Source organism: Schistocerca cancellata, chromosome 1 (genome assembly GCF_023864275.1).
Source record: "Schistocerca cancellata isolate TAMUIC-IGC-003103 chromosome 1, iqSchCanc2.1, whole genome shotgun sequence".
Taxonomy (NCBI): domain Eukaryota; kingdom Metazoa; phylum Arthropoda; class Insecta; order Orthoptera; family Acrididae; genus Schistocerca; species Schistocerca cancellata.
This window is the reverse complement of record NC_064626.1, coordinates 524,172,644-524,316,822: the sequence shown is the minus strand read 5'-3', so window position 1 is coordinate 524,316,822 and position 144,179 is coordinate 524,172,644. Positions and strand designations below refer to the sequence as shown.

The window sequence follows — 144,179 nt, the reverse complement described above, 5'->3', positions numbered from 1 at the left end:
AAAGTGAGAACAACATACATACTGCACCAGGTATTTTCAGCGAACAAGTTACTAGTATATCCTCTTGCAAGTAGACACAGACCTACTATAGGTGTATGATGAAATGCCAATAGTACGATTACAGAACACAACTGTACTCACTTGACGTGTCGAAGCTGATAGTATACACAGATGGCTGTATGCGCCATGTGGGTCTTGCAACAGGTGACAAATGTTTGGGAAGTATAGGCCAGTGTTCAGAATGGCCATGCAGATGGTGTACCGTAGTACCTGACGGAGTATTTGTTTTTATAGTATTCAAGTGTTTAATCCGATTAAGCAATGTTTTGTGAGATTTCTTTGTATGTCCAATCATGTCTTATCTGCAAGGCACATAACTCTCAAGGCCGTGAGTGACACAAACAATGCAGCGCCACGGTTCTCCGACGATAACTCTACCCGGAGGCTCGCTTTCCCAGGCTCGCTCTTCCCTGTGACGAACGCCACACCTCGGAAGAACTGAGATATTCAAGATCTGGATGATTCATAATTAGTGCTGAAACAGTACAAAGGCGATGTAAAAAAGAAAATGAGTAATAAAATATACTGTCCGACATCATGTGGACTTAGATAAAGCTAATTATGAACACTAATCACTCAGCCACTTCCAAGTCTTCCCTCCTTAACCAAACAGTAGAAAGGTGTGATTTCTCCACATATACGCTCCCTTTTACGCATACTTTAACCTAAAGTAATATTCAAGTCTTTACCCGCAATTAAACATTTTTATGGCACCCTTATAATACTAATTATCACTTTACACTCTCCGCCGAATTAACAATTCCCTTCCAAGGCCTGAGACAATTTCATCATTGACCACCGTACATATATCCCTGTCTGGGGGCAACTTTCTACTACCTTCCTGTCGAACATTTTACCTCACCTGTCTAACTAAAAGTATTATAATTTACATCTGCCTTAATCATCCTACACATGCCCTCGCCCGTACTAACTATATATCTGTCTATTTTATTATTTAGAACTCTTGACAGATATAGCTGTTACTGTGCTAAACTTGCATGGTGGCCTCTATTTACTCGTGTGTTACAAGATAATCTTGTTCTATTGTGTCATCGTGAAACGCTGATGTGAATACAAGTCCACTCCAGACATCATACCTGTTTTAGATTCAAATGGTTCAAATGGCTCTGAGCACTATGGGACTTGACATCTGTGGTCATCAGTCCCCTAGAACTTAGAACTACTTAAAACTAACTAACCTGAGGACATCACACACATCCATGCCCGAGGCAGGATTCGAACCTGCAACCGTAGCGGTCACGCGGTTCCAGACTGAAGCGCCTAGAACCGCACGGCCACATCGGCCGGCACCTGCTTTAAAAGAGCCCCTTCCACAGACCACTGCATATGTCTTCATTCCAACTGGTCACAGTTCCCTCATCCTTCTTACCATCTCCTACCACATTCCCCGCAGGTAAGTACCTGCAGCATTCCCCCTGAACTCGTGTGGTACTGTACAGAGTTATTCGTAAGTACCTCTGCGATTCCAGAAGACGTCTGCACAAAAACTGCAACAAAAAATGAAGTATATCAGAGGATAGAGTATAGCTCCAAGTTTCTATTCGTAATAAGCACCGTGGAGTAGATTTACCAGTAGACTGGTGTGTCATAATACGTGGACAAATCATCTACACACTCTCGCATCAAATTAGCTCTCGCCTACAGATAGGCAACGAAATGAATAAATTCCAAAAGCGGGCTGCCCTCGAGCCATCTCCGACAATTCAGTGCATTGCGGGCACGTATTAGCATTTGCTGCATCACAAATGGTGCCCAAATGAGGTCCTGTAAAGTGAGTTAAAGACTTGGAGAGATGCCCTGTCCACTGATATGAGTCTTTTTCCGTATGTTTTGTAGTTTTCTTGCAGTCGACTTCTAAAACCCTGGAGGTACTAATAAATAACCCCTCCACCCCAATTACAGAGAGCGGAATTGACTGCTGGGAGCAGAACATCACTGTACCAATGCTTCGGCTTCCCTTTATTTGTAATTTTATTTGGCCCTAAATCATGTTTTACGGGGACTAGGCTTCGACCTAGTGCGGCTTGGTCCTTGTGTGTAAGTGCACACTGTTGCCACAGAATCATTTCTGCCACAAGTGCTGTTCTGGTACCAAACAAACACATGTCACGAATAGGGTTTATATGGCAACATTACGTTTCATTCACAGTCATCATGGCTTTGCAACGTTGTTGTTACGCATCATTCGCATTATGCATTCGATATATTGAAGTGTTGGACGTTGGCAAAAAGAGCTGTGGTTTTCATCATATTTGTACTGTGAATCTGCTATTCACGGCACGTCTTGTTTCATGCCCCCCTCCCCCCGCCAACCAGCCGCAGTGGAGCTTGGATAGGAGTGCGGTCGGCGGCCAGTGCTCCTGGCACCGTTCCGAGCCTGGATGGGGCAGTGTAAGATGGGACAGGGAATCTCGGGCTGGCCGACAGTCAGAGTACTGGACTGACCAGTGAGCGAACCAGAGAGAGAAGTCGGGCCATGGACTGCGAGCGACGGTGCATTCTGACTGTCGAACGTGACTGCCAAGCTGAGTTGTCTAGTGGACGGCGGGAACTATTCCTGTTACCATACGTACCTTAAGCAAGGCTGTCCATGTAGTTCATAAGTTGCGCAGTAAGCAGATGGAGGCAGTCAGTTGATGGAGAGCCCTGGAAAGGAAGCCCTCTCCAAGCTGGTACGCCAAGGAGACCATTGTGTACACAAGAAACCTATGCTTGCTGTCTATCCTTGGTGAGAGGAGAACGATTCCAGCGAAGATGCAGACAGGGTCTTCAAGATTACAAGAGGAGCACTGGCTGGGTGCTTTAGCGACTGACGTCACTCTTTCAGTCGGTTGATTGATGCAATTTGTTATTGTGAAGAGTACACACTGTGTATGTAAGGTGATCAGTAATAGTGCATACAGGAGATCCATGGTTACACACAGCATTTTATGGTTGTTGTGTGGTGGTGTGCTGGGCACCCAGATGTTTCTCTAAAACTGATAATCAAATTGATTGTGTGTTTGTGTGTGTGTGTGTGTGTGTGTGTGTGTGTGTGTGTGTGTGTGTGTGTGCGTGCGTGTGTGTGCTGTGAGCATAATTGATTTTGTATGTACCGATGTACAGGTGGTGGTCTTGTTATTATTACACTGAGAGCATGACTGATTGTTTTAGACCAATATACTGAAAATTATCTTGTTATTTTATCCTGTCTCAGTGATCTATTATGTATGTCAAATTGTACAGGAGAGTGTGTTAAAATTTTGCACAGGTAGTCCTAGAGATGATTGATAGCAGCTTTGCTTTAACGAATAGTTGGTGACGGAAGTGGGTATAGATCTATACCAAACTGAGTGCTAATGTAAACAGCCTTAATAAAACCAGAAAGTTGGTTTTCCAGTTTTTAATTTCAGTAATTAAATTGTATCTTTTTCTGCCTGTGGCCAGGGGCCATATAGTGTAAACAGTTATTGTAAACTATTATTGGCCCAATTCTATATTCTGGGGTGAAGTCTGTCTGATTTGTTTCCATCTACATCTACATGGAGACTGTACAAATCACACTTAAGTGCCTGGCGGAAGGTTCGTCGAACCATCTTTACAATAATTCTCTGTTATTCCGATCTCGAACAGTGCGCGGAAGAAATGAACACCTGTATCTATCTGTGTGAGCTCTGGTTTCCCTTATTTTATGATGATGATCGTTTCTCCCTGTTTGAGTCGGCGTCAACAAAATATTTTCGCATTCAGAGGAGAAAGTTTGTGATTGAAATCTCTTGTGAAGATCTTGTGTTAAATATATTTTATGTTGTTAGTCTCATGTTGAGCCCTGCCTCCAACAACTACATTGCACTATAAATTTTGTTATCATTTCTCTGCTGTCAAGAAGAATACTTTATGCTGAATAAAATATGTTCAAATGTGTGGGAATTCCTAAGGAATTAAATATGTTCAAATGTGTGGGAATTCCTAAGGGACCAAACTGCTGAGGTCATCGGTCCCTAGACTTACACACAACTTAAACTAACTTATGCTAAGAACAACACACACACACACATCCATGCCCGAGGGAGAACACGAAACTTGGCGGGAGGGGCCGCGCAATCCGTGACATGACGCCTAGAACCGCGCGGCCACTCCGCGCGGCTATGCTGAATAGATTCTTTGTAAAAGGAGACCTCAGCTGCACAACCCACAGCCCAAGCCTCTATCGACCCAAATCTTACACAACAGTTGGTAGCAGAGTGTGGTTGTACGTTGTACCAGCAAGGGTTCCGCAGCAAGGTAGTATTAGGGACTGTGTCTTGCCTTCCCCCGTGTTGTCACACATATGGCTACCAGGGATGTGCGGGGCGTGAGTTGGCTGTGCAAGAAGGAGCTCTCATATGAGGTGACGGTATGGGGAGAGGCCCCAGCGAGCACAGTGGCACATCTATCCCAGCAGCTTCAGCAGGTCATGGGTGAGCCTGTGGAGTTGACAGCTGGAGAGCAAAAGGACATGGTTAGTGAGATTGACAGTATTTGATTGGTCATCCTTGATGACCCATCCAGATAGTCACCTGTTAGCGTGCTGATTCCGGGATTTTGGAAGGCATGCCAGCCCCAGATCGAATCTGTCTGGCAGATTAACAATGAGGGCCAGTCTGCCAGCAAGCCTTGACGTGGTATTTAGGCGGTTTCCCACATCCATCTATGTTAATACCAGCCTGGTACCAAAGACCTACCTCAGTTACACGATTTACAAACAAATGTTTTCACACTTTCACATGGATAACACTAGTTGCAGATAGTTGCAGTACACAAATTCCACTGAGTGATAATGGAGTGGTAACAGGAAGGGCTCTGTCATCGAGAATGCCAATTCTAGTAATTAACATGCTGACTCTGTGCACATATGGGATAAAAACCAAAGGAAAAATTGTCAAACATCCTTGAGTTTGAGTTACTACACCTATTCCAAGAGGTGCGACAAATGCATGGTTTGTTAGACAGGACCACACAGTATGTGAATGATATTGTTGATGTGTTGAGAGTTGATGACAGGGAAACTGGGTTTGTGTTGCTCGTGTTGCTAGAGGTGAACTAGAGTAGAAGTTTTAATTAGTGACTGATGACCTCAGATGTTAAGTCCCATAGTGCTCAGAGCCATTTTTTTAATTAGTGTTGTGTTAACTGCGTCTTCCATGTAGCGCACTGGGAGCTATTTTACTAGGTTGCCAGTTTTGTCAGGGTTTGTTCCACACTTCATGGTGCCGTTTTTCTGAGCCACTTTGCCTGGTTTCTGGTCACGTGCTTCCTTACGATATTGCGTGGTGTAATATGATGCCCAATCATAAGACAGGGAATGCAGGGCCATCTTTGGTGATGTACTTCGTGTAGTGGCTATTTGTTGGGATGGCATGTTCTGATCTTGCAGTGTATTGTTTGTTGTACTTGGTATTTCCATGTGGGTTTAAACTGCAGTATAAGTCTGTGTGTCACCCATGTTGGATGGAGACACGTTGTGTGAGCTAGTTGTGTTACTGCAGCTCTCGAGCTCTCGTGCTAGCGCTTGGATAGGGAGAATAGTCGGCGACGACTGTGGCATTGCTGGCGCCGCTCTTTGGCTGAATGGGGCAATGCGAAACAGGAAAGGCGGTCCTGAGCTGACCAGCACTCAAGCTGAAGTAATGGCTTGCCTAGTGGGTTAGCTTGAGAGAGAAATTAGGCCCTGGAGTGCTAGCAGCAGCCCACGGGGCTCTTTCTGGTGCCATGCGTGCTGTCCAGTGATTGCCTTCAGAGCAGTTGAAGGCAGTCACCTGGTGGAAAGTCAAGAACAGAAAGCATTCTCCAACATGGTACACCAAGGAGCTGTCTACAGGACGTCACTGAAGGTCATCGGGTGGTAGCGAAAGGACAACGATCCCTATGGAGATGCAGGCAGGGGCTTCCATATTACAAGAGGAGCACTATCTGGGTGCTTTAGCGACTGACAATAATATTTTGGTCAGTCGAGTGATGCAACATAGTGTACAGTGAAGAGTGTAGGCTGTGCATTGAGTGTATCAGATGACAAGTAATATTACATGCTGAAGGTTCATGAGTAAAGTGTGGTGTGTTGAGGTTGTGTGGTGGCAAGGTGAGCGTGTGGATAATTCTCTAAAAGCAAGGGCCTTATTGATTTTGTTACTTATACGCCGTGAGTGTGATGGATGTCGTACAGAAGGTGATCTTGTCAGTATTACTCTGTGAGTGTAAACGATTTTGTTTAAGGCGTTTTACCGAAAGTTATCTTGCTATTTTACCCTGTCTGAGAGACATATTTTGTATGTCACATAGTACAGAAAAATCCATTAAGAAATTGGCTTAGGTTGTCCTCTAGGTGGTTGATAGTAGCTTTGCGTTAGTGACCAGTTGGGGATGGGGATGGTGGTACATCTATGTTTAGTTACGTGCTAATTTAAGTAACCTTAATTAAGTCAGAGAGTTGTATTCTAGTTGGTTGTCCTGCGGTAAACTGACGAAGTTAAACTGATTGTTACTTTTCTCCCTGTGGCTAGGGGTCACGTATTGCAAATTATGATGGTCCGATTCTATCTGCTGCGGCGAAGTCTATTCGAATTTCGTTTTCATAGAATTAAAGGCATTCTATGTTTTTATTCTCTCGTTGAACCCAGCCTCCATGAACTGAACTGGGTGAAAAGTATTACTATCATTTTTCTGTTATCAAGAAGAATATTATACGTTTAGTAAATTCTTTGTAAAACTGTCTCCCTACCTGCACGATTCCACGATTCCCAACACGAACCCCACTCCACCCAGGTCCTACGCTACGACATGTTATCGCTATTCCATCGTGTACTACTGTTATTCTTGCTTGCGAGTTAAGATTACTAAGTTAAAAGACACACTGAGACAAACAGATGGACTCATGTACGAAGTATAGGATACGCTACGACATGTTATCGCTATTCCATCGTGTACTACTGTTATTCTTGCTTGCGAGTTAAGATTACTAAGTTAAAAGACACACTGAGACAAACAGATGGACTCATGTACGAAGTATAGGAATTTCTTCACGACCTTAGACAATCTACATCTACATCTACATCCATACTCCGCAAGCCACCTGACGGTGTGTGGGGGAGGGTACCTTGAGTACCTCTATCGGTTCTCCCTTCTATTCCAGTCTCGTATTGCTCGTGGAAAGAAGGATTGTCGGTATGCCTGCGCGTGGGCTCTAATCTCTCTGATTTTATCCTCATGGTCTCTTCGCGAGATATACGTAGGAGGGAGCAATATACTGCTTGACTCCTCGGTGAAGGTATGTTCTCGAAACTTCAACAAAAGCCCGTACCGAGCTACTGAGCGTCTCTCCTGCAGAGTCTTCCACTGGAGTTTATCTACCGTCTCCGTAACGCTTTCGCTATTACTAAATGATCCCGTAACGAATCGCGCTGCTCTCCGTTGGATCTTCTCTATCTCTTCTATCAACCCTATCTGGTACGGATCCCACACTGCTGAGCAGTATTCAAGTAGTGGGCGAACAAGCGTACTGTAACCTACTTCCTTTGTTTTCGGATTGCATTCCCTTTAGGATTCTTCCAACGAATCTTCAGTCTGGCATCTGCTTTACCGACGATCAACTTTATACGATCATTCCATTTTAAATCACTCCTAATGCGTACTCCCAGATAATTTATGGAATTAACTGCTTCCAGTTGCTGACCTGCTATATTGTAGCTAAATGATAAGGGATCTTTCTTTCTATGTATTCGCAGCACATTACACTTGTCTACATTGAGATTCAGTTGCCATTCCCTGCACGATGCGTCAATTCGCTGCAGATCCTCCTTCATTTCAGTACAATTTTCCCTTGTTACAACCTCTCGATATACCACAGCATCATCCGCAAAAAGCCTCAGTGAACTTCCGATGTCATCCACAAGGTCATTTATGTATATTGTGAATAGCAACGGTCCTACGACACTCCCCTGCGGCACACCTGAAATCACTCTTACTTCGGAAGACTTCTCTCCATTGAGAATGACATGCTGCGTTCTGTTATCTAGGAACTCTTCAATCCAATCACACAATTGGTCTGATAATTGTGGGGAACTGTATCGAACTGTATCGAACGCCTTGCGGAAGTCAAGAAACACGGCATCTACCTGGGAACCCGTGTTTATGGCCCTCTGAGTCTCGTGGACGAATAGCGCGAGCTGGGTTTCACACAATCGTCTTTTTCGAAACCCATGCTGATCCCTACAGAGTAGATTTCTAGTCTCCAGAAAAGTCATTATACTCAAACATAATACGTGTTCCAAAATTCTACAACTGATCGACGTTAGAGATATAGGTCAATAGTTCTGCACATCTGTTCGACGTCCCATCTTGAAAACGGGGATGACCTGTGCCCTTTTCCAATCATTTGGAACGCTACGCTCTTCTAGAGACCTACGGTACACCGCTGCAAGAAGGGGGGCAAGTTCCTTCGCGTACTCTGTGTAAAATCGAACTGGTATCCCATCAGGTCCAGCGACCTTTCCTCTTTTGAGCGATTTTAATGTTTCTCTATCCCTCTATCGTCTATTTCGATATCTACCATTTTGTCATCTGTGCGACAATCTAGAGAAGGAACTACAGTGCAGTCTTCCTCTGTGAAACAACTTTGGAAAAAGACATTTAGTATTTCGGCCTTTTGTCTGTCATCCTCTGTTTCAGTACCATTTTGGTCACAGAGCTAAAATAGACGAAATTTTATCATCGATGTAGACTGCAACAGGGTGCGATTTGTGCTTTTACCAGTGGCGGGGGATGTCTTAGGGGGTTAGTAGAATTACATATATAACTAGCTTGGACCGTGGCGTTACGCATGGTTAAACAGCTATTTATAAATAGATGTTAATGCCGAAACTCACTATTGATGCGTATGCACTATCAGAAAAGCCATCCCTTGTTATATGTTTAAAAGTACATTATAGGTAAAGCTTATTTACAAAATCATCTACATATGGGTACAGATATAGGAGGGGAATTCAAAAAGTAGAGGCACATTTGTGAAAAGTTGTACTTATTCTGATGATAGAAAACTGAAACATACAAATAGTATTAATAATAAGTCTTATTAAAATCTTTCAGTGTTCGGCTCCACAAATTTAAATTATATGTAAAATTTTCTCCAGTGCGTGGGAAATAAACATCCCAGGTTGGGATGCATAAACTAAAACCAGAGGAGGGGATGGTCTGACGCAGAGGGGGGGAAATCCCCCCCGTCCCCCCCTGCAAATCGCACACTGGACTGCAAGAGCAAAGGCGTTTGGTATTTTACTCCGAACATTACACAACCACACGGAATGGAAACCTGTCGCCAAGAAAGAAGTTGCAATCTCCGAGGAAAGGTATTATTCGAAGAGGAACTGTCACTCATTTTTACGATTTCCAGATTCACGTTATTCAGTCGTACTGTATTGGAATTTTACTACAGTGACGATTGGGCTATCCCACAAGGCAAATGTGGCAGATGTTTTACACAACACGACGGCTTTCATAACGGCGTGCCATTCAAATGGAATTCTGAAATCTGTAGGATTCAGGCACAGAAAAAGCAACAACGAAAGAGGTATTCTAATTGTGAAATCCAACAATGTAACAGCTAAGGCAACTTTTCTGAGAAAAATGCACACCACTAAAGAAAATCATCGTCGCTTTGTTACTGTTTATCTTGATGAAGCCTGGCACATTTACAATCTCGCCAGGAAGCACATCTGACAAGATTCGAGGGACAATATCTGTTTAAAAGTGCCCACTGGCAAAAGAAAGAGTCTTTGTTCTGTCATACAGAATCACCTGAATATGGATTTATGAAAGGTATAAGGTTAACATTTAGATCCAGTTACTAACACTGAGGAATGAATCGGAATGTATTTAAACAATAGTTTATTATATTCGTGTCCATTTCCACAGCTGTGTAATCAGCATGGCCGCCTGGCATGCGGGGGACTCTGGTTCAATTCCTGGTAACACCAGGGATTTTCCCTTGGTGGGAGCACTTGAGCGGCGTCCACTTAGCCTCGTGATGCCAGCTGAGAACTAACTTGAATGAGAAGTAGCGGCTCCAAGGTGTACAAACCCGAGAAGACCCGTGGCCCTCCGTACTGTATTCCAGTGACGCAATTGACTGAACCCAACACGGCGGCCTTATCACTACCAGTTAAAGCTGACAGAAAATGTACAGGCCTAACTGAAGCGAAAGTTTGCAACATAGCACATTCGTAATGAAAGATGTGAGAAATTTACATGATGAAGACATTGCTGATGTCGTAGGAGAAGACTGGATTAGGTACGTACGAGAAAATTGCTTACTAAAAGTAGGCACCTGAGAAAATTTAGTTGAAAACATTGTCATTGCTTCAAATGACTTACTGGATAGTGAGTTTTTGAATGCTCTTCGTTCTTAAGAAGAGAACAATTAAATAACAATACATTCCATTAAATTTTGTTTCCTGTTTCTGCCCCTTCGCCCTCCTCCCCCCCCCCCCCCCCACCCCACCCCACCCTCCTCCTCGAATGCTGTAAACGCTATTCTTTCTCTCCGATCCCTTTCCAGTCGTCTTCCCTTTTACTCTTTTACTCTCTTCTGATTAATACTATGCAGTACAGCCGGCCGGCTTACACCGCCTGTGGCGGTAGTAAGTTGGTGATAGATACGTGGAACAAAAGACACGTGTCTCTGCTTTCTTACCGTGTTTAAAACTAACACGTAAAGCTAGGAAATACTTAAATGTTCAAATAATCGAAACTAGCTTTACAATTCAACAGATGAACAGCAGTAGTGTAGTTTACTACAATATACCTCACACATCTTGCGAGAATTCATTAACATGGAGAGGCTGCTATTTTACTACTTTATTTTTTAAACATTTTCTTGGAGTACCTTGACGTCCGGAAGGCATTCGATGGAGTTCCGACCTGCCACCTAATGAAAAAAATACGACTGTAAGGAATATCAGATCAACTGTGTGTTTGGACAGAAGAGTTTCGAGAAAACAGGACAAAGCCTCTCATTCTAAATGGAGAGAAGTCTTCGGACGTAAAAGTAACTTTGGGCGTGCTCCAGGAGAGTGTTATAGGACCATTACTTTTCACAGTAAATATAAAATGACGAAGCAGATTACGTCGGAAGCTCCATGAGGGTTTACGCGGATGATGCTGTTGTACACAGAGAAGCTGCGACGCTAGAAAACTGTAGCGAAATGCAGGAAGACGTGCAGAGTGTCGACGCTCTGTACAGGGAGCGGTAATAGACCCTCAATATAAACAAATGTATTGCTAATACAAAGACAGGAAGACCCTTCATTGTATGATTAAAAAATTGCAGAACAGCCACTGGAAGCAATTACATCCTTAAAATATCTAGCAGTATACGTACGGAGTGATTTGATGTGAGACGACCACATAAAATGAATCGCGAGTAAGGTAGATGCCAGAATGAGATCCACTGGAAGAATCCTCAGAAACTTTAGTCCATCAACAAAGTAAGTAGCTTACAAAATTCTCTTTCAAGCAATACTTGCGTATGGCTCATCAGTATGGGGTCCGTACAAAATGGCGCCGTCAGAGCAAATAGAAAAGATGCAGAGAAGAGCAGCACGTTTCGTTACAGATTCGTTTAGTAAGCGCGAATGCGTCACAGAGATGCTCAGGCAACTCCAGCGGAAGACACTGCAAGAGAGGCATTCTGCATCACAGTATGGTCTACTCTCAAAGTTCCGAGAGCGTACGTTCGTAGAAGACTCAACCAATATAATACTTTTCGCGAAAAGACCATCGAGATAACTTAGAGAAATTCGAGCCCACATGGAGGCTTACCAACTCTCGTTCTTCCCACGAATCGCACTTGACTAGACACTGGACACTGGTATACAAATTCTCTCCGCCACACACCTATTTGGCTTGCGGATCATAGATGTAGATGCAGGTGTATGGTTTCGCAGCTATAAAAATTCTTTAAAATAGTTCATTGTCCGATTCTGGTTACAAAATCTTTCTTGCAATCTGCTATCTGCCGATTTCGGTTATCGTATCAGTGTCAGGTGAACGGCTATACGTGTGCCAGACGGCATTGATTGATGGCACGGTTGCCAGGTCCGTTTCGACATGCACAAGTACTCAGTCGGAAAGATTCCGATTCGTTAAGACAACCGTTCGACGAGAACACTAGTGGCGGAAGCATGTAGAAAAGGTAGAAGAGATATGTTTCATACTTCTTCCTAAAGCCCATTTCGCTACTCCACGGCATAATCCCACATCAACAACCATGCCTATCAAGACTGTATCCATGTCGAGATTGATAATGACTTAATCACCAGTCAATACCCTGCTGACATTCTACCCACGAAAAGCTTCAGGCAAGAAACTTTGCTTGAACTTGTAATCACGCAAATTCCTACCGGCCGAATTTACTATCAACGGTCCATGGCCCCCTCCTCCCACCACCACCCTCCACCCCTACTTCAAACTGGTTGATAACTCCTGTTTTGCCATCGTCTGAACAACATTTGTACATTTGTAACATTAGCACATCTGCATTCAATGTTCAAGTCCAACAGTTTATACGATCAAGAGTTAGTGTACGTTTTTACTGACCCTCAAATTCCCCACATTTGAACACTTGCAGATAATGGGGATTGGGGGGGGGGGGGGGGGGGGACGTGGAACATGTCGCCAAATGCCACGGGCAATTACCAGTCAGTCTACCTGACCTGTATAAATCGTTATCTATGTCTGTTAGATCTGGAAACTAGAGTCGTCTTCCCATTCTAAATAAAAGCTGCGATGAATACTTATGGAGGTGACACGCTTTGCAGGAGGAAACAATATCTTTTTTTGTGTACTGTATGGTCACATGATGAGTGAGATCATTACAGATCTTGCATTAACTCAGTTTGATGAAAGTGAAAATGTTAAGATTTTATCAACAATTTGACGTACAGCATTGGTGCATTTGCATCTATATATAGTACATACTGCACAAGCCACCGTACACTGAATGGCAGAAGGTACTCTGTACCCTGTACCACTACTAGTCATCTCCTTTCCTGTTCCACTCGCAAACAGAACGACGGAAAACCGACTGACTCTATGCCTACGCATGAGCCCTAATTTCTTGTATCTTATCTTCAAGGTCCTTATGCGAAGTTTATGTTTTCAGCAGTAGAATCGTTCAGCATCAGCTTCCATTGCAGGTTCCCTACATTTTCTCAGTAGTGTGCCTCGAAAACAACGTCGCCTTTCCTCCAGGGATTCCCATTGATTAATTTCACACGCCCGGGTTCCCGGGTTCGATTCCCGGCAGGGTCAGGGATTTTCACTGCCTCGTGATGACTGGGTGTTGTGTGATGTCTTTAGGTTAGTTAGGTTTAAGTAGTTCTAAGTTCTAGGGGTCTGATGACCATAGATGTTAAGTCCCATAGTGCTCAGAGCCATTTGAACCATTTGATTAATTTCAGACCACATTAGTTCAAACATTTTATAGGCTCATACTTTTCAGTGAGGCTAAATAATTAATACAGCCAGAGTGGAAACACTAGAAATTGTAGTGTCGCAGAATAGTAAAGAGTTGGAAACGTGGAATATTGTCAAAGTTTCGTTGCCTATGCCGAGAGCCAGAGGCAGGAGGTTAGCCAAGAGGATAGCACATGTATCGGAATGTGTCGTCACGCAGGGGCAGTGGCCTGGTTACACACAACAGGCGAGAGAGAATTGCTTAGCACACGGGTTTGTGTTAGACGGAGACTTTTGTAGAGTATAGGACAGAGGTATAGCGTCAGCTGTACTGCATTTCATAACTTCACGTAAGTCTGCCGTAACAACACGTAACTCTGTCACAAGAACACCTAATGGGCGAGTACGACAGATAAATCAGCAGTATAAGTCGAACGAATGCGTTCGTTACAAACGAGCATGACGTCAGGACCACCTCTGGTCCTCTCTGCTGCCGCTGTCAATCATCAACCCAGGATTAGCAGACATCGCGGCAGACTCGCTCGCCGCCAATGCTGACCACATCAGTGAGCCTAGGCCCTGTGCATCCGCCGTCACAACCGGGTGAGCCGACGACGGTGGGGGATTGCAGCCCGTTCCGCCCGTCCACCTCAGCCGAGCCACCAGGAGGAGCAGGGAAGAAGACGGGGTGGGATTGAGTACACTCCGCACTACGAGAACGCCTCTCGTGCCGACAGCGCTGGGACTCCAACTCGGAGCCTCCTATGCGCAGCGGCCTGCTGTCCGCTGCCGAGCCGGCCGGTGTGGCCGTGCGGTTAAAGGCGCTTCAGTCTGGAACCGCGTGACCGCTCCGGTCGCAGGTTCGAATCCTGCCTCGGGCGTGGATGTGTGTGATGTCCTTAGGTTAGTTAGGTTTAATTAGTTCTAAGTTCTAGGCGACTGATGACCTCAGAAGTTAAGTCGCATAGTGCTCAGAGCCATTTTGTCCGCTGCCGAGCCAGCCGGGCGCCGCCAGCCACGCGCGGCCAAAGTAAAGGCATTCCACCTCTATGTCACAGCACGCGGCACTGCGCTAGCAAGACTGTGCGGCTTGGAGCTGGTGTCATCACTCCGAGTCAGCGAGGACTCGCGGAAGGTCGTTGATATCACCAAGCTCAGCCAGCCTGTGTTACGTGGGCCACATTGTACTCAGCAGGAATAAAGGTGTCATGAATTAATAATGTTTCTTTGACATTTCTGATGCGTCCACAGTCATTTCCTAGCATCCTGACAACTGGAGAGGTCACCGCTCGGCTTCCGGTCCACCGTAGGCGACCGCGACCACCGGCGCGCCTACAAAATATTAATTTATATAATTTAGCATAAGAAAATAAAAAAATGGGCAGAATGGTGCCATTGTTGCTTATACCACTTTTCATTAGTCATCAGCCTCCTGACAGGTGAGATGCAGTCCACCATGAATTCCTGACCAGTGCCAACCACCTCAATTATTTCTTACATACATTAAAATGTCTCTTACGTTCTCAATTATTTTTGGATGCATTCCAATCTTCCCCTAAAGTTTTTATCCTCTCAAGCTCCACCCATTACCGTGGAAGTTATTCCCTGATATCTTAACACATGTTTTACCACCATGCCCCTTCTTCTTGTCCCTGTTTTCCATATATTTTGCCAATAACATCCTCATTTCTTATCTTATCGGTCCATCTAATTTTGAACATCCTTCTGGAGCACCATATTTCAAACGCTTCGATTCTCTTCTTTTCCGGTTTTCCCACAGTGCGTGATTCACTACCATAGTAAACTGTGCTCTGAATGTACGTTCTCAGGAATTTCTTCCTCAAATTAGACCTGAGTTTCGTACTAGTGGATTTCTTTTACTCCGTACTGGCCTACTATTTATGCCCTCATGACTTCGACTGTTGTGTGTTATTTTGCTTCCATGGTAACAAAATTCCTTAACTTCGTCTATTATGTGGTCACCAGTTTTGATGGTAGGCTTATAGCTAATCTCATTTCTGCTACTCCTCATTACTTTCGCCTTTCTTTGCTTCATTTTCGATCCATATTCTATAGACATTAGACCGTTCGTTCCTTTCGCCAGGTCATTCAGATCTTCATCACTTTCACTGAATATAGAAATGTCATCTGTGTATCTTATAACCGATATCTTTTCAACCTGAATTTTAACTGTACTTTTGAAGCTTTGTTTTATTTCCATCATTGCTTCTTCAATGTTTAGACTGACAGTATGGCTGAAAGACTGCATATCTGCCTTACGTTCTTTTTAATCCGAGCACTTCATTCTTGGTCTTTCATTCTTAATTCTTCCTCTCTTGTTTATATTGTATATTATCCGTCTTTTCCTAGAGCTTATTCCTACATTTCTAGGAATTTCGAACATTTGCACCATTTTACGCTGTCGAACCCTCTTTCCTGGTCGGGAAGTCACATGAACGTTTCTTGGTCTTTCTTAATTCTTGCTTTCATTATCAGTCGCAATGTTAACACTATTATGAATTAAGTGACAGAGTTAATAAAATCAAAATTGTCGAAAATTCTTACGGGTATCTTCCTCCTCCCCAGATCTCTCTCTCTTTCTCTCTCTCTCTCTCTCTCTCTCTCTCTCTCTCTCTGTCTCAGAATCACCACAACTGTCGACAGTTCTTACTGGTATCTTCCTCCTTACTTCCTCCCACCTCTCCCTCTGTCTCTGTCCCTCTCTTCCTCCCTCTTTTCCTCTCTCCCCCTCCCCCCCCCCCCTCTCTCTCTCTCTCTCTCTCTCTCTCTCTCTCTCTCTACCTATCTCTCTGAATGTGTGTGTGTATGTGTGTGTGTTTCTGCTTTTCTTTTAATTTTCCCTTTACGTGATTAACAATGGACAACTGAGAAGGCAGTATTATTTCTTATGAAAAATTACGTGCATTTCCACTGTACTGTCTCTGACCTAGTTTTTGTCTATATTTTCACTTATTTTGTATTACGTTATACAGAGCTTGGAAACAACAGAGTAATTAAGTAAACTGAGATAAACTCGTATTAATAAACTGCCAGACAAAAAAAATGGAGTACCCAGAATGGGAGGAAGAAACGAAATGAAACTTCAGGGTTTGAGATGGTATAAGACATTATTTTGGTCATGAGAAAATCGGATTAAATGTAAAAAGAACTTAGCAATATCAACATTCATATCCGCATAACGTTGCACCCCTCTGGCCTGGATATATGCGCTGGTTCGGCTGCAAAGAGTGTCATAATGCTGTTGTATCATGTCTTCAGGCAATCTCGCCCAAAAGTGTCAGAACTGGTCCTTGATATCGTTGATACTGGCACTGAGACAGAGTTGACATCCGAGCTGGTCCCACAGACTTGGGATCTTGCTGGTCGCAGAAGTATCTCAGCATCATGCAGACAGTTCATAGAAACACATCCCATTTGCACCTCCTGTCGAAAAGTAGCACCATGATAATGTAATAGTTAGCACATGCAGGATGTTCATGATCTATCGTTGTGCCATCAGAGTTCCAGTCATGCCCTGAAATCATACTCAATGGCTCCCCACACCATGCTGCCAAGAGTAACACCGTTGTACCTCTCCAAACGTTGGAAGAATGTGTCCTCCCTCCAGCATACTGCCGTAGTCGCCGATGATGGTCATCTGGTAGTGCAGAACCGTGGTACATAGCAGGACATAATGTGGCATCATTCATGAGCTGTCTACGCTTCCTAGTGCCGGCACAACTCGCAACACAACCGTTTGTGTTGTGGTTTTGACGGCAGCCTATGCACGGGATGTTAATTTCCTGTTCTGGCTGCTGCTACTCTCTGGCCAATAGTGCAAGACGGCAAAAATGTGGTAGGGAGTCTATTACTTGTTCTTGCGTTGCAGAACTGATGTGAAGGGGTTACAATGTGCTTGGTACATCCTTTTGGCGGTCAGATCTGATGACAAGTATGTCTGCTCACACGTTTCCATGCAGTCCAAGATCGGGGCATTCTCGCATCCAAATGCCCCACAAATTTGGATTCGACCATCTGGTCAAATGAGGAACCACAATGAGGCCCCTTTCAAGCTCCATCAGGTGCTGATAACGCTGTCTCATACCGGTACGTGACACCTCCATCTCCTTCACTGTGATCACTCCATATCTGACACTGTTCAATCCCCATGTGTACCTTACCAGGCCTGGTAATATCACCAAACATGAACAACATTAATTCATTGTGTTAGCTGTTTTACCTGTCACAGAAGGTTGTAGCTCTAGTCATTTACATACCACCAATGGTATATATATATATATATATATATATATATATATATATATATATATATATATATATATATATATATATATATAGAACTTCACTCAACATAATCTGTTACTAGTTGTAGTAACCTCTTTTTTTAGAGTTTCATAATATTTTACAAACAGTTTTATAGTGCATTTAAAATAAGCTTAGTCTTTTGACAGTTCAGTATAGAGCGGTTGTAGGGAAGTTGAACATGCCAACAGACAGCAATAACACTGCACCTACCTTAGGTCATGGCTGCCAGTCAGCTACCAGGTAAACATTCCCTGGCGGCAAAGAAACGACTTTAATTAAAAAAACAGTTGCACCAGTGAATCTTTTATATATACTCACAGGATTAGTGTAAGTGGAGTCATCCCAATAGAGGAATCGTCACTATCCTCTTCCTTGGAACTGGTACTGGGACCAACTGAAATGACCATCTCTTCAACCTGTTCTTCCAGCAGCCCTTCACGAATCCATGACTCTTTAACCAAGAGGGGCAATTAAATGAAAACCAAATACCCACTACAGCAGGACCATTGTGTGCTTCCATTCAAATTTAATCACCACATACATTAAGACATTTATCCCCCCATCAGATGAGATGATTGATTCCTGTTTCATATAGCCTGGTCGGCTGTTGACGGATCCACAACTGCACACACTCTGGCACTTCTCCATTTGTCTGAAAGCGACGTCTACCCATGTCTACCTTCAAGTCTCCAAAGATGTGAAAATTACACAGGGAAAGAACCAGGCTGTGTGAAGGATGCTGCTGTGTTTCCCAACCAACCACTAAAGCATAGGCTTCAGCCAGTTGGTAGTATGGGTGTAGGCATTATTTGCAAAAGGAGATTGCACCTGACAGCACTCCGACTACCTTCCGGCAACAGTACCAAATAAATCCGAAGCTCAGGATACAAGTTCTTCTTCGATTGCAGGGGCCCTCTGTTCGTCCAGTTCCTTAAGCATGGAACTACAATCAATGCACACTGCTATTAAGACGCTTTACAGAAACTGTGACATGCCATAAAGTCAGAACATCCAGAAATGCTGTCAGGCAGAATAATCCTGTTGCACTATAATGGCCACCCCCAGACTGTTAATCAGATGAATGCTACACTTCAGCATCTTGGGTGGGCATCGCTGCAACATCCTCCACACAACCTGGATCTTTCACCATGTGATTTTCACGTCTTTGGCGACCTGAAGGCAGGCTTGTGGACATCGGTTTCAGTCAGAGGAGGAAGTTCTAGAGTGTATGTGGTTATGGAGCCATCAGCAGCCGACTGTGTTCTACAAAACAGGAAATGTCTTAATGTGTGTGGTGATTACATTTGAATTGGTCCATTCCATGGTCCCATTGTGGTAGGTGTTCGAGTTTCATTTGATTGTCCTTACACCATCTTGTTATGGTTGTCAAAAATGGTTCAAATGGCTCTGAGCACTATGGGACTTAACTTCTGTGGTCATCAGTCCCCTAGAACTTAGAACTACTTAAACCTAACTAACCTAAGGACATCACACACATCCATGCCCGAGGCAGGATTCGAACCTGCGACCGTAGCAGTCGCGCGGTTCCGGACTCAGCGCCCGAACCGCTAGACCACTGCGGCCGGCGTTATGGTTGTCAATTCGAGACCAGACCTGTTGGGTATCACTTGCAGTGGCTTCTGTTGTTAGCATTTCAAACTCACTGGGCTTATACTTCTTGTTATTTTTTATCATATTAACCTTTCACCTGGTCCCATATCTTCTAAACTGAATTTAAATGAACATGACATGGAAGAAGCCTAACGACGCTATGCCCTCTAACATTCACCACTTCGGCCGTGGTAGCATGGAGGTTTTGTTCTGTACAGTGCCACAAGTTCTATTAACTCCACCTCATTCATCCCAGTTTCAACTTCATCTGATTGAACATTTCTTTGTACCCAGGGAAAAATGTCTGTTTTCCTCCACTGGATTATTGGAGCTTCATGGTTCAAATGGCTCTGATCACTCTGGGACTTAACAGCTGAGGTCATCAGTCCCCTAGAACTTAGAACTACTTAAACCTAACTAACCTAAGGACATCATACACAACCATGCCCGAGGCAGAATTCGAACCTGCGACCGTAGTGGTCGCGCGGTTCCAGACTGTAGCGCCTAGAAGCGCTCGGCCACACCGGCAGGCTATGGGACTTAACTTCTGAGGTCATCAGTACCCTAGAACTTAGAACTACTTAAACCTAACTAACCTAAGGACATCACACACATCCATGCCCAAGGCAGGGTTCGAAATCGCGACCGTAGCGGTCTCGCGGTTCCAGACTGACGCGCCTAGAACCGCACGGCCACACCGGCCGGCTGGATCTTCATCCATCACAAATAAGTAATGTGGAGTATTGACCATTACGATTGTCGATCGGGAGGAATATTTTGCAGCAGAACATTAGAAAAACACTCCGTGAAAATTTTGATGTTCATTTCCTAGTGGTAGTCTCCCTGCTCCCTGAAATGGAACAGCAATAAACGGTTTGGAATGAAGCTGCAAGCAGAGGCAGCGTGAAGGATGATTGTCCTGCTACTGCTGCCTAACGGTGCTTGTGCTGTGTAATGCGTCCACCCATTTGTCCATGTATGACACAGATTAACCCACGGTTCTTCCAGCCACACAATGTCTTCGAACGAAACGCTCCTCAAGGCATTCAGATATTAGTTTCTCCAAACCACTATGTTGCTTCTCTTGATGATACATGTCCGCTACGAAAACTTTACGTGATGGAAACCAAGCTTGTGGGGGCAATTTCGAAGTGACGACCTATCCCAACTGAACAGATCTGCTTCTTTGAGGCTGAAAAGATGTTTATTTAAAGTTGGATGTTTCTGGCATTGATAATAAACACACACATGACTGTGCACTGCGATCAACTGGAATGCGTCCATCTTGATTACCATGTTTTCTTTTCTTGCCCGGAGTCTGTAGTAAAGAAAAAGCAGGTGTTGTTTCTTCGTTCACGCCTTGCTCTCTTTCCTTCTCCTTCCCAGTTCTCAGCACCATAGATCGCTGAATGTTAAATGCAGCACCACTTTTGTTACAGCTAAAATCGTATCGCTGCTATTACATTCGAGTTCAAAGTAACTGCGCACTGAGCACACCAATTCACAGCCTTTTCTACAGGTCGGAATTCCCGTTCCAACGTTCGATATCTACACAGCCGGTGAACGTGTCCTTGGATGACCTCTTTTATTGTGAATCTCATGTTCATAGAACAATCGTTCTCAACAGTTGATGACTGCAGAACACTTCAACACCAAAAAATACCACTTCACAACGAAAGTTGAGGAACATAATGCATCTAATGCACGATACCACTTGTTACTGTTCATCCATGGTGTAGCGACAGGGGTGGTTTGCCAACCAAACTGCTGGTTGTGCGGTGGGGAAAGCCGGCTTGTCACTGGTGTTACCCAGACAATGGCATCACGTCCGCTCTAGAGAGCCAAACCTCAAAAGTCGCAACTAATTTTAAACGCACTATAATGCACAATGTTGTCTTGGAGGATCAACACTGAATGTATGATTTTTGTTTTTAATCATCAGTCTTATGACTGATTTCATGTGGCCCACAACGAATTCCTATCCTGTGCCAACCTCTTCATCCCCGAGCAGCATTTTCAACCTATGTCCTCAATTATTTGCTGGACATATTCCCATATCTGTCTTCTATACGGCTTTTATCCTCTACATCTCCCTCTAGTACCATGAAAGTTACTCCCTGATGTCTTAATAGATGTCCTACCATCCTGTCCCTTCTTCTTGTCAATGCTTCCCTCACCGATTCTCCAGAGAACCTCCTCATTCCGTATCTCATCAGTCCACCTAATTTTCAACATTCTTCTGTAACATCACATCTCAAATACGTAGATTCTCTTCTTATCCAGTTTTCTCACAGTCCTTGTTTCACTTCCATACAATTCTGTGCTCCAAACGCACATTCTCTGCAATTCCTTCCTCAGATTAAAGCCTATGTTTTACACTAGTAGACTTCTCTTGGCCACGAATCCCCTTTTTGCCAGTGTTAGTCTGCTTCTGATGTCACCCTTGCTCCATCCGTCAGTGGGTTATTTTGTTGCCTAGGTAGCAGAATTCCTAAACTTCTTCTACTTTGTGAACACAAACCCCAATGTTAAGTTTCTTTCTGTTCTCATTTAAGCTACTTCTCAATATTTTCATCTTTCTTTGATTTACTCTTGAATCTTTCTTTTATCTACTTCTTCAATGGATAGATTGAACAGTAGGGGCAAAAGACTACATTCCTATCTTGTAGCTTTTTAAATCCAAACACTTTGTTCTTGGTCTTCCACTCCTCTTGTTACTTCTTAGTTCTTGTACATATTGTGTATTATCAGTCTTTTCCTACAGCTTACACCTACTTTTCTCAGAATTTCGAAAGTCTATCATGTATGAAGTAGTAATCGATAAAATCTTCAGAATATGGTAGCCGGGATGGGTGACTGCAATGGTGGGTAGTGAGGCTGGTAGTCATAGGTCAAGATGCCCACAAATCACCTCCTTGGGCATGGCTGCAGTGAGGTGGGTGTCCAATGGTGATGAAAATAGGGTTTCAGCTAATCTCTTTACTTCATAACAAACTACAGAGTGACGAGGATACTTGAAGTTGGCCGGCCGGAGTGGCCGAGCGGTTAAAGGCGCTACAGTCTGGAACCGCACGACCGCTACGGTCGCAGGTTCGAATCCTGCCTCGGGCATGGATGTGTGTGATGTCCTTAGGTTAGTTAGGTTTAAGTAGTTCTAAGTTCTAGGGGACTTATGACCACAGCAGTTGAGTCCCATAGTGCTCAGAGCCATTTGAACCATTTTTGAACTTGAAGTTGATGAAAGATGGACTCTGCTGGCAAAAGTGTACTGTTTGCCAGTAATGGACAGCGTGATGGCGGCAGTTGGCGAAGGCATGCTGCTGTCAGCATGGCAGCCATAGTGCTAATATAGGTGTGAATGGTACATGAAGGACAATGCACAGAGCCTGCGGCAACTGGTCTCCTTCCTGCTACTCAGCATGAAGTGTGCTGGGGCAGGCAGAACCAAACTGAGGTCCACAGCATGGAAGAAGGCAGCCCACAACGGTAAAATATGCCTGCATAGGGTGATGAACAGCAATAATCTTTGCCCATTCAGGGTGAAGATGGCTCGGTATCTAGAGGACAAAGGGTCTTACCACATCTTATGAGGGTGGACAGTCAATGGCAAATGAGAGTCACCCAGCTGCCCAGGGTGGCCGAGCGGTTCTAGGCTCTACAATCCGGAACCGCGCGACCGCTACAGTCGCAGGTTCGAATCCTGCCTCGGGCATGGATGTGTGAGATGTCCTTAGGTTAGTTAGGTTTAAGTAGTTCTAAGTTCTAGGGGACTGATGACCTTAGAAGTCCAGTCCCATAGTGCTCAGAGCCATTTGAACAGTCACCCAGCAGGTGCCCCACTGTTTGGAAGTCACTAAGTCAGCAGCATTCCTACAGCACAGAGGGTGGTGACCTGCAACTAGTGAAGAAAGAGTTTGGTGCTGGCAGCTTCCTGATTCAGCTCAGTTCTAGCATAGATCTCCCCTTGTGGCTAGTGTCCATTGATGCCTGACAGTGAGTGTCTAAATTTGACAGTGTACATGCAAATATGGTCAACAATCATTTCTGAAATTGTAGCACTTTTGTCCTCTAAATCATAACAGGATTGAGGCACTAGGCCCAAACATTGAATAATCATGACATCATTGCTCCAGCTTTCTCATCACGTCAGCAAATTCACAGCCATGGCAGTGTGGTAATGGTGTCACAACTTCTCCTTTCACAAGCCCTGGCCGATGACTTCCACAGTGTCAGTGTACAAAACACATCTTCTTGCACAATAATACCTACTACGGATTTTTTGCACAATCCTTTCTATGATGTCTTTTGATATGACAGTTACAACTGCTGCTTCACCAGACTGAGTCATGGAGCAATACAAATATCAATTTCATATTTTGCTTTCCTATTTTACTGGAAATTCTGTTTTTCATTTGTAGCCTCCTTTTAAGCTGAAATAGTCCAGTCCACTGTGAAAGTTCTTTGATCATTATTAGTGGCTCTTATGTATTACATAATTTCTGTGAAGGCTTCATTTTAAAGTCAGCGAATCTCACTACTAGTTAAACAGAATTTGATTAGGGTATGGTAGATTCGACATATTGGCTCTTGTATACAATTTGTGATTAAATGTTGATCTTGTCACATCTTTCACTTAAATGTGTAATTTTTTCCTTGTTATGCAATACTGAAATGTTTCTATGGTTGTAACAGTACTCAAATACACATAATGATCAATATTGTAGACATATGTCTTAATTTTGAAGGTATTGACACATTTGATGTTTGTGATAGCATATAAAATTTTGCCTGTATTGAAAGCACAAATTTTCCTTACTGTACACAAAGACCAAAAATTTTGAAGATTAAATTAAAACCATATATTAATTTTACTTCATAGTAACAAAGAATAATTTATTTCCCTATAAGTTGATTACCTACGATTTTTGTGAGTTCTGATGGAATGCAGCGATTACTGTTGAAATATAAGTTAATTCATTGCATTAACAATGAGTTTATCTCAACTTTAATAACATAACAATTTTTGTCATCTTGAGCAGGAATTTCTAGGCATAGAAATCAGTGACTGAAATAGAGTAAAAACAAGTAATCAATATTATCTGTGCTATCGAAATATAATCCTCCAATTCTATAGAGATGTTTTGCAACTTAAAATTCTGACAGTTAACAATTATTTCTTAATACAGAACACACAAAAATTCTCAGCTTATAATGATACACAAAGTAAGAAAATTTTTAAAAAATGGTATGATAATTTAAATCATTGTTTTTGAGGTTTCTACTTAGCATATTTTTTTAAAAAACTGATGTATATATTTCAAGCACATCACATTTAATCAGCAGAAGCTATTGAATGAATAATACTGCCTTTGCTATTAGTTTCAATGAACATGATTAATGTGAGCTTACATAAATTTTCTGTGCATAATTACTGTCTCCTTCAGATATGTACAAGCTGTGGAACAACACATACATAAAACATTCTGGTTTGCATATTGTTGAAGTGTGCTTACCATTTATACAGTAGGGCAAAATTCCAGATATATCAATATTATTAGCAAATCCTATGCTCAGGTTTCAAATACATAACATTTGTATCCATTACTGCCTATCTCTCATATAATGCAAAGGTACAATTTTTATGTACATACAGAGCACAAGAAAATTTTGACAGCCTTCAAAATTATGAAATATTGTTAGCAGTTTTACATCCACAACCAATTTCACCTGGTGCACACCTTACCACTATGGATGGTGCCAATTGCAGGATTATTCTCTTAGTGCCTATGCTATATCCATCGAGCAAGAACCAACTCGCCTTGCCAACTTTTTTATTAAGGAAACTACAATAAACTACCAACAGTAAAACACTCTTGAAAACCAACAAAAAAATAAGGATCCCTCCTGCAAATCAAGCAAATAACAAATAACTCCTATAATCAGAGATCCCTTCGACTCTATACCCATACAACTGTTTCATGTCGAAGTTGGCTGTTAGCAGCTGGTAGATAGCCTAACACAATGGAAGTGACAACTCACAATCGTTACATAATAGAGGATTGTCGAGATGGCATTTCACTGGACTGGCCAATCGTCTATGCACTCGGTAAGTCAGGAACTGCCTGCTCAATGCCTAGTTGCCACTTATCTAGCCCCAGGTGGAGGGATATTTCTGGGACTATTTGCATACACGTGATCGCCAGGAAATGTTCATTTATCATCGCGCCCCTTTCTCTGCTACTAGCTGACGCCCTCTGAAAGACGTTGGCTATACCTGTGTGTTTCTTGTCAACTGTGGTAATTGCTTGTAAAAACTCCTGCGTTGGCCAGACTTCACAGTGGAGTCAGCAACCCGCATCACTGGTCTGTCTGCGGACTTGCCGCTGCAGTAGGCGTCTGTGGTGGCTGCAGCAACCCACATTTTTACAGAGATGAAGCCCAGTCCCTACAACTACTCTCACAACTGATGATAGAGAAATATATATGCTATTTGTTAACTTTGTACAAATAATTTGCAACAGCAAAAGTCTAAAGTCTGAGAGAGCCACACCTCTTTTCGAAATCACTTATCCAAGAAAACATGATCCAATAAAGTCATGGAGTAGTTGAAGGTATGAGCCATAGCAGTTTCCCGCTCATCTTCACATGTAATGCTCACAAACTGTTCTAACACCTGTATGTAGTGTTTGCTGTCCACTGTGCCATGGCTGTAAGCAATATAGTCACGTAAACGATAGTGACTTGGAAGTCTCACTTTTTGTGTATACAGAACGGACTTGAGAAGCTGGCATGAGTTTTTCATAGCCCAAATGCAATAATTCTGTGCACTGACATATCAATCCAAGTGGAACCACGCCTTGTCAGATCAAAACCAGTCACCAGGGTCCTCTGCTTCTGGCATTGAAGATAACATGAATCCCTGACAGACAGTTGTACAAACCTTAGATTATCAGTTGGTGGAGATAAATGATCTTATGCATTCCTAAAACTTTAAACTTTATAAAATTTTTTAATTGTCTTCATCACAAAACTACATTGCATTACAATTAATTACTACTTTCACTTGCTAAACAACCACCTTCAGGTCACTAATGGTAAAGACTGTGTCTACATACACTGCAAGCCAGAACACCATCTCCTGAGAGTATATCTTGGAACATGCTCATTAATAGCCAGATTTCAGCACACTGTTGGTTTTACCAAGGAATTTTCAGAATACAGTTCTGAACTACGTTTATAAAGAAGTGTAACTGAGTATAAAATTTACATATCCTTAGTACAAAATGTAGCCTACAGTACAAGCAGCCATAGCGTCTTTACCATGAATGTTCCAAAGATGGTTAGCTAGCAATCGAAACTAGTAATCAATTGTAATGTAATGCATGTTTGCGATCAAGAAAATTCAAGGATTATAAAATTTTTTAAAAGTTTTAGAGACAGTCACAAGTTTTCATTCCCCTCAGGAAACTACTCATGAACTGCACGAATTTCGCATATTTGTATCATTAACCACTTGTAAAATGCCATCTGGACACTAGCAGTGGAAAGACAAGAATGGATAGAGAGTCATCACACAGACTTCATGGAAAGCAAAGAAATGCACCTTGTACATCGATCAGTGTTTATAGTTTTAGAACTTTTAGTCATTCGCTTTTGTTTGCATTTTCCTCATGCAGTGGTTTCTGTAATTTCGATGGTGGACGTGTTTTCTCCATCCATAGACACTGTACTATGAAGGCATTCGGAGTTTCTATGTAATGTCATTGAACAGGTAATTAATTAACATACTGTCGGCTGTACCAAAGTATTTTGGTACTCACAATTTTCTAATGAAATATTTTGCAAAAGGTAGTCTCACTTCACTTTATGTCCACTCACTAAAGAATGGTCCAATAATACATTCGAAAACCACCCTGAAATTTTTTACACAGGAAGAAGACTACTAAAGAAATGCACTGTCAAAATTTTAGCTGCTAAAAGGCAGTGCAAGTATTAAAACAAAAAGCTGAAAGTTGCCAAATTCATAGCGTGCCAGGCGGTGATAGAAATGTACAATCCTACTGGCGCTGTAGCAACTGCACGTGCGCAACTAGGCACGCACACACACACACAAGAAGTCGGGAGGACATATGTAGACAGGAAACACGACACAGCCCGATCGTAATTTGTAAAGGACGTTTCAGGTTACCGTCCGTTGATAATTCCTCTGACACTACAGTACATAGTTACTATTCTCTCTAATCAGCCACTAAAGTAACATCTATTTCAAGTTATGAGTTGCTTTTTGCAGTATTGGTAATTATTGACAATGCAGATAAAGCTGAATTAATATTTATTGTGCTTTTGTAAGGCATGCCTGTTAATAGTACGGTACCCTTTGTTTTTTTCCTTCCAGTTTCACAGCAATGTGGAATCCAGTTAACATTCTCACTTTAGCAACGATGAAATATGAAAACCATGGTTTCCAGCTGAAATCACATACTACTCTTGAGGACATACATATGTGTCATTTCTAGTTGATTTCCTTCATATTTATTCGAATGATATCGCCATTTCGTTTGAAACTGTGGATACATTAGAAGAAATAGGGTATAACTGTGACAGTTCCATGAACTGTGGTTCCAACAACTTCAGTTGTGCCAGTAACAGTTCTGAAGAAAAATACCTTCCAAGCCTAGAAATATGTGCTACAACATCTTTCAGCGACAAAGAAAAGGCAGTGAAATATTGGTTAAATGAAGGAGCAGAAAAACGTTTTCAGTTGTGATATTACATTAATAAGTTATTTGTTAAAAAGTATTGTATACCAGGAGTAAATCTAATGATTGTCTCTAACTAGAAGTCTGTAAATGTATGTGTATACGAATTAGCTTATTTTAAATTGGTCTAAACTTGTAAATACTTTGACATGTCCTATATCCTTGTAAAAAGAGATCTACGGATGATTAAAGCTACTGCTACTACTACCAAAAAGTTAAGCATTGTACAAAGGCGTTTTCGTTTCGTAAAATTGGAGCGTGAACTGTACAAATGGAAGAATGAATAACATGCAGTAAGAAATATGCGACAAACAGAAACCCGAAACCATCCGAATGAAAAACTGTTCGAAAGATTCAAAACTGCTCGTGAGAAGATATGCACCATCACCGATGGAGATCTACGAGACTGTGTCCTCCAAGTTGCATCTGACATGAACATCGCTAATTTTCAGGCTGGCTAAGCAGGTTCAAGAAATCGTACATAGTAGGAAGTCGCAAAATTACCAAGTTTACGTCACGTAAACGTGTAGAGCAGCTGCCAGTGAAAGACACTGCTGTAGAGAAATTCATAGCTGAATTAAAGACGAAACTTGCTGTTATCCTCCCAACTGCTGTATATAATGCTGATCAGCCAGGTTCTGTGGAAGAACTGCGTGCACACCGCACTTTATCATTTCAGGGTGAAAAAAAGTTCATGATCTCTACGCATGTCACGCTTCCATACAATTTGAGACACTTTTCCGGGCACAAAAACGTGCAGTAAGAATTATGTGTGGTGTGAACTCAAGAACATCCTGCAGAAGCCTGTTTAGGGAACTAGGGATACTAACTACAGCTTCCCAATATATTTATTCCTTAATGGAATTTGTCATTAAAAATATATCACTTTTTCAAACCAACAGCTCAGTTCATGGAATCAATACTAGAAATAAGAATAATCTTCACAAGGATTTAAAGTCACTTAGTCTTGTACAAAAAGGTGCGCATTATTGAGGAACACACATTTTCAATAACTTGCCAGCAGCCATAAAAAGCTTAACAACCAATGAAATTCAGTTTAAGAGAAGCCTAAAGGATTTATTGGTGGCCAACTCCTTCTACTCCATTGATGAATTTCTCAGTAAAACCAACTGATTTGTATATAAGTACAACATAGCTTCTGCACAATTCCAGTGCAGTAATGTGTTCACTGAAAATTCGTGTGTCTGTGTGTGTGTGTGTGTGTGTGTGTGTGTGTGTGTGTGTCTGTGTGTAAGTGTGTAAGTATAATCTAACTTCTGCACCATTTCAGTGCAGTAATGTGTTCATTGTAAATAAGTATTACAGTAGTTGTATTACATGTTTATTACCTTATAAATAAATAAAAAACTTTTTTATTTTAAATTCAGTGCATTAGTATTTGCAAAATGACTCTTAGTGTTCATTAAAAAATGACGATCATTCCACTTGGGATCTGTGGAATGGTACATTAGCTTATTTGTTTTAGTTATAAATATTTGTCATGTATTGTTGTTTTTCTGACATGTTCCACATCCTGGAGGACCTCCTCACTATGGATCAATTGGAATGAAAGTAGATCTAATCTAATCTAATCTAACTTAAATGCTTCCTTCCCTGCGCCATTTTGCATACTCTGACAACAACAATGCACTCGCTATGCAAAATAATCCTCACTGAATAACAAAGTTTCGTATTGTGGCTCTAACAAGATGGAGTTGTATCCTGTATGCCGAATATTAGCTCCAAAAACTAAAAACTAGTAACACAGCGTTCACAGGCAATGTTACCTACCTTGTGTTCTCTTCTGTTCCATCTACACTCCTGGAAATGGAAAAAAGAACACATTGACACCGCTGTGTCAGACCCACCATACTTGCTCCGGACACTGCGAGAGGGCTGTACAAGCAATGATCACACGCACGGCACAGCGGACACACCAGGAACCGCGGTGTTGGCCGTCGAATGGCGCTAGCTGCGCAGCATTTGTGCACTGTCAGTGTCAGCCAGTTTGCCGTGGCATACGGAGCTCCATCGCAGTCTTTAACACTGGTAGCATGCCACGACAGCGTGGACGTGAACCGTATGTGCAGTTGACGGACTTTGAGCGAGGGCGTATAGTGGGCATGCGGGAGGCCGGGTGGACGTACCGCCGAATTGCTCAACACGTGGGGCGTGAGGTCTCCACAGTACATCGATGTTGTCGCCAGTGGTCGGCGGAAGGTGCACGTGCCCGTCGACCTGGGATCGGACCGCAGCGACGCACGGATGCACGCCAAGACCGTAGGATCCTACGCAGTGCCGTAGGGGACTGCACCGCCACTTCCCAGCAAATTAGGGACACTGTTGCTCCTGAGGTATTGGCGAGGACCATTCGCAACCGTCTCCATGAAGCTGGGCTACGGTCCCGCACACCGTTAGGCCGTCTTCCGCTCACGCCCCAACATCGTGCAGCCCGCCTCCAGTGGTGTCGCGACAGGCGTGAATGGAGGGACGAATGGAGACGTGTCGTCTTCAGCGATGAGAGTCGCTTCTGCCTTGGTGCGAATGATGGTCGTATGCGTGTTTGGCGCCGTGCAGGTGAGCGCCACAATCAGGACTGCATACGACCGAGGCACACAGGGCCAACACCCGGGATCATGGTGTGGGGAGCGATCTCCTACACTGGCCGTACACCACTGGTGATCGTCGAGGGGACACTGAATAGTGCACGGTACATCCAAACCGTCATCGAACCCATCGTTCTACCATTCCTAGACCGGCAAGGGAACTTGCTGTTCCAACAGGACAATGCACGTCCGCATGTATCCCGTGCCACCCAACGTGCTCTAGAAGGTGTAAGTCAACTACCCTGGCCAGCAAGATCTCCGGATCTGTCCCCCATTGAGCATGTTTGGGACTGGATGAAGCGTCGTCTCACGCGGTCTGCACGTCCAGCACGAACGCTGGTCCAACTGAGGCGCCAGGTGGAAATGGCATGGCAAACCGTTCCACAGGACTACATCCAGCATCTCTACGATCGTCTCCATGGGAGAATAGCAGCCTGCATTGCTGCGAAAGGTGGATATACTCTGTACTAGTGCCGACATTGTGCATGCTCTGTTGCCTGTGTCTATGTGCCTGTAGTTCTGTCAGTGTGATCATGTGATGTATCTGACCCCAGGAATGTGTCAATAAAGTTTCCCCTTCCTGGGACAATGAATTCACGGTGTTCTTATTTCAATTTCCAGGAGTGTAGTATAAACGATTCTACCCATACACAAGCAAATGGTAGTGAATTTTCTGTAAATGCTCATTCGCACATGTTCGCTTCCATTTGTTCCATTGTAAATCAGGTTTTAGGTACTTAAAATTGGTGTCTGTGAATTCCGGATAATTCCACTACATGGCACCGCTTGAGTGATTCGCCGAGTCGCACGCTAGGCGGGCAGGGCTGCACAAACCGCTGTTCTAAGCTGTTCTTCAAGTGGCAAAAATGTGTGATTTCAACATTTTTTAAGAAATACTTGCAGAACCTCTTAGCCGCTAAAATTTTTGTAGTGCATTTCTTTTATTGTCTTCTTCCTGCATGAAAAAATGCAGAGTAGGTTTCGACATGTCTTACTGAGCCATCCCCTCGTCAGCTCATCTTCCACCAGCAGAAAACAAAATTACATCTGCATTTTTCATTTGTTTTAAGACCATTTTAGACAACTGAAATTCAGACAGACATAGTGACATTATTGCTCAAATGAGCCATAAGTGATAGTAAAGGACACTTGATGAGAAGAACAGAGATCAAACTGCTACATACAACTAAATGGAACAAGTTATGTTGCCGCCAGGGTAGGAACAATATATTACAATGACTACTTTTTGTGAGTTCTTTTCTTTTGTCTGCCATATGCTGCTGGTTTGACTACTTAGTGGCATGCCTTTGTGCATGTCAACTACCACCTGAAAATAGCATAACAGCTGAAATTGGCCAGTAGTGAATTGCAAACAATAATTACAGTTGCTAGCAGAAGTGTTGTCCTTTCATAAATTTTGTACGGGTTTGGTGCTTGCCTGAACAAAAATATTTCTTCCTCACTTCACTGCGGATCATATCTCCTCTAAAAGAGAAAGCCTCTTCCATAAGGCTGTGTCAAATTTTGAACACTTCATAGTACTGACTCATGGAGTCAAGTCAGTTATGGGAGAGTAAGTAATGGAGAAGGAAACTATTTGACATCACAGAGGAAAGAGTTGGAGTTCAATTACTCACATATGGTGCATATTCATTTTATGATTGCATTTTATCGTTGGAAACTCCACAAAGTATTTATTGTCCCTAGTACATGTCTATCTAAGCGTTTTTCGATTAAATATTCTTTTCATATGATATACACATACTGAGGAGATCCTCAAGGACACAGAACCAAGAATACATACATAAATATTTACAAGAAAGGAGATTTCAGATTGTTCCTTCCAGAGATCCTTAGTGAAAAGGCCATCATATATGTGGAATAAGGAAATAAGTGGAAAATTTGAAATTTATTTGCTTTATGAGGTATTATATTGTTGTAAGAAATACATAAATATCTATAGGACTACAATAAGTGCATATGACAATTTTTAGGCTGAAGTTCATAGCATAGCATGTAACATATGACTAGAGACGGAGCCTGTGTCCATTGAATGACAATACCACAGATTACCCAAAAGTCCTACATACATTAAGCATATGTCCCATTAACTGACATAAACCACTTCATGATGGAGGTTTATATTGACCCAACTGGGTAGCCATGCATGTTAAAGTGTCACTTCCATGACGGGAAGTTGCACCAGCCCCAGATCGAATCAACTACTCTTTGGTTGGCGAGTCGTGCACATTTACAGCGCTCATAAAGGTAAATGATGCCTGCTGTAAGATATCAATTGAAGGTTTCACGTTTTTTTACATACTTTCTGAAAAAAGTGAACATTTCATTGGCATGAATTTTGGACTGGGATTTGTTTACATTGTGATATACTGTAAGTTACGTGATTGTTTCAGTAAAGTAAAGGTTCGTGTTGTTGCTGTATTCTTATATGCTATCAATTTGATTCTCTAGTAAGTAGCTGAAGTGAAAAGTTCTGAAATAAGTGAAAAGTTTATATAGAGTAGGCTCAGTTCTTTGTTTACTTTTTGTTTTGTCATGTGAACAATACAGGTTATATCGTTTAATTTTGAATTAGTAACCAAACTTTAGGCCTAAACTTTCTAAGAAATTTAATATATTGATTGAGTAGTCTATGAGGTTATTCTTGTCTTAACTTAGACTAAAGCTAAAATTTGTTTGCCATGAATGAGAAGTGTATAACTTGCCATAGGATTGTTAGTTCCGGGATGTGGTGTGAGGGTTGTTGCAGTTTCATTCATGTGGTTGATTGCAGCAGCCTGGGAATTGGGGAAATAAACAAAGCTCATTGGTTGTGTAGGATTTCCTGTAGAGATAGGAAGATAGTGGAACAGGAGGAGAAGATTGCTGCCCTTCAGGTGGAACTACACTCATGCTCATAAATTAAGGATAATGCTGATACATGGTGAAATAGCGCTCCGGTGGGCGGTTTTTGGGTTTAAATCACCTTGTGTTATTACCATGTTGGGCATCTGACCTGCAGTCGTCGCATGGTGGCACTGGCAGCATGCCACATACGTAGAGGTGTGTTGGTGCATGTCAGAGTATGGTGCAGCGAGTAAGTGTGCAGACGTTTTCAGGCGTGCTAATGATGACTGTGTGTCGAAAATGGCTCAAAGAACACATATTGATGACGTTATGAAGGGTAGAATACTAGGGCGACTGGAGGCTGGTCAAACACAGCAGGTCGTAGCATGGGCCCTCCGTGTGCCACAAAGTGCGATCTCAAGACTGTGGAAACGATTCTAGCAGACAGGAAACGTATCCAGGCGCTACAGTACGTCACGTCCACAGTGTACAACACCACAAGAAGACCAATATCTCACCATCAGTGTCCGCAGATAGCCACGGAGTACTGCAGGTAGCCTTGCTCGGGACCTTACCGTAGCCACTGGAACAGTTGTCTCCTGATACAGAGTCTACAGACGACTGAACAGACATGATTTATTCGCCCAGAGACCTGCAAGATGCATTCCACTTACCCCTGGTCACAGGGGAGCCCATAAAGCCTGGTGTCAAGAACACAGTACATTGTCACTGGAACAGAGGTCTCAATTAATGTTCACAGATGAGTCCTGGTATAGTCTGAACAGTGATTCTCGCTGGGTTTTCATCTGGCGTGAATCAGGAACCAGATACCAACCCCTTAATGTCCTTGAAAGGGACCTGTATGGAGGCCATTGTTTTATGGTGTTTGATTGGTGCATGTACACCACTGCATGTCTGACAGAAGAACTGTAACAGATCAGGTGTATCGGGATGTCATTTTGCACCAGTATGTCCGCCTCTTCAGGGATGCAGTGGATCCTACCTTCCTCCTGATGGATGATAACGCACGACCTCACCGAGCTGCCACCATAGAGGAGTGCCTTGAAACAGAAGGCATCAGGCGAATGTAGTGCCGTGCCTGTTCTCCAGACCTAAGCCCTATCGAGCCCATCTGAGATGCTCTCGATTGACTTATTGCTGCACATCTTCAAACCCCTACGACACTTCAGGAGCTCTGACAGGCACTGGTGCAAGAATGGGAGGCTATATCCCAGCAGCTGCTCGACCACCTGATCCAGAGTATGCCAACCTGTTGTACAGCCTGTGTATGTGTGCATGGTGATCATATCCCATATTGATGTCAGGGTACATGAGCAGGAAACAGTGGTGTTTTGTAGCACATGTGTTTCGGGACAGTTTTCTCAACTTATCACCAATACCATGGACTTACAGATCTGTGTCATGTTTGTTCCTTATGTGCCTATGCTATTAGCGCCAGTTTTGTGTAGTGCCACATTGTGTAGCACCACATTCTGCAATTATCCTTAATTTATGAACATGAGTGTAGATAAAGCGAAACAACATCGGGAAAAGTTAAGGGGGGAGAAGGGAAAAGAGAGGTGGGAAGATACAACAGGTTACAGAAGAAATAGGAATATGACGTTCTCAGACAGTGTGGTTGTGAATGTGGAAAACAGGTTTGATCTGTTGTCACAGTTGGAAACTGATGAGCCACAAATAGATGTAGGAGTAGGCAGAACACAACAAAGTATCAAGAAGTGTTTGAAAAGTAAGAATCAGAAAAAGTTGTGAAGAAGAAGAAGAAGAAGAAGAAGAAGAAGGAAGTTTTGTTGTTAGGTAGTTCACATGGTAGAGGTGTTGGACAATTGTTGCAGGATGAACTAGGGTCAGGTTATCAGGTCACAAGTTTTTTTTTTTTTTTAATTTAGTGCAAGTCTAGATAGGGTGATAGAGGATGTAGGTTCACTTTGCAGAGACTTCACAAAGGAAGACACCATAGTAATAGTGGGTGGGGTGGACAACAACATAGATAGGAACCCTAATTATTCAACTGAGATTGACCTGGTAAAGATAGCTTCAGCAACAAGACATACTGGTGTTGAACTGTTCTGAGGCGCCATGACCGGTCTCATTTAAACTCTTCTGTTAGGAGAGTTAATTTAAATGTGGATTGGCTGCTGGGATCAGATATGGGATCTCATATCAGTGTGGTTCCTGTTGACTCTATCAGCAGGTGGGAGTAATACTAGACATGGCCTTCACCTTAACAGGAAAGGGATGGGAAAACGGTCTGTGTTAATAGCAAATAACTTAAGAAGGGTGGGGGGCACTGTCACAAGTGGTAATGTACCAGTGGTTACAAGTGACAGATCAGCAATTTTTTTAGGGTAGTAAGGGCAGAAAAAAAAGGTTCATAGACAGGCTGAAAAAGACATTCACATTGATAAAACAGGCAGCCAGAAAGCAAATTTTAATGCACACAATTGATGCAGACAGCCTCTGATTGAAACTAGAGTCAATAAAAGAAATGAGAGGAAATTTAGTTTCATCCAGTTATAATTCAGTCAGTCCAAAAAATCAGTTATCGTTATTGCATCAGAAAATTCGAAGACTAAGAGGTAAGCTTAATGAGTTTCTTATTTGTGTTGAAGAATTACAGTTGAGCAAACCAATTGATATAATTTGCTTCTCTGAACATCATGTGACCACTGGTATAGTTATGATAAATATTACAGGGTTCGAGTTAGCTTCTTAGTTCCATAGAGGAAATATGGAGAAAGGAGGAGTTGCCACATTTGTCAGAAACTGTTTTGATTTCAAGAATACTGATATTAATAAATTTTGCTCAGAGCAGCACTTAGAAGCTCGTGCAATAGATGTAGTATTTCATAATATTTTATAATAGTAGGTATATACAGATCACTTTCAGGAAATTTTAACCTCTTCATAAAAAATCTGGAAGCTGTGCTCTCCCATCTCATGGTAAAAAACAAGGAAATAGTGGTTAATGTGGATTAATTAAAAAACCCTGTCAGTGAACAATTATTGCAGTCAGTAACACTATTATTCAATTTAGTTCCTACTGTGAACGTTGCTACTGGGATATGTAAATGCTCTGAGATGGCTGTTGATAATATCTTTGTACACAAATCTAGGGAAAAAAGTCATATCACAAAACCAATAGTAAATGGGCTATCTGATCATGACGTACGGCATCTTGTGTCAAAAGTTGAAAGGTGTCTAGATAAAAAAAATCTATTAAATTTGAGTACAGGAGGGTAATAAATACGTCAAAAATTGAGAAATACAGGAAATTGCCGAAGACATAAACTGGATAGATGTTTACAATACTTCTGACTGAAAAGGAAAATACAAAGCATTTATTAGTAAAGTTACATCCACTTTTGAAAATATTTTTCCCCTAAAGGTAACTCAACTCACACAAAAGTCAAAAAATAAACTGTGATACTTAATTCATTACGTAATAAATTAGAGGCTATTGGCATTTTCTGTGACCTGTCAAAAGCCTTTGATTGCGTGAGCCACAGCATTCTCTTAAGTAAATTATAATATTATAGTGTCACCAGCAATGCTGCGAAATGGTTTGAGTTTTATCTATCTAACAGGAAACAAACGGTGTCATTGCAAAGTATCTGTTCAGTAAGTAATAAGACTTCATCTCACTAGGAATTAATTATATGTGGTTTTCCTCAAGGTTCCATCTCGGGTCCATTGCTTTTTCTTGTGTACATTAATGACCTCTCATCTATTACATTGCCAGATGCCAAGTTTGTTTTGTTTGCAGATGATACAAACATTGCAATAAGTAGCAAGTCAAGTACAGATTTAGAAATAGCTGCTAATCAAATTTTCACTGTCATTAATAAGTGGTTTAAAGTTAATTCACTGTCATTAAACTTTGAGAAGACCCACTATATGCAGTTCAGAACCTGTAGGAGATTTCCTTCCAGCATGTGTATAACATATGAAGACATGCAGATCAAAAGGTCGACGGTGCTAAATTTCTGGGATTACAATTCGATAATAAACCCAGTTGGTAAGGGCATACAACAGAATTGCTGAAGTGCCTAATCAAGTCTGTATTTGCATTGAGCATGATGCCAGATGTAGGAGATATAAATATAAAAAAAACTTGCCTACCTTGCTTACTTTCATTCTATTATGTCACATGGAATCACATTCTGGGGTAACTCATCAAACCAAGCAAACGTTTTTAGTATGCAAAAGTGTGTGATAAGAATCATTTGTGGTGTAAGTTCAAGAACATCATCTAGAGACCTGTTCAAGGAACTTCACATTCTAACCACTGCTTCTCAGTATATTTATTCCTTAATGAAATTTGTTGCAAGTAATATATTTCTATTTTCAACCAATAGCTCAATACATAGTATCGATACTAGGAATAAGAACAATCTACATAAAAACCTAAAATCACTTAGATTGGTCTAAAAATGCGTCCAATATTCAGGAACACACATTTTTAATAAATTTCAAGCAACCATTTAAAACTTGGTTTCAGATAAAGCACAGTTTAAACAGGGCAACTCATCCTACTCTATAGATGAATACGTTGACAGAGACTGTTAAGCCAGCTTAAGTAAAAATATTTCCATTCTGACAGAAAATTCTGTAAATATTAGCTGTTCCAGTTTGCCACATTGCATTCACCTATTTCGACAATTTCCTGAGAAATGATCAGGGCAATAAGTATTAAATTCAAATGTTTTATATTTTTATGTCATGCTTTCTGACACGTTCCACACCCATGAGAACTATCCAATTTTTTGGGTCTATGTAACGAAAACTGGATCTAACCTAAATTAACAATAAGGCTTGGTGTGCCAGCCAGTCTGAATGTGGTTTCCTGGTGGCTTCCCACATACAACTAGATGAATTAGTTACATGATTTGTAAACATTTAGATAACTTTCACACACCTGCACATACTCATACTATATACAGACAGTTGGGGTACATCCCAAGGGGGTAACAGAGTGGAAAATGGAAGTGCATCTGACCACCCCTCACATTAACCATTAATAACCATGATGACCCTGCACAGATGCAGGACGAAGTCACAAGAAAAGGAGGGTGGAGGCATAACCTTCCCAGACGCATAATGGGTAGTGTAATATAATAAGCTGCACTGTCAGAGTCTTGTTAATCTTATGGTCAGACATGTGTACAATTCTTTCTATTGGCTTATTTGTGACTGAAAACACTTTGTTTGTCATTGACAACTTGCCAACAAGATATGTTTTGCCACTACGGTTAAAAGTTTGTATATTTAATGTGAAAGTATTACTAAATTGCGCCAGTTTTTATTCTCACATCGAAACTAAATTACAAATCAATGAGGCTGGGAATGTACTTATAGGTGTACATATTGTCTGATGTAGTGACCTTTAGAGCCAACGGCCTTGTCGCAATTGTAACACCAATTCCTGTCAGATCACTGAAGTTAAGAGCTGCCAGGTGGTCTGCTGAGCGCTGTTGGCAAGCGGTGTGCACTCAGCCCTTCTGAGTCAAACTGAGGAGCTACTTGATTGACAAGTAGCGGCTCTGATCTCGGAAATTGACATACGGCTGGCAAAGAAGTGTAGTGACCACATGCCCCTCCATATCCATATCCAGAGACGCCTGTGGGCTGAGGATGCCACGACGGCTGGTCGGTACCATTGGGCCTTCACGGCCTGTTTGGGAGGAGTTTAGTTTTCCTTTAGTGGCCTTTAGAAGTTTCTGTCATGTAGACCATGCTGATAGAACACTGAATATCTATATCATAATTTATCACCTTATGTGTGTTTCGCTCTTTAGTCCAAAAGTTTCATCAGAGTAAACACTCATTTTTTGTGTGTATTGTTCAGACCAATACAAAACACAAATTTCACCATCTTTAATAGGTTTGGAGCTGCAGTTTTACTACAGAAATGAATCTGTTATTGTCTGCTGGTAAATCTGAAGTTTTAAAAGTTTCAATGACACTTCTCAACATTGCGAATTTATTAGGCTGTTAGACATAGTTAACTTTAAAGTTATGGTCATTTACAATATCTATAAGACTATCAAAGTGGCCTCATCTTTCATGCTCAGGACAGTGAATTTCTTAAAAGGCAAAGTTTCGAAATTGAAGTTCTTTCTTGGATAATTTAGGCTTTTCTGATATATGCTAACAACATCTTTTTTTTCTAAATAACTAATGGTCTGATTTGCTCAAACTCTTCAAAGTTTGGTTCACTTTAACACAAAAAACGCATTTTAATCTAGATTCAGCGTTTTACTTCAATAATTCTTAAATGACATAAAGATCTGTAGGTTGTGTTTTTGGGTGTTCAACTTGCAAAACTATTAGTTTATCAAAACTCATACAGTTGTATATGAACTGTATACAAAAAAGAAAGTAACCATTCACCTTATTCATCCATGGCTTTCACAAAAGTCCTTATTAAAGTATTGGTCTTCTCTTCTCCTTGAGAGTGAATGTGCTATCGAATAGCTTCCATTGTCTTAGTAAACACACAAGATGCAGCAACAAGGACAACCATTGTACAGGGGTATGCCATAAAACTGTTGAATATTCTTGTTCAACAAATATAAACATTTTTTTGGATCCATAAGTTTCCGTACCAGAAGATAAGAACTCTTTGTTGACTTTAGGCACTTGACTTTTGACGTAGAAGTTCGTCGTTTTACATGCATTTTTCGCCATATGATCTGCAGTAAAACAGTTGTAAGTAGCGTATTATATTACTATTTAAAGATTGAAATTTTTAATGTTCTCAAAGGTTTACTGCTGCATTGTCTGCACAGAAACTTAGTATATTAGAAACTTCCAAAATGTGTTCATCTGAAATAAACTTAAGTTTTCCAAAAATAGCATCAGCTGTTTTATTACTGTCATCATAGAAGCTTAATTATTCCTCCTTCAATCCAGATACATCAGGAAAATATCGTATCGATACAGGAAAGCATTTAATGTTGCTTTTATTGGAAGCATCTGTAAAAACAGGTAAAAATGTATCACTTTTTAATTAATTTTCTACCACTTCTACCAAATGCAAGAGCCAGCTCATTTTGTACCGAGATTGCACATGTTGTGCACCCACAATGAAATTTTGGACGTAACTTGGCGTCTTTGAAAACTGTGCTTATAACTTAATGCTACGATCACTAGAAACATAACTGTGGTTATACGCAGCTCTACTATACATAAATTATGTTCGCTGCCGAGACTTTGTCGACATGTTTATTTTATAGATATTTTTATTTTATAAGAAATATTGTAAAAACATTTGACGCCATCCAACAGCGAAAATACGGAACATGTAAACACTCCTTCACTCGCTCACTCCGTAAATTCACCTACTTCGTCTGCATCATTAAGGCAACGATGAGGCGAAATAATTGGCTTTTATAATGCATTGTTTTGTCGCCCTCTGGTGTATTTTATACATGCTGCCTTTGGCAAAGAAGAAAAAGATGATGAACTTAAGAATATGGATTTAAAAATTATGCAATATGATACAAAAAAATAAAACTGTAAAACTAACCAAAAATTAGGGACTTGTGTGTCGCGTTATAGGGCCACAGGACAGTTATGGAAAGGTAGAGATGATCCCTACAAAATCGAGGCATGTGGCAACCTGATCTGTCAATTACTTGGTTTATAAAAATAATGAATGTAAGAACAGCATAGGAAAATTCTTAAATATTTCGAAATTATTAAAACACACCATCACCATTGAAAAAGTACCTAGATAAGACAGCAGACACTTATATTAGGTGAAATAATAACATTTCTAATACCGTAGTTTGCGTACAACTGCCAAAATAAAAAATTGAGTAGTGATCAAAATACTGGAAACTTTTTAAAAGGTAATATATCCATCTAGAATATTAAACACTGTTAATCATTAGTAACCAGTATTATGAACCATTATTCCTAGTTCTATAAAAATACGTTTTTATATGAGCTTATGACTGTATATCAAGGAGGTTGTTTTCTAAACTCCCTGATTAATACATAGTGGTGGGCAGGAAATCGCGTATCTGTTAGAAATCACAGTGACTGAGAAGTCACAGATATCACAGTAGCAACTTTACAGAATCTAACTGCGATTTCAGTCACAGTTAGCAGTCGCAAGTAGTATTTCATATTCAAAGACGTGAGCCATCTATTGGTCGAATTTAGCACTGCTTTCTGCGATTTCCGTGACAAGTCGCAACTAAGAGTCGCAAGTAGCAACTAAAAAGCGCAGTTAACAGTGCCATCTGTTGGCCAAAGTTCGCACTACGTCCACCTCTGCGATACGGTATCGGGTCTAACTGCGATTTCCGTGACAAGTCGCAACTAAGAGTCGCAAGTAGCAACTAGAAAGCGCGGTTAACAGTGCCATCGGTTGGCCATAGTTCGTACTACGTCCATCTCTGAGACGCGGTATCAAGTCTAACTGCGATTTCCGTGACAAGTCGCAACTAAGAGTCGCAAGTAGCAACTAAAAAGCGCAGTTAGCACTGCCATCTGTTGAGCAAAGTTCATACTACGCTATTCGCTACCGAGACAAACTGCGATTTCTGTGACAAATCGCAACTAAGAGTCACAAGTAGCAACTAAAAAGCGCAGTTAACATACTTTTCCTAGTGTCATCTGTTGACCGACGTACGTACTTCGTTATGAGAGCCTTGTGCCTCACGAGATTGATGTGCTGTGTGTGCATATGAAGGGCTTATTTCAATAGTGGTACAAGTCCATTTTTGTTCATTTTGAGATACAGAGTCGTAAAGTTAAATGAGCGCTGACAAATCTGCATTTGAGATACCAGAAATATTCAAGCATATGGCTTCTTGCTAGAGATGAACCTTTATTTATGTTTGTTTGGATCACTAATTTCAGAAGCATTATAGACAGAAAAGTGGAGGTAATGGACTTGTACCACTATTGAAATAAGCCCTTCATATTATATGACGACATGCACATTCGGCATCAGTTGTGGTTGGTCAGATACTGCTGTGACTCTGAATGTATTATATTAATAAGAAGCAACATTGCCTTTTTCTCCTGAAAATATCAAGTAACGTAACAAATGTGTTTGATTCTGCTACCAATATGACAGTTTTGGTTAATACTCCACATGCCTACAGGACTTTGCAATGTTAACACAGCAGAACTCAGACAACTGTGTAAGTGTAGAGAAATGAAAACAGTCATATGAATGCCTCACTTTTGTTCCGACACAGTTCAAGACTCGGGAGAAAAGTTTTACACCTGGTGTTCTACATGGCAACTTCACACACAAGAACTTTTTGCCGACACTACTACCACCTACATAGGTAAGCTTTTCCTGTGTTACTTTCAAGTAATGCACTTAAGCTATTCCTGATTTAACTGGAAGATCTGTACTTCCCACTTTCATATCAACATCCTCAAAATGCGTATTGTAGACTTCGGGATAAGTTACAGGTCAGTGTCACACCAAGATTGTGGAGAAAGGAGGGGGGGGGGGGGCGGCATGTCACTCTCCAACAAGTGTTTACCAATAAGTAAGTGGCGGAAAATTATGGGTATAGGACGGCTTAAACACGTGGAAAATGAGATTTTTATTATTCACTCACTGTATTATTCCTTTAAAATCGCACAACAACTTCAATAAAACACAGTTTAATCATTCACACACTTATTTCACAATTATTTCACTTTTAAACTGCAAATTCTCTAAGAGCTGTCTTGAATCTTCATGAGTCTCTCTCAAAAACAGTCTTGATGTGGATAGATACGTACAGCAACCAGTAATCAGAGTCAGAACTGTGTCTGCAAAAACACAAGGATTATTAAACAATTTTTGCTGTCATTACTTACTAGCAATATAATTGACAGAGTAGATTGCTAATATTTGCTATAATGAATATCACATTTGCAAGAACGATCTCACTGAAGTAATTAAGTCCATCGAAACGCTTAGAAACTAACCTCTCGTCTGACGAAAACGGTCTAAAGACGCAGTGGCAATTTCTTCAGATCTGTTGACAATGATATTTTGAGTTATCACTTTACTGAGTGACTGAAATGTAGTTCAGGTACCTGTGAACATAACAATATGTTAGAATTCATTTTCTAAATACGAACTATTACGGTACTGTACGGCTACTTACATATTAATTACACTATTAATATTTTCACAGTTGTTTCTTTAATACAAAATTAAAGCCAACGGAAGAAAAAACGTAAAACATACTTGCCAATGACAGGTTTGTTGAGATGCAATTTTCTCTGCTGACAGATGTAACTTTTTCATACGGTGGTAAGTCGCAGAAATCGCAGGAATCACAGAAATCGCAGAAGTAGCAGAAGTCACAGAAATCGCAGAAATAGCAGAAATCGCAGAAGTAGCAGAAGTCACAGAAATCGCAGAAGTAGCAGAAATCGCAGAAGTAGCAGAAGTCACAGAAATCGCAGAAGTAGCAGAAATCGCGGAAGTAGCAGAAATCGCAGAAATAGCAGTGGCGGAGGGATACACGACCTATGTTCCTTAACTGCGACTCTTAACTGCGACAAATCACAGTTAAGAATAACAGATACTGAAAAGTAGCATTCACAGAAATCACTGATATCGGAAAATCGCAGTTTAGCCCACCACTATTAATACACGTCGGCTCTACATAAAGTTGTATTTATTCATCTGTGACAACCTTGTACTCACCAATCAGAAACGTTTGGCTGGTGTTGTTTGTAACACGAAGGTCAAAGATAATAACGTGATCAGATGAATGTAATTTGATAGACAGTGTTTTTGTTAAAATTTGGGGTTGGACTGTTCAGTGACATTTTTATTAAAGTTTTTTGCTGCTGACGGTGGTATATGTTTGATCTTTGCTTATTACTTTTCAGAGAAAATGAGCTAAGCTTTTACGTTTGTAGAAGTATGGTGCAGTAGTTTGAAAGTGTTTGAAGAATTTTATGATGTTAATGTCTAGCTGTTACTTGGCCGGTAAGCACAGTATCGTGATTTGTCAGATTGTGTTACGAACAAAAGTTTATTTTCAGTGGTAGCGTTGTCATGATTATCATTCGCTGATTACCCATAAACAGGATGCTGTGCATCGTAATTGTTCCACACCCATCTTCGAAAACAGTGTCACTGATACCGTGATATTTGTTTTTTAAATTTTCAGTAATATTGCCCGTATTCATTACCAAATTCGAGAAATGACAATCACAAGTGAAGCAGGGCCTTCCCGTAGTGGCAGTGAACCAGGACCTTCCAGAAGTAACAATGGCGAGGAAAAAGAAAAAGACAAGGAAAAAGACGAACGAATGTTTGAATGTAACATTTGTTTAGATACTGCAAGAGATGCTGTAGTGAGCTTGTGTGGTCATCTGTTTTGGTATGTTGCTACGTTTTTGTTGCGTTTCCTACTTTGTTATAACTACACACACAACACACACACTGGAGTAGCAATAGAAACAGATTCTCCTTGCAGTGTATCGGTATTCTTAGTTATGTTATGATCTGTCATCTGCTGGTTAATATCAAATAGTTTATCGTGTCTTCGTAACTACTATTCCGCATATTTAGTGTTTCCAATTCACATTGTTGTGAAACACTTCCCCTTTGGTTCTTATTCAGATATACAAGAACCCAGATCTGATTAGCAGGATGGGTGTAAAACTGCTACTGTTCAATTCTTTATATGTTGGATGGCTCGCATTGTTACTAGACTGATATGTTTGAGGAGGTAGTTCTTAGGAAGCTACACTACTGATAGTTCTTTTCTTTAGTGCCTCCCACTATTGTTTTAGTAGTATTATTCCATTGACTGAGTTGTTACTGGTTTTATTGACCACACCCATAACACCAATGAAGCAGAGTGGCACAGTGGTTAGCACACTGGACTGGCATTTGGGAGGACAATGGTTCAAATCTTCATCCAGCCATCCTGATGTAGGTTTTCGGTGCTTTCCCTAAATTGCTTCAGGCAAATGCGGGGATGATCCCTTTGAAAGGGCATGGCCGATTTCCTGCCCCAACCTTCCCTAATACGATGGGACCAAATTACCTCGCTGTTTGCCTCCCCCCCCCCCCTCCTCGAATCAGCCAACCATAGCAACATCTCTCCCTAATGATTTTCCACAAAAATTTTTCATTAGCGTATTGTACTGTAATGTTCACAATAACAAAATTCTTGAACTTGTGAAACTATCTGTATAAAAACTGCCATTTAGATCCAAATGTCACTTTAACACATTGGTCAAGTAATTCAAAACTGTGCAGCAGAGGTACCTAACAAGAGAACTGATAACTATTACACTAGAGTCTACAGGAAAACCACTCACTTTTGTATAGCACTTGTATATAAAACAATTGCTAGACAGATGTCTGTGCAGTATAGTTTTCTGTGTTTACTGTCAGTGTTCAGGATGACCTTCCCTACCTCGTTTATTTGTATCTGTACGTAAGCTATTAAAAATTCAGGATGGTTGGATAGATATTTGAAATTATCATGTAGTCTTGATGAAATGATGTGGCAAATGTGCACAATTAGGGGTAGAACATTGAGAATAATGATAAGACTTAGTACAGTGTAAGTTTTCACATAATAGATTTCAATGTTAATTTGTTTGTGTCAGGAGGTTAAGGAGATAGTGTCGGTAGGTTCAGTGTTTCCATTAAATACTTAATTCACTGTTCAGCTTTAACTGTGGATAATAGATTTATATGGGACCCAAAAATTAGTATTTGGTTCTGTTATTTTGCTACTGGTATGAAATTAGCGGCAGGGATTTAGTATCTTGAACAGATGTCAACTAATTAAAGGACATGTTATTGGCAAGCTATTACAAATTGAAATTTATGTTGTTATTTCATGCCACCATCAGCATTAAACAGTGGAGGTTCCACCTTTTTGTAGTTTTTATGTAGGAATTCACTTTGTAATCTTAATTTATTATTAGCATTGCTCTTCATGCTGGAAATGTAACTTTTCTATATGCTGAAATATAATTTCAGATATTAGATGTGTATACTGCTTTGTGTTTTGAAACATGATTCTCTTAAGGCTTACATTATTTCAGTTGGCCATGTTTACACCAATGGCTTGAAACGAGGCCAAACCGTCAGATGTGCCCTGTATGTAAGGCTGCAATCAGCAAGGAGAAAGTAGTTCCATTGTATGGAAGAGGGAGCACCAAACAAGAGGATCCTAGGTAAGTTTGTTGCTGCATAGTTCATGATTACTTCATGCAGTTGTATATGACTGTATCTACTTGTTGCTGGCTTATCTGACCTGTTTCCTTTGCTTGAAAGATGGTAGAGATTACGTTGGGAAATATGGAAGCATCCGATCCCACCCGTATGCTTTGACCCATGACGTCACAAATATGGCGGAAAAGTTTATAAACCACGATACCAATATAGCGCATATAAACTCGTTACGTACACATTATAAAGACGAAAATACATCGAAAAACAAACACCCACACGTTCCACAAAAATCCTAATGACACTAACAGGACAAGTGCGGGAAATTGGGGGTTTTTGGGTGGGGACAAACTAAATATAAACAAATTTAGACACCCACCCCCATACAAAACGACGAAAAAAAACGACATCACAAAACTCCCCAAGTTCCTCTAAACACAATATCATCTGGATTCGAACATTTCCCTTGACCTATATAGCTCAACAGCAGCTCCAGATCCCATAAATTGGGATCGAACACTTCCATTGACCTATACAGGGTGAGTCGCATAAGACATAACCCTCATTATTCCGTTGGCGATTGCACATATCGACAAGCGGTGTTCGGCGAATCATACCCGACTATGGGCACATACTGTGGTACATGCACAATAATCACAACGTTTATATTGACCGAGATAATGAGGCAACTACATGTTTTTTAAATGGGATGCTATACTTTTTTACCATCATTCGAACGCTCTGGAAAAGACGCATATAGTGATGTAATGTATGTTGCTTTTGTGATTCAGACCTCGCTTAAAAGAGGCTGGGAAATATTGTACGATTGAAGGTCAAGGCGGTCAGAAGCAGCTGCAGATTGTAAGCACGCCTCGCGCAACCCGCAGGCTGAGTTGCCGTGCTCTATGCAGCATGCACGTCCTACACTACGTAGGTAAATCCTCATCCGCCCTCTTTTAAGCAAAGTTTGAATCATAATAGCAACATGCGTTACATCACAATATGCGTCTTTCCCAGAGCGTTCGAATGATTGTAACAAAGGTATAGTGTCCCATTTAAAAAACATGTACTTGCCTCATTATCTTGGTCAGTATAAATGTTGTTGCATGTACCAACGTATGTGCCCCATAGTCCACTATGATTCGCCGAAAACAGCATGCCTATACGTGCAATCGCCCCTGGAATAAAGGGGGTGTTATGTCTTACATGACTCACTCTGTATAGCTCAGTAGCAGCTCCCAATCCCATAAATTGGGATCAAACACTTCCCTTGTAGCTCAAAAATATCTCCCGATACCAATGTGATCATGAGTCCCATACACCTTTACAGAGCGTAGGGGAACGACGCAGGAGGGCCGCGCCGCCTTACTAGGCAAGGTCGTAGTGGAGGTGGTTTGCCATTGCCTTCCTCTGACCGTAATGGGGATGAATGATGATGATGAAGACGACACAACAACACCCAGTCATCTCGAGGCAGGAAAAATCCCTGACCCCGCCAGGAATCGAACCCAGGCCCCCGTGCTCAGGAAGCGAGAACGCTACCGCGAGACCACGAGCTGCGGACCAATACCAATACCAACATTCAAAGCCACACATTGGGATCGAACACTCCCCTTGACCTATATAGCTCAACAGCAGCTCCCGATCCCATAAATTAGGATCAACAGGGTTTATACGACCCGGGAGATCCGGGAAAAACCCGGGAATTTTTTCATTCGGGAGAAAACCGGGAAAAACCCGGGAATTGTTTAGAATTCCGGGAATTTTTCATTGTTGTAGTTTTCAGTTAAATTTTTGTGATTTTGGCTGGTAAGAACTGATACTCTACTGCAGAATAATTCTGCAGCAACAAAACATGAACAAGAGAAAAGTAGAAAACAGAAATGAAATTTAAGTTGCAAAGGAAATGAGTCGTATACAACAACAAAACACAGTGCTCAGAAGAGCGTCTGCCAACAGCAAAGTGTGTCAAAGGCTTTAGAAAGACTGCAGTGCTTCATAACAACAAATTGCCTCCAATGAGCGTGACGTGACAACTGTTTAAATTACATTCGTTTGAGCAGTTACGGACAGGCTCCTGGGCTTGCGCAGTTGCTTCTGCTTACAGAAGTGTGGCTAGGTGCTACTATCTAGCATTGTCCCGGTTCGGAAGTATCGTAGATCCGGAGCTGATGCACAGAGCAGTCCGAGTTGTGGTGGGGAAGTGGGTCCTATTCATGTGACCTGTGTTTATGTTCAGTGATTTTGTTGTTTCCTCTTCGTTTATTGCTCTCACGTTAAATGAAAACAAAACAGATTTTTGTGGCCGGGAGCTAGCAAATAAATTAAAATACACTCGCATAATTACAGAAGGCTGAAATATGTTATTAGTTTTAGATTTTATTTTCACCTTTCTGACAGTCGAGTATTAATTGCCTTTGAAGCTATTTTTGTCGGTTTGCTAAAGAGATTTGGCTTTTATTAAATCTTTTCTGCTGAGGTAGTCAGTTTATTTGAAACAAAGTGTTTAATTTCAGTGTTGGCTAGTTTCAACAGTTCACTGCATTTCAAGTGCACGCATGGCATTATGCATAATAAATAACCAAACATAAGATAATACAGTACTGGTACTCCAAGAAAATTTGCATCCGAACCTGGACATACGAATGTGCACATTAAGTCGAATTATGCATTTTAGTATGGTTCACAAAATTCCGATGCTCTTGAAGTATCCTCTGATGTCTTGTTTCTTTTATGTCACAGTGTAAGATCTTTTAATGTTTTACAAGTAGGAACATCGGGTTTCCTGCATCATCGTAGATGCGCAAGCGCGGTGACGCCTGTTATCTGGCACTCTCTGGTAACTGCTGAAACGAACTTATTTCTAACACATCATGGGAAAATGTTGTGATTGGTGTTTTGAAAAGCGTTACATTCAAAGTAAATTTCTGTTTACGCAAGATGAACTATGTGCGAGAATGTACGATGAATTTCTAAAATCACAAAACGTTTGACACTCATTTAAAAATCAACTCTTTGAGGACGATCATTTAGAAGAATTTCGAGCCCAGAAGATCAGACATTTACGTCATTATTAAAAATTTTACTGGCACATTTGTGTGATGTATCTTAAAGTGTAACATGCACAAAAAAGATCAGCGTAATATGTAGCAGCTTAGCTTCTCTTCCAGCTTATTAATCTTCTTATGTGAATGCTATGTATATTAATTTAAACTATTAACTTTATTTGTGTGTTCGTGCTACTTAAGAGTGATCTTGGTATTGACTGACTGCATCACGTGTTTTATGCTGTCATCAGCTGGCGAGATCACGTGACATGAGCTATGACTGGCTTACGAAAGTGCATGACAATCTCGATTTCAATGCTTCAGAAAGTGACATGTGGTGTTTGTTGGAATTCAGATTTATACCTTCGCAACACAAAAACATGCAGCGTACATGTTGCTGCACATCAAAGGTCTTTCAAAACATGTTTTTCCCCCCTGAGTTTCGTTTTCTAATGTGCCGGGAAATGCTACGTCGGTATATAAAACCATAAACATTCAAGGGATTGATGAGTTTTCCAGTGCCAAAGAAGAGTATACTGTTACTGAACACACAAAAAGTGTATTTTCACCCGGGAGAAAGTGTATTTTAAACCGGGAAATCCGGGAATTTTTTTTCCTTGTACGCATATACACCCTGATCAAACAGTTCTCTTGACCTATATAGCTCAAAAACATCTCCCGGTACCAATACCAACAGTCACAGCCACACATTGGGATCGAACACTTCCCTTGACCTGTACAGCTCAACATCAGCTCCAGATTGCATAAATTAGGATCAAACACTTCCCTTGACCTATATAGCTCAAAAACACCTCCTGATACCAATATCAACATTCACAGCCACAGATTTCAATAAAACACTTCCCTCGACCACAACACATACACTAAAAATAAAAATTTACCACAAAAAAGTTCCGGTACCACAAACTAGGTTGGCCATCACAATCACACACAGGCGTGCGTGCGCACGCAAACACACACACACACACACACACACACACACACACACACACACACACACACACACACAAACCAATGAAAAAGTACTCCAACCAAAAGAAAACCACCCACCCCACCCTGAGCTGCAGCCACCCGCCCAGACCTCCCTAACAAACCACTTTCAGCCTATACATTTCACTAACAGCCCTTAAAAAACCCGAAAAACACAACAGCAGGGACACTCTTGCACCAACAGTACTCATCTAAATGAGACTGAAGGTTGGAAGAGTGCCTCTTCCCCCTCCCAAGAACTGACTTAACAGCCCCTCTCGTTAATGGTGTAGAATGCTTTCGTTGTAAACACACCAGGATCTATGTATAAAATATTCTCGGTATTCTTGCCGCGTCAGTTCTAGATAAAATCTCGAGCTTTCGACGATTACCTCCATCGTCATCGTCAGGAGCTGACTGTCTCCACTGCTGCTATGGTAGCCTCTATATAGCCCGAAGACGGCCTCTGATTGGTCGGCTTCTGATTGGTTGGCGATTACGTGCTGCTGTCTCAGACGGTGTCACTGTGTGCGCCGGTGGCGCCACCGCTTCCGTTTAAACGTAAACCTTGGAAGGAACGTCTCTGCTGCTTCTCTGCATCAAGCGCTCGTTTCCACGCACAGCTCAGATGGTATCCGCTATCGCGGTTAAAGTTCTTTTGGCTCATTCTGATTTCAACAGCCTCCTTAATAACCGAATCCCAGTACGTGGAGGCATGGGACAGAATTTTAGTTTCATCGAACAATATTTTGTGTTTGTTCGTGAGGCTGTGCTCCGCAATTGCCGATTTCTCAAGCTCTCTATTTTTAATGTGGCGTTGGTGTTCTGCGCAGTGTTCGGAAACGGTACGAATAGTCTGACCTATATAATTGCTTCCACACTCACAGGGTATATTATAAACACCGGGGACCCTGAGGTCGAGATTGTCCTTAACAGGGCGCATCATCTCCTTAATTCTCTTAGGAGGACGAAAAATCGGTCTAATACCACGTCTACGCAGGACTCTTCCTATTTTGCTGGAAATTGCGCCACAAAAAGGAAGAACCGCAATTGGTGTATCATCCTGTGAGGTTGCAGCATTATCACGTTTCCTTCTTTTGGAGAACGCTGCCTTTATATCGCGTGCACTATAGCCGTTCTTTCGGAACACGTTCTTTAGGTGATTAATCTCGAACCTTAAGTGGTCCTCGTCAGAAACAGTTTTGGCTCTATATACCAACGTGTTCAAAACGGCTCTCTTCTGAGCAGGGTGATGGAAACTCTGTGCGTTCAGGTATAAATCGGTATGCGTCGGCTTACAGTATACAGAGTGGCCAAGACGTCCGTCCGTCTGTCGTTGTACTAAAACGTCTAAGAAAGGCAGTCTCCCTTCCTTCTCCATCTCGACAGTGAACTGGATGTTCGAATGGATGCTGTTCATGTGTTCAATGAATTCTTTAAGAGCTTCTTCGCCGTGTGGCCAGATCATAAATGTATCGTCAACGTAACGATAAAATAAGGACGGACGGAGGGGAGCCGAATTTAGTGCACGTTCTTCAAAATTCTCCATAAAAAAGTTAGCCAGTGATGGAGACAACGGAGAGCCCATTCCCATACCGTCTGTCATTTCATAAAATTTATTACCATACAAGAAGTAGGTGGTCGTCATCACGTGCCGGAACAATTTTATAGTTTCAGGAGGAAAAAGATCCGCCAGCATTTTCAAAGTGTCCTCCACAGGAACTTTTGTGAACAGCGACACCACATCCAGGCTGACTAAAATGTCATTTGGACCAACTCTAATATCTTTGATTTTCTCAATGAACATCTGGGAGTTTTTGATGTGATGTTCACACCGGCCAACTATAGGAGTCATCAACTTTGTTAAGTATTTGGACAGCTTATAAGTAGGAGAACCAATTGCACTGACAATAGGTCTCATGGGAACATTCTCCTTATGGAGCTTCGGTAGTCCGTACAACCTGGGCGGTCGAGGAGCTCGGACTCTGAGATTTTTTGTAATATCGTCTGGAAGCCCGGAATTTTTCAGTAACTTCATGGTTTTTCTGCTGTACGTCAAAGTTGGGTCCCGTTTAAGACACTTATACGTACTGTCCTCCAACAGTGAAGTCATTTTTCTATGATATTCGGTAGTATTAAGGACCACGGTGGCATTTCCTTTGTCAGCTGGTAATATGACAAGATCTTCATCCTTCTGAAGTAAACGGAGCCCCTCCCTCTCCTCTCTACTGATATTAGACCTGGGAGGCTTAGCTGATGCCAAAAAGCGACTGGTAACAAGTCTCACTTCGTCGGCGTCGTCCTGTGCAAGATGCCGCACAGCCTGTTCTACTCCACTGATAAGATCCACGATGGGTATAGTACGTGGTGTAGGAGCAAAGTTCAAACCTTTATTAAGGGCCGAGATGGCTCCTTTGTCCAGGTTCTTGCCCGACAGGTTGACGACAGTGCGTGCTGTTTCATGCGCTGACTCTGATCTTTGCACAGCTACAAGATGCTCAAATTTCTTTACTTGTCTAGCAGATGTATTGCTAAGATGAGCTCTTTGATGAGCAGCCGTCGTCATATCGACCCACTCCCAGTCAAACGGCGAGAGAACTGTAGATAACAAAAGATGGCAACTGTATAAGCTTCGTGCATTAAGATCCAGTTCGTACCTTGTGTGTCGTAATCTTTCTCTGACGATCGCCCGACTTGTCTTCTGTAATATATTCTTCATTCCAACCGACTTGATATGGTGTTTAACCACAGCAAACTTAGGCACAATCTCCTTATCGCGACAGCGTTGCAGAAATGCCAAATTACTCCGCAACTGTGCATATTTGACGCGCAGCTTCTCCAGTTGACGAACCTGGCGTGCGATGTCCTCCCCGTAGAGGAAAGTAATATGAGAACGAAGTTTTTCGCGGCGGCACTTATGTATAAAATATTCTCGGTATTCTTGCCGCGTCAGTTCTAGATAAAATCTCGAGCTTTCGACGATTACCTCCATCGTCATCGTCAGGAGCTGACTGTCTCCACTGCTGCTATGGTAGCCTCTATATAGCCCGAAGACGGCTTCTGATTGGTCGGCTTCTGATTGGTTGGGATTCGGTTATTAAGGAGGCTGTTGAAATCAGAATGAGCCAAAAGAACTTTAACCGCGATAGCGGATACCATCTGAGCTGTGCGTGGAAACGAGCGCTTGATGCAGAGAAGCAGCAGAGACGTTCCTTCCAAGGTTTACGTTTAAACGGAAGCAAGCGGTGGCGCCACCGGCGCACACAGTGACACCGTCTGAGACAGCAGCACGTAATCGCCAACCAATCAGAAGCCGACCAATCAGAAGCCGTCTTCGGGCTATATAGAGGCTACCATAGCAGCAGTGGAGACAGTCAGCTCCTGACGATGACGATGGAGGTAATCGTCGAAAGCTCGAGATTTTATCTAGAACTGACGCGGCAAGAATACCGAGAATATTTTATACATAAGTGCCGCCGTGAAAAACTTCGTTCTCACACCAGGATCTATACCAGCTCTCTTCAGCACTTCAGTTCTGCCATTATTTCCATTATTGTAACATAAAACACCAACACATCCCATAGCAGAATCTTATGTTGGCTTCATACACCCAATTCTTAGCAGCTGATGTTTTGAATTGAATGTCAGTTTGACAGCTGTCACAAAAAAGTGTATATTACACACAATACCATCTCTGTCATTGCTGTCATATAATCTTAAAGATTTATTGCCACAGTTACCACATGCACACGAATTACTAATAATATAACACATAATTTCTAAATCAATTATCCTAAAACCACTATTCACTTCGTCTTTAGTGGACTGAAACTCTTCACCAGTTCCAAGTTTCTTCTGTGAGCTGCTCATCATCTTAGCTTCACAATTATCTTCCAGTGAATTATGTTGACTCACTTGTAGAAACTGTTGATTCACACACAAATGGTGAGCTGTAGGCACTTTCTTAAACATTTTATCACTATATCTTGGTATTTTAAATGCTAAATGTTGTGTCTAGACAAGAGTCTAGACACAGGGTGAGGTTACCGATAGGCACGCGTACACACACGCCGGCTGGTGTGAGTTCTGGAACAGGATACTTGATGAATGCTATAGAGAAAAATATGCAGCTCCTTGAATACTAAACTTTAATTCATCCTTGTGGTACATCGCTATTGACGATACAAATGAGTCTATCTCCAGATACGGTTAATTACAATCACTGTAAGGCATGGACTTAGCTGAAGGCTATTCTAACTGTCTCTCGGCAAATGAGAGCAAGGCTTCGTCAGTGTAGTCGCTAGCAAAGTCGTCGTACAACTGGGCGAGTGCTAGTCCGCCTCTCTAGACCTGCCATGTGGTGGCGCTAGGTCTGCAAGTACTGACAGTGGCGACACGCGGGTCCGACATGTACTAATGGACCGCGGCCGATTTAAGCTACCACCTAGCAAGTGTGGTGTCTGGCGGTGACACCACATTCCTCCCCCGCAAATCGGCGAACGGTCGTGTTATAAGGCTTCCGCCCGCCGTGGGGAGGGCCCCATGTTGACGTATGCGATGAGGTGGGGAGCCTAACAACAGGCGAGGCTGTGCCACCCGCACCCGGCCATTCGGTCCGAGGGGAGCTAGGAAACGCCTGGAAACCTACTCCAGGGTGCACGTCAACATGCGGCGTATGCGCCCGTAATGAGACAGGAGGGGCCGAAGGCTCGACCTCCATTGCGTCGGGGCATCCGACGCGCGATGACGCCATGTGGTCCGGAGAGGGCAAGTGTTCCATGGCGGAGGACAGCTGGTCACTGGAAGCGATCGGCGGCGCGTGACCCAGGGAGGCGGTTGGCGGCTGCAACGAAGTGTCCACTGCGGGCGGCGCCGGCGGCGGCTGCTGCGGCGACGGCGGCTGCGCGACGCCATGAGGCAAAATGGAAGGCATCGTCAGTAACACCTGGGGATGAGGCGAGCCAGTAGATGGGTCCCCACGGCGCTGACCGGACGGCTCCGTCGCTGAAAGCAGACGGGGAGCGGCAGAACCCAGGCGACGACAGAGGCGCAGCTGATTGAGATGCCGACGCACCTCACCAGAGGCCCCCATAACCAAATACATCGCGCGGCCGAGGCAGCGAAGAATGCGCCCTGCGAGCCAGCGCCGTGAACCGCAATAGTTACGATAGAATACAACGTCGCCAGGAGCAAAAGCAGGAGTGTGCCGCTGCACAGGAACCTGATGCGGCGGATGCAGCAAAGACATCAAGGTTCGATGAGGACGACCGTGAAGCAACTCAGCCGACGAGCGACCATCGCGGGGCTGAGAGCGATACGAAGACAGAAAGAGCAACAACGCGTCCTCCCGAGAATGCGACTCTTTCAATTTCAACATCTGTGACTTGAAAGTCCGGACCAAACGTTCAGCGGCACCGTTTGACTGAGGCGAAAACGGCGCGGATGTCAGATGTTGAATACCATTGGCCTGGCAGAATGACTGAAATTCTGCGGACATGTATTGTGGGCCATTGTCGGAAACAATAGTCTGTGGAAGACCTTCAATGCTAAAGATTGCAGACAACGCTTGGATGGTGGCAGAAGACGTCGTGGAAGACATCCGGACAACAAAAGGAAAATTACTGAAGGAATCGACAACAACCAACCATCGAGCATTCCGGAATGGACCAGCAAAATCTATGTGTAAGCGTTGCCAAGGGGAAGTGGCTTTCGGCCATGCAAAGAATTTCCGCGGTGGCGCGGATTGTTGGTCGGCACACGCCATGCAAGAAGAACACATATTCGTAATCGCAGCATCGATTCCGAACCAAGTACAGTGCTGACGAGCAAGTTGTTTCGTACGCACTATACCCCAATGTCCTCGGTGGAGAAGCTTTAAGACAGAGGACTGTAACGAATGTGGGACCACGACCCTAGACTGATCATTATCAGAACGCAACAACAAAACACCACGTCGTACAAAAAGTCTCTCCTTGTGAGCAAAAAATCGGCGAACCATCGGATCCTCGATCCGCGACTTCGACAAGGGCCATTGCGTAGCAACAAAACGCAAAACGGTAGCAAGGACAGGGTCTGCAGCTGTGGCTGTAGCTACACGACGAAAATCAATCGGAAACGATTCGACCACGTCATCGGTTTCCGCATCAATGAACATGCAAGCAAGTTCGGAAAAATCGAATGCTTTATCCTCAGCAACAGGCAAACGGGACAACGCATCTGCGTTTCCGTGCTTAGCAGTGGACCGATACAAGATATCATAGTGGTACTGCGAGAGGAAAAGAGACCAGCGAATGAACTTTTGCGCTGTACGTGGAGGTACAGGCTTGTTCGGATGAAAAAGCGATGTCAAAGGTTTGTGGTCTGTGATGATGGTAAAGTGACGACCATACAAGAAATCGTGAAACTTTGTAACACCAAACACGAGAGCCAAAGCTTCTTTCTCTATCTGGGAATAATTTCTTTGCGCTGACGAGAGCAATTTGGACGCAAAGGCAATAGGGCGATCATGCGAACCATCTTTGTGCGCAAGCACAGCACCGATCCCGAAATCCGAGGCATCTACCATCAACAAAAGGGGTTTCTGGGGATCGAATGGCGTAAGGCAAGTATTTGAAAGCAACGCCGATTTCAATTGGCGAAAGGCGCGTTCGCATTCCGTCGACCAGACGAACGGAACACCTTTACGGCGTAAGCGATGAAGCGGAGCTGAAATGGAAGAGGCATGAGGAAGAAATTTATGATAATAGTTAATTTTTCCCAACACACTCTGTAGCTGCTTCACATTTTGCGGCGAAGGCAAGTCCTGTATGGCACGGAGGTGCTCCGGACTCGGATGTATGCCTTGGGCATTAAGGACATGGCCCAGATATGGCAAGTCACGAGCAAAAAACACACATTTGTCCTTCCTCAAGCGAAGACCATTCTGTCGCAAGACTTGAAATAATGTTCGGAGATTTTGTAAATGTTCCGCTTCTGTCTTTCCTGAGATCACTATATCGTCCAGATAGTTTGCTGCAGTAGGGACCGACGCACAAATAGTTTGGAAATATTGCTGAAACAATGCAGGGGCGGATGCACACCCGAATGGCAGTCTTTTGAATCTGTACAATCCAAGATGCGTGTTAACCACCAATACGCGCTGGGATTCTTCGTCCACCGGTATTTGCAAGTACGCATCTGCTAGGTCCAACTTTGAAAAATATTTTCCCGGGCACAGTTTGTCAAAAAGATCTTCCGGGCGGGGCAAAGGAAAAGTAGCAGTCACTAGTTGTGGATTCACTGTTGCTTTGAAGTCCACGCAAAGTCTCAATTTTCCGGAAGGTTTTTGCAAAATTACTAAGGGTGAGGCCCAGAGAGAAGCCTGCACACGTTCAGTTACACCTTGTGATTCTAAATCGTGTAATGTTCTTGCGACCTCATCACGCAATGCGTGGGGAACATTGCGCGCTCTGAAAAATTTCGGTTGCGCGTTGACTTTGAGTTCCAAATGTGCTTCATAGTTCTTAGCGCAACCAAGGCCCGGTGCAAAAATGTCTGCAAATTCCTCACACAGACGAGAAACACTGGCTGAAGGCACAGTCTGGTTCACTGATAGGACCTGATTTACGATAGACAAGTTAAACAGTTGAAATAAATCTAAACCAAACAAGTTCACTGCAGCAGAAGAACGAAGAACGTAAAATGACACAAGTTTTGTTTGTCCCTTGTATGTTGCAAGAAGGCTGCACTGTCCTAACACAGGGATATGCTGTCCTGAATAACTAGTGAGCTGAACTTTCGCGGCACGCAACGGAGGTGCGCCCAGTTGTTTATCTAAACCAAACAAGTTCACTGCAGCAGAAGAACGAAGAACGTAAAATGACACAAGTTTTGTTTGTCCCTTGTATGTTGCAAGAAGGCTGCACTGTCCTAACACAGGGATATGCTGTCCTGAATAACTAGTGAGCTGAACTTTCGCGGCACGCAACGGAGGTGCGCCCAGTTGTTTGTACGTGGCGTGATTGAGCAATGAGACTGCAGCGCCGGTATCGAGCTGGAACAGTATCACTTGTCCGGCAAAGTCCAAATCTACAAAAAGTTTATTATCCTGCTGACGACAAGAGCGACTGTTTTGTGCAACTTGAACAGACACTGGTACAGAATCACTTGCGACGTGACGGGATTGCCGTCGACGTCGACACACACTTTTTGTGGGACGAACACAGTCACTGTTAGAGAGAGGAACACTGGACGGAGTGGCATTAACTACATGAATGTCCATGGGCGAAGGTTCCCGAGCCTGAGTGTCCTTGGTTCGATTCCGGCGCGAAGCAAAGGGCCTGGAATGGGTGGCAGTGTCCGATCTAAGCTTTTTCTGGCAAACACTTTGAACATGTCCTTTCCTATTGCAGAAAAAGCAAATAGCTTGGCATGACGGGCAATGTTCACGCGAATGTCTAGTTGCACACCGCGGGCATGATTTCAGCACGGCATTTGCTTGCTTTCGCGGGACACGTTGTTTTGCGGAAGTGCGCGAAGGCTGTTTACAGTTCCTTGCAGCGCGCCCGGCGGGCCGGTTAATGCGACACACAGCTGGCGAAGTGGCAAATGATTCCTGAGCAAAGTCAAGTGTGTCTTGCCTATCCAATATGTCTATCACTTGTTGAAGGGAGGGATTGACTAGTTTCAAAATCTGTTCCCTTATGCGAACATCAGAAACGTTCTGTGCTATTGCATCACGCACCATTGTATCTGAATAAGGAAGGCCACAGTCACATTGAAAAGCGCAATCCCTAGTAAGGCCTTGCAAAGTTGCAACCCACTCCCGATTAGTTTGACCGGCCGTACGTTTGGTACGAAAGAACGTATACCTTTTTGCAACTACATTGACTGTTTCTTTGAAATAGGCATCTAAAGCCGACACAATTTCGTCGTATGACAGAGTTGCTACGTCGCGTCGGGGAAACAATTTCACTATCACACGGTACGTTTGCACGCCGACACAAGACAATAAGTGAGGCTGCCGCTCGTTACCTTGAATTCTGTAGGCGGCGAGATGGAATCCAAACTGTCGGGACCATTCCGTCCATGATTCGTCGTCGGCGTTAAAGTTGCGAAACGGCGGTGCAACTGCATGTTGTGGCTGCGGTAGCGAGGAAGCGGCGGCGGCTGCATCGTTTTGCAGCGCACGTTGACCCTGGACGAGCTGTCCAAGGGCATCCAATAACGCCTGCGTCTGCTGATTCTGCAAGCGATAAAATTCGGACAGTACATCTGGAGATTGTGGCGAAGCCATGACACAAGCAAATGTAAGCAATTAGAAAGAACAGAACCCTTTTTTAACTCGTCGCCATGTTTTGTTGTGTCTAGACAATAGTCTAGACACAGGGTGAGGTTACCAATAGGCACGCGTACACACACGCCGGCTGGCGTGAGTTCTGGAACAGGATACTTGATGAATGCTATAGAGAAAAATATGCAGCTCCTTGAATACTTAACTTTAATTCATCCTTGTGGTACATCGCTATTGACGATACAAATGAGTCTATCTCCAGATACGGTTAATTACAATCACTGTAAGGCTAATGGCACCTTGCTATGTCGTAGGCATGGACTTAGCTGAAGGCTATTCTAACTGTCTCTCGGCAAATGAGAGCAAGGCTTCGTCAGTGTAGTCGCTAGCAAAGTCGTCGTACAACTGGGCGAGTGCTAGTCCGCCTCTCTAGACCTGCCATGTGGTGGCGCTAGGTCTGCAAGTACTGACAGTGGCGACACGCGGGTCCGACATGTACTAATGGACCGCGGCCGATTTAAGCTACCACCTAGCAAGTGTGGTGTCTGGCGGTGACACCACACTAAACCATACAAAAAAAAGCTTGAAACATTCATAATCCTCACACTAACAGCAGAACTGATATGTTTATATCTCTGCACCACAGACAGTAACAACTGCCAAAGATAGCTAGCGAAAGGCAAAGATAACACGACTTACACGGGTCCACAGCATCCTATAATTTTCCGATGCTTTTATGACAGCAGGAAGTAATAAAACATCGCAAACAAGAGGAATGTCGTCTAGAAAAGGGGGCCTGGTGCTGCGCAGTGATTGAAACAAGGCAGATTTTTTATCATTTGTAGTTCGAGTTAATCCGTGAAAATTGGAGAGAGTATTTCTAATATGCTATACAACTATCTGGAGGCAGAATTTTTTTCCCCGTTTTTGACAAATTTTGCCTACATCTCCCTTAATGATATGCGGTTACAATAGCTAATAATTATCATATACACTTCATTGTGTTGAATATTTACATATTTTCTGACAGATTTATTATTACCTTTTGAATGAAAATATGCTTAAGACTTTTCTTTTTCCTCTCCTTACCTGTGGAGACCATTTCACTTGGAATTTGTGGAAGATTCATTAGTATATCTGATTTTGTTTGTAAATATTTATTGTATATTCTTGTTTCCTGTCATGTTCTTCATGCTGGAGAATCATCTTGTTATAAATCTATAGAATGAAAAGTACATCGTATCTCATCTAATCCCACCCTGTTCCGCAGCTTGTTCTATCTCCCCTCATTCCTTTTCTCTTTGATTCCATCTCGGCTACTTCCCAGGAGACACGACCTTACTGTAGGCACCTGCTTACCAGGCAGGAGAATTCGCATAACCATTGTGGCTAGGGGCTATTCCAGTAGTTGCATAGCTAATTGTAGGGTCACCCAAGTCAGACATTTCTCAGCGGAGGGACCGGAAAATGAATGTCACACAACCTACTTTAGGAAGGGCTGTGTTTTTTCCAGGAAGCTCCAGCAACAGTGGTTGGATAAAGGCACAGTGACCCTGGGTTTCCCAAGATGGGGCTGGCCAGCACCACCAAACCTCTTCTTCCATAAATTCTGAACCTACTTCAGGGACCATCGTTAGGCTCACCAGTTGAATGTTGTATTTTTTGGAGTGCAGGACTAGTGCCCGTACAGGAAGGATGATGTTACTAGAGACAAGGCTAAAGGTGGAATGGCTGTTTTTCTCAGTGATAGATGACACCTCACACCAGTTAAGATCAGTGTGTATTCTTTACATTTCCCACCTCGTGATCTGTTGGATGCAGATGCACTGACAGAATTCTTCCAGGCACTCCACGCCCATTCCTATTCATGGATGACCTCAGTGCACACAATGTGCTATGGGGCTTAGCTACCACTTGCTGCAGGGGTCAAATTATCGAGCACCTCATCCGGTTAGAGTGTATCTGCTGTTTGACCTCTGCTTAGATGACATAATTTTCTACTGTTATAGGGTCATCTTCACTCAGTGACATCTGTTTTTGCTCCCCAGCTTCTACAGACTCAGTTCAGTGGGAAGTGGCCACAAATTTCCAGTCCAGTGACCACTTTCTGGTCTAGATCCAACTGCTGACTTCGATGGAGGTAGTCAGGAGACCACAAAGAGGGATGCTTCAAAGGACAGATTGGTCACAGTACAGTCAACATGACACCTTCAAACAGCAGGAATGTGCTCAGGAGGTGATAAAGCCTGTTACCTATACAATCCAATGAGATGCCACCATTTGCATTCCCCAGTCTGGCAACCACCTCAGGTGACAGCATGCTTTTTGGTGGAATGAAGAATGATGCTCAGCCATCAAAACCAGACACACAACTATGCAGCTATTCGAACACCATCCTGCTACAGAAAATGTGTGCCTTCGGATCAGTAAGAGCACAAGTGAGATTAGTGATAAGAGAATGGAAGGGGAACTCTGAGAAGGAATTCTTGATGTCCATTAATCATTTCGCTTCCACTACACAAGTTTGGGACTCAGATTGATTTCAGACAAGGGCAGTACACCTCGTCTTACAGCCGTGCTGAGAAATAGAATCTTGGTGGACATGTCCAAAGACATGGCTCAGGTTTTAGTTGAAAATGTTTTTACCATCACTGCATCACTTGAACTGTTTCCTTAGTTTCAGATGTTCTGTAAGATATGTGGAGATGAGGAGGTTCTGCTATTTCAGGTGTAATGAGATGATCTACAATCTTACATGTTTGGCGATTGGAACCATCTCTGCACCTGGCCAGAGACACTGCTCCAGGAACAGATCAGATTCATTATGCCATGCTTTCGGAGCCAAAGACAAGCTCCTATCTTATTTCAATCAGACATGTTTTGGTGGACAGTGCCCTGTCACTTGAAAGGAAGCACTATTAATTCCCTTATGGAAACCAGGTAAGAAATGTGCCAGCCCTAATAGTTGTCGGACTGTATCCCTTATCAGTTGAATAAGACAGACATTAGAGCGCAAGTTCAGTATCTGCTTCATGTGGCTCCTCTAATGCTGAGATCACCTTTGCTTCTACTAGTGTGGTTTCATGTGTTGCTGTTCTGCCCTTTACTTAATTCTTCTGGAGACTGAGATACAGAAGTCTTCCTTACACTGCAATCATTTAGTCACTATGTTTTTCAATCTTGAAAAAGCATAAGAAACCACTTGGAGATAAAACATCCTTCACCAACTTAATGAATGGGGACCTTGTGGATGTGTGCCACTCCTTAGTCAATCAGTTCTCAAAGAAAGCCACCTTTACTTTCTCATTGACGATTCCTTGTCTGATTGCTTTGTTCAAGAGAACTGAGTCCCTGAGGTAGTGTACTAAGTGCCACACTGTTCGCAATTGCTATCAATGGCGTCTCCTCTGCAGTGAGGAGCCCAGTTGGAAGGTCTTTGTTTTTGGATAACTTCATGACCTTCTACTCCTCCAATTGTACAATGTCCATGAGGCAATTTCAGCTGACCATAAGAAGGTGGAAACGAGGCCCAGTAAAACTAGTTTTAGGTTCTCACTTGAGAAGACTACTTGTGTCAACTTTAACCATGCTCATCGTAGTTTTCACCCACCGTAGCTCACAACGGGTGGCACTGTTTTAAATTTTAAGGGCAGTATCTGCCTTTTGGGCCTACTATTTGACTTGAAATGAACCTGGCTCCAACAGCTGACACATCTGTGAACAAAGGGCTTCAAATCACTGAACATTTTGAAATGCCTCTACAGAAAGCAGGTCCTACCTCCTGTGTGTATGTGTTTTTTTTTATTACATGTCAAGTGTCAGTACATGAAATTACAACCGATAAAAATAAAATGTTTATGAACCCAAAAAAAGTCAAGCCATAAGTTTACTTAAACCCAATCAACAATACAACAAGAATCCGCTTTTTTTCAAGGATCTCCTCGACAGAATAGAAGTGACCCATGGGGAAACTCTTCATTTTCAATCTGAAAGCATGTGCATTACTGCTAGGATTTTTGAATTTTTGTGGTAGCTTATTGAAAATGGATGAAGCAGTATATTGCACACCTTTCTGCACAAGAGTTAAAGAAGTCCGATCCAAATGCAGGTTTGATTTCTACCAAGTATTAACCGAGTGAAAGCTGCTTATTCTTGGGAATAAGCTAATATTGTTAGCAAAAAATGACAGTCAGGAATATATATATATATATATATATATATATATATATATATATATATATATATATATATATATATATATAGAGGGAAACGTTCCACGTGGGAAAAATATATTTAAAAAGAAAGATGATGAGACTTACCAAACAAAAGCGCTGGCAGGTCGATAGACACACAGACAGTCTATCGACCTGCCAGCGCTTTTGTTTGGTAAGTCTCATCATCTTTCTTTTTAAATATATATATATATATATAAGCTAGAGTTTTGTGTGTATGTTTGTGTTTATTTGTGTGTCTATCGACCTGCCAGCGCTTTTGTTGGGTAAGTCTCATCATCTTTCTTTTTAAATATATATATATATATATATATATATATATATATATATATATATATATATATATATATAAGGTTTGTCCAAATGCAGATTACAAAATGTTTCAAGCAAATGTTCTTTAGGTGTCAGGGGAACATCAGTCAGCTTGATTGCCTTCGTTGTAGGTATGAACAGTGGTATGACTTTTTTAAATGGCACCCTGTATTTTTTATTCGTTAATTCATTTCCTCTCCTAAAGACATATTCAAAAATTTATCACAATGTACCATTCACTGAAACACAACATTATTAATTACATAACACAACATTGACTTTGAGCCCAGGATCACAAACTCATCCACTTGCTGGAGTTGTCAGAAAGCAAATGAAAACTAAGTAAAAACATAACACAAAATTGTCTTTGACTCTCCTGTACCATTACCCGGTAGTAGAACATTCAAAGGTGCTCAGAGTGGTGACCCTGGGCACCAATAAACTGGTGCACATGTTGAATGAAAGAATTATATACTGCTTCCAGTGTTTCCTGCTGAAGAGAATTACAAGCAAGCACGATACATTCCTGCATGTCCTCTGGAGTTGGAATATCATGATAGACAACGTCTTTAATGCATCCCCAAAGAAAAAAGTCCAGAGGATTTAAATCAGGAGTCCTAGCAGGCCAAGTAACTGTTCCTCCTCGACCAATCCACCTGGCAGGATACCTTCAGTTCAGAACACGACATGTGCGCAAGGCATTATATGCTGGACATCCATTGTGTTGATACCACATAAGGATTCTGGTTCTTAGCGGCACTTCATACAGAAGAGGAGGAACAATTCATCTGAGGAAGTTGGCATATGCAGTGCCTTTTAGACTACCATTAATGAAATAAGGGCCAATAATTTTAGTAACAAGCATCCCACACCAGACGTTAACTCTCCATTTACGCTGATGTTCCACCTGTCTAAGCCGTCGTGGGTTGCCACTGGACCAGTAATGCATGTTCGTTGTATTTACCTATCCTTTGTTTGAGAAGGAACATTCATCAGTAAATAGAACATTGGAGAAGAAGTTCAGGTTGGTGAGGATTTGCTGCTGTGCCCACTCACGGAACTGTACACAATTCTGGAAATCATTCCCTTGCAATTCTTGATGTAGTTATACATGGTAAGGATGGAACCAGTGACATGCAAGAATACCGTGTACACTGGTTTTAGGAATGCTAATCTTGTGTTAAAGTTGCCGTGTGCTCACATGTGGATTCATAGCAACGGAAGCGAGAACAGTAACTTTAGCAGCTTCGTCTCTGCAAGTGCTATGACAATTGCGTTGTCGTGGGTTGAAACTTCCCGTTTCCTGAAGCGTCGCAACAAGACAAGAAAACATCCGTTGGGAAGGTAGGCTATTGTCAGGATATCACTCTCTCTACAGTTCCACTGCCTGTGTAGCATTTTGCCTACCTTCAACGACAACAATAAAAGAAACGTTATGTTGATGCAGTTTGTAAGAAGAACAGCCTTTACTGTATGCCAACTCTACACAACAGTATTTAAAAGGACTTAACTACTGTACTAAATGTACCCGTACATAAGAAATTAGTATTGCAGTTACTGTTCTGCTAACTTATATTCCCCATAGATGAGTAGCAGTTCTACCTTCTCTTCATTGGTGTACATTCTACTCACACAACTCTTCAACTGACGATGGTTGATGGAATGATGGGTGTGCATTCTCCTTATGTTTACATTTGTCCTCTGTCAATGTCAGCACGTGGCTGTGTTCCATTACTCCGAGTACCTGCACTAAGCACTGGGAGTGTTAACGTCAATGTTGTGTTATGTAATTAATAATGTTGTGTTTCAGTGAATGGTACACTGTGATACATTTTTGAATAGACTTTTAGGAGAGGAAATGAATTACTGGATGAAAAATACAGGGTGCCATTTAAAAAAAAGTCATACCGCTGTTCATATCTTTGTAAAAAAAACAAAGCCACAATGAAGGCAATCGTGCTGATTGATGTCCCCCTGACGGCTAAAGAGCATTTGCTTGAAAAATTTTGTATTTTGCATCTGCACAAACAGTTGTTTAGGGTGGTCAAGATAAATGAGACACCCTGTATATTGAGAGGCCAATGTCAAAGTACCCAGACTCATGAACAGGGGTCGACAAGAAGTTCATGAACTTAACACTACTTATTGACCGAACCACTCATTTCTGAGTCAAAAATATCCTTTTAGAATGTGAAGAATTACCCCAAAACATAATACCATATGACATAAGCAAATGAAAATAAGCAAAGTAGACTAATTTTCATGTGGAACGATCACTTACTTCAGATACTGTTAGAATAGGAAAAATGGCGGCATTAAGCCTTTGAACAAGATCCTGAACATGGGCTTTCCACGTCAGTTTACTATCTATCTGAACACGTGGAAATTTGAACTGTTCAGTTTCACTAATCATATGCCAATTCTGTGAAATTAAAACATCAGGTTTTGTTGAATTGTATGTTAGGAACTGTAAAAACTGAGTCTTACTTTGATGTAGCGTTAGTTTATTTTCTACAAGCCATGAACTTAGGTCATGAACTCCACTATTTGAAACCTAGCCAGTGTTGCTCACAACATCCTTTACTACCAAGCTTGTGTCATCAGCAAACAGATATATTTTGAGTTACCCGTAATACTAGAGGGCGTATCATTTATATAAATAAGGAACAGAAGGGGCCCCAACATTGATTTAAACGCAGCCAAAACCTCTGACAAACAGAAGCTAAACGATGTCAAAGTCAGCGTAAGGAGGGCTATGCGTGAAGCGTTCAGTGAATTCGAAAGTAAAAGTCTATGTACCGACTTGACAGAAAATCCTAGGAAGTTCTGGTCTTATGTTAAATCAGTAAGTGGCTCAAAACAGCATATCCAGACACTCTGGGATGATGAAGGCATTGAAACAGAGGATGACACGCGTAAAGCTGAAATACTAAACACATTTTTCCAAAGCTGTTTCACAGAGGAAGACCGCACTGCAGTTCCTTCTCTAAATCCTCGCACAAACGAAAAAATGGCTGACACCGAAATAAGTGTCCAAGGAATAGAAAAGCAACTGGAATCACTCAACAGAGGAAAGTCCACTGGACCTGACAGGATACCAATTTGATTCTTCACAGAGTACGCGAAAGAACTTGCCCCCCCTTCTAACAGCCGTGTACCGCAAGTCTCTAGAGGAACGGGAGGTTCCAAATGATTGGAAATGAGCACAGGTAGTCCCAGTCTTCAAGAAGGGTCATAGAGCAGATGCGCAAAACTATAGACCTATATCTCTGACGTCGATCTGTTGTAGAATTTTAGAACATGTTTTTTGCTCGAGTATCATGCCGTTTTTGGAAACCCAGAATCTACTATGTAGGAATCAACATGGATTCCGGAAACAGCGATCGTGTGAGACCCAACTCGCTTTATTTGTTCATGAGACCCAGAAAATATTAGATACAGGCTCCCAGGTGGATGCTATTTTTCTTGACTTCCGGAAGGCGTTCGATACAGTTCCGCACTGTCGACTGATAAACAAAGTAAGAGCCTACGGAATATCAGACCAGCTGTGTGGCTGGATTGAAGAGTTTTTAGCAAACAGAACACAGCATGTTGTTATCAATGGGGAGACGTCTACAGACATTAGAGTGACCTCTGGCGTGCCACAGGGGAGTGTTATGGGACCATTGCTTTTCACAATATATATAAATGACCTAGTAGATAGTGTCGGAAGTTCCATGCGGCTTTTCACGGATGATGCTGTAGTATACAGAGAAGTTGCAGCATTAGAAAATTGTAGCGAAATGCAGGAAGATCTGCAGCGGATAGGCACTTGGTGCAGGGAGTGGCAACTGACCCTTAACATAGGCAAATGTAATGTATTGCGAATACATAGAAAGAAGGATCCTTTATTGTATGATTATATGATAGCGGAACAAACACTGGTAGCAGTTACTTCTGTAAAATATCTGGGAGTATGCGTGCGGAACGATTTGAAGTGGAATGATCATATAAAATTAATTGTTGGTAAGGTGGGTACCAGGTTGAGATTCATTGGGAGAGTCCTTAGAAAATGTAGTCCATCAACAAAGGAGGTGGCTTACAAAACACTTGTTTGACCTATACTTGAGTATTGCTCATCAGTGTGGGATCCGTACCAGATCGGGTTGACGGAGGAGATAGAGAAGATCCAAAGAAGAGCGGCGCGTTTCGTCACAGGGTTATTTGGTAACCGTGATAGCGTTACTGAGATGTCTAACAAAGTCAAGTGGCAGACTCTGCAAGAGAGGCGCTCTGCATCGCGGTGTAGCTTGCTCGCCAGGTTTTGAGAGGGTGCGTTTCTGGATGAGGTATCAAATATATTGCTTCCCCCTACTTATACCTCCCGAGGAGATCACGAATGTAAAATTAGAGAGATTCGAGAGCGCACGGAGGCTTTCCGGCAGTCGTTCTTCCCGCGAACCATACACGACTGGAACAGGAAAGGGAGGTAATGACAGTGGCACATAAAGTGCCCTCCGCCACACACCGTTGGGTGGCTTGCGGAGTATAAATGTAGATGTAGATCCCTGGGGCACCCCCCCACTTGACTGAACCCCATTCAGACCCCACATCACAGCCATTGTCAACATTGTGAATAATGACCTTTTGCTGTCTGCTGCTAAAGTAAGAGGTGAACCAATTGTGAGCTAGTCCCCATATCCCTTTCTCCCTTTTTATAAAGCGGCTTTACTACCGAGTACTTTAATAGTTCAGCAAACTGACCATTCCTAAAGGAAAAATTACAAATAATGGCTAAATACAGGGCTAACATGTGCATCACAGTACTTCAATATTCTGCTAGGCACTCCATCATATCCATAAGAGTCCTTAGTCTTCAGTGATTTAATTATTGACTCGGTCTCCCCCTTGTCTGTATCACAAAGGAGTATTTCAGACATCAATCTCAGAAAGGCATTTGCCGAGAGAGTGATATGATTCCCTGTAGAAACTAAATTTTTATTTAATTCATCAGCACTGTTCAGAAGAGATTGTTACATATATCTGATTTATCAGTAACAGAAATATTTTTACTACAAACTGACTATATCGTTCACCTTGTGCTGCTGACCAGACACTTCCTTCACAACTGACTATATGGTTACAATTTCATCCTGTGAATTAGCTATTCTATTTGTGTACCACATATTCTTTGCCTTCCTAATAACATTTTTAAGCACCTTACAGTTCTCTTTGTAATGGGCTACTGTAGCTTGATTGTGACTTCTTCTAACATTTTGATATAATTCCCGTGTTGCTCTACATGACATCCTTATCCCACTAGTCAACCACCCAGGCTGTCTTTTACTGCTGTATCCCCTTTGGTATGTTGTAATGGAAAGCAACTCTCAAAGAGCATGAGAAATGCATCAAGGAAAGCATATTTGTCATCTATGTTATCGGCACTATAAACACCCTGCCACTCTTGTTCCCTGACGAGGTTTAAAAAAACTCTCTATTGCTGTTGGATTAACTTTCCTACATAGTTTGTAATTGTATGTGACATTTGTTTGAGTACAAAAGCATTTTAGTGTTAAAATTTGTGCATCATGGTCTGAAAGGCCGTTCACCCTTTTACTAACAGAATGCCCATCTAGTAATGAAGAATGACCAAAATATTTTCTATGACTGTGCTACTGTTCCCCTGCACCCTAGTTGGAAAAACCACAATCTGCATCAGATCATATGGATTTAGGAGATCTACCAACATCCTTTTTCTTGCAACATCATATTCAAAATTAATATTGAAGTCACCACATATAACTAATTTCTGCTACTTCCTATAAAGTGAATCAAGAACCCTCACTAGCTTGAGCAGAAATGCCCTGAAGTCAGAGTTAGGGGACCTACAAACAACAACAATTAGAAGTTTAGTTTCACTACGTTCAACTGTCTGTGCACAACATTCAAATATCTGTTCAGTGCAGTGCCATGATACGTCTATGGACTCAAATAGAATACTGTTTTGTACGTACATAGCCACTCCCCACCCCTCAAGGAACTCCTTGGAAAACAGCCAGCTAATCTGTATCCTGGTAAAGGAAGTCTCTGAACCCCCAAATTATTTAAATTGTGTTCCGATATACCAATAATTTCAGAGTCAGCATCTATAAGCAGTTCACTAATTTATCTCGAATAACACTTATATTTTGATGAAATATGCTAATTCCTTCTCTACTTGGAAACATGAAGTCCTCTGAAGGTGAGCCCTTAGGTGGGGGGTCTTCCTCTAAGCAGCTATACCTGTCAACTGACTTCAATCTAAAAAAGGTGCAGCTCTAACACCAACTACTACTGCAATGTGAGATAAATTCTGCCAAAATTTGTACAGAGGCGCAAACCATGTTCAGAAAGGATAGATTAAATAAAGTATGTGGTGGTGTGTTTGTGCCTGTTAGTAGTAGTTTATCTTGCAGTGAAGTTGAAATAGCTAGTTCCTGCAAATTACTATAGGTGAGGTTATACGCAACAACTGTACCAAATTAATAATTGGCTCCTTCTACCAATCCCCCAACTCAGATGATATAATAGCTGAACGGTCCAAAGAAAACTTGAATCTCATTACAAATAAGTACCCCACTCATACAGCTATAATTGGTGGAGACTTCAATCTACCCTCGATTTGTTGGCGAAAATACATGTTCAAAGCTGGTGGTAGACAGAAAACATCTTCTGAAATTGTACTAAATGCTTTCTCTGAGAATTATTTTGACCAGTTAGTTCATGAGCCCACACAAATTGTAAATGGTTGCAAAAACGCACTTGACCTCGTGGCCCCAAATAATCCTGATCTAATAGAGAGCGTCATGACGGATACAGGGATTAGTGAACACAAGATCATTGTAGCGAGGCTCGAAACCATATCAACCAAAACCACTAAAAATAAATGCAAAATATATCTATTTAAAACAGCAGATAAAAATTCGCTTGATGCCTTCCTAAGAGAATGTCTCCATTCCTTCCAAACTAATTATAGAAGTGTAGACCAGATATGGCTCAAATTCAAAGATACAGTATCGACAGCAATAGGTAGATTCAGTCTGCATAAGTTAATAAGAGACGGGACTGATCCACCATGGTACACAAAACACGTCAAAACACTGTTGCAGAAGCAACAAAAAAAGCATGCCAAATTCAGAAGAACGCAAAATCCCCAAGACTGGCTAAGTTTCATGGAAGCTCGAAATTTAGTGTGTATGTCAATGGGAGATGCTTTTAATGGTTTTCACAATGGATCATTGCCTCAAAATATGGCAGAAAACCCAAAGAGATTCTGGTCGTATGTAAAGTACACCAGTGCTAAGAAACAGTCAATACCGTCGCTTCGCGATAGTGATGGAAATGTTACCAATGATGGTGCCACTAAAGTGGAGTTACTAAATACAGTTTTCCGTAATTCCTTCACTAAAGAAGATGAAGTAAATATTCCAGAATTCAAAACCAGAACAGCTGTTAGCATGAGTGACATAAAAGTAGATATCTTTGGTGTAAGTAGATATCTTAGAGGTGTTGCGAAACAACTCAAATTACTTAAGAAAGGCAAGTCTTCCGGTCCAGATGGTGTACCAATCAGGTTGCTTTCAGAGTATGCAGACACAATAGCGCCTTTCTTAGAAATCATATACAACCACTCACTTGACAAAAGGTCTGTTCCTAAAGACTGGAAAGTAGCACAGGTCACACCAATATTCAAGAAAGGAAATAGGAGTAACCATTGAATTGCAGACCCATATCACTGACCTCAATTTGCAGTAGGATTTTGGAGCATATACTGTACTCGAACATTATGAATCACCTTGAAGAAAATGGTTTATTGATGCATAACCAACACGGATTCAGAAAATATCATTCTTGTGCAACACAGCTAGCTCTTTACTCCCGTGAAGTAATGAGTGCTGTCGGCAAGGGATCTCAGATCGATTCCATATTCCTAGATTTCCAAAAGGCTTTTGATACCGTTCGTCACAAGCAACTATTAATCAAATTGCGTGCATATGGAGTGTCGTCTCCGTTGTGTGACTGGATTTGTGATTTCCTCTGAGAGAGGTCACAGTTCGTAGCAATAGACGGTAAATCATTGCGTAGAAAGAAGTGATATCTGGTGTTCTGCAAGGTAGTGTCATAGGCCGTCTGCTGTTCCTGATTAATATAAATGATCTAGGTGATAATCTGAGCAGCCCCCTTAGATTGTTTGCAGATGACGCTGTAATTTACCGACTAGTAAAATCATCAGACGATCAATTCCAATTACAAAATGATCTAGAGAGAATTTCTGTATGGCGCGAAAAATGGCAATTGGCACTAAACAAAGAAAAGTGCGAGGTCACTCACATGGGTACTAAAAGATATCCGATAAATCTTGGGTATATGATAAATCGCACAAATCTAAGGGCTGTCAAGCTAAATACCTAGGAATTACAATTACGAGCAACTTAAATTGGAAAGACCACATAGATAATGTTGTGGGGAGGGCAAAACAAAGACTGCGCTTTGTAGGCAGAACACTTAGAAGATGCAACCAACCCACTAAAGAGACAGCCTACATTACACTTGTCTGTCCTCTGCTGGAATATTGCTGCACGGTGTGGGATCCTTACCAGGTAGTATTGATAGAGGACATCGAAAAAGTGCAAATAAGGGCAGCTCGTTTCGTGTTATCGCGCAATAGGGATGAGAGTGTCACTAATATGATAACGTGAGTTGGGGCGGCAATCACTGAAACAAAGGCAGTTTTCTTTGTGGTGAGATCTATTTACAAAATTTCAATCACCAACTTTCTCTTCTGAATGCAAAAATATTTTGTTGACACCCACCTACATAGGGAGAAATCATCATCATAATAAAATAAGAGAAATCAGAGCTCGAATGGAAAGATTTAGGTTTTCCATTTTCCCCACGCACCACAGTAGAGAAGTATTATGAAAATGGTTCGATGAACTCTCTGCCAGGCACTTAAGCGTGAATTGCAGAGTAACCATGTGGATGTAGATATAGAATTTTTCCGTGAGTGATCCCACCACCACCCACCACACTGTCACCTTTAAGCTTTGCCAGCCTCTCCTTCCCATACCTATTGAGGTGCAGGCCATGCCTACTGAAACCCAATCTACTGATAGCCTAACGGGCACCACTGTAATGTGACCCGTGCCCTCTGCCATCAGTGCCTTCTCCAGCCCCATGTTAACGTGCCTAGCAGTCGCATTAAAATGAGGCCGATCATGATGCTGAATCAGTTGCACGAATTGCACATTAGTGCCACCAGTTTGAGTAGCTATCTGTACCAGGTCACCGCCTACATCATATCCCCCATCCCTATCAAGACTATTCCCTGCTACACCCATTATCACTACCTGATCCTCCTCCGTAAAATTCCTACATAACGTTTGTCAGATTAAGGTTGGAGTACGGCAGTATGGCATATGGATCACTCTGTATTTCCTGTCTGAAGATGGTAGATGCTGTCCATCGTGAGGACATTCAGATATCAGCTGGAGCCTTTCGAACTAGCTCACTTCAGAGACTCTGTGCAGAGGCTGGTGAACCACCACTCCACATTCAGTGGCACCTCCATCTAGCTCCACAGACCCCGAAAATAACAGGTTGGCGTCAGTCATTGGTATTTAGTCCATCAGTCCACCTCAACTTTGATTGCCTGGTCAGGAATCACCTCAAACCAACCGAGCCATTTGGGAGAAGTGCTACTGACTGTCTTACAGATCTGGGTATGTTGTACCTCAGAATACACAACCAGGGACAGAACAAATTGCCACCTTGGCATCTTCATAGGCCCTAAGTGCTTGTAAGCTTCAAGCAGCGCAAGAAATGTGCCTTCCAGAACAGTTTACAAATAAATTATGATGAGTGATGAGTAGTGGTATAACACTATGATGGCCCTGGAGTGGTTTCACGGGCATCACAGTACACAGTTTCTCATATGTTTTGACTTGCTCAGTATGCTACAAGGGACTCACAAAATGTAAGTCATTGACCAGAGATTCAGCTCATCCATGACACCTTAGTGCCACTCCAACACCATAGTAAGGAGGTGGTATTTTGCTGGATATCTGAACACACGGGGATAGAGAGAAGTGATATAGGCAACAAAGCAGCCAAAGAAGCATGTTGGGATGGTATTGTATGCCAATGTGTTTTCCTCTTGCACGCAATCATCTCTCATTGTGTGGTGGATGAATCATGCATTGGTAGGGGACTGAATGGATGGAGATGGCAGACGAAAAACTGCAGTCGCTCAGATTGATGACACAGGCAGGGCAGACTTCATGCTGGCCGCACCTATGATAAGAGGTGCTGCTCACCAAACTGCACATATAACATAGCCCTTCAACATAGTTTCCTCTTCCAACAGGAGCCATGACCACTCTGTGAAATTTGTGGGTGCCACTTTCAGTATTTTGGCTGTGTGCCTTATATATTGGCATCAGGGCAGGCCTCAGTTTGGCTGGAAATCAGCCAACTGTCCTCCAGTATCACACATTTTGTTTTTGAGATGTTGTGAACTTTCGGGTGTCCTCCCTGAAAAGCTGGGGAGGAAGGACTTCAGTGCATTATAAACAATGCCACCTATGGGGACAACCTTCATCCGCATCCTCCCTCCCCCCCCCCCCCCCCCCCCCAAGTGAATGATATTGTAAACTCTTTGTAAGGGCACTGATGATGATGATGATGCTGTTGAGTGCTCCACATCCAAAAGCACCACCATCATCCATCCATCACAACTCGCTGCCTGAATCATTTCTTTATCTCAAATCTTTCACTCTTACTGTGTTTTTCTACCTGTTACTGTTCCACCTCCTCCCCCCCCCCTCCTCTTTTTCTCCCAGCACATCTATGCTAAAACATGTACAGCAACTCACTGCTTGCTCCATGATAGTTCTTAATGCTCACTTGTCCTGTTCTTCCCTCTACCCACTTCCTAACCCTCTGCTCTCCTCTTTTCCACAACCAACCCACCCCCTCTGTGATCACTACTTACAAGCCTTAGCTGAAAGCATCAGAATATGAAAGTGGTGTGTGTGCGTTTTACCCTTCATGGTCGTGATTCATTGTCTATTTACTGTCAGCTCATCGTAAATGATCGGAGATCATTTTCTGTTTCTCATGCTTTTTACCAAGTTTTTATTAGATTGCTTTCATTTCTGTCTGACCATTTGATACCCAGCTCGTTGTGCAGATAGTATCAGAAGGCATTTCATAGGGTATACACGCAAATGGGCATGGCTGAAGTGGGGGGGGGGGGGGGGGGGGAGGTTGGCGGTCAGAGATAGGTAGTGAAGTGGGGTGAAATGGATGGTGGTGGTGGGGGAACTGTATTATATATGTATGTGAGGGCAAAGCTGCAGGTATTAAGCTAGTATGGAAACAAAATTTTTTTTAAAAATTCATATAAAATTATTTTGTGTGTTTATTGTTCTATTTTGAAGGATAATAACAATTAAACAGATATTATCAGGTGAAAAAACACTGAAATAAACATGAAATTTAACGTTTCTCGCTTATAATCTTGTCAACATTTTTAAAATCAATCGAAAAAAGCAGAAAAGTTACTAAATATAAGTATATTTTGAATATACCAAGTTTTTAAATTGAACTAAAAATATTTAATAATTTCTCCTAGCCCCATATAGATTCATAACCCCATACAGATAGTCCTGATAATTTATTATTGTGAAATTTTAGTAGCTGTGAAAATATTTGTAACATAACTGATGCAAGAATAGTTCATTTCCGTACTATTGTCTATTGTATGTGCCCCATGCTTTTCATTTCAGATCTTTAAAGCATTTTCATAGTTAAAAAAATGAAGTTTCAGAACTATCTGTAATGGGTTAGGAAGTTGAATGGGGCTAGGAGAAATTATTTTATACTTTTTTTGACCTTTATTCAAATAATTATTAATACAGTGCATTGTAGATGTTCTACAGATACATAGAATAATACATCTGTGTTACGCTGGTACTTTACAAGCACTGTAAATAACGAACACACATAAGTCAGTAATTTTGTGAATGTTCCAATTAATGCTTTCAGGTACAAGATTCCACCACGCCCTCCTGGACAGCGTACTGAACCTGAAAATAATGGGGTATGTATTTGTTAATCACAATAATTCCACATTTCGTGATGTGTAGCACTAATTTGTAGAAGGTATTGCCTTTCTGTACACATTTTACACAGCATTAATTGTTTGAGCATTACAATTCGTTTATATTGTCATTTCTTTCTGCCTTCTTTGTCAGAACTTTGAAAGACTTTTTTTTTTTTTTTAACTGAGAAATAAAAGGTTCTATAACATATAGAACTGACATTAAACCTTACATCTCACTGACCACTAGATGTTCCCAATGCTTACATTTTGGATACATCATTCCGCTGCATGGCAGATCGAAAATGAGGAAACTGTGGATGACCATTTCACAAAGGTTATCTGTGGTGTCACCGCCAGACACCACACTTGCTAGGTGGTAGCCTTTAAATCAGCCGCGGTCCGTTAGTATACGTCGGACCCACGTGTCGCCACTATCAGTGATTGCAGACCGAGCACCGCCACACGGCAGGTCTAGAGAGACTTCCTAGCTCTCGCCCCAGTTGTACAGCCGACTTTGCTAGCGATGGTTCACTGACAAATTATGCTCTCATTTGCCGAGACGATAGTTAGCATAGCCTTCAGCTACGTCATTTGCTACGACCTTGCAAGGCGCCATTACCATTTACTATTGATGCTGTAAAACATGTACTGTCAAGAGCGATGTTAACCAATTATGGATTAAAGTTAAGTATTCCAGCAGCTACGTACTCTATTTGCTAGTCTCATATCCGTGACCTGTTCCAGACCTCACGCCAGCCTGCGTGAGCTTAAACGCGTGCCTTTCGGCTTCCTCCTAGTGGGTTGGCTGTCTTGCCAGTCCACACCATTATCATTGTGAACAACCACATTTGTGTGTAAATAGTATGGAACTCCATGCTCCACATTCATTGGTTTGCCCAGAATTTAAAAAGAAAAGAAAGTACTAGAATATAAAATGATTGAACACGTGACACATACTGAGGCAAGTAAAAAATATGAACAAATGCATCTAGTGGGCATGATGACACAGCTATCACTCAGCCTTCCTCAACTTTTTTCAAACCAAATCTAACATGTGCTACAAGCCAAAGAAGAAGCAGACAGAACAAAAAATTATCAGGAGGAGAGATCTCCGCCCTTCTTGATGACCATTGTTACAGACCCAGCAGGAACCTCCAAGCAGATACAGTAGAAGACACTTGATATACCTCAAACAGCACAATAGAGAAAGCTCCTATCCACCCATTCTTCCTCCCAAAATGTAACAGATTTTGCACTCTAAAAACTTTTGCTCGGTTTGATGAGTTACCCCAGAATATGATTCTGTGTGACATAATAGAATGAAAGTAAGCAAAGTATGCAAACTTCTGTGCACTTAGATCTCCTATATCTGACATCATTATCACTGCAAAAACAGACTTGTTTAGGCGCTTCGAGAGTTCTGTAGTATGCCCTTTCCAACTGAATTTATTATAGAGTTTTAATCCCAGAAATTTAACACTGTCGACCTTTTGATGTGCATGTCTTCATATGTTGTACACATGCTGGAAGGAGATCTCTTACAGGTTCTAAACTGCATGTAGTGCATCTTTTCAAAGTTTAATGACAGTGGATTTGCTTTAAACCATTTATTAATGTCAGTGTAAATTTGAATAGCAGCTATTTCTAAATCTGCATTTGACTTGTTACTTATTGAAATGTTTGTATCATCTTAAAAAGAAACCCTTAGCATCTGGCAATGTAACATACAAGAGGGAGTGAATGTACACAGGAAAAAACAACGTACCCAAGATGTAACCTTGAGGAGCACCACATGTAATTAATATCCAGTGAGATGAAGTCTGATTACTTATTGAATGGGTATTTTGCAATGACACCCTTTGTTTGCTATTAGTTAGGCGAGACTCAAACCATTTCGCAGAATTGTCAGTGACACCATAGTATTCTATTTTGCTTAAGAGAATGCTGTGATTCACATGGTCAAAGGGTTTTGACAGGTTACAGAAAATGCCAGTAGCCTTTAATTTGTTGTCCAATGAGTTATGTATGAGGCTTGGAACTTAAATAGTGGCAACTATTTATTCACAACCGATACAAAAGATTTACTTGTTGGCACCTGTTACTGTCTTTCGAAGTAGTCACCAGCTTTATGTAGAACCCGTTGCCAGCAATGTGAAAGGCATAGTGTACCGTTAGCAGAGCCTGTTCTGTTCATGGTGCGAATGGAACGGTCTACTGCCTGTCAAATCTCTGGAACAGTTCTGAAGCGAATGCCACAAAGTCGTTCCATCATCTACGGAATCAAATCAAAGTCACAAGGACTTAAGTCCGATGAGTATGGTGGATTGTACAGTACTTCCCAGTCCCATCAACGGAACAGAGCAACCACAACTTGCGTTGCATGCGCCCGTGCATTGTCATGCAAAATGATGGGTGGGTTGCACAGAAAGTGTCACCGCTTCTTTTGCAAAGTTGGTCGCAGGTGATGCTCCAAAAATGAACAGTAATACTGTGCATTGACGGTCTGCCATGGAGGAATGTAAAGCGTTATGATAACGCCATCACAGTCGTACACGAGAATCACCATAACTTTAGACCGCTCCATTCGCACCATCAACAGAACAGGCTCTGCTAACGGTATACTACACCTTCCTGTAAGAGATCCCAATGGGTTCTACACAAAGCTGGTGGCCACTTTGAAGGACAGTAACAGGTGCAAACCTGTAACTCTTTTGTATCTGTTGTGTAGAAGTAGTTGCCAATATTTTAAGTTCCAATCCTCATAAATTCTCACTGTAAGTGTAAATAGCTGTCTCTGTGTTGGAACCCTTAAGAAACTGAAACTGTGACTTGGACAGTATATTATTTGCAGTCAGATGCTTAAGGAGAAGCTTGAACACAGCCTTTCCAAATATTTTTGAAAAAGCCGGCAAAAGTGAAATTGGCCGTTAGTTTGATGGTATCTCTTTATCCCCCTTCTTGTGGAGAGGCTTAACCACAGCATATTTTAGTCAGTCCGGAAATGTTATGCTGATAAGAGATTGATTACACAAATAACTTTAGACAGAACTCAACTATCATGAGCACTCTTTGATTAACTACATTGATATGTTATTGTACCCACTAGAATACTTATATTTTAAGGATTTTTTGATGAATGCAGACTAACCATGTAGTTTTCCTTATCGAGGACTTCTCCATTGCAACTATATCTGTGCTCGAAATCGTAAGATTCTCATCTATTTTTAACTTCCTAGCAATTAATAGAAAGCTCTTCATATTCCATATGATTACATTGCTCTGCCAAATACAGTGAGATAACACTTCATAAGAAAGTGAATTCATGCATGGACAATGACATTAATAAGCTCCGTAAACTAATTAATAGAAAAATACCTTCACTGTGAGACCATCATTCATCAGTTCGGTAGACTGAGATGATGTCATCACAGCTATAGAACATACAAAAATAAATAGTGGTAGTTACGGACACATTTTTGCCTTCACAAATTAAAATTAGTTTAAACTTGAGAAGCTAAAAATAGTCTGTTCATAGTGTTTGTGCTGAGTAATATTTCATATTATTCCATTTCGAAATGTCTTTAACAGTGACATAGTCCTAATGTTACTTAATCATTACCTTTCAATTACCCACAAAACACTGATTATTGCAGTGTACCTGATCTTAGAGTATTTCGATCAAAGTTATACGAACATTGCCAAAATGTAACCATCTCTTCAATATGAATTTAAGTTTGTGAAGTATCTTATAGTCTCAATGTTTCCTCTACAATGTGCGGGTCAGAATGATCCGAAAGCGTCAAAACACACGTGTGTCAGTGGCAGGTGGTAGGAGAGGCTTGTGGCCTTGAGTAGCATTCCGCCCACTCTCTCTGCAGCTGTGGACGCAGTTGGATCATAGTCAGAGGTGAGTGTGTGTTTATTATTAACAAATAGTGAAAGAAATCGTGAGCTGGGTCAATATGATTGCATGTTGTATCATATGTTGTACTAGTTTTTTTATATCCAATTTCATTTTTATAAAATTGTGTGAGTGAATCTGTGGTTTTCCTTTATTTTACATTTTTAAGCCCATCTGAATTGTTTCAGCCATGGTGAACAACACACGTTTCCTACCTGATGAAGAAATTCGACAAGAATTCAAAAGATTGACCAGTGCTACTTTTGATGATTTGAAACACATTCCTGAAGAATTATCTAGCACTGACAATAAAAATAATGTGACACAAAAAGAAGTCAATGAACAAGGATGCCTTTGAAGTCCTTGCAGAAGACAACATTATATTGAAGCATCATTTTTACTCCACAAGATTCTTCAACCTTAACATCAGAAGCTGATGAACAGAGCTGAAACTTGATGCTAGGGGAGCCATGGTGGTGTTTATTTCCTGGTCATGTTGGTCTGACGGGAAATGAAGCCGCTGACACTGCTGCCAAGGCTGCAGTCCTCTCGTACCTCGGCCCACTAGTTCTTCCATTTCCTCCAGTGATCTCTGTGTTGCTTTCTGTCAGCAGGTGGTGACACTTCGGTATCACCACTGGTCTTCCCTTCATGGGGAAAAAACTCCAGGGAACTAAACGTCTCCCAGTGGCTTGGATGACCTCCTCTAAGCCCTCTCGCTGTGAGATCATTTAGTTAGGTTGCGTATCGGGCACACTCTTTTTTAATGATCACCATTTGTTAAGTGGTGATCCCCCACCACATTGTGTTCATTGCTGTCAACTTTTAAAGATTCGCCATTTCATTATGGAAATTCCCTTTTTTAACCACTTACTTTCTCATTTATGTTTAAATTGTAAGACATTTCCAGGGGCAGATGTGGACTCTGACCACAATCTATTGGTTATGAACTGCAGATTAAAATTGAAGAAACTGCAAAAAGGTGGGAATTTAAGGAGATGGGACCTGGATAAACTGACTAAACCAGAGGTTGTACAGAGCTTCAGGGAGAGCATAAGGGAACAATTGACAGGAATGGGGGAAAGAAATACAGTAGAAGAAGAATGGGTAGCTTTGAGAGATGAAATAGTGAAGGCAGCAGAGGACCTAGTAGGTAAAAAGACGAGGGCTAATAGAAATCCTTGGGTAACAGAAGAAATGTTGAATTTAATTGATGAAAGGAGAAAATATAAAAATGCAGTAAATGAAGCGGGCAAAAAGGAATACAAACGTCTCAAAAATGAGATCGACAGAAAGTGCAAAATGGCTAAGCAGGGATGGCTAGAGGACAAATGTAAGGGTGTAGAGGTGCATATCACTAGGGGTAAGATAGATACTGCCTACAGGAACATTAAAGAGACCTTTGGAGAAAAGAGAACCACTTGTATGAACATCAAGAGCTCAGATGGAAACCCAATTCTAAGCAAAGAAGGGAAAGCAGAAAGGTGGAGGGAGTATATAGAGGGTCTATACAAGGGCAATGTACTTGAGGACAATATTATGGAAATGGAAGAGGATGTAGATGAAGATGAAATGGGAGATACGATACTGCGTGAAGAGTTTGACAGAGCACTGAAAGACCTGAGTCGAAACAAGGCTCCAGGAGTAGACAACATTCCATTAGAACTACTGACGGCCTTGGGAGAGCTAGTCCTGACGAAACTCTACCATCTGGTGAGCAAGATGTACGAGACAGGCGAAATACCCTCAGACTTCAAGAAGAATGTAATAATTCCAATCCGAAAGAAAGCCGGTGCTGACAGATATGAAAATTACCGAACTATCAGTTTAATAAGTCACAGATGCAAACTACTAACGCGTATTCTCTACAGACGAATGGAAAAACTGGTAGAAGCTGACCTCGGGTAAGATCAGTTTGGATTCCATAGAAATATTAGAACACTTGAGGCAATATTGATGCTATGACTTATCTTAGAAGCTAGATTAAGGAAAGGCAAACCTACATTTCTAGCATTTGTAGACTTAGAGAAAGCTTTTGACAATGTTGACTGGAATACTCTCTTTCAAATTCTAAAGGTGGCAGGGGTAAAATACAGGGAGCGAAAGGCTATTTACAATTTGTACAGAAAGCAGATGGCAGTCATAAGAGTCGAGGGACATGAAAGGGAAGCAGTGGTTGGGAAGGGGGTGAGACAGGGTTGTAGCCTCTCCCCAATGTTATTCAATCTGTATATTGCGCAAGCAGTAAAGGAAACAAAAGAAAAATTTGGAGTAGGTATTAAAATTCATGGAGAAGAAATAAAAACTTTGAGGTTCGCCGGTGACATTGTAATTCTGTCAGAGACAGCAAAGGACTTGGAAGAGCAGTTGAACGGAATGGACATTGTCTTGAAAGGAGGATATAAGATGAACATCAACAAAAGCAAAACGAGGGTAATGGAATGCAGTCGAATTAAGTCAGGTGATGCTGAGGGAATCAGATTAGGAAGTGAGACACTTAAAGTAGTAAAGGAGTTTTGCTATTTGGGGAGCAAAATAATTGATGATGGTCGAAGTAGAGAGGATATAAAATGTAGACTGGCAATGGCAAGGAAAGCGTTTCTGAAGAAGAGAAATTTGTTAACATCGAGTATAGAGTCAAGTGTCAGGAAGTCGTTTCTGAAAATATTTGTTTGGAGTGTAGCCGTGTATGGAAGTGAAACATGGACGATTAATAGTTTGGACAGGAAGAGAATAGTAGCTTTCGAAATGTGGTGCTACAGTAGAATGCTGAAGATTAGATGGGTGGATCACATAACTAATGAGGAGGTATTGAATAGAATTGGGGAGAAGAGGAGTTTGTGGCACAACTTGACGAGAAGAAGGGACCGGTTGGTAGGACATGTTCTGAGGCATCAAGGGATCACAAATTTAGCATTGGAGGGCAGCGTGGAGGGTAAAAATCGTAGAGGGAGACCAAGAGATGAATACACTAAGCAGATTCAGAAGGATGTAGGTAGCAGTAGCTACTGGGAGACGAAGAAACTTGTACAGGATAGGGTAGCATGGAGAGCTGCATCAAACCAGTCTCAGGTCTGAAGACCACAACAACAACACTTTCTCATTTATGTTTTCCATCTTAAGTTATTGGCTGTTTTAGCAAACAAAGTTCGGGCTGTTGACCGCATGTTACTTTTTTATCTGTTGTAGCAATATGGCGAAGGACATTTAATCTTTAATTCAGGACCTCCATTGTCGTTTGGGCTCAACATGTAACTGTTTTTAACTCCTTTTTTGTTTTTGTGTTCTATGGTTCTGACATGGGCGCGTATGACAATAGTTGTTTTTGCACCCTAAAACAAAAGAAAACTTCATGTTGGGCAAAGAAGAAAAACTATCTGTATTGATGTCACTCTTTTACCATCCAGAAAAGTCAGATCCCATCAAGGAACATCATTACTCACTTACCTAGTGCCAAAGGAGATCTCAGAACCTTGTAGGTGAGTTAAAATTGTTATCCTTATTCATAAACCAAGCCAAGAGTGTTCAGTTTGCTAATGAACAAATTGAATGCAGTAAAGCTTAATACAAATCTGACCAGTGGTATATGGGACCCACAGGTGCCACTGAATTGAAATCATTGCTTGGCCTTCAGTTTTTTAATGGTGTTATGAGTAATTCAATCCAGTGTGTGACAATTTTGTGATCACTTAATGTTGAAAAACAGAATTGTGCTCCTAATTTGCTGCCTAAGATTTGACCCAAAAGCGTCCCAAGCAGAATGAAAAAAGGAAAATGAAAAATGTGCAGCATTTCTCGAATTTGGGGAGTTGTTCAACCAAAATTGTTCTGTATATTATACTGCTGCAGAATATGAGACAGCAGATGAAATAATTCTCAGTCTGAGGGTTAAATGCCCCTTCAAGATGTACATTCCAGCATAACCTGAACGGGATGAAAATTGTATCACTCTGTGATGAAAGAAGCACCACCTTCTGTTCAGGTATCTCATAAATAAGGAAAGGAACAATAACTTGACAAAGTTTGTTATCACCTACCCAATACGTTCTTCTGCTGAGACAACCTCTCCATCTTCCAAATCGAAGTGTCACTTGTGACAACTGGTTTTCATCTGTAGAACTTTATGATGAGCTCTGTAAATGCAAGATCACCATGGGTGGTACACTGGGAGGGAGGGAGGGGGGGGGGGAGTATGAAGTTCCTCCAGGACTCAATGCAACCAAAGGCATATCATTGGGAACTTGTATGTTTTATTTAGCAGCTTGTCAGAATGTTAGTTTCGTACCACCAGAAAAGAAGTGATTCTACTATCATTCATACACACTACTAGAACTGTGAACACAGACACCAAAGACATGATATTGTTGAAATTTACAACTCCACAGAAGGTGGAGTTGATGTTTTCAACAAGTTGTGTCACAGCTATCCAACTAAAAGAGTTGCTAAAAGATGGGCAGTGCACTATTTCTACGGGATTACTGGATGCTGCAGAAATAAATGCCTTCATACTGCATAGGATAAATATTGCATGACACAAGTTAGCCAATCCAATTTTATGAATTCGTTGACATTCACATTGCTTTACCCCTCATAAAACCAGAGGGTAACCAGTGAAAGGCTACCCGTTAATGTACAAACTTAAATAAGAGGAGTTCTGGGGATTCAGAGCCTGCTGAAACTGCCCCTCCCCCCACCCATCAGAGCCACCAAGGAACCAGAAAGAGATGCTGTCAGTGCACAAATGACAGAAAAACACACAATTCCTGTGAGTCCTGTGGCTTGCCAGTTTGTAGTTTACATGAGAAAATTAATTGGCTATGCTTTCGATTTGAACCAGAGTAAGTGTTCAAAGACTGAAGAATATATCACTTACCTAATCTAGTTGTACCAAGTCATTTACATATGTTGACATAGTTGTTAAGTAATGTTTGCTTTCTTTGTAATGTAATTTTGCTTATGTCTTTATGTTACACAGTTGTTACTTTTTTCTTTGTGATTCTGTGTATCATTTGTAAATTTACATTATTTATTTTGAATTTTATAAGATTGTATGATTTTAGACTAAGTTTTCATGTAGTTTTGAAAAATATTTAATAAGAAGTGGAAACTTTTTTTTTTTTCCAAAAAGATTTTGGGTCTTCAATATTTTTTTAGACTTGCATTCTATAGTATTTTTTTGGCATTTATTTCTTAACAATTGGACTTTGTGTCTCCAAAACATTTAATAAAATTGTATGTTTAATAAAGTGTATTTAATTGTTTCGTAAAATGTTGAAAACAACACATTACCTAAAAAATGAGTTGTGTTAAAAAGACACAACATTGTCCTGGAGTTTAGAGGGTTAGAATGGTTCGATCATGCACTTTTTACGTTGCCTCTGTTTCTCTCTGTACACTATGTGATAAAAAGTATCTGGACACCCCTAAAAACTTAATTTTTCATATCAGATGCATTGTGATGCCACCTATTGCCAGGTACTCCACATCAGCGACCTCAGTAGTCATTAGACATCATGAGAGCACAATGGGGCATTCCGCGGAACTCACTGACTTTGAAAGTGGTCAGGTAATTGGGTATTACTTGTGTCATATGTCTGTATGCGAGATTTCCACACTTCTAAGCTTCCCTCGGTCCACTGTTTCCGATGTAATAGCGAAGTGGAAACGTGGGGGGACACGTACAGCACAAATGTGTACAGGCTGACCTCGTCTGTCGGCTGACAGAGACCACCAACAGTTGAAGAGGGTCGTAATGTGTAATAGGCAGACATATATCCAGACCATCACACAGGAATTCCAAAATACATCGGATCCACTGCAAGTACTATGACAGTTAGGTGGCAGGTGAGAAAACTTGGATCCCCCTGCGGGTCCGGGGGTAAGAATAGGCCCGCGTATTCCTGTCTGTCATAAGAGGCGACTAAAAGGAGTCTCCAATGTTTCAGCTTTTCTGTGGTGGTCCCCTCTCAGGTTTGACCTCCACCTTTTCCAAATTTCTGTTGATAGTGTGTTTTACTTGGGGAAGGACACCTTATGTGGTGTTTTTTGTTTGTCCATCACGCACCAAAATCTTGCATGCTATTTATTGTCATGTAGGTGGCTTTGCACCCAATGTCTTACGGGTTGCCTACTTCTCGTCTCCTGCGATGTCCCACCCTTCGTGCCCACGACAATTCTGGTCCATTTCGGCACCCAAAATCCAGTGCGGTAGCCAGTCCGTCTTGGTGGGGTTGTCATGTACCCTCTTGGTGGTAGCCCCTGGACAACACAGGGATCGCACTGCTGATGCCAGAGGTGAGATCTCCCTGCGTATGCCAAGGAGTAGGTGCCCATCCTTTCTGGGGTACCAGGACTCCCAGGCCATCTTACCATGTGGCCCTTGCTGATGCTGGGTGGTGCCCATGGTGAGAGCCCCTGGTCGGAGTGGGTGGCATCAGGGCGGATGACCCACAATGAAATGGGTTAAATTGAATCACGCTGGTGGTCGCTTGGCCCCAGCAATCTCAGAGTGAGTAAGGAATGATTTTGATGTTGCGACCTATGATTCCCGATCGTTGCCCTCCCAGGGCACACCTTGGGAGGACTGTAGGGCGACCAGGTCTCGGAAGCCATATTAGTCTCAGTACCTAGTTTGCAGCAGGACTGATGAAGCGACCTTTCAGACAGCGAAGCCCCAGTTTTTTGTCGGCCATAGGTTTGGGGAAGTGGCGGCATTGTCCAAAATGCGCAGCGGGTCGATTTTGATCCAAACTGCCTCTCCAGCCCAGTCGTGGGTGTTGCTCACCTGTGACAAGCTGGGTGGCATCCCTGTCTCGATTACGCCCCAGTAAAGCCTTAACATGGTCCAGGGTATTATTTTCCATCGAGACCTCCTTTTGCAGTCGGATGAAGAGCTACGCGCCAACTTAGAGTGACGGGGTGTCCACTTCATCCAGTGTGTGCATAGGGAACCCAAAGACAACAGTGCCTTCATCTTGACTTTTGAGGGTGACTCATTACCTGAAAAGGTCAAGGTGATGGTTTACCATTGCGACGTGAAACGATACATCCCTCCTCCTGTGCAGTGTTTCAAGTGCTGGAAGTTTGGCCACATGTCATCTCGCTGCACCACCAGCGCAATATGCAGGGATTGCGGTCGTCCTCTGCACGCGGGCGCTCTGTGTGTGCCTCCTCCCACTTGGGTCAACTGGGGGAAGCACCACTCCTCCTGCTCGCCTGACTGCCCTGTTCTCCATAAGGAGCTGCGAATAATGGAGATAAAAACCCTGGATAGGCTCACCTATCAAGATGCAAAGAGGAAATACGAATGACTTCATCCTGTTCCGACGACTACATCATATACTGTGACTGTGACTTCATTGCCCCTGTTGGCGACGGCTGTCCTTGAATTTGTTAAACCTCCAGTGGGCCCTCAGGGTAAGAAGGAAGAGGTTCAGGTTGCCTCTGTGCCACCTGTTACTACCAGCTCTTCGTCTGAGGATAATTTGCAGATTTTGGCGTCCCCCGATGACCTTGATCTCTCCTGTGCCTCGGACGCAATGGTTCTTGATTCAGGCTCTCCTGGGTGGCAGTAGATGACACAGCGGTGTAATCTGCCTCCTCGGTCTCTTCATGACTTTTTCAGTCGTGAACAGTCTCATTCTCCAGTAGAATTGCAGCCGTTTTTTCCACCACTGTGCTGATCTCCGACAACTTATCAGCCTTCACTCATTCTTCAGCATTGCTCTCCAGGAAACTTGGTGTCCGGTGATTCGAATCTGCACCCTCTGTGGCTGTCGGGGTTATTATAAGAATCGGGCAGCTTATGTGAGGATATCTGATGGAGTCTGCATCTCCGTCCTTAACTCTCTTTACAGTGAGTGTGTACCTCTTCAAACACCTTTAGAGGCTGTCGCTGTTAGGGTGTGGACGCCTCAGGCTGTTACTGTTTGCAGTATCTATCTTCCACCAGATGGTGATGTCCCACGACATGTATTGGCTGTGCTGATAGCCCAATTGCCACCACCTTTTCTGTTACTGGGCGACTTTAATGCCCATAACCCTTTGTGGTGTGGATTGGTGGGAACAGGCAGAGGCACTGTTGTTGAACAAGTGTTGGCACAGCTCGACCTTTCTCTCTTAAATAACGGTGCTTCGACACATGTCAGTGTGGCGCGTGGCAGGTACTCAGCCATCAACCTTTTGGTCTGCAGCCCTGGCCTTCTACCAATTATCCAAAGGAATGTGCATGACGACTTGTGCGGTAGTGACCACTTTCTGATCTTTCTGTCACTGCCACAGCGTCGCTCTTTTGGGCACCTCCCTAGATGGGCCTTGAATAAGGCTGACTGGGACACGTTCGCCTCCATTGCCACTATTGAGCCTCTTTCTCATGATGCCTTTGATGTAGTGGTTCACAAAACAACCACCGGTATCGTTTCTGCAGTGGAATCCGCAATTCCCTTTTCTTCCGGGTTGCCTCAGCGGAGGATTGTGCCTTTTTAGTAACCACTGATCGCAGAGGCGATTAGAGATCGCAGGCGGTCCCTCCATCGTCATAAGTGACACCCATCACTTGAACACCTCATTGCCTTTAAGCAGCTCTGTGCCTGAGCCCAATGCCTTATTGGCCAACAGAAGCTGGAGTGCTGGGAAAGGTATGTCTCCACCATTGGCCTCTGTACCTCTCCATCTCAGGTTTGGACAAAGATTAAGTGACTCTATGGATATCAGACCCTCATCAGCTTTCCCTGAATGGAGCAGTCTGTACTGAATCAGAACTCTTAGCAGAGCATTATGCTCAGAGTTCCACTTCTATGAATTACCTGCTGGCCTTCCACTCCCTGAAAGAGCAGTTGGAATGTCGGAGCCTTTCATTCCAAATGTACCAACCCGAATCACACAATGTTCCATTCAGTGAGTGGGAATTCTAAAGTGCCCTAGCTGCTTGCCCTGATACAGCTCCCAGGCCGGATCACATCCACTATCAGATGCTCAAACACCTCTCGGTGGACTGCCAGTGACACCTCCTAGACCTTTTCAACCGTATCTGGGTTGAGGGTGAGTGCCCATCACAATGTCTGGAAAGCATCATACCAGTGTTGAAACCTGACAAAAACCTCCTGGAGGTGGACAGATACTGCCCCATTAGCATCACCAACGTTCTGTGCAAGTTGTTCGAACACGTGGTGAGCTGGAGGTTGAGTTGGCTACTTGAATCTCTGGGCCTTCTGGCTCCGTCTCAGGGTGGGTTCCATAAGGGCCGCTCTGCCACTGGTAATCTGGTCCGCCTGGAGTCTACCATCCGTACAGCATTTGCCCGCCGTCAGCATCTGGTTGCTGTCTTTTTTGACATGCAGAAGGCATATGATACAAAATGGCAACATCACATCCTCACCACGCTTCATGGGTGGGGTCGTAGGGGCCCGCTCCCGATTTTTATTCAAAATTTTATGTCGTTTCGTTCCTTCCGCATGCAAGTTGGTCCCTCCCATAGTTCCTCCCAAGTCCAGGAGAATGGGATCCTGCAAAGCTCTGTCTTGAGTGTCTGCCTCTTTTTACTTGCTATCAATGGGCTGTCTGCAGCTGTGGGAATGTCTGTATCAGCTTCTTAGTATGCTGATGACTTTTGCGTGTACTACAGCTCCACTGAAATTGCAGTTGCTGAACGGCAGCTGCAGGACGCTATCTGCAAGTCGCAGTCTTGGGCTGTAATGCGCGGCTTCCAGTTTTCGTCCTCCAATACTTGCGTCATGCATTTCTGCTGGCATCGCACTGTTCACCCTGAGCCATGGCTTTATCTTGACTGTGAACCTCTTGCTGAGGTGGAGACGCATTGGTTTTTGGGATTGCTTTTTGGTACCCAGTTGACTTGGCTCTATCATATTCGGCAGCTTAAACAAACGTGCTGGCGGCATCTTAACGCTGTTCGTTGCTTGAGTCACACCAGCTCAGGTGCCGATCGGTCTACCCTTCTAAGACTGTATCAAGCGTCGATTCAGTCCCGTCTCGCTTATGGGAGCCTGGCTTACGGTTTGGCATTGCTTTCTGCGTTGTGCTTGTTTGACCCCATACTTCTCTACAGGATCTGACTCGCAACTGGAGCTTTCCGCACAAGCACTGTGTAAGCAGCCTACTTGCGGAGGCTGGTGTCCCTCCATTGCGGATCCGGCACCAACGTCTACTGGCCACTTATGCTGCATGTGTTTGTAGCTTCCTCAACTCAGTCATCCATCTTCCAGAACGGTGGCCTCGGCCAGGGTGTACAATTGCGGTTAGCGTCCAGTCTCTTCTCTCTGGGCTTAAGCTTTTCCCTCTCCCACCTCTTTTCTGGGCCCATCTACGTATAACCCCCATGGTGTGTGCCCTGCCCATGCCTTCAGCTGGATTTGGCACAAGGCCGGAAAGGGTCAGTCCCTCCTGCGGCCCTTTGCCGACGCTTTCTTTCCATCCTTGCTGCGTTCCACGGGTCTGACGTAGTGTATACCAACGGTTCGATGGTTGCTGGTCGAGCTGGTTATGCTTTTACTCTTGGGGATTAATCTGAACAATGCTCCTTGCTGGATGGCTGCAGTGGTTTCACTACAGAACTGGTAGCCATATCTCGTGCCCTAGAGTATATCCACTACTGCTCACGTGAGTCCTTCGTCATCTGTAGTGACTCCCAGAGTGGTTAACAGGCTATCGACCGGTGTTTCCCTCGCTCTCATCTGGTGATAGCTATCATGGAGTCCACCCATACTCTTGCCCATTGTGGCCGCTCCATGGTTTTTTATCTCCAGCCAATATTGCGGCAGAAAGTCCTGAATGGCGCACCCTGCCTTCACCCAACAAACTTTGTGTTCTCAAGGAGACTACAGGTGTGTGGCACTCCTCCACGTAAGCCTTTCACAAGGACTCAGTTGCTCTGTGCTGGCTATGCATTGGCCACACCTGGCTGAAGCATGGTCATTTATTGTGCTGCGAGAACCCACCTCTATGTTGCTGGATCAGCGTTGATAGTGGTCGACATCTTGTTGGACTGTCCGCTTTTCACTGTGCTCAGGCAGACGTTTGCGGTGCCTGATACACTCACTGCACTTTTAATGGATGACATTGCAATGGCAGGCTTAGTTTTGAGTTTTATTTGAGCAGGGGGCTTTTAACGCTCAATCTGAGGGTTGCCTCTCTCTCTGTGTGTTGTGTCTGGCCTTTGGCCTACGGTTTTAGATTTGGTTGGCTTTTCCTTTTTTTGTTTCCATGGTCAGCCAAGCACTGTAATACTCTGTGTGCTTTTATTTCCTTTTTTCTGGTCTTTGTCTGTGTCTTTCTTGTTCTGTATCGCCCCTTGTCCTCTCCGTTGCTTGTTTTTATTCCTTGTGGATGTTTCATGGAAGTGGAAAAAGGGACCAATGACCTTTGCAGTCTGGTCCCTTTAACCCCACAAGCCAACCAACCAGAAAACTGGGATTTAATTGTCAAGTGGCTGCTCATAGGCCACACATCACACCAGTAAATGTCCTACAATGCCTCGCTTGCTGTAAGGAGTGTAAACATTGGACGATTAAACAGTGGAAAAGTGTTGTGTGGAGTGATGAATCACGGTACACAATATGGTGATCCAATGGCAGGGTATGGGTATGGTGAATGCCCGATGAACATCTGCCAACTTGTGTAATGCCAACAGTAAAATTCGGAGGTGTTGGTGTTAGGATGTGGTCGTGTTTCTCATGGGGGGGGGGGGGGGGCGCTTGCACCCCTTGTTGTTGTGCATGGCATTAACAAAGCATAGGCCTACATTGATGTTTTAAGCACCTTCTTGCTTCCCACTGTTCAAGAGCAATTCAGGGATGGCGATTGCATCTTTCAACACCATCGAGAGTCTGTTCCTAATGCACAACTTGTGGCGGAGTGTTTACACAACAACAACATCCGTGTAATGGACTAACCTGCGCAGAGTCCTGACATGAATCCTATAGACCACCTTTGGGATGTTTTGGAACGCCGAATTTGTGCCAGGCCTCACCGAGTGACATTGATTCCTCTCCTCAGTGCAGCACTCCATGAAGAATGGGCTGCCATTCCTCAAGAAACCTTCCAGCACCTGATTGAACGTATGCCTGTGAGACTGGAAGCTGTCATCAAGGCTAATGGTGAGCCAACACCTATTGAATTGCAGCTTTACCAATGGAGGGCACACGAAATTGTAAATCATTTTCAGCCAGGTGTCCGGATACTTTTGGTCTCACAGTGTAGGTGGACTAGCTGCAATGGGGCTGCAAAATCAGTTGCACCTCTAATTTAACTGTAAATTCCTCATTTAAACAGGATTACTATTCATCATGTAATAATGGTCATTGGACATGAAGCAATTAGCAGTTCCTGTTACATATTGATTGTTGCCACAACTTTGTCCAGAAGCCATCATGCATGCACTACATCTCGGCCAGTCCTTTGGAAATAGGTTCTAACAGACAGTTAAGAGAAGAGTTTCCACAGTGGAAACTACCGAATATGGAAAGAAGGAGCATAGGACTGGTAAGAAGAAAGAAAGACTAGGAATGTCAAAACTGAAGAAAGAAAAATAGTAGATCTGAAAGAGAGATACCCATCTCATCTATCACCCCTCAGGGTCCCTCCCTGGGACGTACTTCACCAGTGAGTTGGGGGACGAAGGTGTTTGCCAATCCTACAGAATGGTCACCACCATATTCACCTCCACAAGCCCCAAAAAATATATCTAACACCCTACTATTGACAGCTTACAGAAAGCATAGCAACACAAACAGTAACCTCCTCCCATTAGCTGAACTTCTGAGAAATTCTGGCTTAGGAACAATAAGTCTTACTTGCTCCACATTGGATTCAAATGAGACGAGGTAAGCAGGTAGCTAACGTACTTACTGTAAGTTAAACTAACAGCCCCTAAAAAATATATGTGAACTCGACCATGCAACTGAACAAATCAAAAATGATATACATTATCGTAGTACAAAAACTCTTCACGAACAAGGTTACTTCTAACCATGAGAAAAGTATACAAAACTGTACAGAACATCTTAAGGTACAGTTGCAAAATAGATATACATCTCAAGTCATATGTATCCATTTGCTTCTAGTAGTAGATTACAATATTATGAGAAATCATACAGGTAAGAATATCAACAGTGTAGGAAAAGATAGATTGCTACTTACCATAAAGATAACATGCCAAGTTCAGATAGGCACAATTGAAAGACACTTATGCATAAGCTTTCAGCCACAGCCTTCATCAGAAAAAGAGAAACACACAGTATTCATTCACACAAGCAAGTACCTCATACACATGATCGCCAACTCCAGCAGCTCGGGCCAGAATGCAACTATCACACGGGTTGGTAGAAGAAATCTGGAGGGGATGGGGAAGGGGAATGAGAGCAGATAGGAGTGTATGGGTGGGGGAAGAGAGAGGAGCACTGTCTGGCCGAGTGTGCAGGGACTGGAATGGCAACAGTTGCTGTGTCAGGAGGTTGTGGGGCAGGGAGTTAGGAAAATAGAGTGAAAAAGGAGAGGAACAGGGAAAGAGTAACGGTGCATTGGCTGGGGGTGGCAAACAAAGAATGTGGGATATGAGAATGGGGTGGTAGAACACAGGGATGGGAACTGTTGGGTGGAGGGTGTTGGGACAGTATGTTACTGTAGGTTGAGGCCGGGATAATTACAGGGGTGGAGAATGTGTTGTAAGGAATACTCCCATCTGCACAGTTCAGTAAGGCTGTTGGTGGAGGGAGTGATCAGATGGCTCGAGTATTTCAGCTGCCATTTAACACTTTCAGACCCCCACCCAAACCTGAAATGAAAATTTTGAAGTAAATGCATTTTTAAACTAAAAAAAATATAGAATCGTGGATCAGTTGCTTAGAAAATTTTATTTTTTAATTTTGATACAAATTTTGAACCCACACGATTGTGTGGGTCGGTATTATCTTACATATTTATGTCATTTCTTGCAGTGATATTCACGAAAGCAATTACTGTCTTTTGACAAACACAAATAAATATTACACTTCAGACATCTTGTTCTCGTCCTCTTCTTGCAATTTTTTTGCCTGCAGCAATGAGCTGAAGGCAAATCATCAACAGTTGGTCAGTGATGTTATCCGTCTAGCCGCTTCTCATTACATGGTGTGTTTGCTGGTTTGTACATTTTATTTGGTGGCTCTTCATCGGACTCACTTTCATGTTCCTGTCCTGAAGAAGAAGAAATTAGCGCTTCCTCAATCACTTGTTGGAATCCAAGAAGATCTAAAGTGTTTTTCTTTTGTACTTTATTGGCTTCGCATTCAACTTTGTATTGTAACCAGGAATTGACGCAAGCCAAATCAAGTAAATGAATCAAAATTTTTAAAGTCCACTTTTTTGTCTTCAAGAAAGTCCTGTAGGTCTCCATTTGATCGCAGAGATCCACTCCTCCCATACGCAGGTTGTACTTCACTACGACTGCAGGTCATGGCACTAAGATGTACTTCTTTTCTGGTTTACTCCATCTCTCAACATTGCTTACAGGTTCACATCCTGCACAAGTAGAGGCAAGGGTCACAGCTTTAGAATCTTTCCACTGGACAATGACTGCAGAATTCTTCCATATCTCCTCTCTTCAGTCTTTTTTCTTCTGTCAGGTGAACTGGTTTCACTCTGTTTTTCATTATGGTTCCTGTTCCTTCCAGCCCTAGGTCAAGTAACTGTTGCAATAATGGCAGAGCTGTAAAATATCTGTCAAAATATAGTCTTGCACCTTTAGGTAATGTTTGAGCAAGGCGAAGTATTACAAATGACCCAAGACCAAGGCCAACATCTGGCAGAGGAGTTGATTTACCTTGATAAAATTCAAAATCAAGTACTAATCCTTTCGTTGTTGCCAAAACAAAGTTTTTAATTCCCAAAGGGCGCGGTTTGTTTGGAACATACTGAGACAATGTGCAGCGTCCAGTAAATGGTACCATTTGCTCATCAATGGAATAATCATTTTCAGAGGGGCATGGAAGTCTCAAACAAGCACTGCGTACAACATTAATTACAGGTTGTACTTTCCACAACCTATTAGTTTCTGATTCACGTGGAATGTTGTTAGTGTCCACAACATGCAGTGCTGTTCTGAGAGTGAAGAACCTGTCTCTAGGCATACAATCTGCAATAGTTGGCATACGCAATGACTTCTGCCAGTACATACGTGTATGAGGATATCTAATGCATCCCATAAGTACATGCATGCCATACAGCTTTATTATCTCTTGAGGAGGATTTGTATGAAGCAACTTCCCTTTCTTCGAAAAGTAGTAACTGTTAGTGCAGTCTGATGCTAACTGAAAAAAATCTTCTGGGTAGTACTCGCTGAAATAGCTCATTGGAGTTTTAATTTCCTGTCCTACCTCACTCTCTGAGTGCGCAAAAATTTTGGAGGTGAATGGTCTGTTTCTCCAAGTGGACGAACAACTATGTGTATCCACTGTTTTTTTAGGATTCTTTCTACTGTGTTGACTGGGAAAATTGTCCTGGACTTCTGGAGCAACTGGTAGTATTGTTGCAGAAGCATTGTTACAATTTTCCTCCTTGTCAGAAGATTCAGAGCTTTCTCCAAATCTAGGTTTGATTGTTGGAAGAGTCCAAGTTGTATCTAACAATTCATCACCACTACTGAAGACTTCCACTTCAGAGTCATCTAATATGGCTAGAATTTCCTCCTCATTAAGCCCTAAAACGAAACAAACAAACTGTGGAAATAATGCGTAAATACAATAGTAAAATGACTTATCTATTCTGTAATCTGTTCCGAATCATAACCACAAACATCGACCGAAAACAACCATGTGCTGGTAAAATAGTCCCAACACACACAATTACAGTCATTGTAGCTATGAAAGTATTCAAATAATTGTAGCGGATATATTTTTATTTCCTTCTTTACACCATTCAGAATCTCACACAATTTTCCAAATGTCAAAACGCAATAAATAAAACACGATAAACATTTATCTCGACAGACATGCTTCCGACCCACCATCTTGAAAATTACCAAAGATTAAGACACAATATCTCGCATCTGTAACGAGATATCGATATAAATTGAGTTGTATACGAAACAACGATTCCTCCACGCTCGTGTGACTTGGGACTCAACTGCATAGCGGAATAATGTGATGGTGCAATGCAAATAAACCATACCCATGCAATTGTGCGTATCGGGACTGAAAGGGTTAAATCAAGGCTGTTATGTTCAGCTGCATGTTGTGCCACAGGGTTGTCTACTTTGCTCTAGGCTGCCCATCTTTCTCCGCTCCTCTCCTTTTTCGCACAATTTTCCCCATCTCCCTGCCCCACAACCTCCTGATGCTGTACCTGTTGTCATTCTAATTCCTGCAAACTACACCAGACAATGCTCCTCTCTTCTCTCGCCTGTACACTGCTATCTGTTACCCTTCCCTGCCCCCTCCAGATTGCTCATTTCATCCCACGTGATAGTTGCTTTCTGACCCAAGCTGACAGAGTTGGTCATGTGCGCGTGAGGTGTGCTTGCTTGCGTGAGTGAATGTTGTGCATTTCTCTTTTTCCACCAGAGGCTGTGGACAAAAGCTTATGCGTAAGTGTCTTTTAATTGTGCCTGTCTGCAACATAGTGCATTATCTTTATGGTAAGTAGCAATCCATCTCTTCCTTCGTTGTAAATACACTGTATCGTTAAAGAAACTGGTATAGGCATGCATATTCAAATACAGAGATGCAGTCAGCAATGCCTATGTAAGATACCAAGTGTTTGGTGCATTTGTTAGATCAGTTACTGCTGCTACAGTATCAGGTTATCAAGATTTAAGTGAGATTGAATGTGGTGTTATAGTCAGCACATGAGTGATGAGACATAGCAACTCCGAGTTAGCGATGAAGTGGGGATTTTCCAGTATGACTGTTTCACAAGTGTACTGTGAATATCAATGTGTTTTATCAAACATCAAATCTCCAACATCACTGCAGCCAGAAAAAGATCCTGCAAGAACGGGACCAACAATAACTGAAGAGAATCGTTCAACTTCAAAAAGTGCAACCCTTCCGCAAAGTGCTGCAGATTACAATGCTGGGCCATCAAAAAGTGTCTGCATGTGAACAGTCCAATGAAACATCGATAAGGGCTTTCGGAGCTGAAGGCCCATTTGTGTTCCCAGGATGAGTGTATAACACAGAGCTTTACTCCTCGCCTGGGTCCATCAGCACCAACATTGGACTCTTGATGACTGGAATTATGTTGCCTGGTCAGACGAGTCTCATGTCAAATTGTATCGAGCTGATGGACGTGTTTGGGTATGGAGACAACCTCGTGAATCCATGGACCCTGCATGTCAGCAGAGGAATGTTGTAGCCGGTGGAGGCTTTGTAGTGATGTGGGGAATCTGCGTTTGGAGTGATATGGGACCCCTGATATGTCTAGATACGTCTCTGACAGGTGACACATACATAAGTCTCCTGTCTGATCACCTGCGTCCATGTCTATTGTGCATTCCAATGGACTTGGGCAATTCCAGCAGGACAATGTGACACCCTACATGTCTAGAATTGCTACAGAGCAGCTCCAGGAACACACTTCTGAATTTAAACACTTCCGCTGGCCATCGAACTCCCACACATGAACATTATTGTTCATTTATGGGATGCCTTGCAACTTACTGTTCATAAGAAATCTCCGCCCCCTCATACTCTTCCAGACTTATGGACAGTCGTGCAGGATTCATGGTGTCAGTTCTCTCCAGCACTACTTCAGACATTAGTCGAGCCCATGCACTTATGTGTGGTCGCACGGGGCCTACACAGTATTAGGCAGGTGTACCAGTTTCTTTGGCTCTTCAGTATATTATGAGAAAGATAGATTGCTACTCACCACATTGGAGGCATTACATCACAGACAGGTACTGTGCAAAGACTGCTAAACATTTATGCTTTCAGATAGAAACATACTTCTTCAGAAATATAAAATGCACACACATTCACACAACCATAACTCACACACATATGGCCTCTGTCTCCAGTCAACTTGAGTTGAGCCACAGCAGCCAGGGACAGTGGCCATGTATGCGGGAGTAGTACGTGCTTGCTTGCTTTTTTGTGTACGTGTGGGTGTGTGTGTGTGTGTGTGTGTGTGTGTGTGTGTGTGTGTCTGTCTGTCTTCACACTTCTGAAGAAGGACTTTTTGTATGAAAGTTTAAATGGTCTGCAATCTTTTCATTGTAGCTTTATGTGACTTGACGCCTCCCACAAATGCCCCTTAAAATTGCCTCAGCATGCTGCAGCGTAACATCAAATGTATTTTCCTTTGATTGTCTATCTCTTAAATGAAGATTACAAATGTGCCTTGTAGCTTGAAGATAATCTTTAATTATTGATTTGTAAATTTTATTTTAGTGAATCTATTTTATTTTTTCAAGAATGGCATTAGTTGCTTGTATTTCAGCCTTCAATTCTAATCTTTGACTATTTAAATCAGTATTTAACTGTTTTAGATCTGCTTTTAGCCTTATTTGGAATAACTTAGTACTGAATTAGTAACCTTGTAACTTGATAAACTCCTTTTAAATTTGCCATTAATTTTTCACCCAAATTCTTAAACAAATCTTGTAAGTGCAAATCCATACCTCTCATCACTGCAAGTGAACAGTGACAGCAAGATTAGGTTTTCCACTAATGTTTTCTTGTAAAGAGTTCTCACACACTGACAAGGTTAATTCTTTTAAACAATATTCCACACACCAGTGCCCTGTAACTATTTACACAGCACACCACCACCACCACCACCACCACCACTACCATCGCCACAAGAAGCTGGAATCTGTGCTGGGTAAATTGCATTTCTGTGAGTTGATCCATGACTGGTACTGCCATTGCTCGGTGCCGTGGCGTAGATGTGGGACTGAGGAAACAATTGCAGTCCTCATTGTCGATCACGGCCACCACCGATTCGTCAACTACACTTAGTTCTTCTGTGAAGTAATTATTGTTGATGAATTTATAACAACTCCTGAACAAATACATCCGTATGCATACTTTTTAACTGCATTGTTGGTGATAGATTGTGCAATGCAGTGTAATTTTTGCTGTTGACTCCATTACCAAGGACAACAGTGCTATTAGTATTACATTCTTATTTCAAAAATTATTAATTCCTTCTTGATGTTCTTTATTATTTTTATTCATATTTCATTGACTTTTCAGCAATGAAATATTCTGGGTCCTTTCACTGGGGCACCAGAATGGATTGATGTCAAACTTCTTGACAGATTAAAACTGTGTGCAGTACCGAGACTCGAACTCCGGACCTTTGCCTTTCCCAGGCAAGTGCTCTTTCATCTGAGCTACCCAAGCACGACTCACAGTCTGTCATCACAGCTTCAATTCTGCCACTACCTCGTCTCCTATCTTCCAAACTACACAAAAGCTCTTCTACAAACCTTGCAGAACTAACACACCTGGAAGAAATGATACTGCGGAGACATGGCTTAGCCACAGCCTGGAGGATGTTTCCAGAATGAGATTTTTCACTCTACAGCGGAGTGTACGCTGATGTGAAATTTCTTGGCAAATTAAAACTGTGTGGCGGACCGAGACTCGAAATCAGGAGCTTTAGGGCTGGTAGTTCTGCAAGGATCGCAAAAGAGCTTCTGTGAAGTTTGGAAGGCAGAAGATAAGGTACTGGCAGCATGGAAGCTGTGTGGATGGGTCGAGAGTCATGCTTGGGTAGCTCAGATGGTAGAGCACTTGTCCGCGAAAGGCAGAGGTCCCGAGTTCGAGTCTCAGTATGGCACACAGTTTTAACCAGCTAGGAAGTTTCATATCGGCGCACACTACGCTGCGGAGTGAAAAACTTCATTCTGGGTGGATGTTGTCGTAATGCACGTAACTTAGAACTTCTATGTGGCACAGTTTAATTTGAATTTAACAATTTCTTGTAGGTTGAATGCCAAATTAAATGTTCTTCAGCATGTTTTCATATTCCTGATGTGAATATATTGTTTTTAGATTATGATTGCCATTACTTTTCAATCCCGAAATGCTTCTTGATTTAATGTTCAGACTAACCGTGTTCTTATTGAATACTTCTCTGTTGCATCTTAAGACTCTTATCCATTTTGAATTTTCTGTCAGTTAATCTTATTATATTGCTCTGTCAAATACAATGAGATAACACTTCATAAGAATGTGAATTTGTACAGGAACAATGGCATTAAATACCCTCTGTACAGCACTGATATATGAACATTCAGTTCTGATCGATACATAGTCTCCAACTTTTTTTTTCCCCCAGTAACATGAGTTTGTCAGAGAAGTGCTGTTGTGTGGAACACCTCACATCTCCAACCCAGGTCAGCTGCAGCACAAAATAAACCACTAAACTCATAAGTACCATGAAGTGTATCAAAGCTGCTGACTTCATGCTGCCTTGCAGGATATGGCAACCATCCATACCCATATACATGTACTGCCAACCATGAACTTCCAAAGGCTACACTATTCTAGACTTATATTACACAAGTGATACTTTTACTGTGTTGATCAGCGATTTGGTAGATTTTGTGCAACACATCACACCCAAGTGATATGTTATGTTACACTACCCAGAAGAAATTTAACAAACACAAACTATCCAACAATATGTATAGCAATACAAGAATTACAATTTTTAGACCATCTTCTTGCATCACATATGTGGCAAAAATAGATTAAACACAGAACGAGCATGCAGAAGTGTTTGTACACTAATCACATCGAACACCTTCAATAAGTAGACTGCAAATTTAGACAAGTGCTATTCAAAACTCCCATTGGCTATTCAAAACACCCATGAACAACTATAGATCCTCCCCAGTACAGTGATATCCAGTGTTTTTCTTTGGACACCAAGCCACATCGGAATTCCAGGTAACGAGCTGGTTGAGAAGCTCGCCAACAAAGCAATGAGGTTGATAACACTGGAACTAGGTATTCCAAATGCTGACTTAAGAACATACAATAGATACTAGGCCTTGAAGAAATGGCAAGGTAGTATATAATTCAGTGGAGTACAGACTATCAAACGCACCACCAAGGTCTGGCAGACTTCACAACGAAAGTCGAGAAGCGAAGGTATTGCCTTAGGTCCTCTCAGAATTGGGTATCACCCTGGAATTTCTACTACGACAAGGATAGCCCCTGCAGTGCTTCTGTGGAGCAACATTAATGATTTGCCACATCTTGAATATTGTACAGCTACGTGAAAACAGACGTAGGACACCACCTATCATAGGTTCTAATGTATGACAAAACAGCTATAAACCATGAGCTACACTACCTATGAAGGATTGGCTATTACAATAAGATTTCAAGTCAACACAGTCATGTTGGCTGAGGAGTGGGAGGGGGGCCTTCTTGCCTTCAATATGACTCCGAGGTGCCACCCAGTTCCTCCTACACAACTGGAACTCGACATGGACAACAAAATATCTCTATTACTAAACATAGTATACTAACTACATATACCAGGCTGCCAATTAACTTTTTATATAATCATCTTAGTCGTATTTTAACAGTCGAATTTTAGTAACGTAATTATCCAGTCATGTATGTAATGCAAATCTGATAAGTTTGTTGTGATTATTAAAAAAGTAGAGAGGCTTGTAACTACATCTTTGGACACCGTGAGAGGCTTGAGGAACTAATAACCATATAGTTGAGTCCCTTTATATTTCCAGTCATTATTACATTGTGTCCACTTCAGATAAATTTCTGTTCAAATGAAACTGCACAACACAACATGCTTTAAAAATGTGCAAAAACAACGCTTTTTTACAGATCAGGTTTATTATTCATATGCATATAAAAACATTTATTGATATCATTACCACCTCTGCTAGGCCATTAATTACATCTTTTTGTGATTAGTGCTATGATTCTGAACTCTTTCGACAAATTGACACTTGCCACCACTCCACACACACAGAGAGAGAGAGAGAGAGTCTCTCTCTCTCTCTCTCTCTCTCTCTCTCTCTCTCTCTCTCTCTCTCTGATGTCATTTCAGGGAAAGAGAACACAGAAATAGGAATACAGAAACATCTCCCAATAAAAGTAACTCTGTTTCTGTCCTGTCCTATACATGTAAGACACCATCTTGTGAATGCTTTTCCACTACCTTCATCCCATTGTCACCTAGCCATATGCTTGTACACCAATACATCTCCCATTCATGTGGTAGCAGTATCATTGGAAAGCATTACTACCAGTATACTACTAACTCCAAACAAATGAAGCCTTTATCTTCAAGAATACAATGAATTATATCGTTATAGAGAATGGAGGAAGCTGCATCACCCTGACTACCTCCAAGACATTCCATTTCATACAGTCTTAAATGACCCCCAATATCAAGCACTCCACTGCAGCATAATGGAAGGAACAAGAAGTTTGACTTTAAAGAAGGATGGTGCAAGAGATGAAATGCGGCAACAATAAAACCTCAAGGTGTTGAAGATGCATCTGTCAGTATACCAGGATTTGATCTGAAGAGAAGTGAGTGGACGCCATTGAACAGGATAACTGGTCACGCCAGGTGCAATGTTTTGATGCACAAGTGGGGACTCACTCTCCAGCCTGCGACTGTGGAGCATAAGAACAGACCATTCAGTGTATTGCCAGCAACTGCCCTCTGAGAGAGTACCCAGGGCCTTTCACTGATTTTATTAATGCTGTTTATCTGCTATCAGTTGGCTTCATTCAGCAGATGCTGAACTCTGATTAAACGTATTTGTTTTAATTAACAGTCCTAATTTTACAGTTTCCTACTTTTACTATTCTTGAATTATTAACTTTAATAATTTGAATATATTAGCCCTGTGCCTAAAACCTTAAATGTATAATTGTAAACTGTATGTATTTCTCAATGTTTGCTGTTGTTGTCATACAATAAATAAATAATGTATCTGTAAAAATCTGGTGTTCAAATAAATTTCCAATATAATTAAGAAAGTGCATACGGTCCACTCCTGTTAGTGTGTGTGTGTGTGTGTGTGTGTGTGTGTGTGTGTGTGTGTGTGTGTGTGTGTGTGTGTATATGCGTATATAGCAATGAAAAATAGTAATTTCTCCAGACAAACTAATAAGTTATGTTCGTGATTCAGATTCATTGAGGACATCATCTTGACTCCTATGGCTGAATATCCATCCACTGCCCCTCCAGAACTTATAACATCTTATTGTATTGGTCTCCACTTCTCATGGGTCTGTAAGAAGCTTTGATCATGTGTAGCCCACCAGTCACCAATAGCATGTCAACTTTCACAATTGCCATCCCAGTTCATCCCAAAAAAAAAATGCTATGGTACCCTTAGAATCAGATGTGTGTTTACATAAGCATTGACAGAAAGGTACATTCCAAAATGTTTGAGCTCTAGCGAAAGCTTCACTTGAAAACTAATAATTATTATGTATCCTGTAAATTGAATAATTTTGATAAAAAAAATATAAAAATTCAAATGATGTATGGAACATGTAACTACCTAGCATGAAGTATCATCCTCATGTGACCCAAAACCAGATCTTCCATTTGGTATACTGCTGATTTCATGGTGCATCTTGCAGCTCTCCTCTTGTCAGTAATTTCCATCCAGAATTTGAGCAGTTCATCTTACACCTTTGCATTGGCGTCAATTCCTAACATCCTCTTCACATCTCTCAAATTGATGCTCTGTCATGTACATAGTCTGCACAATATCTTGGTGTAATCCCAATACTCCTCTGGCTCCCCCAATCCCATGCCCTGCAGATCATACCATTTTCACGAGTCCTGTCTTATTTAGCCACCAGTGTCTTTTTACTAGTCTTCTCCTGCACATATAATTGTGGTTGGGCTCTAGATTAAGAATGCAAATAAATACTTTGCAGTGTGTACTGTGATTTGCAATTTGTTGCTTCAGAGACTCTGAGTTTGCTGTCAAGAAGGCAAAATTTCTCTCAAACTTATTTCAGTAGATGATATCCAGTGCACTGCATATCATTAACAGCGTATTGTGGATGCTGCCTTAAGACTTTGTAAGATTATGTCCGCACATTTTCACATTGTGACATACAGTTGTGCGAGTAGCGTGTTCATGAATCATAGTGCTGCTCTAGTTTAGATGACTTTTTTTTAAAATTCCTCATAAATACACACACATTTTGTATATGTCAGAGAAAAGGAAAAATGTGACAAAAAGCAAGTGAAATCAGGACTTGGTCATATACATTGAATTTACATTTGCTGTAATATTTCTGTAATATGCGTTTCATAATACCCTCAGTCAATGGAACTTATAACCACTCATATGAATTAAGGCTGATATAACTGCATCAGTTTTGGAAGTCATAGCATGACTAGAAAATTAATTTGGCAGCACAGTAATTTGCTACTATTCTAGCGCACTGAGAATAATGTGTTCACACTACTGAAACTCGTCAAGGCACAATTAAGCAGTCCAGCAGTAGCTCTTATACCAGTCTTCTCACAGCAAGTGAATGACTGTTATGATTTGCCCATTATTTGCTGTGAATTTTGTATGTTGCAAAGATTTACGATCCCTCCAAAGTAAGCCTCTAGCCAGTGTCAAGTACAGTATAAGTTGTAATGGGATGATTTAGCTATAAACACATTACTTTCAACATTGGACATTATTTACTGTGAACTTTGTATTTTGCTAAGATTTACGATCCCTCCTAAGTAAGCCTCTAACCAGTGTCAAGTACAGTATAAGTTGCGATGGGATGATTTAGCTATAAACACATCACTTGGAACATTGGACATTAAATTAAGCAAAGTGAGGCAATAGTGTGGCAACCTTTCTGCCAGGACAGCTGCTAAGGTCTTACAGTGTTGGAGTTTCATACTCTCATTTCGTGACTTGACAAGTTATATGATTACCATACACTGTGTCTACTTCATTGCATCTTAAGTGTTCATACACCACAGTATATTGAATGATACGTAAGAACCTATCATCTCATTATAATCAAAACACGAGGTCTGTCTTATCTAGCATCCTAACTGTGTCCTCCCACCCCCAACCACACACACAGACGAAACAAAAGCTTTCACAGGCTCCATCTGTGTTATTACTGTCTGCCTCTGGAACAAGCTACCCTGCACTCAGTGCACAAGTCAGTGCCCTGTTACATTTGAGGAAAAGCTGAAGTACTACCTGTCTGTGTGTCGTACCTTGTCCCTAAAAATTAATGTAAGTGCTGTCATCTTCTCCCATATAGGTCTTACAGAAGAAATAATACATGACAGGAATAACTTTAGGCTACTTATAGAAAACGCAAACTATGAAGAATATGAGCCAAAACCTTGACCCCTAGAGTGTGGACAGATGAGCAGAGGGCAAGAAAATAAAGAAGTACTGGGAAGAACAGATTTTCCGGTCTTCATTGCTTGGGTTTTTATCAGATTCTCCTTTATTTCCCTCTTCACCCCATCTCTCACATCCAGTGCTGTTATTGTTCGTAGTTTAAATCTACATCCCGGTAATTTGTCTTTAGCCAGGAATGAAAATCAGCCATGGTTTTTTTTTTTCCTGCACTCTTTATACCATAGTAATTTCTAAATGATGTATTCTATATTACATGTAATTTACAATATGTATGTCTTAATGATTCTAATGTATAGTATCTAGAGTGCTTGATTAGATATAAGAGATGACTTGAGGACTCTAATTTTGCAATGTTCAATAAATAAATAAATGTACCACATTGCTAACTGGCATTTGGCAGTCACGGAGTATGCACTGCAGTGCTGCTGTTGTAGTTGTGTGGCTTCAATCAGCTCCAGTATATTCAGGTAAATGGGGTCAGACATTAGATATACATTTTCCCTCTTCCACTAGAAAATTTATATTGCAAGCTGCATGAAAGTTGTATGGGTTTCACACATCTAGCATCAACAGTTTGCTCTTGGATACAGAAATTTAAATATTACTTTAATGCTAATACAGTGCAGTCAGACTGTGCACTATAAATGTAAATATCTGTATTTATTTGATGAAACTAATGTGTATGTCTTCTGATGTTATAGTTAACTACACACAATCAGTTTGCCTTATTTCATCACTGCATTGTGATAACTCAGAAGGGTGATTCATTGGTGTGGCCATTGTATCCATCTCTTTAGAGCAAGTGTATGATTTTTTAGTTTTGTCCCTCAGTTGCTGATAAGTGTGTTTTGCAGGGATTCCCGGGCTTTGGCTTTGGAGATGGCCTTCACATGTCATTTGGCATTGGTGCCTTTCCCTTTGGTATCTTCACATCTACCTTCAATTTTGGTGATCCTAGACCTAGTGCAGGTGAGTGATAGTGCGTCTGCACACACTATTAACAACGCTTAAGTCAAAAATTGAAGCCCAGTTGTAGAAAAGTATGTAAGAACTGTAAAAACTGGCATACTAATGAATTTCAAACTGTTTTTTGAGATCGCATTTGATTTTGCAATGTATTGCCAGACATATTGATTCACTCTTACTCTTTTGTTGTTAATATATTGTACAACAACACATTCATTGAGGCTAATATTCCATCTTTCATCAAGAGTTGCCTGCATGCTTTCGTAGAGACTTTTCAACCTCAAACCATACAACCCAAATTTACTTACCCTGAACACACCAGAGAATGAAACTAATGAGCTGAAGGTGACAGTTGTGCCTGTCTTGAATAGTTAATGTACAAGAGCAAAGAAATTAGTCTCAGACACTATCCATAACCAGCTCCACCCGTGGCTCCTAAGACACATATCATGTGACTGATGATCTATACTTTAGCCATGAAACCCGCAAGTACTTGTCGCACCACACTGCAATACTCCTTTTCAGTTAATCATCTCACCTCTGATGATTCTCTGGACTCTGTAGTAGGTTATCTTGACCCTTAGGCGCTGGTGGTCTCTGGCTGCTAGAGACCACCATAATATTTGGATATTTGGCTTCCAGAATCCCTCAGATATCTGAAGACATGGTTTAATCAGCAAGGCAAAGCTGCACTGAGAGGGGCTAAGGGCGAGGTTATTGCTCATAGCACCACAGCACTTCATCGTGCCTCGTGGATCTGTAAAAATAATTTCTGACATGACCGACATCTCCACAGTATCAACAAGCAAAGGAATGTGTGAAAAATACCAATCAGAAGAAAGGACAGATTAATAGGACATATGGTAAGACACCAGCAAATAACTGCCTTAGGAATCTCACAGCACGAAAGTCATAATTAACCAGTTAAAAGAGCACACAGCTCACTTTAGAAAACTTTATACGGTGTAGAACTGGTGCCAGATAATCGTGCCACCCTCTATTTCTGACAAAAGTCACGGCGGTGAAGAGGCGTTACATGACAATTGCTTGCATAGAACCAGCACAGTAAAATGACTCAATTTGGAGATGTGAAAGACTGACAGAAAGGTCTATTGTGTTGTGATGTCCTCATAACACCGTGAAGTAAGTTGCTAAGTTGCTAGATTTGCCATTGTATCAACAGAGACACTCAAACACGACTGCAAGGAATGGCGTACTATTTGCTGCCAAGTAACATGTCTTAATAAGTGTGATCATAAAAAGAGTCTAAGTGACAAGAGCCAGAGATGAGTATCATACCTTGTCAATGACAGTTGGTTTCAAACTCTACATGAATTGTTGCTGATGGTGAATGTAGATCCATCTCAACTAGTTTCTCCCTCCTGGAGGACACGACCTCATTGTACACACCTATAGTGCTCGTAGAAGTGTTTGCATGCTTCACTGATGCTGAGGACTATGCCAGCAGGCCTTAGCAGATGCGCCTCATGAAGAATGTCTCTCAAGAATGAGATTTTCACTCTGCAGCGAGTGTGCGCTGATATGAAACTTCCTGGCAGATTAAAACTGTGTGCCAGACCGAGACTCGAACTTGGGACCTTTGCCTTTCGTGGGCAAGTGCTCTACCATCTGAGCTACCCAAGCACAACTCACGCCCTATCCTGACAGCTCTACTTCTGCTGGTACATCTCTCAAGTTAGGAAATGGAAGGCTACGTTTTTCCCAGGGAGCTCCTCCAACAATGGTTGCGTACAGGCAGTGCTTGATTTGTGACAGTACGCACTGGCACACCATACCAGTACCTCCAACGGAAAAAATTAGAATCAAAGTTTTTGACCTTTCGCTGTGGCTGAAGTGATGTAAAACAAATGTTGCGTTCACACTTTTTTAATGTGTCAATGGAGTGGTGTGAGATTCGGAGAGTGGGGACCTTGACTTTACGACCTGGTTCTCAAGGAAGGCATATACCTCTATAAAATAAACCTCAGCCTCGAGGAGCACTACATTTTGATGAGGTGAATAGCTGTTAAGTTAAAACAGTCCCTAGTGGGCACCCCAGGGGTACCTACTGCTTCCCCCCTCCCCCGCACCCCCTCCCGAGCTTTATGGGTTTGATCAGGCAGGTGGGGCTCTGTCTAAGTTAACATATGTTTCCCTAGCAGCTCTTCAGATTTCCATGGAGTGACAAATTCACACCTACTCCTAGCAGGATGGGTGTAGCATCAGATAGTAGCTACACCCACCCAACAAAGAGGACTTGGTTGGACAGTCCACCTGAGAAGTAGTCTCAGATTTATAGTAATAGGGCGCTAGTCTGCTATAACACTTTCATTGTAATCAAGAGAGTAGAGAGAACTTGCAAGATGATTTCCCATTTTTATGTTCACAAGACTTTGAAGAGTATGAGTACTTAAAAAAGTGTTAAACAACTTCTTAGTGGAACACTTCTAATTGAAATTGCCTAGTCAAACCAAATCCCTAACTTTCTGGGAAGCAAGACTAACCTGTTATGGCTGAGCTGCATAATACCCTTAACTTCTGTAAAGGCATGGTTACCTGCTCTTATATAATAGAGCTGGACCTTGAGGAGTTACTTGAAGAATAGAAAAATATGGTTTGACAAAAATGCAAAACTATGTGAGGAGTGTCAATGGCACATTTAAAAAAAATCTACAACATTTTTTCTAATGTTAAAGACTCCGGAATTACTTGAAGATATTCTAGCAGACCATATCTATATTAAGAGTCTACCATTTGTTCCCAACTCAGTTCTAAGTTTCAGGTGTCAAAAGATTGTCATGCCACTATGGCCTTTAACAGAAGGACTGCATGTGGAAATTTTGGAGGCTCAGCTCGTGAATCAGGCAGTCCTTCATCATCTTAATTAAACATGCCTGTTTTGGTTTAAGCCTTTGGTAGCAGTGCAATTTCACGACCATCACATGAAATTAATTTTGTAAGATCTGCCTTTAAAGTGAATAGCCAGAAGCTTTTCAAAATTGGAAGCTCACCCATCTTTAATCACATTATCCTACTAGTGATAACCAGGTTTCTTACAGTCTCTATTAAGGTTTACGAACAGTAGATAGTATGGATATATGCAGAGCTTAATATTTGTTCTCTCTTCAGAAAGTAAAAGTGCATGCAGTACAAATGAAAAGATCATAAGTTGCTTCACAAGAATTTAAGTTAAAAAAAAGAAAAAAAGTCACAGAACTGTTACCATAGTTACAAATACACTGAAGAGCCAAAGGAACTGGTACACCTGCCTAAAAGTGTGTAAGGCCCCTATGATTATGCAGAAGTGCTGCAGTACAATATGGCATGGACTCGACTAATGCTTGAAATAGTGCTGAAGTGAATTGACACTATGAATCCTGCAGGGCTGCCGCCGTAAATCTGTAAGGGTACGGGGCGGGATTTCTTGTGAAAAGCACATTGCAAGGCATCCCAGAAGTGCTCAATAATGTTCATGTCAGGGAGTTTGGTGGTTAGCGGAAGTGTTTAAATTCAGAAGAGTATTCCTGGAGCCACTCTGTAGCAATACTGGATGTGTGGGGTGTCGCATTGCAATGGACATGAATAGATGCAGGTGGTCAGACAGGATGCGTACATACATGACAACTGTCAGAGTAGTATGTAGACATATCACTCCAATTGCACGCGCTCCGCACCATTGCAGAGCCTCCACCAGCTTGAACAGCTCCTGCTGACATGCAGGGTCCATGGATTCTTGAGGCTGTCTCCGTACCCATACACATCCATCTGCTCGATCCAATTTGAAAAGACTTGTCCGACCAGCCAACATGTTTCCAGTCATTAAAAGCCCAATGTCGGTGTTGACAGGCCCGGGTGAGGCGTAAAGCTTTGTATCATGCAGTCATCAAGAGTACACGAATGGGCTTCAGCTCCAAAAGCTCATATCGATGATGTTTCATTGAATTGTTGACACGCTGACACTTGTTGATGGCTCAGCATTGAAATCTGCAGCAGTTTGCAGAAGGATTGCACTTCTGTGAAGTTGAACAATTCTCTTCAGTCATTGTTGGTCCCATTCTTGTTGTACCGGATTCCTGATATTCCCAAACGGTCGTATGGGAAAATCCCCACTTCGTCACTTCGGAGATGCTGTGTCCCATTGCTCATTTGCCAACTATAACACCACATTCAAACTCACTTAAATCTCTTACATAGGCATTGCTGCCGCAGCGCTGTATTCTGTCTGTTTACATCTCTCTGTATTTGAATATGCATGCCTATTCCAGTTTCTTTGGCACTTCAGTGTATTATTCAACTGAATCAAAACACACACACATTTTGATATCTACTGCTCATAACTATAAAATATGTTCTCTCAGCCTAATTTAAATGAATGGATCGCAGACACAAACAATTCCAAAGGCTGGGCTACAAAGCTAGACTGGAGCTGTACTAAATGAAGATTAAGAGCAGCATGACCAAAACAACAGATTGACTGAAATGGCACAAGAGTTGGCCTATCCTCCATAATATTGTGCAATTTTTGTTAATTTAAAATAGTTTGTAAATTCAGTAGATCAGAACATTCATATTTTATTATTTATTGAGTTTGTCATTACATTTTCTTTGTATATAATGGTAATCCTGTAGATTTACAGTAGTTTGGCTGTAATTGGCAATGAATGTATGGACCGTGTGAAATCTTTAATTAATAATATATTTTGAACTAGTTGACTTTGGTCTAATGTAAATTCGTTGCTGAAAAGAGGAAAATAGCTCTTTAATTTGAAAGTTGTGTTTCCTTCATTACCTATTAGTGCATCAGATTGTTGTGTATGACTAGATGTATGAATTTTTTTTTTTTTTTTTTAATTGCTGTATCTTTTGTTTTTCATTATTTGCGACAAAACTAATTCGTTCATTTTGACCAGAGAAACAAGCTGAATAATCTGAATAATAAAGTTTTGCAGGGGAAAATTTGTTTCATCAGTTTTGATAATTAGCATAAGATCAGAATTTTGAATCGATAATTTGTGTAAATTTTATTTGGACCATAACATATGATACAGGGGTGTGCTCAAAGTGTACAAATTGCTCCAAAGATCTACAGTGTAGAGCAGGTAGGTAGTATAGGGTTTTTAATAAGGAAAGGAAAATTTAAGAGTTGAAAGTTTTGAGATGTATACACCACGATGAAGATGAGAAAGCTTTCAAAGCTCTGCAACCTGCAGTGTTCGCTGCTTCTTCTGCATCATCCCTTAAAATGTCAGGCACCAACGTGGTGGCTCCACGCAAACCCAGACCAGTGATTCATGTATGGTACATGCACTTACTAGGGCACCTAAGAGGGAGAAGCTACATTGGAACCCAAAATTATTCAGAATCTGTCAACGTTGGACTTGAAACCTCAGCCAGATACCACTGCACATCATCAGAGGTCCACTAAGCTGCCAACTCCATCCATGCAAGCAACTCCAGCCATGAGTAAGGAAAAACTCACACAAAAGGTTGTTCAAAATTGAAAGCAATAGTGGCAAAACCATTGGATTGACGAGCACTGTCCCTTTCTGTTGGTGATTTTACAGTTGAGGACACTGATATCCACATAGAAGAACTGGAGAGCTGCAACTAACGCTAATCAGTGGCTCCCACAGGGACTTTAGATTTAAAAGAATTAAGGCAATTTTATATGTACTTGCAAGAAACTTATTTTAAATTCTCCAACACACATGCATTAAGGTACCACACCCTAAATGGAGGAAGATATTCCTGGAGACAGGGCTAAGGGTGGAGTGGCTGTTTCCATCAGTGACAGATGAGACTCCTCTCCCTCTCTGCTCGTACCATGGCCATACAAGCAGTTGCAGTACAATTTTTCACACCAGTTAAAATCACCGTGTGTTCTTTATGTCTTCTACCTTATAATCCGTTGGATGTAGATGCACTGACAAAACTCTTCTGAGCAAGTGAGGTCATGCAGTGGTTAGCATACTGGACTCACATTCAGGAGGACGACAGTTCAAACTTGTGTCCAGCCATCCAGATTTGGTTTTTTCACAATTTCCCTAAATCGATTAAGGCAAATGGCAGGAAATGGCATGGCCGATTTCCTTCTCCGTCCTTCCCAGCTCCAAACTTGTGCGCCATCTCTAATGACCTCATTGCTGACAGGATGTTAACCACTAAACTCCTCCTCGTAGAACTCTTCTGGGCACTCCCTCGCGCATTCTTCCTCATGGGTGACTTCAGTGCACCAACGTGCTGTCAGCCTCAGTTACTATTTGCTCCAGTGGTTGAATTTATCAAGCATTTCATCTGTCCAGATAATATCTGCCTTTCCAGTACTAAGTCAACATCTGCCATGTCTTACCCAGACATTCCTCAAGGACTATTGCTTTCAATATCGCATTGGTGATACCTGGTCTATGTTCAGGAGAATGGAGTCCCCCAAGGCAGTGTACCAAATGCCACACTACTTACAACAGCTATCAGTGGCATCTCCTGCACTGTCAGGAACCCTCTACAATGATCGTGGATCTTTGTTTGTGGATGACTTCACAATCTTCTTCTGTTCTTTTGGTTTTACGATAACACTGAGGCAGCTACAGTTGACCATCAGGAGAATGGAAGTTTGGCCAGCCAGTAAAACTGGTTTTAGGTTCTCATCAGAGGAGACTACGTGTGTCAATTTTAACCATGCTTGTTGAAGTTTTAGCCAACCAGAGCTCACAGTGGGGGCAGTATTTTACATTTTAAGGATAACATTCGGGGACCTACTATTTGACTCGAAATTAGCCTGGCTCCTGAAAGACCTGCAGGTGAGGGCTTCAAATCGCTGAATAATTTGATATGCCACAGTGAAAAGACTAGTTAAACTAACAAATCATGCCTCCTGCAGTTTTAGAGGGCATTTGTCAGGTTACATTAGTGTGGTTAATGGATCAGCCCATATTTTTTCCTTCAAGATGTTAGACACTGTCCACCATGAGGAATTTGGATATCGACTGGAGCATTGTGGATCATCCCAGTTCAGAGTTTGTGCGCAGAGGCTGGTGAACCAACACTCTGGATTTGGTAGCACCTGTTTCTGGCCCGACAAGCCTTGAAAATTTCAGCATTGCCTCAGTTCTTGATAATTAGTGCAGCAGCCCACCACAACTTTGAGTGGCTGTTCAGGAATCAGCCCCGTGCAATCCAGGCATTCGGGATAGGGGTTGCGGACTGTCTCAAGGATCTGAATATATCAAACAATGGAAAATCCATGATGGAATGTAACAATATTAGAGAAGGAAAGTTGCTACTCACCATACAGGGGAGATGCTGAGTCGTGATAGGCACAACAAAAAGATTCACACAATTACAGCTTTCAGCCATTAAGGACTTCGTCAGCAATAGACACACATACACATACGCGCACACACACTCACGTAAATGCAACTTGCATACATGTCTGCAGTCTGAGACAGCTGAAACCACACTGCAAGCAGCAGCACCAGTGCATGAGGGGAGTGCCGACTGGGTGGGGGTAAGGAGAAGGCTGGAGTATGGAGGGGGAGGGATATGGTGGGGGTGGCAGACAGTGAAGTGCTGCAGTTTAGACGGAGGGCAGGAGAGAAGGTTGGGAAGGGGGGGGGGGGTAAGTAGCAGAAAGGAGAGAAATTAAAAGACTGGGTGTGGCGGTGAAATGATAGCTGTGTAGTGCTGGAATGGGAGCAGGGAGGGGGCTGGATGAGTGAGGACAGTGACCAACGAAGGTTGAGGCCAGGAGGGTTACGGGAACATAGGATGTATTGCGGGGAAAGTTCCCACCTGCGCAATTCAGAAAATCTGGTGGTGGTGGGAAGGATCCATATGGCACAGGCTGTGAAGCAGTCATTGAGATGAGGGATATCATGTTTGGCAGCATGTTCAACAACATGTGGTCCACTTCTTTTTTGGCCACAATTTGTCGGTGGCCATTCATGCGGACAGACAACTTGTTGATAGTCATGCCTATATAGAATGCAGCACAGTGGTTGCAGCTTTGCTTGTATATCACATGACTGGTTTCACATGTAGCCCTGCTTTTGATGGGATAGATGGTGTTAGTGACTGGACTGGAGTAGGTGGTGGTAGGAAGATGCATGGGACAGGTCTTGCATCTAGGTCTGTTACTGGAGTATGAGCCATGAGGCAAGGGATTGGGAGCAGAGGTTGTGTAAGGATGGACGAGTATATTGTGTAGGTTCAATGGACAGCCGAATACCATTGTAGGAGGGGTGGGAAGGACAGTGGGCAGGACATTTCTCATTTCAGGGCACGGCGAGAGGTAATCTAAACCCTGGCAGAGAATGTAGAATGTAATTCAGTTGCTCCAGTCCCGGATGGTACTGAGTTACGAGGGGAATGCTCTTCTGTGGCCTGACTGTGGGACTTTTGTAGGTGGTGGGAGACTGGAAAGACAAGGCATAAGAGATCTGTTTTTTGTACAAGGTTGGGAGGATAATTATGGCGAGTGAAGGCTTCAGTGAGACTCTCGGTATATTTTGAGAGGGACTGCTCGTCACTGCAGATGCGATGACCACAGGTGGCTAGGCTGTATGGAAGGGACTTCTTGGTATGGAATGGGTGGCAACTGTCAAAGTCGAGGGATTGCTGGTGGTTAGTAGGTTTAATATGGACGGAGGTACTGATGTAGCCATCTCTGAGGTGGAGGTCAGCATCTTGGAAGGTGGCTTGCTGGGTTGTGTAGGACCAGGTGAAACAAATGGGGAAGAAGTTGTTGAAGTTCTGGAGGAATGTGAGTAAGGTGACCTCACCTTCAGTTCTGATAGCAAAGATGTCATCAATAAATCTGAACCAGGTGAGGGGTTTAGGATTCTGGGTTTTTAGGAAGAATTCCTCTAGGTGGCCCTTGAATAGGTTGGCATAGGATGGTGCCATGCGGGTGCCCATAGCCGTACCCCGAATTTGTTTGTCGTTAATGCCTTAAATGGAGAAGTGTTTGTGGTTGAGGATATAGTTGGTCATGGCGACTAGGAGGTTGTTGGTTTGGAATCCATAGAGCGTCTAAAGGTGGTGTTTGATAGCAGTAAGGCCATGGGCATTAGGAATGTGTACAGGGAGTTGGCATCAATAGAGACAAGCAGGGCACTGTGTTGTAAAGGAACAGGAACTGTGGAGAGTCAGTGGAGGAAATGGTTGGTATCTTTTCTATAGGAAGATGGGTTCCGGGTAATAGGTTGAAGGTGTTGGTCTACGAGAGCAAAGATTCTCTCAATGGGCGCACAGTAAGCGGCCACAATGGGGCATCCTGGGTGGTGGATTTATGAATTTTAGGAAGCATGTAGAAGGTGGGAGTGCTGGAAGTGGTAAGGGTAAGTAGAGAGATGGACTCTGCGGAGAGGTTCTGGGATGGGCCTAAGGATTTTAGTAGTGACCGGAGATCCTGCTGGCTTACTGGAATGGGGTCACTGTGGCAAGGTTTGTAGGTGGAAGTATCTGACAGCTGATGGAGTCCTTCTGCCACATAATACTTGTAGTTCAAAACAACGGTGGTGGAGCCTTTGTCTGCAGGTAGGATTATAAGGTTGGGATCAGTTTTTAGATGGTGGACTGCGGCTCTTTCTGCGGATGTAAGATTAATTTGCATGTTGAGGGATTTGGGGAATGATGGTGAGGCAAGGTTCGAGGTTAAGAAATTCTGGAAAGTTGACAGAGGGTGGTATGGAGGCAGGGGGGGGGGGGGGGAGATCATGGTTGGATAAAGGAGTGCACTGAGTTATGCAAGGTTCAGTGGTGGTCTTTGATTGAGTCTGATTGGTTGGGTTGGTGGCGAAAAAGTTTTTCCACTGTAGGAACTAGGAGAAGGAGAGAAGGTCTTTGACTAGTCCTACATGATTGAATTTGGGAGTGGGACAAAAGGTGAGGGCTTTGGAAAGGACTGATTTTTCTGTGGGACTAAGGCTTCTGGAGGAAAGGTTCATGAGTGTGTTGCGGGTCTGTTTAGGTTCTGGGTTCTGTGAGGTGGTGGGAGGGAGTTTTGGAGGGTGGGGTAAGTGTAGTAGGTCTGCAAGACAGGGCTTGTCGCCTGTGAGGGGACATGGGGGAGGTTTGGCAGTTGTTATAGAGGTGGTGGGCAGTGGTACTCCGAGGTTAGAATAGGAAGTGAGCAGGATGGAGAGCTTTTTGAGGTGGCATTGTGCATGTTGCTCAAGTTCCTGCAGGGCAAGAGTTTCACTGTGTCTTATGGGTTCCAGGAATTTGGGATTACATAGCATGAGAATTTTGCGGATGGAGAGAAGGTACTTCAAGGAGGATTGGGCTTGGTTGATATGGTTTTGCAGGACTATGTTGGTGAGGACTAAGGATTGCTGGAATCTGAACAGGTGGAGGCCATTGTGGAAGGAGGGGTGACAATCAGAGATGGGTAATTTGATGGTAAGGCTGTTAGGAAGGATTTCATGAGCCAAGGAACAACGCAGGAACAGTATGTGGGACTTGGATTGATACAACAGTTAAAGCAAATCACATTAATGGTTTTTATTACAATAAAGTGGATGGACAATGCTTAACTTTGGTTTAGAAGAACATGAAGCAAGCAATAGGCCACATGCAAATAATAAATGTCCTTTGCTATATACAATGTCCATGTAAGCAATTGATATATGGCAAAAGTCTCAGTATAAAACTTGGGATGACACTCTTCTATGACCTCTTCTAATGCTGGGTCTTGTAGTGCCTGTCTACTACTGCCCCGCCAAGGCTTGCAGGAGCGGCACTTATGTTCTCTTCCTCAGGAGGCTGATCTTGTCATGGTGTGATCCTAGTCAGCGGGCTGTTGGCTGATGCCATCTCACAGCCTTCTCTGCTCCTGCCTTCTTCATCTTTGTGCCAGCACTTTCGTTACACCAGAGCAGGTGGTGAACTTGTTTTCCATTTTCTCTGAGGAAGTTGTTTTTATTCTCAGATATAGCATTTGAAATTATTTTCGGGGCAGGGACAGGAGGATGGTTGGGGTTGGGGCATCTTTCAATACATGCTGTGTCTGGCAGACCATTGACGCTACTTCCTTTTCCAACTGCCCCTCTTTTACTCTGTTTTAACTGCCTGGGGATACATTGAGCCTATTTTTTCCTGCTACACCCTATTTTCTGTTTTAGGGGTAGCACTCTGCTGAATAGTGGATGCTATTCCCCTCGTCATCGCTTTCACTGTTACAGATGGGGGAAGGAGGGACAAAACTGTGAGAAGGATGGCCCTCATCGTGTGTAAAGCCCTGGGGACAGTTGCCTTGCCCCATCTACCCACTGACCTGATTACTTCTCTCACCTTATTTTATTGTTGTCAGTCCAACAGATATCCATTACATTTTTAGCCTTCTCACTTTTACTCTGAAGCCCTGTTCACACCAAAGCACACACAAATGACTGCGCATTCACTCTGGTGTGAACGCATGTGCATGACATTGTATTGTGTGCAGGTTGCATTTGCATGTGTTCACTTGTGATTCAGTTGTTCTTGGTTTCCGGACAAACTATCAAAGGAAGTTCACATCCTCACCGATTCGGCACAATCTTCGATAATAGACACTTGCTTTTCCACAGTGTAAAGTTTTTTTCGTGCAAACTGTTGTGATATAGTATTTTGTTGAGAGATTTCAGAGCGAAGGAGTGGCTACATGATACTGTTTTTCTTTTAGTTGAAGAGTACAGACCCCACAGGTGTTTGTGGTATCCTAATCCTCATCACAAAAGTATTGCCAGTTGGCAGTGTCTATACATAATACTCCAGCACATCAACAGACATTACATAGTAAATATGGGATGCACATTGCAAGTGAATGCACGTTCACCTGTGCATACTCATGTTCGCTTTGGTATAAACAGGGCTTTACGAATCTCCCTGCCAGAAGGCAATCTTCACACTGTAACTGTCTTCACCCAAAATTGGCTTCGCATGGGGGTCACATGGGTAGGGCTTCTCTTGCTGCCTTGAACTATGTACTAGCCCAGATCATGTACTTTTACTTCTCTTCCAATTATTTCTCAGCTGTAGCACCAATATTGCTTTTAGGACATCAATTTTACCACTCCTACATCACGTCTATAATTCATCCAAATTTCTGGCAGACCTCATTAACTGCAGAAGAATTTTCTTGAGCGAGGAACTTAACGAACTCACTGTTAACTCTGTTAATTTTTAAGCAACCAATCTCTCTCTCTCTCTCTCTCTCTCTCTCTCTCTCTCTCTCAGGAGCCCCCCCTCAAGTATACACCAGGGGTGTGTGTGTGTGTGTGTGTGTGTGTGTGTGTGTGTGTGTGTGTGGGTGCGCGCGCGCGCGCGCGTGCGTGCATGGGGGCCCTGGGGGGGAAAGGGGAAAAAAAAAGAGGGAGACAGTGGCAGAAATCATGAAAAAACTCACAATTTTTTATATTTGCTTATTTGAAAGTAAATATAATTGAGATTATTATTCCAATTTTTCTTCTTTGAAATTTAAACTACAGATTGTGTTAAAAAATAAAGCTGTAAGCAGTGGAATTAGAGTGAAATTGGATTTATTGTGTCATTCTTTGTGCAAAGTTGAATATATTGATCAGTTTTTACAGTGCAAAGGACCTGGTAAAGTATTAAAAAAATATAGAAAGTCTATATATATTTACTATGTAAAGTGAATAACTGATGAAGTGCATCCAAACAAAAACCTGGGAAAAGTAATGTGTCAGAAGAAACAAGTCATGACAGAAATACAGGTTTCAGAATTGTGGGCAGAGGCACTTAAACCTGCAAGTGCTCTTTTTGTGGATGGTGGAAAGAGAGAAAGTTTAGTTTGCACATAGCACATTTTATATCGAAACTGTGATGCCAACACACCATTCAAGACATCAAAGGCCAGTAATAGAATTATGAAGCCAATATGAGATTTATTTATGGGCGAAGATGTATAGGGATTGGAACAGATGGTATAAACCTTTTATGTGGTGTTATAAATGTGCCTGGTTGTCCCCTAAAATTTACTGCAATGTACACTACTCTCCTCATTGCAGTTGCAGAAGTAAGTGAAGAGAACATGAAAATGGCAGCCCAGGGAACAATTCAAGAAAACTGTGATGCAACTAATGTCATAGATATACTGTATTTACTCGAATCTAAGCCGCACTCGAATCTAAGCTGCACCTGAAAAATGAGACTCTAAATCAAGGGAAAAAAAAATTCCCTAATCTAAGCCACACCTGAAATTTGAGACTCGAAATTGAAGAGGAGAGAAAAGTTTTAGGCCGCACCTCCAAATCGAAACAAAGTTGGTCCATTGTAATATGAGACATAATTTAAGTCGAATGAATGACAATACAGCTACAGTAGTTTGGTTGGAGTCGTAAGCTTAGCAGTTAAGCTTTACCATGTAGCCATTGCTATGCGTCAAGTGCTCCGTCCGTATTTATTCGGATACCCTTCCTTTTTCACGTGCTTCGTCTGGTTTGAATTGATTGATTATTTTTCTTTGATCCAATAAGTGCCGTTCTCTTTGTTATAGGTGTTTACACTCTATTCTGAAAATGCATTACTGTACTGTGTCATGCATTGTTTGTCGCATTCTGATAATGAGTGTTTACGGCCTGTCGCCGCTCACCGCATGGCTTGCTTTTGTGCATGCTACTACCGCTTAAAAAGAGAGAGAGAGAGAGGAATTGTCTCATAAGCGAAACAATTGCAAAAGACTATTTGTTGTTACCTACACTGCTGCTTTCTTTGATAATGATCAACAAGAACCAAATAATAAGACTGCGTATGTTAGAAGATGTGCTGAATGAGAGTTTAGCGAAAATTTTTCTCCATTTGAAAATCTTTGCAGACGCCTCTTTAGTACATTACATTCTGCACAGAAATTAGTCATCTTAGATTTAAAAGTCTAGTCAATTGCCGTGCTTCATTTCTGACTATGTCACTATTAGGCATAAGAATAATACGAATATAAACATGACATGATATGTATATTCTTCCGCGTTTGCTGTTGTCTCACTCTAGTTTCATAGTTTATTAGGCAGACAAGATTTAAATGAGATAGCAGCAAACACGAAAGAATACATGGTAGAATGTTTATATTTGTATTATACTTATGGTGAAGAGAATACTGCATGTGATTCACAATTCATAAAAGTTCGTATTAGCAACCATCTCTTCTCACAGGTAGGAAAAAATTCAGAACGACAAGTTGGCCATATTGATAAACATCCCAAACTGTCTTGCTAGTCGGATTTTCGTAGTACATTGAAATGCTGTGACATTCGAAGATGAACAATTCGGTATTTGTATTTACTTCGTTGGATAATGCATGGAAATGCAGTGGTCGAAACTCGAGGCGGAGAAAAAAAGCTCGCCTTCCACCCTTTTTCATTTTGTTTACTGACCCAGAGGTTTTGGCGCCAGTATTTAACTTTGTGCCTGCAAAGCATGCCTGTGTAGCGCTACATATATTCGACGGCAGAAGTTAGTTGTGGCAGCACCTACCAACATTTTTCAGAACTTCCGCTTACTTTGCACTCGATTCTAAGCCACAGGTGGTTTTTTTATTACAAAAACAGGAAAAAAAGTGCGGCTTAGATTCGAGTTAATACGGTAGCTGTTTCCTGTGAATGAGAGTTTAGCGAAAATTTTTCTCCATTTGAAAATCTTTGCAGACGCCTCTTTAGTACATTACATTCTGCACAGAAATTAGTCATCTTAGATTTAAAAGTCTAGTCAATTGCCGTGCTTCATTTCTGACTATGTCACTATTAGGCATAAGAATAATACGAATATAAACATGACATGATATGTATATTCTTCCGCGTTTGCTGTTGTCTCACTCTAGTTTCATAGTTTATTAGGCAGACAAGATTTAAATGAGATAGCAGCAAACACGAAAGAATACATGGTAGAATGTTTATATTTGTATTATACTTATGGTGAAGAGAATACTGCATGTGATTCACAATTCATAAAAGTTCGTATTAGCAACCATCTCTTCTCACAGGTAGGAAAAAATTCAGAACGACAAGTTGGCCATATTGATAAACATCCCAAACTGTCTTGCTAGTCGGATTTTCGTAGTACATTGAAATGCTGTGACATTCGAAGATGAACAATTCGGTATTTGTATTTACTTCGTTGGATAATGCATGGAAATGCAGTGGTCGAAACTCGAGGCGGAGAAAAAAAGCTCGCCTTCCACCCTTTTTCATTTTGTTTACTGACCCAGAGGTTTTGGCGCCAGTATTTAACTTTGTGCCTGCAAAGCATGCCTGTGTAGCGCTACATATATTCGACGGCAGAAGTTAGTTGTGGCAGCACCTACCAACATTTTTCAGAACTTCCGCTTACTTTGCACTCGATTCTAAGCCACAGGTGGTTTTTTTATTACAAAAACAGGAAAAAAAGTGCGGCTTAGATTCGAGTTAATACGGTAGCTGTTTCCTGTGATGGTTCCGGAATGAAGGGGAGCATACTTCACTGCATGGAGTTTCAGCAGTCAACATGAATTACACTGAAAAAGTGGTAGACTTACAGGCTGTGTCTAAATATTGTTCTGCATGTTCCTTGCACAAGAAACGTAATGATGCAGGTAAAGAAACAGAATGACAAGAAGCTCACAAAGCTGTTTGTAGCAGGAATTAATGTAGGCTCCAGTGGTGGTATAGAAGCTGTTGGTATGAAAATTATTTTCCATAGGTCTTCGCGAAAGTATGGTGTAAGATACACACAATATTTAGGAGCTGGAGACTCTAGAGCTTGCTAGAATGTAGTTAAAAGTCAGCCCTACAGAAATCGTTGCACTATTAAAAATCTGGAGTGCTTAGACCATATTCAGAAGAAGATGGGTGGACGTCTCAGATGGCTTTTTGCAGACAATAAAGGCAAGCTACTAAAGGATGGGAAGCCATTGGGAGGTAAAAACAGACTAACAAAGAAGAGAACTGACATTCTGCAAGTCTATTATGCTGCTGTAATTTGAAATAACCTCACTGATTTGGAAAGTATGAGGAAGTTCGTATGTGCTATTTGGTTTCATTATTTGTCAAGAGACACTATACCACAACATGGCCTGTGTTCTAGTTAATGGTGCAAATTTCTGAAAAGCAAGGAAAATGGGAAAGCTTACAGCCATAAAAATAACCTTCCCTTGGAGGTTGCAATCACTTTTAAACCAACTTTACAAGGACTGGCTTCACCAGAACTGCTAGAAAAACGTTTGCATGGCAAAACAGAGAACTAAAATGAAAGTTTCAATTTCAAAGTTTATTTGGAAGAGATGTCCAAAGACTGTGTTTTTTTCCTATTTGGTAGTAAAGATTTCTGCTTTGGAAGCTGCAGCAGTGTTAATGATGGGAATGTGGCAAGACTTCACACCCTCAGCAAGTTAGGCTTTACACCTGGAGTCTTCACTGAGCAGATACTGTGGATCATCGATGAGCAATGGATCGTGAAGGTGGATATTTCAGTAGAGAATATAGAAAAAATTGTTAGGCAAAGGAGCAGAGGAGTTAAAAGAGCTACAGGGGATGATGATGATGATGATGATGATGATGATGATGAAGAAGAACTGGAATATGGACATGGGTAGTTTTAGCTAAGGTATGATTTTAAAAATTTTAAATACTTCATCCAAACTTTAAAATGATTTTTCTGCAACGTAAGTTTTTCTCCTTTCAAGAACACACATATCGGAAATTATTGGAAGGATTTTGTTGAAATGTGGCACACCTATTCTTTTACATGGAAGCAATATTTAAGAGGAACAAAATTTTAATCTGGACATAATAATCAATTTTATGGTTGATATTATATGGAAAATATGTCCTTAAAAAAATGTTAAAATCCAAAATATCATAGAAAATAATTTACCAGAATATTACTGCACTTAATTGTACATTTATTATTTTAGATTACTTTACCATAAAAAAATTTGCCTGGAAATAACGAAAAAGTGTTACTTAAAATAATAATGTAACAAAAAATTCAAAATTCTCTCACAGCATTAAAATTCTACTAACAATTCCGTAAAAATTATTTAAAGCATATTGGATACTTATATAGTGTGCAAAATTTCAGTGACATTGCACAAAATATGACAGAGAGATGGATTTACAAAGATATCAGCATAAGAGTGCCACCATCTTCCCCCTAAAAAGGGGGGGGGGGGGATAACTTGGAAAAAAGTATCAAAATTGTAACTCTTCATAGACCACTCTGCCTTGGAATGTGCACTTTGTGACACATTAAAATTGCTTGACAGGCTAAGACCTGAACCTGAACCTTTGTGTGAGCACACAATTTTCGTCTTTTAGTGACTTCTTTTTAGTAGGAATTACTGTGGCATTAGAAAACTCATTAGCATTTCATTCAAAGACATTAATAAAGTAAAGTAAAATTAGGTAAATATTTGTGTAGTTGTCTTAATGCATGTAGTAAAGCTGTAAATTTTTATTTGTAATTGCATTTGTTCCTTTGTATTTTCTAGCTCCTCGTGGAACACCCCAGTTTGAAGAGGAGCAGTTTCTGTCGAAAGTGTTCCTTTGGGTTGCAATAATTTTCATATGTTGGCTGTTGATGGCATAATATCAGCACTCATGATCACAGAAACCACTTCGTGAGAGCCTTCTGTAAAAGTTGTTTAAATTTTTTCAAATATTTATATATGTATAAAGAGAAATATGAAGCACTTTTATTGTTATCAATTGTCAAATGCTGAATGTATATGTGGTGGTATATCATTTTTCTTATCATGTATCTTATATATTATTATGTATATTGTCACAACATAGATAGATAAATATTCTTTATAACTGAATTGCTTGATTTTTCATACCATCTAAGTTGGATATAAATGCAGTGTTTTATAATATTAGCATTAGCAATAAATGGCTGGGAATATGCAAAATTTTGTCTCAAGCAGCTTTTTGTTGAAAGAAGATACGTCATTTTATAGTAGGTTACCATATATCTGCAAGGCATAAAAAACATAATGGCATTGCAAAGAAAACTGTTCTTTGTTTTCCGTTGTAAGTGAAATAATGATTTTTACTAATAATGAAGTTGCAATCCATTGTGCTACTAGAATCCGAAACTCCATTAAGGGCAGCCATTTATTTTGTTGATGTTGCATTTATTATTTGTAGATTATCGAGTGGTGTTCAGTATTATATAATTTGTAACCCTTCATAAATTGTGAATATTATGTATTTGAATTTTAAATTGGGCTTCCATTACCTTCATATTTTATGCCTTGCTACCAGACTAAGTCAATGGATTGGTTATGCATAAAGATTAATCTGAAATATATTTGTGCCAAATATTTGCACTTGCATTCCAGACATCACATTCATGTAAAATATATACAGGGCTGTTCAGTTAGTATTCTGTAGATGTATGGAGTAGTTACTAATATTTTAACTGAGACTTTCTTTATTATTAGTGAAAAGCTCATCCCCCACCCCAGCTCTACTTACACAACCTTTTAAGATAATATTTTCAATTAATATTCTAGCTTGGATAGCTCTGCAGTTTGATGATACTGCTTATAGTAATCATAAATGTCAGATACCATGCTTCATTGCACTAAGTTTCTTTATTCTAGTTAATGCATACACAACTTTCACAAAAAATGCCTTATATTTTTCTTACTGTCACATAGTAAATCCAAGGATATATAATGTACTGGCCAATTTTAGAAGAATTAGTTCACAATTAGTCCTCCATCAAAAGACATTGTAGCGTATGCTATCTTATACACAATGAAAGTTAGACTATAACCTTTTTTGTGTCCTGTGACGTAACATTTTTATATAGAGGTAATATGGCAAGAAATTAAAGAATAATGAAATACAATTCCAAGGAAGCTGTTTCTCACCAGAAAAATGATGATGATGATGATGATTGGATTGTGGGGCACTCAACTGTGCGGTTATCATCACCCGTACAAATTTCCAACTTCTCTCTGTCTAATTTTGCCACTTGCATGAATGATGACGAAATGATGAGGACAACACAAACACTCAGTCATCTCTAGGCAGGTGAAAATCCCCTACCCCGCCGGGAATCGAACAGAAAAAAGAGCATGCATGTACAAGAAGAGGGCATATCCAGCCCATCTCTCTCATAGATATATTTTCTGTGATATATTCGTATTGCTCCGCACCCTTGCTTCTTCCAACTGTGGACGAGGACATCTACTGCTATTTATATTTCAGACATCATCTTGTCTTGGTGAGTCCCATAATAAATTACTTTTATTCATTTTGCAGTAATACTTGTGCTATTTTAATATTTTAGTCTCTGTAAATACTAATAATGTCTGATGCAGTTCAACACCCACCCACTCACTTCTTTCTGCAATTCCAAACACAAAAATCTATTTCCTGTTACTTAGCTTGTATATTTTATTCAGTTGTTGTAGATGTAACTCCTTTCTCTTCAAAAAAATTCAGACGTATGATGCTCACATACATGAGGACGGTATCTTCAATTGAGAGTACATTACTGATCAAAATAATCTTAGAGATAACACACGTAGAATCTGCTACACTTTTAAAGTAGTCTGTATTTATGTAGTTTGTGTTGTCAAAACTTTACTTTCTGATAATAAGTGTTAACTTTGTTTCCAGAATGGTTGGCTCAGTCAGCAAGCCACACACATCTGATATGTAATTTTAGTATACATCATAACTTTTCATTTGGAATTTATGTTACATTATAAATAACGAAGAAAATAAAAATGTACAATCACAAAACAGTTGAACAGTCAGCAGGCTCTTCAGTGTGCTTGCAGAGTATGCTGAAAAAATAATAGTTCCACTTTCTGCCCCCACATGAGAATGGCAGAATAAGTGTCCAAGGAATAGAAAAGCAACTGGAATCACTCAACAGAGGAAAGTCCACTGGACCTGACGGGATACCAATTCGATTCTACACAGAGTACGCGAAAGAACTTGCCCCCCTTCTAACAGCCGTGTACCGCAAGTCTCTAGAGGAACAGAAGGTTCCAAATGATTGGAAAAGAGCACAGGTAGTCCCAGTCTTCAAGAAGGGTCGTCGAGCAGATGCGCAAAATTATAGACCTATATCTCTGACGTCGATCTGTTGTAGAATTTTAGAACATGTGTTTTGCTCGAGTATCATGTCGTTTTTGGAAACTCAGAATCTACTATGTAGGAATCAACATGGATTCCGGAAACAGCGATCGTGTGAAACCCAACTCGCTTTATTTGTTCATGAGACCCAGAAAATATTAGATACAGGCTCCCAGGTAGATGCTATTTTTCTTGACTTCCGGAAGGCGTTCGATACAGTTCCGCACTGTCGCCTGATAAACAAAGTAAGAGCCTACGGAATATCAGACCAGCTGTGTGGCTGAATTGAAGAGTTTTTAGCAAACAGAACACAGCATGTTGTTATCAACGGAGAGACGTCTACAGACATTAAAGTGACCTCTGGCGTGCCACAGGGGAGTGTTATGGGACCATTGCTTTTCACAATATATATAAATGACCTAGTAGATAGTGTCGGAAGTTCCATGTGGCTTTTCGCGGATGATGCTGTAGTATACAGAGAAGTTGCAGCATTAGAAAATTGTAGCGAAATGCAGGAAGATCTGCAGCGGATAGGCACTTGGTGCAGGGAGTGGCAACTGACCCTTAACATAGACAAATGTAATGTATTGCGAATACATAGAAAGAAGGATCCTTTATTGTATGATTATATGATAGCGGAACAAACACTGGTAGCAGTTACTTCTGTAAAATATCTGGGAGTATGCGTGCGGAACGATTTGAAGTGGAATGGTCCACTATCTCCGGGGCACGGTCCTTTTGTTCGAAGATGGCCTGCTGACTGTATTGCTACCAATTTACACTTTGAACCATTCATCTTCACCGTCTCCTGTCAACCAATGTCCAAGTCAGCAAACAAATCCACATGGCCAGCTTCACACGTCCGTCCACCCCAAACCCACCAAAAAGCAACAGTACCTCCATTATGACAGCTGCCACCCATTCCAAATCTAACGGTCCCTTCCCTACAGCCTAGGTCTTCGTGGCAAACGAATCTGCTCCAGTCCGGAATCCCTGAACCATTACACCAACTACCTGAAAACAGCTTTCACATCCCACAACTACCTTCCCGACCTGGTACAGAAGCAAATAACCAGAGCCACTTCCTCATCTCCTCAAACCCAGAACCTCCCACAGAAGAACCCCATAAGTGCCCCACTTGTGACAGGACTGGATCAGACTCTGAATGTGGCTCTCCAGCAGGGATACGACTTCCTCAAATCATGCCCTGAAATGAGATCCATCCTTCATGAAATTCTCCCCACTCCACCAAGAGTGTCTTTCCGCCGTCCACCTAACCTTCGTAACCTCTTAGTTCATCCCTATGAAATCCCCAAACCACCTTCCCTACCCTCTGGCTCCTACCCTTGCAACCGCCCCCGGTGTAAAACCTGTCCCATGCACCCTCCCACCACCACCTACTCCAGTCCTGTAACCCGGAAGGTGCACACGATCAAAGGCAGAGCCACGTGTGAAAGCACCCACGTGATTTACCAACTGACCTGCCTACACTGTGAAGCCTTCTATGTGGGAATGACCAGAAACAAACTGTCCATTCGCATGAATGGACACAGGCAGACAGTGTTTGTTGGTAATGAGGATCACCCTGTGGCTAAACATGCCTTGGTGCACGGCCAGCACATCTTGGCACAGTGTTACACCGTCCGGGTTATCTGGATACTTCCCACTAACACCAACCTGTCAGAACTCCGGAGATGGGAACTTGCCCTTCAGCATATCCTCTCTTCTTGTTATCCGCCAGGCCTCAATCTCCGCTAATTTCTAATTTCAATTTGCTGTCGCTCATACCTCGCCTGTCTTTCAACATCATCTTTGCCTCTGTACTTCCGCCTCGACTGACATCTCTGCCCAAACTCTTTGCCTTTACAAATGTCTGCTTGTGTCTATGTGTGGGTGGATATGTGTGTGTGTGTGCGCGCGAGTGTATACCTGTCCTTTTTTCTCCTTAAGGTAAGTCTTTCCGCTCCCGGGATTGGAATGACTCCTTACCCTCTCCCTTAAAACCCACATCCTTTCGTCTTTCCCTCTCCTTCCCTCTTTCCTGATGAGGCAACAGTTTGTTGCGAAAGCTTGAATTTTGTGTGTATGTTTGTGTTCGTTTGTGTGAATTTTGTGTGTATGTTTGTGTTCGTTTGTGTGTCTGTCGACCTGCCAGCACTTTCATTTGGTAAGTCACATCATCTTTGTTTTTAGGTATATTTTTCCTTCGTGGAATGTTTCCTTCTATATATATATAAAATAGAGGGAAACATTCCACGTGGGAAAAATATATTTAAAAAGAAAGATGATGAGACTTACCAAACAAAAGCGCTGGCAGGTCGATAGACACACAAACAAACACAAATATACACACAAAATTCTAGCTTTCGCAACCAACGGTTGCCTTGTCAGGAAAAAGGGAAGGAGAAGGAAAGACAAAAGGATATGGGTTTTAAGGAAGAGGGTAAGGAGTCATTCCAATCCCGGGAGCGGAAAGACTTACCTTAGGGGGAAAAAAAGGACAGGTATACACTTGCACACACACACATATCCATCCACACATACACAGACACAAGCAGACATTTGTAAAGGCAAAGAGTTTGGGCCTCATCAGGAAAGAGGGAAGGAGAGGGAAAGACGAAAGGATGTGGGTTTTAAGGGAGAGGGTAAGGAGTCATTCCAGTCCCAGGAGCGGAAAGACTTACCTTAGGGGGAAAAAAGGGCGGGTATACACTCGCACAAATGTCTGCTTGTGTCTGTGTATGTGTGGATGGATATGTGTGTGTGTGTGCGAGTGTAAACCTGTCCTTTTTTCCCCCTAAGGTAAGTCTTTCCGCTCCCGGGATTGGAATGACTCCTTACCCTCTCCCTTAAAACCCAATCCTTTTGTCTTTCCTTCTCCTTCCCTCTTTTCTGACGAGGCAACCGTTGGTTGCGAAAGCTAGAGTTTTGTGTGTATGTTTGTGTTTATTTGTGTGTCTATCGACCTGCCAGCGCTTTTGTTGGGTAAGTCTCATCATCTTTCTTTTTAAATATATTTTTCCCACGTGGAATGTTTCCCTCTATTATATATATATATATATATATATATATATATATATATATATATATATATATATATATATATATATATATATATATATATATATATATATATATATATATATATATAAAAACAAAGATGATGTGACTTACCGAATGAAAGTGCTGGCAGGTCGACAGACACACAAACAAACACAAACATACACACAAAATCCAAGCTTTCGCAACCAACGGTTGCCTCGTCAGGAAAGAGGGAAGGAGAAGGAAAGACAAAAGGATATGGGTTTTAAGGGAGAGGGTAAGGAGTCATTCCAATCCCGGGAGCGGAAAGACTTACCTTAGGGGGAAAAAAGGACAGGTATACACTCGCACACACACACATATCCATCCACACCTACACAGACACAAGCCTTTACAAATGTCTGCTTGTGTCTGTGTAGGTGTGGATGGATATGTGTGTGTGTGCGAGTGTATACCTGTCCTTTTTTCCCCCTAAGGTAAGTCTTTCCGCTCCCGGGATTGGAATGACTCCTTACCCTCTCCCTTAAAACCCATATCCTTTTGTCTTTCCTTCTCCTTCCCTCTTTCCTGACGAGGCAACCGTTGGTTGCGAAAGCTTGGATTTTGTGTGTATGTTTGTGTTTGTTTGTGTGTCTGTCGACCTGCCAGCACTTTCATTCGGTAAGTCACATCATCTTTGTTTTTAAATATATTTTTCCTTCGTGGAATGTTTCCTTCTATTATATATATATATATATATATATATATATATATATATATATATATATATATATATATATATATATATAAAGAAAGATGATAAGACTTACCAAACAAAAGCGCTGGCAGGTCGATAGACACACAAACATACACACAAAATTCTAGCTTTCGCAACCAACGGTTGCCTCGTCAGGAAAGAGGGAAGGAGAAGGAAAGACAAAAGGATATGGGTTTTAAGGGAGAGGGTAAGGAGTCATTCCAATCCCGGGAGCGGAAAGACTTACCTTAGGGGGGAAAAAAGGACAGGTATACACTTGCGCACACACACACACATATCCATCCACACATACACAGACACAAGCAGACATTTGTGCGAGTGTATACCCGCCCTTTTTTCCCCCTAAGGTAAGTCTTTCCGCTCCTGGGACTGGAATGACTCCTTACCCTCTCCCTTAAAACCCACATCCTTTCGTCTTTCCCTCTCCTTCCCTCTTTCCTGATGAGGCCCAAACTCTTTGCCTTTACAAATGTCTGCTTGTGTCTGTGTATGTGTGGATGGATATGTGTGTGTGTGCAAGTGTATACCTGTCCTTTTTTTCCCCCTAAGGTAAGTCTTTCCGCTCCCGGGATTGGAATGACTCCTTACCCTCTTCCTTAAAACCCATATCCTTTTGTCTTTCCTTCTCCTTCCCTTTTTCCTGACAAGGCAACCGTTGGTTGCGAAAGCTAGAATTTTGTGTGTATATTTGTGTTTGTTTGTGTGTCTATCGACCTGCCAGCGCTTTTGTTTGGTAAGTCTCATCATCTTTCTTTTTAAATATATTTTTCCCACGTGGAATGTTTCCCTCTATTTTATATATATATAGAAGGAAACATTCCACGAAGGAAAAATATACCTAAAAACAAAGATGATGTGACTTACCAAATGAAAGTGCTGGCAGGTCGACAGACACACAAACGAACACAAACATACACACAAAATTCACACAAACGAACACAAACATACACACAAAATTCAAGCTTTCGCAACAAACTGTTGCCTCATCAGGAAAGAGGGAAGGAGAGGGAAAGACGAAAGGATGTGGGTTTTAAGGGAGAGGGTAAGGAGTCATTCCAATCCCGGGAGCGGAAAGACTTACCTTAAGGAGAAAAAAGGACAGGTATACACTCGCGCGCACACACACACACACATATCCACCCACACATAGACACAAGCAGACATTTGTAAAGGCAAAGAGTTTGGGCAGAGATGTCAGTCGAGGCGGAAGTACAGAGGCAAAGATGATGTTGAAAGACAGGCGAGGTATGAGCGACAGCAAATTGAAATTAGAAATTAGCGGAGATTGAGGCCTGGCGGATAACAAGAAGAGAGGATATGCTGAAGGGCAAGTTCCCATCTCCGGAGTTCTGACAGGTTGGTGTTAGTGGGAAGTATCCAGATAACCCGGACGGTGTAACACTGTGCCAAGATGTGCTGGCCGTGCACCAAGGCATGTTTAGCCACAGGGTGATCCTCATTACCAACAAACACTGTCTGCCTGTGTCCATTCATGCGAATGGACAGTTTGTTTCTGGTCATTCCCACATAGAAGGCTTCACAGTGTAGGCAGGTCAGTTGGTAAATCACGTGGGTGCTTTCACACGTGGCTCTGCCTTTGATCGTGTGCACCTTCCGGGTTACAGGACTGGAGTAGGTGGTGGTGGGAGGGTGCATGGGACAGGTTTTACACCGGGGGCGGTTGCAAGGGTAGGAGCCAGAGGGTAGGGAAGGTGGTTTGGGGATTTCATAGGGATGAACTAAGAGGTTACGAAGGTTAGGTGGACGGCGGAAAGACACTCTTGGTGGAGTGGGGAGAATTTCATGAAGGATGGATCTCATTTCAGGGCATGATTTGAGGAAGTCGTATCCCTGCTGGAGAGCCACATTCAGAGTCTGATCCAGTCCTGTCACAAGTGGGGCACTTATGGGGTTCTTCTGTGGGAGGTTCTGGGTTTGAGGAGATGAGGAAGTGGCTCTGGTTATTTGCTTCTGTACCAGGTCGGGAAGGTAGTTGTGGGATGTGAAAGCTGTTTTCAGGTAGTTGGTGTAATGGTTCAGGGATTCCGGACTGGAGCAGATTCGTTTGCCACGAAGACCTAGGCTGTAGGGAAGGGACCGTTAGATTTGGAATGGGTGGCAGCTGTCATAATGGAGGTACTGTTGCTTTTTGGTGGGTTTGGGGTGGACGGACGTGTGAAGCTGGCCATGTGGATTTGTTTGCTGACTTGGACATTGGTTGACAGGAGACGGTGAAGATGAATGGTTCAAAGTGTAAATTGGTAGCAATACAGTCAGCAGGCCATCTTCGAACAAAAGGACCGTGCCCCGGAGATAGTGGACCATATCACCTTATGGTCCAACAGGTTGCTTCAGATTCCATTCCATAGTCTAGCAATCACCCCAGATGCCAAAATCTTTCATTCTCCATGTGGGAATTGGACTCAGCTGCATCCATGGCCAGACACACTGCTCCAGGATTGGATCAGATTCATTAAGCCATGATCTGTCATCTGTGCCCTGGAGCCTAAGGCAAAAAGCTTCTATCTTGTTTCATTGATATTTGGTTTGATTGACAGTACCCCAAGACTTGGAAGGAGGCAATATTAATTCATTTATGGAAACCAGGCAAGGATCATTCTGATCCTAACAGTTACTGTAGTGAAATGTGACCAGTTGTGTTGATAACACTCTCGAGTGCATGGTCAATCACATTCTCAACTGGATCCTCGAATCCTGAGGTCCGCCTATACTACCACAATCTATACTACCCCGATTGTGGTTCCAGGCACTACTGTTCCTCCCTTGACAACTTTATTACAACATCCTTTGCCAGTTTCATGAGTGAGGACTATGTTGATGTCCTCCACTTCTTATCCAATCATTGCTCTAGGACCAGTGCTTTCAGTATCGTTTTGATGATGCCTTGTCTGACAGCTGTGTTCAGGAGAATGGGTTCCCCCAAGGCAGTATACTCAGTATTACACTGTTTGCAATCACTGTTAGTGGCATGTCCTCCACACTTAGGAGCCCTGTTAAATGCTCTGTGGATGAGTTTGCAATCTTCTATTCTTCCTCCAATCTTCCTACAACAACAAGGCAACTACAGCTGACCATCTGAAGGTTGGAATCTTGGGCCAATAAAACTGGTTTTATGTTCTCACTAGAGAGAACTAATATGTAAACTTTAACTGTGCTCATCGAAGTTTTAACCCACCAGAGCCGACAATGGAAAACAATATTTTACATTTTCAGGACAATTTGTGCTTTTTGGACCCACTGTTTGACTCAAAGACCTGCAAACAAAGGGCTCCAAATTGTTGAATAATTTGAAATAGCTCAGCAGAAAGGCTGGTGAAGCTGACTGGTCACGCCTCCTGCAGTTTTATGGGGCATTTGATGGATCAGAGTTAGTCTGTGTGAGTGTTGTGTACAGATCAGTCCATATTTCCTACTTTAAGACGTTATATGCTCTCCATTATGAGGACATTCAGGCATTGCCTGGAGCCTTTTGGACCAGCCCAGTTCAGAGTCGGTGTGCAGAGGCTGTTGAACCATCACTCTGGATTCGATGGTGCCATCATCTGGCTTGACAGGACCTGGAAATCTCAGGGTTGCCTCATTTGTTGGCATTTAGTGGGGCAATTAGCTCCAGCTTTGAGCAGCTGTTCATGAATTGCCCCCATATTATCAAGCTATTTGAAATACGTGCTACAGACTGTCTCAAGGATCTGAATACATCTGATCTCCGATTATGCTGCCAGAGATGGAACAGAATGCCGTTTTGGTGTCTTCAAAGGCCCAAAGTGATTTTAAGCTGTATGAAGAACGAGAATACTCGTACTCCGTATTACATTTTTTTTAAAGTCACCTTTTTTTTTTCAATTTTAAGTAGGTACTACAACTTTATCATTGCTTATACAGATTTATCCTAGCAAGAGAAGCCCTCAGTTGCTCAGCTGTTTTCTCTGATATGGGTTTCAAAGTATATTTGCTGGAACAGTTTACAAATGATGATGTGGAATTAATGATGCCACTGGAGTGGATTCACAAACATCCCAGTATGAGATTTCTCATGTGACCAGTCAGTTCAACTTATCCATTACAGTGGCTCCAACACTGTGGAAAGAGATGGTCTGGTCCTGTGCTAGATACCTGGAACTTAGCAAAGTGGCTGAAGAAGCATGTGCAAATGGTGGTGTACATCGATGTGCCCTAACCTACTCTACCATCATGTCACTATCTGACAGATGAATCATGGTTCAGTAGGAAACTGAGTGGTTGGAGGTAGCGGAAAAACAAACTGTAGTCGCTCAATTTGACCACACAGAAATGGCAGACTCCATGCCACCCTCACCAGTGGCAGGAAGTACTGCTCACTAGACTGCACATAGGACACTGCTCTTTAACACACGGTTTCCTCCTCTGGCAGGAGGATCCACCACTCTGTGAAGTGTGTTATGTGCCACTTTCAGTTCAGCAGATTTTGACTGTGTGTATCTTATATACTGGCATTAGGATAGTTCCTGGTTTGGCAGGAGATCTGCTCACCATCTGTGCCAACACTGACACCATTTGACCATTTGTTGTATGGGTTCTATCGAACCTTGTCCCTAAGGTGCTGCAGAGGGGAGGTGACCTTCAATGCATTATAAACTACTCCTCAAGTGGGGACAGCCATTTTACACTCCATCTCCCCCCCCCCCCCCCCTCCAAAAAAAAAATCAGAATGGCATGCTGACTTTTCATCGGGGCCCTGATGGACGTGATGTTGACCACCCTGCAGCCAAAATCATCATCATCATCATCATCGACATGCAACTGTGATTTACAAAAAGAAAGCACTATGCCACAGATCTGGTTCTACTGATGGGATACCAAATATATAATTTGTTGCTGTGCATAAGTATGTGAATTTTTCAGGAAAACATCCAATGTTGAGTGGGATTGCCCAGCCTTCATTTGAGAGGAAAAAGGGGAGTGGCTGAGTGTCCTTAAATGCTTTGTTTCACCTCAGAGTAAAAGTTAGATTGCGTACCCACTCAATGTATCAAGTACTCAAAGGTGAAAAAACCATTTAAGACCAGTCAGCTACTTACTTCAATAGTCATTTGCATCAGCAAATTAGTATGTATCAAAGAAAGGTGTTGATAATAATTGTCAGTCTATAAAAGTAAAACTATCTGCATTTGTGCTTGCAACTGCAAATCTTCCTGAATGATAAGTGATTATAATGTACCTACCTCTAATGACCTTTTCATTGTTAATGGTTGAACCCCAGTTGTTTTTTGCTTTCTTAGAATGGACAGTATGGTGGCAGTAGTGGTAAGTGTAGCTGCTAACATGGAGCTGGGCAGACGCACCAAGGGCAGCAGGAGAATCTGTTTATTCATAGGACTAGTTTAGTTTTTGTTTTCATGTGCTGCAGAGAAGTGAATTTTATCTCTGTATTTTACTGTGCTGACTACTGTGTGCTAGCCGGCCGGAGTGGCCGAGCGGTTAAAGGCGCTACAGTCTGGAACCGCACGATCGCTACGGTCGCAGGTTCGAATCCTGCCTCGGGCATGGATGTGTGTGATGTCCTTGGGTTAGTTAGGTTTAAGTAGTTCTAAGTTCTAGGGGACTTATGACCACAGCAGTTGAGTCCCATAGTGCTCAGAGCCATTTGAACCATTTTACTGTGTGCTAACTTATTCTAAGTTTCACATTTTTGCTTAAAGAGTAGCACATTTGTATTGCCTAAGCTTGCTTTAGATTATAACACAAACCAAAAGTAGCATAACAGCAGCACTTTGATTGTGTCCAGTGACTACTTGGGGTAGTGTTGTATTCCTTGTAGTATAGATGAACATTGATTAAAGATGGATAGGGTTGCACCTATTGTATACGGGTGCAAAGGTAATTGTTCATTGACTGTAAACAGCTGAAAGCAGCATTGGCCATGGTTGACAGGCTTCGAACTGCTGTGATGGCGTTTGGACACCTGAGAAGGACACTGTCAAATTTTTGGTGCTTATAGCATCACCTAGGGTCCATTATGTTGCAGCACCTTCAGATTTTCTTGTCCGGCTGGTCAACACCCACCTGCAGTGAATGGCAAACAGTGGTGAGGTCACAAATCTCTGGACAGAAGATGGGCACTGGCTGCACAGCTGTCCCTTTACACCTTTGAAACAGATTTGAGGTGCTGTCCACTGCTGTAAGTACAAGTTGATTATAATTAAGGTTAAACTTTCAACACACTGCAGAAATAACACCACTGGTCAGAATGAGGTCAAATTGCAACGGAATATTATCAGAGAAGGGGAAAAAGTATGGCAGAAGAAAAATTAATAGTTACAAAATGTAGCAATGGATAGCGCTGTAAGCATAATAATTTAATAGTGGTCAACTACAAATGACGAATGATACAACAATGCCTAAGGTGTACGTTTGACATTAAACAAACTGTAGTACTGAGTGTGCGTGGATGTACAGATGTGACAATGTTACTTACGTAAGCCCATACACCATGGCAAGGTCATCTCACGTTGGATGCGAAAAATCAGTTTCTATTTGTCCTAAGGCCAAAAACAGCATAAAAAACATCAATCAAAATCAAATTGGATTGTTAATTTCCGTGTGGCTGGCACAAAATGTTCAATATGCTGTTCACCATTTTCTGCAATAAGTTGAAATGTGAAACAGCATGTTCCACAACTGATAAAAGTTTCTGGAGTCACATTCAGAATACGTTGTGCAATGCATGCCTTCAGTGCAGCTAAGTTTGCAGTCAGAACACTGAACACATCATCTTTCATACAGCCCCACAGCCGGACATCACACGGATTAAGGTCAGGTGATCAGGATGTCCAGGTTGTAGGAAAATGGTAGCTGATAATACTAGCATTTCCGAAATGGCACTTCAGCAGCTGCTTAACTGGATTTGTGATGTGCGGAGGTGTGCCATCTTGCATAAAAATGATCCCATCCACTCTGTTGGAGAGCTGGAATGATGTGGTTGTGCAAAAGACACTCATAGAGCTTACCAGTGACGGTACAGGTAACAGGACCGAAAGCACCTGTCTCTTCAAAAAAATATGGTCCTATGATAGATGATGCCAAAAACCTGCACCACACTCAGGATGAAGTTGTACTAGTTGATTTGTGTGTGAATTTTCTGTTGCCCATATTCGACAAGTGTGTGTATTGACATAACCTGTCAGAAGGAAGTGGGCTTTGTCTGTCCACAAAATCTTCCATGGCCAATCATTGTCCACTTCCATGAAAGCAAGAAATTCTAAAGCCAAGGTCTCTCTTGCTGGCAGGTTAACAGGAAGCAACTTGAGCACATGGGTAATTTTGAATGAATAGCGAAGAAGGATGTTTTGTTGGATTTTATGCACCATGCTCATGAGTATGTCCAATATTCGGGCAATTCTGTGTGCACTACAAGTTTGCACACCACAACTTATCTCCTGCATTGCTGTGGCCACTGCTTCCACTGACATCGAATCAATTCATTTCCCCCCTCTACCAGGTTGCACACCTAAAGAACCCATCTTTTCAAATTTCTGAATCATTTTCTCCAGACCCACGGCATTCGTCGGACCAATGCCTTATTTCAAACCCTTCAGTGTCTGGAACTTCTTTAGAGTAATGTGTGCACAGTCATCATTCTTGTAATACGGCTTTACAAGTAGTGCATGATCCTGCATTGAGATAGTCATGGCGAACATCACAGACGCGAAAGGAGGAAAAGCCATGTACCAGTCATGTTTATACCAACTTCAATGAGTCGTCTGCATGACAGGTGTTTTCATTTACATATTCTGACCCATACAGCGCCATCTATTGATCAGTTTTCACACTAATGTTTTTTCTTCTGCCATATGTTTTCCCCCTTCTCCGATAACATGCAGTTGCAATTTGATGTGATTCTGACCAGTGGTGTTATTTCTACGTTTTGAAAGTTTAACTTTAATTGTAATCACAGTGTACATCTGAGCTAGTACAGTATATCTCGTCCTTTGGGATCTTCCAGAAAGGTCTGTAAAAGTCCAGAGGATGGGGTTGTTTGTCATTGGGAATTCCAGCATTAGGCAAGTTATGGAGCCATTTAGGGAAGTAGGAGCTGGCCAGGAAGGAAGGCCACTGTCTACTGTGTTTTGCTAGTCAGGGGTCACTTCCGAGACATGGAGAAGGCTCTACTTGCAGTGATTGAGCACAGTGGTTGCACTTGGTTGCATTTCAGCACAAATGGCACCTGCCACCTGGGTTCAGAGATCACCCTTTGTTCCTACAGGCAGATGGTTCATTCGGTGTGGGATGGAAGCATAACTAGCATTTTGCAGCAGCAAGTCCTCTGCTTTGGAGCCAAGTGGAAGGCTTAAACCAGAGGCTCAGACAATTCTGTGACAATCTTGGATGCAGATTTCACAACCACTGGTATCAAAGAAGAATTGTACAGGTCCCCTTAATAGGTCAGGCTTGGCTGCACACAGGAAGTGGCTGCTAGGATAGCGGAGCATGTGTGACTTGCACATTTGGGTTTTTAGGGTAGAGAAATCACTCCAGAGGCCCGATGTGGTTTGTTATAATTTCAAACAGGGAAGAATGTTATCCCCATTATTTAAATAGAGTAGTGTTCATCATGACAGATCAAAGAAATAAAATGTCAATATAATATTAATTAACCTAAGCAGTCTCTGTGGAAAGACCCAGAACTAGTCTGACTTATAAACAGTAGCAATGCCAGTTTGGTAATAAGGTCAGAAAGCTGGCTGAAACGAGGTGTCAATAGCAATTAAATTCTAAATTCCAGTTGGAATGTATCTGGCAAAGATTGGTTGAAAGTTGGTGATGGAGGCACGATTGTAGCTGTAAAAAATACAATAACATGTAGTGAGCTTAGTACAGATTTCAAATGCAAAATAATTTGGGTAAAGATAAGTGTTAAGGAAGGTTAAAGATGGTCATCAGATGCTGTTACAGACACCTTGCCTCAGTAGAAGTAGTGGCTGAAGATTGGAAGGAAAATTGGGAGAAGATTTTGCCTGAATTTCCCGCTCTTGCTATAGTATGAAGTGGAGATTTCAGACTACCAGCTGTAGACTGGGAGACTTTTACAAGAAATTGTTCAAAATGTCTTACCTGAAAATTGCCTTGAGCAGCAGACCAGAAAAAGACTCCTGAAGGCAAGGCAGTAGTCACCAACAGCCCCTAAATATTTGACTTGGTTAGTGTAGTACAGGGAATCAGTGATCACAAGGCTGCCATCATTGAATATGACGAAATAGGAATGTAAAGTAAGCTAGGAATATTTTACTACCCTGTAAAAAAATATTATAATAATAATAATCCAGAAGCTTGTGCAGTCAACATCAAAAGTTCATCTCCAAGACCGAAAATGTTGAGCATCAGTGGAAAAAGTTCAACAGGATTACAGCTGTGATTAGTGAGCTGCTATGAAAGCAGAGAGAGCCCCAATGTTAATTTAAACATGCCAAAATCTCACAGACATCAAAAACTGAATGAAATGAAAATTAATGGAAGAAGAGCCATGTGTGAAGCATACAACACAATCAAAAGTAAAATTCTATCTGCCAGCTCGACAGAAACTCGTAAGAAGTTTTGGTCTTATGCTTAATCAGTTAACAGATGAAAGCCATCTGCCTAGACACACTGTGACTATAATGGCACTGAAACAGAGGGATCAAAATCCTAAATGCCTTTTTCCAAGACAGTTCCAAGAGGGGAAGATTGTACTGTGGTTCCTACTTCAAATCATTGCACGAGCATCAAATTGACAGGCATCAAAATAAATAATCGTGGGATTATAAAACAACTAAAATTGGTTAATAGAGGAAAGGTCACTGGAGGTGATGGGATACCAATACAGTTCTAAATAGATCCTTAAGGGGCTTAAGACTCCTGAGTTGCGATAGGCACAACAAAAAGATTCACACAGTTATAGCTTTCGGCCATTAAGGCTTTTGTTAGAAGCACACACACACACACACACACACACACACACACACACACACACACACACACAAAACTTGCCCACACGTCTGCAATCTCAGAGAACTGAAACCACACTGCAAGCAGCAGCAGTGCATCATGGGAGTGGCGACTGGGTTGTGGTAAGGAGGAGGCTGGGGCAGGGAGGGGGAGGGATAGTATGGTGGGAGTGGCAGACAGTGAAGTTTTTCAGTTTAGACGGAGGGCAGGAGAGGAGGCGTGGAGGGGGAAGGGGGCAAGTAGTGGAAAGGAGAGAAATTAAAACACTGGGTGTGGCGGTGAAATGACGGCTGTGTAGTGCTGGATTGGGTACAGGGAGGGAGTTGCAGGGTGAGGACAGTGACTAACGAAGGTTGAGGCCGGGAGGGTTACGGGAATGTAGGATGTACTGCAGGGAAAATTCCCACCTGCGCAATTCAGAAAATCTGGTGGTGGTGGGAAGGATCCATATGGCACAGGCTGTGAAGCAGTCATTGAGATGAGGGATATCATGTTTGGCAGCATATTCAACAACAGGGTGGTCCACTTCTTTTTTGGCCACAATTTTTCGGTGGCCATTCATGTGGACAGACAACTTGTTGATAGTCATGCCTATACAGAATGCAGCACAGTGGTTGCAGCTTTGCTTGTATATCACATGACTGGTTTCACAGGTAGCCCTGCCTTTGGTGGGACAGGTGATGTTAGATCAGCAATATCTCCACTTTGACAGCTACCACCCATTCCATACCAAGAATTCCCTTCCGTACAGCCTAGCCTCCAGTGGTCGTCGCATCTGCAGTGACGAGCAGTCCCTCTCAAAATATACCGAGAGTCTCACTGAAGCCTTCACTGGTCGTAATTATCCTCCCAACCTTGTACAAAAAACAGATCTCCCATGCCTTGCCTTTCCAGTCTCCCACCACCTACAAAAGTCCCACAGTCGGGCCACAGAAGAGCATTCCCCTCGTAACTCAGTACCATCCGGAGCTGGAGCAACTGAATTACATTCTCCACCAGCGTTTAGATTACCTCTCGTCGTGCCCTGAAATGAGAAATGTCGTGCCCACTGTCCTTCCCACCCCTCCTACAATGGTATTCGGCTGTCCACTGAACCTACACAATGTACTCGTCCATCCTTACACAACCTCTGCTCCCAATCCCTTGCCTCATGGGTCATACTCCTGTAATAGACCTAGATGCAAGACCTGTCCCATGCATCTTCCGACCACCACCTACTCCAGTCCATGCTGCATTCTATATAGGCATGACAATCAACAAGCTGTCTGTCCGCATGAATGGCCACCAACAAATTGTGGCCAAAAAAGGAGTGGACTACCCTGTTTCTGAACACACTGCCAAACATAATATCCCCTCATCTCAATGACTGCTTCACAGCCTGTGCTATATGGATCCTTCTCAGCAACACCAGATTTTCCGAGGTTTGCAGGTGGGAGCTTTCCCTGCAATACATCCTACATTCCTGTAACCCTCCTGGCCTCAACCTTCATTAGTCACTGTCCTCACCCTCCAACCCTCTCCCTGTTCCCATTCCAGCACTACACAGCCGTCATTTCACCGCCACTTCCAGTCTTTTAATTTCTCTCCTTTCCGCTACTTGCCTCCTCCCCCCTCCGCACCTTCTCTCCTGCCCTCTGTCTAAACTGAAAAACTTCACTGTCTGCCAATCCCACCATACTATCTCTCCCCCTCCCAACCCCAGTCGCTCCTCCAATGATGCACTTGTGCTGCAGCTCGCAGTGCGGTTTCAGTTCTCTGGGATGCATACGTGTGGGCAAGTTTTGTGTGTGTGGGGTGGGGGGGGTGGGAGCGCGCGCGCGCTCGCGTGTCTATGTATGTCTACTGCTGACAAAGGCCTTAATGGCCGAAAGCTATAATTGTGTGAATCTTTTTTGTTGTGCCTATCACGACTCAGCATCTCCGCTGTATGGTGAGTAGCAACTTTCCTTATCTGGTATTGTTACATTCCATCCTGGATTCTCCATTGTTTGATTAAGACTCTTTCTTGCATACGTGAGAGGTGGACATGTGGTCCCAAGCTATTGCAGCACCTCCTATCTTTCCTATTCTGCAATTTCTCATCTCTGACTATCCTTCCTTCTCTTGCTCTCTTTTTCTTTGATGTCGACCCAGCTGTTGTCTAGGTTCTGACTTCCTTTCTTGGGAGTATTTCATTCACCACCATTTGCTGAAGTAATTTGTTGTCCTCTTCCAGTTTTGACCTTCATTTTCCAAACTTTCTGAAGTGTGGGCTGACTGGTGAAGAACACTTTAAACCTTTCAGCCTAAATGGTTTCATAGAGAAACCACCGTAATATTTTCAGCCAGTGCCTAATGCAATGATGGTTGCTCACTCGATCCACCTGGACAGCAATAATCCATTCAACCATCGTGCAGCAGTACAGGAACTATGTGCTGTAGGCAGGTTCAGTGCTGCTTGAAACAAATGTAAGTTAAGGATATCAAACAATGGAAAATCCACTATGGAATGTAACAATATTATGTGACAGTCTCTTTGTTGTGCCTATGTGTGACAGCATCTCCTCTGTAAGGTGTGGCAAATCAACAATAAGTTTATAGTGTTCCAATTCATTAGTTTATTTGCAATAATTGTGTTTTTTTGTTCTTAACAGGATGAGTCAGGAGGAAACGTACATACTTTAGGATGTGATAGTATTAGTGATTCTGTGGACATATACCCTATTCTAAATGGCTCCAGAGATAGAATTCATTTAGTGTACTTCTTTTTTATATTCTGTATTATTTAAATATTGTTATTGTTTACAACATACTACAGCACTGTCGAGTAAGTTGAGATAAAGAACTTGTTGCAGGACACTAGTGGTCTATCAAGTCAATACCTAAGCTACATCCCCTGAGCATTGTGCGATATTTTCAACATTCTTGCATGCTCTCCCCAAACTATTAGTGCTAGAAAAAAAATGAATATGACCAATTTTTTTCAGGAAATTTAATGTAGTTTAATTATGCACTGACACTTTTACACTAGAGGGTGTGGTTTTTTAGTCATTCAAGAAAAGCGTACAAAAATTATGTTAAATGTGTTTATCTTGGAAACCATTTGAAATAGGGCATATGCCCATATCAAATTTTTTTGTTGAGAATAATTAATACTATCATTCCTCAAAGCATGCACCTCTCCTACTGACTCACCCTGTATATAATTGGCAATAGTGTCAGCTTCGAAACATTAGTTCATATTAAGTATGTATAAAATTTTACTAAGAAATGCTTA

The 144,179-nt window shown here is 42.0% G+C and overlaps 1 protein-coding gene across 2 annotated transcripts; it reads left to right on the top strand.

Moving 5' to 3' along the window:
• Nucleotides 1-44,335: 44,335 nt before the first annotated feature.
• Nucleotides 44,336-124,865, top strand: LOC126179290 (E3 ubiquitin-protein ligase RNF185-like). Of its 2 annotated transcripts, none has more exons than XM_049924597.1 (7): nucleotides 44,336-44,462; nucleotides 44,582-44,681; nucleotides 44,866-45,078; nucleotides 46,766-46,897; nucleotides 76,811-76,865; nucleotides 106,969-107,083; nucleotides 124,536-124,865. In XM_049924597.1, the coding sequence occupies exons 3-7, from the start codon at nucleotides 44,900-44,902 to the stop codon at nucleotides 124,631-124,633; spliced, it is 579 nt and encodes a 192-aa protein (XP_049780554.1). In that variant the 5' UTR covers nucleotides 44,336-44,462; nucleotides 44,582-44,681; nucleotides 44,866-44,899; the 3' UTR covers nucleotides 124,634-124,865. The 2 variants fall into 2 exon arrangements, with proteins under 2 accessions (XP_049780554.1, XP_049780555.1); XM_049924598.1 differs by having other exon boundaries at nucleotides 44,404-44,498.
• Nucleotides 124,866-144,179: the final 19,314 nt, after the last annotated feature.

Bases quoted from the DNA above. Each gene is read 5' to 3' on its own strand.
- LOC126179290 (XM_049924597.1), top strand. From the start codon at position 44,900: ATGACAATCACAAGTGAAGCAGGGCCTTCCCGTAGTGGCAGTGAACCA. The intron at 46,898-76,810 runs GTAAGTTTGTTG...TAATGCTTTCAG, and splicing joins ACCAAACAAGAGGATCCTAG to GTACAAGATTCCACCACGCC. The intron at 107,084-124,535 runs GTGAGTGATAGT...TGTATTTTCTAG, and splicing joins TGATCCTAGACCTAGTGCAG to CTCCTCGTGGAACACCCCAG.